Below are 144,179 nucleotides of genomic sequence, written 5' to 3'. Positions count from 1 at the left end.
CAACCAGTGTCTCCAGGATGATGGTAGAATGCTGTGCGTTGTGCAACATTGGATGAGGAACAAGGCGTTAACATTTGCGGACAAATACCAGGAGGAAGAGGAAGTAACTGTCATGAAGCTATTAGTGTATATAATATTATTGGAAAATAGTTTTCTTTTAAAATAGAGGTTTAGTCTGTTGGTGTGTCTTAATTGGATTAAAGACAGCTAGTCTGGGTGCTTTGATGTGTACTAGTTTTGATAATGCAAGAGAGATAGAGTATATTTGCATTTTTTGAATAGAGCATTCAAGAAGTGAAATGGAGACTGATATCTAGCTAGCAATATGTTTATATTACTAATAAGATTGGTAGTATGAAAAGGGTTATTTTGTTAGAAGAGGCTGGTGAAACAATGAGAATTTACATTCAATGGGTAGTGATAGGTTCAGCAGTTTTCGGGTGTGCAGAGCAGAGGCAATATGAGATCAAAAGGCAGCTGTGACCCTCCAACTGTGTTCACAGGAACCAAAGTGAAAAGAACCTCATTTTGAATTTGTAAGGTGAAAATGCTTTGCCTGGTGTTTGGTTAAGTCTATGGGTTGTTGTTTTCTTAATGCAGATTAGTTTGGGAATTTGTTAAAAGTTATGATAGTAATAGTAGTAGTAATTTGTAGCCATGTGTATATATATTTTAATCTGTATAAATTAGTAAAATATTTCATTTAGTTTAATGTAAAACCTCGAGAACTGGTGGTCTGATTCCTGAATTTAGAATCGCATCTCAAACATACCACTTATAATGATAGGTTATGACGGTTATTTAAAGTTTCCCTCTGGGATGTTTAAATAATTCAGCTTTACCAACTGCATCGGTCATAGCAGTAACGACTCCAACATGGCACCAGCCACACACATTGCTGCCTGGCGTGCCAGGGATTCCTTTGTTGTTGTAAGATTCTGTTAATTACTAAAACTGAGCTGATGCAACCACCACATCTAATGGCACGTCTCATTCCACATGCCTCACTGCCAATCCCAGTGACACAGAGCTCCAACCAACGAACCAATCACCAATTGCACACTCCCTCTGCTCCCCATTGTTTCCCATCAGTAATGTCGTCCCATTCATCAACAAACAACTGAAAAGATGATTTGCCATTCTGTATGGGCAACATGGGAAAGTAGTGCAAAGTAATACATTTTGTATAATTCTACTGAAGAACAGAGATTTAACAACTTAATATTTTCACATCGCCCATGTGAATATTCTTGTGTAACTGCAAAGCTTTACACAACTTTTCCTACTGCTACTATGTGGTGAGGCCAACATCCCCTCCAGTTTTTCGTTTTCTTTTTTTTTGCTGTGCACAGCCTATTCATTTAAGTTCACTGGGCCTTTAAACTGTGTCGTTGCAGACATGTGATAACTTAAAAGGGCCAATTTGTGTTTGGCCTGTGCCAAAACCTCCAGATTGCTGCACAGTTGCATGGCCGCACAGCTTAGAGGAAACATTGGGTGCAATCCCTGTGGCATCAGCAAAGTTGGAGGTAAGCTGTTCAGGCCCCTGCTCTGATCATTAAATTGCTCTTGGTTGACAACTTTTGGGTGATGGACCCTGTGAGGACCCCACCAAACCTCTCTACCTGCACCTGTGCAAGGGCAGATTCGGCTATGAGAGGAGGTGGTTTATTGAGTACTGGCTGCTTGGGTTAGTGGGTGGAGTGAAACGGATGACATTTGGCAGAGCTATGAACATGACCAAGGTCTGAATGGCTCATTGGTTGCCACTGTTGATGTTGCAGGGAGTTGGTCACTTTATCCATGGAAGAAAACATCCTGGTAATGCCCTGCAACGACCCACTCGTGCTTGAGGTGGATTCTTCCATTCGCTCTCTGCCTCCATGGACAATGTGCACAGAAAGTCTGACAGTGCTTCATAGATTTTCTACTGCCCCTCAATGATTATCCTTTTCGTCAATGGCCTCTGAAGTACAACAATCTATGTCCAGCTGAGCCACGCTGGGAGATAGCTCTGCCCTCCAACGTGAACTTTCCATTGCTGTCAATGCCACTGCTGTCTGCTCTTGTTCACTTATGAAGTGTGAAGCACCAGGTGAAAACCCTGTCTAACTGGCTGCACAGAATATCTGCATGAGTCCTGTGCTCTTCTGAGGGTTTGTCCTCTGAGCAGTCGATCATCTACTTCTGCACGTCCTGTTGGAGAGAAAAGACATGAATTAGTACCAGCAAGGTCAGAATGTTGCAATTTACCATTATGAGGATGATCATATTTCACTCATTGCTGAAATCAAGTCAACATGATTGAGTATTGTATGACATATGGATTGCTGATATTTCTGTCACCAGATAGCTGGGGGGGCCCCCATCTCTGATGGGCAAGGACATTGAGATGCTAATGATTCTAGCCTTTCCTCCTCTGCAAATGTCAACTGTGAGATCTGTGGAGGACTACTTTTAGTTCTCTCCCTTGTGCTCCACTCTTCCTCGCAATGGGGGAAAGAATAGATTTATTGCCCCGTAAGCCTTTTTGTTTTAAAACACTCACTCAGGCTTATGGTTCATTTTGACCCTCCAATTTCAAGATCAAAAAATTGTTATGCTTAATGGGGTTAGTTTATTGTAGCCACAATTACAGGTTTAAAATAGACACAAATTTTAAAATGATTACAGAAAAAAATTAAAATGATTACAGATATAACAGGTTGAGAAAGAAGAGAAAAGAAAAGCATAATTTAAAAAACCAACTACTTTGTTACTCTACTCCCAGAAATGAAAACCTCAACAATATCTAGCATTAGAACGCTCAAATATGTTATTAACTATGAGTCATACAATCACCCAAAGTGGTCAGCTTCTGTTAATTGTAGATCCTCCTCCTGATAATCAGTCAGTGTCCCACTGAGCTCTCCTTCCAACAATCAATCGGGGTCTTCTTTCCTTGACTGCAGTAAAGGTCTCTGATATGTTCCACCTTTGATACCCTTTCTCAGGGGATGAACCTGGGTGACTATATTGACAGGCCATGCTGTCCTATGAAGCTTCTCTTAAACTCACAATACCCAAATATATTCTGCGCTCTTTGTTTAAAGCATGAAGCTGAATTTTAAAGGGCAACATACTCCTCGTCCCGCTCCCCTGCTGGAAAAAAAGTTGGTCGGAAACCAAACGACTTTAAACAAGGCTGCCCACAGCGATAACATGGTGCAGGTGGCCTTCACTACCTGAGAGTGGGACTTCCACCCCTCAATGGAAGGAAGTCCCGCCCTCAGATTGGCCAGCAGCTCTTGCAGTCCCAGCAGTGCCAGAGCTCAGTAGTGGCCACTGTTGGGACTGCAAGGAGGCCCACAAAGAGAGTCATATAGAAACAGGCGAGTCCTGGGTGTTTTGGGCAGGGAGGGATCAGGCACCCCTTGGGAGGGGGAATGAGGGGGTGGGGGTGTGGATTTTAGAGGCCAAGTGGGGAATCTTAAAAAGGGGCTACCATTTCGGTGGGGTGCCCTAGATGTACACAGGGCACCCTCCAAAGGAGGAACCTGCTTTCCTTCCCACCTTTTCACCAGCTTTGATGAAAAAATGGCCTTCCCACTCTCACTTGCCTTCCACTACCCAGCATATTATGGCAGTGGAGACCAAATTAAGGCCTTAAGTGTTCATCATTTGGACAATTGTGGCCATCAACAGGCCTATGGACAGGTGGACTAATGGGCACCTTCCCCCCGCCCAGCCCCTGCATCATGGGGGAACAGGTTGGGGGTGGGAAGGTAGGAGGTGGACTAGCCACCCGCCATATCTTACATGACCCCTTGCAGAAAACAAGCCCAGCAGAGAGCTGTAAAATCCAAGCCATAGGGTTTGAACCCACCCAGAAATCTGTCCAAAACAAAAATAAAAATACCTGGAAAAACTCAGCAGGTCTGACAGCATCTGCGGAGAGGAACACAGTTAACCTTTCGAGTCCATATGGCTCTTCAACAGAACTAAGGAAAAATAGAAAAGAGGTGAAATATAAGCTGGTTTAAGGGGTGGGACAGGTAGAGCTGGATAGAGGGGCAGTGATAGGTGGAGATAGCCAAAAGATGTCATAGACAAAAGGACAAAGAGGTGTTGAAGGTGGTAATATTATCTAAGGAATGTGCTAATAGGTGACATTAAGGGTAGAAAGCAGGACGAGCAAGGTACAGATAGCCCTAGTGGGGATGGGGTGGGGGAAGGGATCGAAGTAGGCTAAAAGGTAGAGATAAAACAATGGATGGAAATACATTTAAAAATAATAGGAAATAGGTGGGAAAAGAAAAATCTATATAAATTATTGGAAAAAGGGGGGATCGGAAAGGGGGTGGAGATGGAGGAGAGAGTTCATGATCTAAAATTGTTGAACTCAATATTCAGTCCGGAAGGCTGTAAAGTGCCTAGTCGGAAGATGAAGTGCTGTTCCTCCAGTTTGCGTTGAGCTTCACAGGAACAATGCAGCAGGCCAAGGACGGACATGTGGGCATGAGAGCAGAGTGGATTGTTGAAATGGCAAGTGACAGGGAGGTCTGGGTCATGCTTGCGGACAAACCGACAAATCTGTCCATCTTTCTTTCACTTTCTTCAGTAATTTTCCATCACATGAAGGCCCTTGTGGTTAACCTTCCAGATAAAAATGTTTGTAGCATTATTGCAGACTATTAGACCCCATCTTATCCAAGTTGGACAGCCTTCAAAGGCAGTCCAAATACCAACCTACAAAGTCTCTTCTTTTACCAACCTATCTATTTTTTCCTGATAGTCTTAGTTTAGTTTCACTGTCTTACCAGATCTCATCAAGTTTAATTTTAAAAGGCTGTAATAACAGGCATTTCTTCATCAACATGGTTTCCAGATCATCACAGGGCATGGCGGTTTAAGATGGTCAAGCTAATAATTATGTTATTTGCTTCTTTTCCTTCCAGACCATAATTTTACTGAGAGATGTAATGCATTTGGTGAGGGTGGCTATCAGGGAGAGGATCAAATTGTGTAAAGATCAGGGTGAGTGGTAGTGGTGGATAGATGAATGGGAATCTGAGGACGTGCATAGAAGGAAAAGGATGCACTTGCAAGGTAAGTGGGTGTGAGGGTCATATGATGGAGTAGGCGTGAAGCAGAGTGGGGATGCGGGGATGATGTGTATAACAGGATGTAGGTGAATGTGCAGTTCTATCACCTTTTCTGACCTGGTTAGGGCATTAAAACACTTGTTGAACTGAATTGAGGCACAATACTCCTGCTGCTGACTTCCTCAGCCACCTCCACCATACATCTTCCTTGTTAACAGGTTTCACCCTTCCATCACTGGGGAGAAGTATCTCTCCCTGATTCCTCACTGAATCCAGCATTACAGCAAGGAAGCTAGGCATTGTTAAAGTGCGGCACCGCCATTGAGTATCCAGACTCCATCTTGTATGGTGGCCGTAAGATTGGCTAGCTAACAGGAAACAGAGAGTAGGCATAAATGGTAATTTTCTGATGGCAAGATATAATGAGTGGTGTGCCACAGGGATCAGTGCTGGGGCCTCAACTTTTTACAATTTATATAAATGACTTGGATGAAGGGACCGAAGGTATGGTTGCTAAATTTGCTGATGATACAAAGATAAGTAGGAAAGTAATTGCGAAGAGGACATAAGGAGGCTACAAAGAAATATAGATATGTTAAGTGAGTGGGTAAAGATCTGGCAAATGGAGTATAATGTGGGAAAATGTGTAATTGTCCATTTTGGCAGGAAGAATAAAGAAGAAGCATATAATCTAAATGGTGAGAGATTGCAGAGCTCTGAGATGCAAAGGGATCTGGGTGTCCTAGTGCATGAGTCAAAAAAGGTTAGTATGGAGGTACAGCAAGTAATTAGGAAGGCTAATAGAATGTTATCATTTATTGCAAGCTTCAGTTATACAGGGCATTGGTGAGACCACATCTGAAATATCGTGTACAGTATTGGTTTCCTTATTTAAGGAAGGATGTAAATGCATTGGAAGCAGTTCAGAGAAGGTTTATTAAACTAATACCTGGAATGGGTGGGTTGTCTGATAAGGAAAGGTTGGACAGTCCAGGCTTGTAACTGCTGGAGTTTATAAGACTAAGAGGTGATTTGATTGAAATATATAAGATCCTGAGGGGTCTTGACAGGGTGGAAGTGGAAGGATATTTCCTCTTGTGGGAGAATCTTGAACTAGGGGTCACTGTTTAAAAATAAGGGGTCACCTATTTAAGACAGAGATGAGGAGAAATTTTTTCCCTGAGAGGGTTGGGAGTCTTTGGAACTCTCTTCCTCAAAAGACGGTGGAAGCAGAATCTTTGAGTATCTTTAAGGCAGCGATATATAGATTCTTGATAAGCAAGGGGTTGAAAGGTTATCGGGGATAGGCAGGAATGTGGAGTTGAGGTTACAGTCGGATCAGCCATGATTTTATCGAATGATGGTGCAGGCTCGAGAGGCCGAGTGGCCTCCTCCTGCTCCTAATTCATATGTTTGTATGTGCAAAGCCTCCCAACTCCTCCAAATTCCATCTTTGGATTGGGCCTTTAAATGCTCAAGTTGAAATTGTGTCACGTGGGACAGCACCATGCCTGTTGCCACGCATGTGGTGCCAAATCCAGAAGCAAAATATTGATGAGAAGGTTACATTAAATTGCCATGAAACTACTTCTGACTTTTTCGTGTGATATTGGACCCTTCCCCACCACCCAGTCCCCACCATTGTTCTCAAACGCTACACTGCCAGCCACTGACAATTCTACTAAATTCATTTGGTAAACTCCACCCTTTCAGAATACTGAAAGTACGCCAGAGAACATCAATCCTTTATGTGTGAACTTTGAGCCAATCCTCACATATATGTCGTTTCAGTTTCAAGTTATTTCTCCTTTGTCATTTATGTGAAATGCTGCCCCTGGAACTACCTATTCAGTATCCCAAATAGTTTTTTTCAGGATGCACAGCTGTAGGTCCATGTAAACAGCTCACCATGAATATGTTGTTGTTACAACATACTTGGTTATCTACTTTCCTGATAAAAGAGTTGACTACAGTTACAGTTACTCCACCCTGCTCTCATGCCCACATGTCCGTCCTTGGCCTGCTGCATTGTTCCAGTGAAGCTCAACGCAAACTGGAGGAACAGCACCTCATCTTCCGACTAGGCACTTTACAGCCTTCCGGACTAAATATTGAGTTCAACAATTTTAGATCATGAACTCTCTCCCCCTTCCCTTTTTTACCAATAATTTATATAGATTTTTCTTTTCCCACCTATTTCCATTATTTTTAAATGTATTTCTATCCATTGTTTTAACTCTACCTTTTAGGCTATTTCGATTCCTTCCCCCCACCCCACCCCCACTAGGGCTATCTGTACCTTGCTTGTCCTGCTTTCTACTCTTAATTAGCACATTCCTTAGATAATATCACCACCTTCAACACCTCTTTGTCCTTTTGTCTGTGACATCTTTTGGCAATCTTCAACTATCGCTGGCCCTCTATCCAGCTCTACCTGTCCCACCCCTTAAACCAGCTTATATTTCACCTCTCTTCTATTTTTACTTAGTTCTGTTGAAGAGTCATATGGACTCGAAACGTTAACGGTGTTCCTCTCCACAGATGCTGCCGGACCTGTTGAGTTTTTCCAGGTATTTTTGTTTTTGTTTTTGACTACAGTTACAATCTGTCTATGACCTGCAAATTTCAGCTTTTGCCAGGCTGCAATCTCTGGTTTTCTAATGACCTTTACTTCTGGGATCTTGTATCATTTTGCAGTGTTGGTCAGTGCCTGGCATCTGTTCAGTAGTGTAATCTTTAGCTCACATTTGTGAACATCACATAGCAAACACATCTTATTGTCTCCACCTAAGTTTTCATTCTCTCAACTGTTTCCCTTTCTTGTTATATTTCTCCTGTCGACCTCTTTCGGTTTAGATTTTGTCACGAAAATGCCTCTTTATTTTTCCAAAACGATTTTAAAAAACTTTCAACTGAATTTGGTACTTTAAAAAGTGAGACAACAAAATGCTTTAAAATGCGAGGCCACCTTCCAAGGTGAAGCTGAGAAAAGCAAACAAGAACCCCCTCCGCAGGGAAGTGCAAAGAGAGAGACATTTCAAAGAAAACCTACAGACACTCAAACCCCCCTGTGGAGGATGAAATAACCCCATCTCCTGTTGGTTTCTACCATCTTGAAATGTGTCAAAAGTTTCTGAGATGAAGGATCAAAATGCGATTACAATAATGGCTACATGTTAATAAAATTTCTCTTTGGGAATATACAGCCAGGAAGTTTTTAAGAACTGGTTTTTGCCAACCCAGACACAGAGGCGGGTTCTGAGATGGTTGCGGGGGGGAAGCGTGAAATTTCATGGATCCCCACCCGCCCCAACCTGGTAGCGATTTTACACTGGGGCGGGCAGGACCTCAAATGGGAAGCCCGCCCTTGCCGCATTTAAGGCCCTAAAATGGCCTCAATGGCCATTTACGGGCCTTTTCCTGCCCAGCTGATAGGCAGGTGACAGCTCAGAGGAGGAAATACAAAAATAAAGTAAGTTTGATCCAGGGTGGGAAGGAAGGTGGGGTTGTGCACTTCCATCAGAAGCTCCCTTCTGACTTGGGGAGCCCTTCTCTTAAGGCCCAGTAACCTCCGGACCTCCCTACCCACCCCCCCCCCCCCCCACACCTTAAAATATCCACTGATTGCCCCCCTCACTACCTCCCAGGCCTTCACCAACCTCACTGCCTTGGGACCTCTGCTACTTACCTGCTCTCTGGTTCCTGGGACTTAGGCCGGAACTATCCCAGATTTGCATTAAGTGTGGTAGCGGTTGAGTAAAACCTGCAATGGCGGGTTTTCATTCCGTATGGTCCCAAACCCGCCGCATTAGTTATGCATTCCTGGGAAACACACCATTTCGATGGCTGGCGGGCTCTCATTCACCCGCCATGCCATCACCTCGCCACTTCATCAAGGCGGGCACCATATTTAAAATCTAGCCATGCACACACATCTCAGTGTTTCCAGCCCATGATTACCACAGGGAAGATGTCCACGAAAGGCAAAAATACCGCAGACCCCAGGTTTAGTGATACGTCACTGGAACATCTTTTGGATGCTGTGTTGACCTGCCACGATGTCCTCTACCCCCGCTCTGGCTGCAGAATGGACAGTGGCTTGACCAACCAGGCTTGGGAGGTGGTGGCAGTGGTGATCAGTGCCAATGCTGCACAAAAGAGGTTGGCCATCCAATGCAGATGGAGGATGAATGATCTCATCCGCGCAGCCAAGGTATGGCAACCATCTCATCACTCTAAACTCACACACTCAAGCCCATCACACATTCACTGGCATCTCACTCACTGCCAGCTCAAGGGACATCACCACCCATTCTCACACACATACCCTCACATGTCCACCTAGCCTCATCTCCTCTGGAGACTGCCTCCTCAGCCCTCACTATCTTGAAGCCACTTGCACAGATCAACATGTATGTCACACATACCCTGGGATACCCTCCTTCCCCAGTACAGCCCTTGTCCTGCAGCCTCTTCCCTTGCCTGAGGCCACTTCTCGCCCTTCGCCAAGCAAAAGCCATCCACATATGGCTGACCTGGTAGGTAGAGACCTGCTGTAAGCCCACCTAAAAGTGATGTGGTGCTGTCTGTGAAGCCTGGCACTGATGACTGCGAGAAGCAAGGTAGGCAAACAAACCTTGAATTCCCGAGCAAAATGCAGCCCACCAGGTTGTTGTGAAACACATTGGCGTGTTTTCCCGCTGACATGGGTGGACGACTCCGGCGGGCAGGCCTAATAATAATATGCTGATATATTACAATGAGCTCCCTGACATCTGATGGCGGAGAACACGGCCTTAAGTCAGCGGACTTAGCAGACCATCACGAACTGGTTTCACCCTGTTGTGAAACCAATTGTGCCATATTGTCCACTCACGTCACCGAACATGTCCGACACTGGCGGGCATGGAAAATACCGGCCTTAGTGCCAGGCAGATCCCTGCAGTGCCTCTTCCAGCCACTGCAGTGCTGTGCCCGGAGGGACTGGAGATTGGCTAGCAGCTCTCCAAGGCAGGACTTCCTCCCATGTGAGGGGCGTAAGCCCCGTCTTATGCCAATCAATGCTTATTGGAGCGTAATATGGCATCGGGGCTGCTGGAGTTGTGGGGATATGTTCCCTGCTGGTACTTTGGATGGCTCTTGCTATCCTGAAAATTCAACCCAGAGAGTAGTCATTGAAGTTACCTGGAAAAACTGCTGGAGGGTAAAGTGAGGAATCGCTCTCTCTCTCTCTTTCATAATTTAGGAAAAGCCCTATCTCTACAGTATTAAAATCGAACTGAAGAGATAGTGACTGTCCATCGGAAAGAACCTCAGGAGAAACCCATCGATTTCTGGGAGACGGATCATGGAATCAGAAGGAAGGAAATTGTCTCCAGCAAAGTGCAGTTACCCAGACTTCAATTCTACTCCAAGATTTTAAAGGGAACCAGCTAACTTCAACAGCCACAACATTCAACAATCTACGCCTCACGGACAAGCAAAAGACTTAATCATATATTCTTTTAACTTATATTTGGACTCTAAATTTTCTTACTCCTGAGATCTGCGTGTGGGTGTCATGGCATCTTCTATTATTTTTTTCTCGGGTTTAGTACCAAATAAACTTGCTCTTTCTTTGACTCAAGAAAATCTGGTTTAATTAAATGCATCTGGATTGGAAAAGGCATCTACGTGGAAAAGACATTTACAAACCTTTGTTGCGACCAACCGAGGAGGCTGAATAAAGGGGAGCCAATTCACCCCTCCTTACCCAGTTGTAACAAAATATTTTAATCTTGGGTGCTTCATTTGGATTATACTTTTATCTGGTGTTGTCTTTTACTTTCTACTTTCCCTTGAGTGTTATTGAGGTGGTGGTGTAGTGGTATTGTCACTGAATTAGTAATCCAGCGACCCAGACTAATGCTCTTTTGGGACCTGGCTTTGAATCCCACCAAGGCAGATGGTGAAATTTGAATCCAATATAGATCTGGAATTAAAAGCTTAATGATGACTATGAAACCATTGTGGATTGTCATAAAAATCCATCTGGTTCTAATGCGAAGGAAATCTGCTGGTCTGGCCTCTGTGTGACTCCAGACCCACAGCAATGTGGTTGACCCTTAAATGCCCTCTGAACAAGGGCAACTAGGGATGGACAATAAATGTTGGCCTAGCCAGTGACGCCCACATGCCATGGATGAATGTAAAAAAATTGGGTGGCTCCCTGAGTCATCTATTTCATACAGGTGTTTGCTTTTGCCTTAGCAGTAGTTCCTTTCCACTGCACCCTTAACTTCCTAGTTACTTTCCTTTGAAATAGACTTCTTATGTGCTTCCCTGTGAGAAAATACATAAAGTTACCAATCATCTTTCCAGCTCCCTTGTTATTTTACTTGTTTTGTGTAACTTTCCTGTTCAGGGGCTTTGGAGCACCAAGCTGTCCCAGCTTCAAAGCACTTCCCTGTAATAGTTTACCTTGTTTACTGATTTAGATAGCTCTCATTGGAGTCTGCAACCTTTGTAAGATATCGCTGCTGATAATTAAGCTCTTTGGTGTCGTGGTGTTCGAAGGCTTGTAAGACTTTTGAAGCTTGTTGGGAGTTCTCTGAAGCAACTGCCACACTGGCGGACTGCAAGTAAATGCAGTGACATTAGCAAATGATGTATGTACAGTGCATAGATATGTATCAGAGACATTGTGAAATAATGAGATTACGTACACTGGAGGAAGAATCATGTAGGACAGCGAGGTTTTAGACAGCTGACAGTCACAAAAATAAAAGACAGCAGGGGAAAAAAACTAATTGTAATCTCATTTGTATTATGCTACAACTATACATTTAAAATCTTATATCTATCATTAATTTAAAAATGATTATTACTGTAATTCTGTGGGAGTGTCAGGCCTAATTAACTAAGCTGAGCCCACAAATGCATTTCAGTTATGCTCTGCTGCTCTCAGGCAGCGCCCAAGGGAAAACCAATCCTAATATCTCTTAGCGGTACCACTGAAACAGCATATTTTGGAATTATAAAACTTGTACTCTGAAAAATGACTGATGGTATTTGCTGTTGAAATTTAGATTACTGGAGTCTTGGTTTTGGGATTCATTTTTTTCTGTATTTTTACCTTGATTTTTGCATAATTGGTATTTTATTTAGTACCAATAATTTCTATTTCTGGCTTTTTCAGTCTTAGTTTCAGCAAGTAAAATGGCCTAGAGGCAATTCCTCTGAGGACTCTTCCCCTCTTGTTTTAGTGAAGGAAGGAAAGGGTATCCAGAGGAACCAGTGGCAGGTGGCAGGTCTGTTCATACATGAGACCAACTACAAAAATACAACTGACTGTGTGTGTGTGTCAGGGGAGAAATGTTTTCGTCAGCTGTATTGCACAACAACAAAAAAACAACTTGCATTTCTGTAGTGCCTTTAAAATTGCAAAATATCTCAAGGCACTTCACAACAACATTATCAAACATGATTTGAAGCTGGAAGAAAGGGGTACAGAGACAGAGAGGTTTAGGGAGAGAATTCCAGAGATTAGGGCTAAAGGCTCAGAGTGATTAAAATCTGTGGGGCTGGAAGTTACAGAGATAGGGAGGGGCCAGGTCATGGAGGGATTTGAAAACAAGGTGGAGAATTCTAAGGTTGAGTTGTTGCTGGACTGGGAGCCAATATAGCTCAGTAAGCACATGCGTGATGGGTAAATGGAACTTTATGTGAGTTAGGATATGGGCAGCAGAATCTTGGATGACTTAAATTGTAAGGACAGAAGATGAAAGGCTGGCTAGAGTATTGTGTCTCAGTTCTGGTAAAAGGTCACGGACCTCAAATGTTGGGCTGGATTTGCACAGAGTCAGGGAGACTTCGCAGACCTTTAAAAATGGCGCCTGGGCCCCGATTCCAGGATTCCCAGCCTCATTCCCAGTGTCCCAATTTTCGGCAGCGCAGGATAAGGGTGCATGCTGGTGCGGGTCGCGAACACACATCTTGCACTCCCAACCTGGCTAGCTCCATTGCAGTATCTCCTAGCCCTCTGCAATTTTCATGGGGTCAGGCCAGCTTTTCAATGTGTCATGGTTCACAGCCCCATCAAAGGTGTTGTGAACCATAATCTGGATGAGGGAATCTTGTGAAAGGTAAATTCATAAGGTCTTACCCATGCCCCCCAGGCCAACCTATGCCCCTCCACCCACCCCCAATGGCCACTCAGACCCTCCATGCCAAAGTATGGCACTTCAATGCCCACTTACCCAGTATACACTCTGTACAGAATCAATGACCCCTATAGTAAAAATGTTACATGTGAAAAAGCTTTAGAGGTAACAGTCATTCATTCATGACTTTCTTACAAAAATAACTCCTTTTACTACAGCTCTATATAAGTGTCAATTAGCCACACCCTTGGTTGAAAATCCAGACATCCAGTAGTCTGTTGAAATAGCTGAGCCCAAGGGAAACATTGCTTGGCTGACAGTTTTCTCTTTTCGATCTATTTCTCAATTGCTCAATGTTTATTTACACAAGATAAGGAGGTGTCAAGAGCTTGCAGTTACTGCCATTAATACTTTAAAGGCTGTTTGATTGACACTTTTATAGGGCTATAGTAAAATATTTTTTTTGTAAGAAAGTTATGAATGAATGACCATTTTTAAAGCTTTTTTCACACATTAACTTGTTACTTTTGGGTTAATTGGTTCTATACAGAGTGTATACTGGGTAAATGGGCATTGAAGTGCCATAGGTTTGCATGGAGGGCATGATTAGCCATTGGGGGTGGGGGGAACCAGCATAGGTTGGCATGGGGTCATCAGAGGTCATTGGAAGTAGGTGGGGGCATAAGGTGGCATGAGTTATCATGGCAAAGGTATAATGAAGTGGGGTGAGGGCTAGAGGGCTGTTTTCTGTTTTATTGCTTTTATTTTAACTGGGACAAAGTCTTAAAGCACCAAGGCAGGCCTTTGAAACAATTTGCCTCTGCACCCGGCAGCCCCTGTGGCTGCCTCCAAACTCTTTACTGGGGCGGTGAGCCCAACTCCAGTTAGCACCTGTCCCACCACCCCCTGGAACAAAAATCCCACCCTTGCAGGCTCTTTTCTCCTGCGGTGGGTGCACTAAGCTAGGAAATTTCCCTACTCCGTTACCTGCCCCTAGGATGAAAATCCAGCCCCTTAACTCTGTTGTCCTCTCCAAAGATGCTGCTGAGTACTTGCAGAATTTTCTGGTTTTATTTCAGATTTCCAGCATCTGCAGTATTTTGATTTTGTATTAAAGCTAAGAGAAGGTGTTTGTTGGAGGTGTTCAAAATCATGGAGCATTTGGTAGAGTAAACCAAGACACACTGTTTCCAGTGGCAGAGGGGTCAGTAACTACAGGGCACAGGTTTAAGGTGATTGGAAAAAGAGCCAGAGGCGACAAGATGAAAAATGATTTTATCAGCGAGTGGTTAGGGTTTGGAATGCACTGCCTGATTGGATAGTAAATACAAATTCAATAGTAATCTTCAAAAGGGAATTAGATAAATAATTGAAGGAGAAGAAGTTGCAGGGATATGGGGAAAAAGTAGGGGAATGTGATGAACAGAATGTCTTTTTTTTGGAAGAGCTGACACAGACTCAATGGGCCAAATAGCTTCTTTCTGTGCTGTCCCTTTCCATAATTCCATGACTGCAATTGACAATTCTTCCTCCCTGAGCACTTCTCTTGACGTATATTAACCATTAACCAATAGCAACTTAAGTAGGATAAGTTGCAGAAGTCCAGGCTCACTTTTTATCCTCAAAATATGCACATTACTGACAAAGCCAATGCTAATTGCCCTTAAGAAGGTAGTAGTGGGCCACCTTCTTGCACCACTGCAGTTGTGTGGTGAAGATGCTATCACCGCGCAAGAGAATCAAAATCAAGGATTTTGACCCAGTGACATTGAAGGAACAGTAACATTTGTCAAAGTTCACCTGATGCATTTACTTGTAGAAACATTGGAAGTGATGGTGTTCATATGCACCTGTGACTCTTGTTTTCTTATGTGATGAAAATCAGGGGTTTGGGAAGAAGCTTTGGTAACTTGCTACATGCATGCCACTTTCAGCCACATTGTTCCAATGAAGGTTTAAGGTGGTGGATGGAGTGCCGATCAAGTAAACTGTTTTGTCCTGAATGGTGTTGAGCTGCTTGATTGCTATTGCAGCTAATCTCATCCAGGCAAGTTGAGAGTAATTCATCACACTCCTGATGGACTTTGTATATGTTCAAGAGTGGGGAGTCAGAGCAGGGGATTGGGGCTAACTTGCTCTTGCAGAGAACTGGCACTGGCAGAATGGACCAAATGGCCTCCTTCTGTGCTGTAACCATTCTATGATTCAATATGGAGGAGTACTGATTCACCAGCTGAAGGAGGGCAGTAGGTGGTAATCAGCAGGAGGTTTCCTTTCCCATGTTTGATCTTAAGCCTTGAGACTGCATAAGGTTTAATGTCAGTGTTGAGGACTCTCAGGGCAACTCCCTCCTGACTGTATACCACTGTGCCGCCACCTCTGGTGGGTTTGTCCTGAAGTAGGATAATGATGGATGGGTCTCGTACATTGCTGAGTTTGACTATGTCAGAGTTTGACTAGTCTGTGGGCCACATCTTCCAATTGTGGTACCAGTCAGTAGATGTTAGCAAAAATTACTTTGTGGGGTTGACTGGGGTGGATGTGCCTTCATGGTGTCCTAACTTGATGCTGAGGTCACAGCTGAGTGGCCCATCTGCTTTTATTTTTCTTATCCTTTGTGGCGGTTTGTTATAATTGAATGGTTTGCTACACCACTTCAGAGGGCAGTTAGGAGATAACCATATTGGTATGAGACTGGAGTCAAGTTTAGGCCAGATTGAGTAAGGACAAAAGATTTCCTTCCCCAAAGGACATTAGTGAACCAATTGTGTTTTTATGACTATCCACCTGCTTCTGTGCTGTGGTTGATTACTGTTGTCCATGCCAGCTCCGTGGGACTGAAGTCATTGAGGCGATCCTCAATCCTGGCTTGTGTCCTGAGATTCACCAGTCTTCACTGCTGCCACAATTGCATGGTTCTCCCTTCTTTCAGGCACATGTCCAGGCAATGGAGGAGTTGTTATCCTGATGGACACCTTTGTCAGTTCCCATTGTAGCCATGACCTTGTTGCTGTACATGGTCTTACCTTGGACATGGGTAAGTATGAAAGCAGATTTAATGACATTAATGAAATCAGTGATGCCCTGCCTCTTGGCCATCTCCAGGTTATTCCCAAGCCTGCCAAAGCTAAAAGAGATAGCAGGGTTGATTTGCCCAATGCTTGTCCCTGGATCCACCCATTTGTCTGAAAACATTGTTCATAAAAAAGGAGCAGGGACATGTAACACCAGGTTTCTGCCATTTTCTCATTGTCCCGGGATTTCTGCAGCGTACTGGGGTATACTTGTGAAGTGAGAGTCGATGTTTCTGACTTCCCGCCACATTTCCATGAAGGGTGTTCACAGGGCACTTCAATGCAGGAGAGATCAGTGAAACAAGGCACTGTGACCTGTCTCTGAACCATGTCAACCAGGAGATATGTAACAGTAATGAGTATGCTTGTAATTCTTGGACACAGATAAAGGTGTCTTCTTTGCTTTTTCCCTCCCTGTTGATTGCTGTGCTCAGATTGCCTCCTGGAATTCCGAATGTGTGATCCAACCTGGAGGTACCAATCACGGTCACGTCTCACGACCAGAAAATGAATGAGTAACCAAATAATAAAAGGAAAATACTGCGGATGCTGCTGCTCTGAAATAAAAACAGAAAGTGCTGGAAAGACTCAGCATCTGTAGAAAGAGAAACCAAGTTAGTGTTTTGAGTCTAATATGACTCTTCTTCAGAACTATTAACTTTGAGTAACCAGATAATCTGTTTTAGGTGGTGATGGAGGAATGTTGGCCATGCTTAATTCAGTGCTGTCACTCAAATCGTGCCAGATAAACTTTTATATCCAACTGAACAGGCAGACAGGGCCTCAATCTAACACCTCTACTGAAAGATAGCACCTCTGGCAATGCAGTAGCTCCACTGAAGTGGTATTTTAGATTAAATCCACAATGAGGTTGAACTCACAATGTTCTCACTCAGAGACAAGAGTGTTACTACTGAACCAAACTGACACTGATCAGAAGTTTCTATTTTGACAATAGCGTACAGGGATATTTTAGTATCAGCTGAAATGAGTGCACCAACATACACATGGGCCAGAATTTTACATTGAATGAGCGGGCGCACGCTCGACCCAAAATTGCGTAGAATAGTGCGAGAAGATGTTGGGCTTGCATCCTAATGTCTTCACACTTGCACACGACATTATGGTCGGTGGGCACGTGCGGGAGTGGGAAGCACGCCTGCCGACAATTAAAAGAGCAATTAAGCCCATTAACAACTCTATTGATCCAAATTTTACAGTGCCCGCGCGATTTAGCACTCACCTCATGGGCAACTTGGGCAGGCGGCCAATCCATTTTTCCTCGTTTCCCATCCAAGGGTGGGACAAAAGGGGACTGGAACATTGGTTGTGTGAGTTGTTAGGAGTTCAGGTGAGAGTTTGCTGCTGCTTTAGTGCTGAGATTTCATACCTTTTCCTGTGGTTTCTGCTGAAGTATTTGCTTTGTTAGCTTTGTTTTGAGGACTCTTTTGTTTTGTCAGCTCTCTTGGAGGATTTCTATCGAGGGCAGTCTTCAGTGTATGTGTCAGTGCCATCTGCATTTCACCAGATGGGGCTGGTGTACTCCGCTGGGGGTACCTCCTCTGAAGAGGAAGAGAGGGGCAGAAGGGAGAGGAGGCCAGGTGTCTGCAGACAGCGCCGCAAAGATAGGCTGTGGGAGGAGAGGTGCAGGAACAGTGGGTGCAAGGCCAGCAGGGAGACCAAGGCAGAAGGCACCATTGAAGACACCACTATCCTGCTGCCAGAGTGTACAAGCAGTGATCCAGCTACCTCAACATGTCTGAGGTCCAGTGCCGTAGGAGGGACACTGTGACATCCAAATGCCAGATGATTGGGCTGGAAATCGCCTCCAACTGTGTGGTGAGCAGCCAGTGGCTCTGAAGGTCACAGTAGCCCTCAATTTTTTTGCACCTGGATCTTTCCAGGGGTCACTGAGGGATCTGGGTGGAGTGTCCCAATCAGCTGTCCAGTTTGTTAAGCTGGTCACTGACACTCTCTTCAGATGGGTCATGACCTTCATTCATTACCGGACGGATGATGCCAGCTAAGCTAAGTGAACCAGAGGCTTCACAGCAATTTCTGGGTTCCTCAACATCCAGGGTGTCATAGACTGCACTCCAGTGGTCATCAAGGTACCAGCGGGTCAGCTGGATCCCTTTGTGAACAGAAAGGGCTCCCACTCCATATAGTGCCGATAGTATGCGACCGCAAGACACAGATTATGCAATTCTGCACAAGTTACCCTGGCAGCTCCCATGATGCATACATCCTGCGACACTCCCAAGTGCCAAAGCTGTTTGTGACTCTGGCTCAGCTGGATGGTTGGCCGCTGAGTTACAAAGGATATCTCTTGAAAAGGTGGCTCATGACGCTATTCTGGCACCCAAGGACAGAGGCCAAAGAGAGGTACAATAGGAGTCATGCCTCCACAAGGGCAGTGATTGAGAGGGCAATGGGGCTGCTGAAGATGAGGTTCTGCTGTCTGGACCGATCGGGGGTGCACTGCAATATCCTACAGAGCACGGATCGCTTATTGTCATTGTCTGCTGCGCTCAGCACTATCTGGCTCTGGCAAGGGGGGACCCACTGAAGGATGAGGATAGTGAGTCAGCTCCACAGGCTTCAGAGGATGAGTCTACAGATGGATCTGATGAGGAGCCCAGGCAGGCCCAGGGTGAGGACATGGAAGCAGACTTGAGGCACCTTCAGGGAGGTGGAGATACCAGGGAGGCCTTGATTCAATGCACCTTCAGCTAGGCTGCCAATACATGGCTTCACTCTCATGGCAAGGGCATCGCCTCCTTACCACACATTCCTGAGAAAGCAATCCCATGATCCCATTGTCACTTCACAACCTTGGTAATAAGATTTGCTGCCCCTGCCGTCTATCATAAGACACTAATGAGCCCTGCACCTGTGGAAAACATGAAGGGCACTTAGGGCATTGAAACAAAATCTAGATTTATACCTTTTTCAGAGGTGCAAAAAAGGAGCATAACATAATTTTGTTGCTACTGTCACACAAAATCAATACATAACACTGATGAAATGAAAGAATGTCACTTTGAAAACCCCATCCTGTGCTCATGGTGCCTTAAACTTATGCTTGTGAGTGCTGTGTCTTGGTGCCCCCCACTTCACTGGCAGCGGCTTTGGAGACAACCTGCTGACTCTGTTGTCATGTCGGCCCTGATGACCTTGGTGGTCGTCCTCTGGCCGACGGGACCTGGGCAGGCTCTGCCTGGGAGAATGTGACCGGTGACATGCCTTGACACTCCTACGTCATCGTGGCCTCATCAAATGCTACGGTCATTGGCAATGGGGCAGAGGAGCTGCTGCCCACATCTGGAGCGCCATGAGAGGAGTCTACAGAGATGACAGGCAGCTCATTCACCAGTGTGAGGTACGTCTGGACCTCCCTGCTCACCTTAAATGGATGGACACCTAGCTGAGGAACTAGGTTCCTCATCCATCTCTCACACTGGCAGTGACCTCCTGAGGCATCTCCGGTTGTGGGCTTGCAGGTCTGAGCGCAACCACAGGAAACCCTGATTCTGTTTCTGGAGCTGTCTCTCCTTGAGAGTCACCAGTCTCTTAATGGAGGAGGCTGTGCACTCAGTGCTCAGGATCAAAGTGCTCAAGACCCTCATAGACTCCTCCATATAAGAGACCATGGCATGCAGATCCTCAGGGATCTGCGCTAGATCTTTTCATGCATCCCACTGGACATCCAGATCTGCTACCTGATGGACGCCACCAGAGGCTCATCATCTGCATCGGACTCAGCATCATCCTGGTCTCCAGCAGTCCTTTGACAGCTGGCACCCTGGGCACTCTCTGCATCTGCCAGCTCTTCACAAGTGTGCTATGCCCTCCCCACAGTGCACTACCATCTGAGCTGATGAACTAATGCCCACTGATGTGCTTGTATCTGCGCTGGTGCCTGGTAGCAAGAGAGGGTGTGATGCTGATGGATCGGTATGGCTTCTCCTTAGATGCCAAGGGAGGTTCCTCGGGGTCACGGCATCCTCCGGAGGATGGCTTACCTGAGGAAGACAATATATCAGTATTATCAATCATCAATGTGCATGCTCGGCGGGCAGGTGAGACTATGGACAACTGCATCATTGTGGCATCATGATTGCTGGATCACTGGGAACTCTTGCTTAAAAGTCCTCATTTGAGATGAGATGACCCTCACATACTGGCCAAGTTCAGACCCTTTGTCAACCAACCCCGAGGAAACAAAATAAGGGGCACTTTGACGGGAGGGGTGAGAGAGGCGGGGTTGCTGGCAAGACAGGCTGGGAAGGGGAATTGGGTGCTGGCAAGACCAGAGACTTGGTTGGGGCTGTGGTTTTGATAATCATCCATTCAATAAAGCTCAATAAAAAGTTCAACGTGCATGCAATCACTTAAGATTGCACTCCGAGAAGGTTTTGTAGCCTTTTCACTGCAGTTGTGCAGTCATAGAGGCTGCATCCTAGATAATAATGTACAGGATTTCCATGCTTTAAGGTTAAGGTAACAAAGATGCTGCGTTCTAAGGACAGAGTTTCTCAGGAAATTGACCAACTACAAAACTAGGCCCCTGGTAACAGTCCACAAACGAACACAAGAAATAGGAGGAGGAGTAAACCATACGGCCCATCAAGCCTGCTCCACCATTCAATACGATCATGGCTGATCTTGGACTTCACCTCCATTTTCCTGCTTGCTCCCCATATCCTTTGATTCCCCGAGAGGCCAAAATCTGTCTATCCCAGCCTTAAATGTATTCAATGATGGAGCATCCACTGCCCTCTGGGGTAGAGAATTCCAAAGATTCACAACCCTTTGAGTGAAATAATTTCTCCTCATCTCAGTCCTAAACGATTGACCTCTCATCCTGAGACTATGCTCCTGTGTTTTAGATTCCTCAACCAGCAGAAACAATCTCTGAGTCCACCCTATCAAGCTCCTCCAGAATTTTGTACCCTTCAATGTGATTGCATCTCATTCTTCCCCTCATTCCAGGGATCAATTTAGTGAACCTTTTTTTGCTGTACTGTCTCCAATGCAAGTTTATCCTTTCTTAAATGTGGAGACCAAAACTGCACACAGTACTCCAGATGTGGCCTCACCAAAATCCTGTACAATTGTAGCAGGACTTCTTTATTCCTGTACACTAATCCCCATGCCTTCCTCATTGCTTGCCGAATCATTCTTACATCCCCCCCTAAACCTCCTGCCCCTCACCTTGAACTTATGCCCCCTTGTGACTGACCCTTCAACTAAGGGGCACACCTGCTCCCTCTCCACCCTGTCCATGCCCCTCAATCTTGTACACCTGAATGCTTACTTTCTGCATTCCCTGTACAAACTCAAATCTCTTTGAACATCAACATTTACAAGTTTCACACTTTAAAAAAAAAATTCTGCTTTTCTATTTTGCGACCAAAGTGAATAACATACTTCCCTACATTATACACCATCTTGTTGCCCACTCACTTAACCTGTCTACATCTCTTTTCAGCCTCTCTGTGTCCTCCCCACAGTTTACGTTTCCACCTAGCTCGATAAAATATGCTTTATTTACGGTCTGCCTCTTCGACCCCCTCGATGCAACGATGCTCCATATTTCTCCCCACCACACAAACACATCTTCCCAAAGCCCTCCCTCCATTCAATCATTCACTGAGCCCCTCCTCTTCCCAAACCCATCCCCACACTCACTCAGCAGCCCCTCTTCCAATTTCCCTCGCTCACTCAGGAGCCACTTATACCAACCCCCTTTCCACTACTCACCCACTCAACAGCCCCTCTTTCACATCCCCCAAGCCTGCCACCAGACCCCTGCCCGAGATGAGCTTGGAACCTCACTGCGACTCAGGCTTCAGTACTCCCCCCGGGCCTACCGGATCCCTGCCAAGTCTTGGGCTCCCATTGCACCCCCCCCAACCCCACCCCAGGGCCTGCCAGATCCCCGAGATTCGGGCTGCATTAACCTACCCTCACCAGCAGTCTCCTAGTCCCTGCCCAAGAAATAGAGGACAAATGGCATACTAGGGAACCAATAAATGGGAAGCGGGACAAAACGTAAAATTATGGGATGATCTTCATACAGGACGGTTGGTCACTCAGTTTCTCAATGAAAAAACTGACAACTTAGTCCTAATATGGCTCCGCACCTAGCAACGGCTAAGTTAGCAGGCAAAGTTCATCACTTGTTATCTTGGGCTGTGAACCTGCAGATAAGAGATTCTTACACAAGTACATTGCCATGGTAGCATGAACTGCTCAAGAACAGCACCGTGTTTAATATTCCAACAGTAATGATTCAGCATGTTTATTACGGGAAGTATATTATGCATAATTCAATGCAGTTTAAAATGCCTGTAAATGAAATGTTCTGAAGATTTTATTTAAAACTGATACATTGTTCACATGGCATGAAAATGTGCAATACATCATACTTTGTTCAAGTTTCCCGATACAAAGCTAACAAGGGTATACAACCAGAAATACAATACACATTTTTACAATGTACTCAGTTTAAGAAAATTCACACATCCCTTTTATTCTTACTGTCATATATAGCATTCCTGGTGACTCAAATAGGCACTACAACTCACTGCTGCCATGAACACAAGTTTGCAGAAAAATTAGACTTAACAAGCCATAGTCATACATGTCAGTCTTTCTCATTTTGTAATGTTTTCAATGTAGCTACTTTGGTTAATGTATCAGTTTGTTTGATGATAACTCCTACTTTTCTGTGCAAATGTGGGTCTAATACTATGATAAATCACTCTTTTGTATTGAACTGGAAATGAGGCAGAGGGCTTGTTTGGCAGTGTAATGGCAGATGTTGGTACATGCAGATCTAAGAAAATTAGCAATTGAGTAAAAATACACTTTGACAATATCAAAAAGGTTTGTTAAAAGGCGGTGAAACAGTCTGAGGTAAAATTATCCGATTATTCACAGAAGTTGAGACCTGTTTGTTCATCTGCATATTACACTGTCCAATAGCCTTTCCTGCTGTTTCAGTTGGGTAAAAAAAGATACACAGAAAGATTGCATCAAGGGATGGATTCTTTTGGCTTCTAAAATTGTTTTATTTTGTTAAATTGATGAACTAAGAAGAATTTTGTAAACCATTGGTCTGTTTTTCTTTTCAGTTCTTTGTATACAAAGCTACTTATTGACTATTAGTCTTGCTTTTCAAACATTAACATGTATGTCTATGTACTATTGTTTGCATGCAAGTTTTACTTCCAGTAAAACGTGTTATTTTACAATATTTAATTTGGTATAAACTGTTTATATAAATGATTTAACGACATATTTCTTATAGTGTTCACAAGCATTAGTGAGAGAACAGGGCTGTTAAGAAATAGGCTGTGCTTCATTAGCAGTTAGAATTTGAAATTAAAATCTTGTGTTCTGTATATTTACATTGCATCATTTCAGATCATCTAAACTAAATCAATTAAAAGGGGAATGGCTGGAACATTTCCATGCAATTCTTTTGTTGCTATCACAAATATTAGGATCACTAAATAGCACGTGTTACTTGGACTAGCAGAAACCGTAAGCAACTATACACAAATGTTGGAGAAGCACTAAGAAGAGTTTAAGAAAATACACAAGCTGCCAGCTTTTATGTTTCGCAAATGACATTCCATTTGCCAAATGCTTGTTAGTAACATTTCTCTTCCTTGAAAATCAGCTCTCAAAGCAAAGTCCAGCATATCATTGTGCTACTCTAATGCAAAAAAGCACATAACCAAATGTTAAGGTACAACACCACAGTAATCTATCTTAATTGTATACTTGTCTGTTTAACTTAAATTAAAATTATATTGAAGAACAACAATTATCATTCCAATAAAATTATACATTTTTCTCAGTATTTACCTTTCTTGGAATAACTGTCATACTTTAGACATCAAACTATCAAACATAATTTACGGTCCTTGCAAGAGCAAAAATGTTACACATCTCTACACTGTTTCATTCTAAGCGGTTTTAGAATCTCTATTTTCACAAGGTGGTTCTTCTGCTTCCATTCCCAATAAGCTGACAAGATTCTTTAAACATGCACATCCCTGTAGCTTCCAGGCTTTGCTAAAAATTCTGTAGACAGGAATGTGTCCACATTGGTAAAATTCAACATCATTGTTCAGAACAGCCTGATTTTCAGGCTGGGTGGGACTTTACAGGATGGCACAAAAGAACTTCTTCTCTCTGAAGGGATTTTCTGATGCAGGAACCGGTGTCAGTAAAGGATCTTCTTTAGCATGAGCTTCGCAGTAAGCCATCAAATCTGCTGCTGCTTTGGACACCTGGAATACGAAGGTAAGACTTAGATTTTTTTCTCTTTTGCCTTTAGGCTGTGAGTAATTGGGTTTAAGTGATTTCCCACAACGAACAAAAACAGTCAACCAGGGTCAGTCGCTAAATTTTCCACCAGAGAATGCCATAGCCATACCTTTGTAAAATGTGGCTATAATAGGAAGTCAATGGTATTTGTGCAAAACACCTTGACTCCCCAGTGGCATCACTTCTGTGTCTGAGTCAGAAGCGCTGCTCCAAAAAGTTTGGCACATAATCCAGGCTGAACCTCAGAGCTGTATTGAGGGAGTGCTGCGTGACATTTATCAGATAAAACGTCACATCGAGTTGTTTACCCTCTCTGGTGAAGTCAAAGAAAGCCTAGCACTATTTGAAGAACTGCAGGTGAGTTGTCCCATCCAAAGTTTATTTCTCAACTAATGTCACAAAAGCAGATTATCTGTCCATTTTATCTCATTGCTGTTTGTCGGACCTTGCTTTGTACAACCTATCCACTGCAATTTCCTATTTTTGATTTTTACAGCCAACAAAGTATTTTCAAAAATATTCATTGGTTGTAAGCAGTATGGGATATCCTGATGTGAAACACTGTATTTAAATGCCAGTTCTTTAAATGATTCTAGGTTGAAATTAGTAGGACTCTATGACTAATAAGATACTATACAAACACACTGTGCTGAAGCAAGAATTAAAGTTTCAGATATCCAGCAACCTCAGTTTTTAGCTTTAGTTTAAGCCATCAGATCGCACACTGAAACTAACTTCAAACCTGATAGAGCTATGCTATCCAAAAAATTATGGGGAATTTATGTCCATGGATGTTCTCCTACTAATCTGCCGTAAGATTGATGGAACAGCTGAACAAATCCCAGTAAAAAGTGATTTCCATGGCTCTCTGCCAAAGTTGTGATGGATGAGTGGGACACAGCCTATGGAAATTCATCCCCATTATTTTGCGGGCTATGCAAAAATGTAGCCAGACCTAAACGTCAAAATGACGTGGTCTCCTCAAGGATGGGGAGTGCAAATGCAGACTTAGCAATTGCTTGCACAACAGCTCTGTTCAGCTACAAATGAGACTCTGAACTTCCTGTCCTGCTTTTTTAATTTTCCACCTTATCCCCACACTGACTTTTATGTCCTTAGGCTCCTGCAGTATTCCAATGAAACTCAATGTAAGCTTGAGGAACAGCACCTCCTCTTTCGACCAGGCACTTTACAGCCTTCTGGACCCAACATGGAGTTCAACAATTTTAGATCATAACCTCTGCCCCCATTTTGTTTTCTTTTTCTTGGCTGGTTTATTATTTTTTACCCCCCTCGGGTTTCTTTCTTATTTCCTTTTCTTTGCTTTTGGACAGCAACTGTCCAAGCCTCCTCGACACACATATTTTGATTCTTTTCTTGTCTCATTATCACTCCCTTCGGCCTTGCACTATGAAATCTTTTTGTCATGTAATCTCTCTTCTTCACAGACCTTCCCTTTCGTTCTTCTTCCCACCCTCTCCCCTTTCACTTGCTCAAAACCATTTCCAATTATTCCTAATTCTGATGAAGCTTCTCACCCCTGGAACCATTCTTTGCAAATCTCTTCTGCACTGTCTCCAGACTCATGGGGAGGATTTTCCCTTTGTCAGACAGGCACGGTGAGCGGGCCCGGGAGAGGCCACGCAACGGTCCACCGCCCGTGATTTCACGCTGGATGGTCAATAAACGGCCAACCAGCATGAATCACGCGCTGATAACCTCAGAGCTGCCTGGGTGGGGGCGGGAGGAACGCGAGCGCTGAATTGTGCGCATGCGCCGGGGTGCGCTCAGTGAAAGCTTCATGAAGGCACAGAGCTGCCTCAGGTAGCTGAAGAATTTTAACATGAGAAATAAAGGTTTTAAAAATAAGGAAAACATGTCACTGCCACATGAACAGAGACATGTGAAATGAGTTTTTAAAATTTTTATTTTTTTTTTAAGTCACTGTTTGAAACCTCATCCCGCCCATGGATGAGGTTTTGCAAAAACTGCAAAGGTCACTTGGCTTATTCGTCCGTCCACAAGGTTGGACAGGCAGCGAACAATTCAATTGAATTAATTGATTAAGGGGATTAATAGCCCTCTTAATTGTCGGCGGGGGAGCTGCCGACTCTCCTGCACGCCTGCCGACCAAAATATCACGCAAGTGCGCGATGACATCGGGACACTCACCCAACATCATTGCGCGTTATTTTACGCTTGTGCGTGTCGGCGCACGCCCGCACGCCAAGCTGAAAAATCCTGCCCCATGTTAACCTTTTAAAATTGAAGTGGTAGGTTTCAAAATGAAAGGAAAGCCTAGTAATTTTGTACTTTTTCTGAATTGGAAGGGATGATTGGGCTAAGTTTAAGCATCTATGAACAAAAAGTTAATTTGGAAATCTCAGAAGGAACTGGTTAGGGTGAAACTCCTGAGAGATAGAAAAGTGGTTTCACAAATCCAACAAATGATTTAGATTAATATAAGCTCCTAAATTGGACAGAAATTCAAGGGGAAAAAAAACCCACCCCATGTATCTTTAAAATTTATTTATAGACTAGTCTCTTCTTACTGTTGTTATGTGCTTGGGGAAATTGACTGTTCGCTTCTTGGCTGCTGTCAAAATGTCTCAGTTCTTATGGTCTCTGAGGAACTGTGCATATTTTCCATGACAACAGTGAGAAGCAATAAAATGCAGGTACATTGACCCATCAGATCATCATTGGACCAAAGATAGGTTTGTTGATGCCCTACTGCAGGATTCCAAAAATCCATAGCCTTTTTGTTGGAGCTCACCGGAACAACTAAAAACTAGTCCTGGACCCAATCGTACACCTGCCTCAAACATTGTTACTGTTGTAAGGCGCTGGGGGAAGGGGAGAGGAAGTCGGGGGTTGGGTGTTGCCGGTGATGGAAACTCCTTACACATATGTCGAGCTTTCGTTGAGCTGAAATAACAACAAGTCTCCACCTTGCTCCCACTCTGACCTTAACATCCACGGCTTGCTACAGTGTTCCAGTGAAGCTCAACGCAAGCCCAAGGAACAGCAGGTTCTTATCTTTTGTCTCGGTGCTCTACAGCCTTCTGGACTCAATAGGAGTTCAACAGCTTCAGATCATAATTTCTGCCTCCATCTTGTACTATGGCCAGAATTTTTAGCTCGTTGGCCGGGCATGCGCCCAGCCCGATCGAGCACAAATGATTCGCGTTGATGCCGGGAGAGCATCCCAATGCCATTGCGCACTTGTGCGACATTTTGGTTGGTGGGTGTGTACGCTGACAATTAAAAGGCCTATTAAGGCCGTTAACAATGTACTTAAATGAAACTTTTTCGCCGCCCATCCAACCTTACGGTTGGCGGGCAGACGAAAAGGCCAAGTGGCCTTTGCATTTTTTGCAAAACCTCATCCACGGGCAGGATGAGGTTTCAATCCGTCATTTAAAAAAATTTTCATATTAATTTCTAACAGGTCCCTGCTCATGTGACAGAGTCACTGAGGGGACATGTTTTTTTTAAACACCTTAAATTCTTTATTTTTTTTATATTTTCATTTTCGCATGTGCGAAGTTCCCTGCTCGCCCTCCCCCCACCCCGCCACAGGCAGCAATGCCGCGCACTTTTCATGCTGGGCTCTCCAACCTCTCCCATCTGCCGAGCCTGCCCGTCAAGGGCAAAATTCTGCCCTATGTGTTTTTTGTGGCTTTATTTGCTGGCTTGTTTCTTTCTTTATCCCTTCATGTTGCATTCATGTGGTTGCCATGTAGCCCTTCATGCCTCATTTGGACACAACCTTTGTTCCTTTACTACACCCATTACCACTCTCCTTAGCTTCCGCATCATGAAATCTTTTGTTATTTAATCTCTCCTGCCCTCCACCCTATCACAGACCTTCCCTTTTACTCTTCTTGCCACTAGCCCCTTCCATGGCTTAAAAACTCTGACATTTCTGTCTTTCTTCAGTTCTGATGAAAGGCCATTGACCTGAAATGTTGGCCGGAATCTTCTGTTCTGGAGTTTAAGTTTGGTGGCAGGTGGGGAAGCCAGAGTGATTTCCGCTGTGAGGCGGGATGGCTGACCACGCGCAGTCTTGCGTTGTTCAACTCATTACATATGCATTCGCGTGGAACTTGCTGATTCTCACGGTGGGACGGGCAGGAAGTCACCGTCTCCACCGCTAGAAGTCGGAGGTCCAGGCACCATATTTAAAAGGACACCTGGACAGCCTTCACTATCCCTTTGTCAGGCCACTGCTACACCCTGCCCCGCCAACCCTTCCTCCCTTTCTTGGTTATCCTCCACAAAACATCCACCGCCCGGTCTCAAGCATAGGTTGACATTTACAGATGTTCCCCAAAGAGGGCAATGCAGCAGAAGCTCACCGTTAATCATGGAACAATTCTACCTCGTTAGGTATATGCCAATTATCTGCAGTCGTGAATGTGAACATTCCAGTTTCTCGCTGGCGGGGAACCTAAGGCAGAATCTTCCGTTCTGGAACCTACTTCCGGTGGTGGGAGGGAAAGTCAGCATGATTCCCACTGGACGTTGGGACAGCTGAACACGCGCGATCTTCTGCTGTTCAGCTCATTAACTATGCATCAGCAAGAAGCTCGGCGAATCTCATGGTGGGGGGGTGGGGGCAGCAAGTTGCCTGCCCCACTGTTATCTCATGGGGTCAAAGGTCCCAGCACCATATTTAAATAGCACCCGGACAGCCATTCAATCACTGCAGGCTTGGAGATCTGCATTACTCTTCCAGAGTCCTTGCGGCCGCAACTTATACTGGAGAAGCTGGCAGATGTGAGCAACCACATTTTGGGACATATGAAGGTGTCTCCGGAATTTCCTTTCGCTCATCTCTAGCTAAGAACACTGCCTGTGACCCACCCATGTTTGAGCTAATGGTCACAGTTGCAGTGGACCCTGTTTGTTAGCATTCTTGAGGCCCCGCTGCCTCTTCCTACTCAGGCCCTTACTCTTCCTTAACCTGTGCCAACCTGGAATGCCCCCACCCCCCCGCCACTTCTCCACATCTGGATGAGAGCCAGAACCAAAGCAGGGTTGCTTGCAGCCTGTATCATCGATGCCTCGGCGGATATGTGAATGTATTGAAGTGATACATTAAGTGAGCATATCCTTTACATGTTTCTCCCCATCTCAAAACCAACAGGGCAGTGCTAAGCCCTTCACCCAGCCTCTGTCTAGACATGGCATCCCCAACCCACCCCTTCCAGGTAAAGGACATCGTGGAGGACCAGAGATGGATGTTCCTCCCATTCATACATGACTGCACATGGAGACATTGCTCTTTGTCCAAGAAGCCTCACTCAGACACTGTTCTACTTGTATCCACTACCCTCGAAACTCCCATCACCAGTACCCTCAGTTCTCCCCCACAGAACCACATGGTCGACACCACAAACCCCGCCATCTAAAACACTACCAGCCACTTCCCCGGGCATCACCCCCAACATCCCCGGACAACCCACGCCCCCACCCCTCTTCTCTGGATGCTCTTCCCCCTCCCCTGGACATTCTTCCCTCTCTCCCCCTTTCCCGGACATTAGCCCCCCCTTCCCCAGACACTCTCCCCACCATTCCCGAAGCCTGCCTCCCTTGTCCAGCCTTCACCCAAACCTTCCACCCTAACACTCTCCCCCACTTCCAGTCTTCGCCTGCCTCCCTTGTCCAGCCTTGGCACAGTGTTTGTAAACAGCACCTGAGTGAAGTTAAGTGAGGTACCCAAGAAAGAAAATACAATGGCTACAGATCTCAAAGTCATGGAAGAGGTGAAGCTCACCAGATGTGCACCACTTATCCACAGCTGTAAAACTGAACGTTCTAATTTCCACTGGTGGGTAACAATTTGGAGGGCGAACTTAATCCAGGTGTGGTGGCCTTTCAATGAGAATGCATGAGATGCCACTGCGTGCAAATGTGGTTCCTGACATTGTTTGTAGGGAAGCTCGATCCCCCCTTTAACCCAAAGTTGGGTGGACAGAATTGCAACAGTTTATCCCTCCTGCAGGGAATAAATTTTTGTACCTTCTGCCAAATTGAGTACCCCTGCCTGCCCAGCTTCCTGCTGCTGGCGGGAATGGAAAATTCCACCCTTAATTTGGAAGGGGAACTTAATTCCGGTGAGGTGGCCTTTTAACGAGCATGCATGAGATGCTAATGCATGCAAAAGGGCTTCCAGACATTGTTCGCTGAGAAATAAAACCCGTCTTTCAAGTCCAGAGAACTTAATTATTAAAGTCCATCCCAAAATTGGGAAACTGATTTTTGGCCTCCTGCCAAATTAAGTTTTCCCCCGCCCGCCAAGCTTCCTGCTGCTGGTGGGACTGGAAAATTCTGCATGTGAACGCTTTTCTCTCTCCACAGATACTGCCTGGTCTAAGTATTTCCAGCACTTTTAGTTTTTATTTCAGATTTCCAGCATCGGCAGTGTTTTGCTTTAGGAACTGTGTTCATCCACTCCATCAGCTTTGCTTTTCTTCTGAAACATATTGATTGAGGTTGGTTCAATAAAGGATTTGGTCAATTGGTTTAGGGCTTATGCTACAGGCTAATGGGATGGAGGTTTACCTTTGCAGTTTCCTACAACGGTAGTAACTGCTTTTGACCATGTTGTTGAGGCAGCAGGAAAGTGGAGGCAAACCACTTCCTCATAGGGAGGCACATAAGTCATCCACACGTTCTCTCAGCCACCTCCCAGAGGCAGTTTGCAAGGCAGTGCTAGTTCATGTCTTCTTGCCTTCTTGGGTGAGGCTGTTTATGTGATTTCGGAAGCTAAAGCCAAGGAGAATGACTTCAGAATTCTTTGTTAAATTAATTTATCTCAGAAGACATTTCAGAGTTGTTTTGTGTTATCCCTTACGCATGCAATAATTGAAAGAAGTTCTACTTTCACACTCATGATCAAAAATTACTTGTAACTGATCATATTAAAGTGCTGGAGTTCCTCTTTGCTGGTTCTCTAGTTCTGTGGTTTCTGTCCTTAGTCATATTTTTACAGTGAAACTGTGATTCACTGAACCTAAGTCCTATGTTATTCCACTATTTTTTGATTGGAATGAACTTTCTAATTTCCCTTATATTTAGTTATGCTCCTCTATGCTATTTCAAACAAATCCCTATCGATGTCACATTTGTCTTGTGACGCACCAGAAAACATTGAGGTTGGGTTCTGTGTACTAGTCACTCACATTCATGTCACCTTTTGTCATGGATTCAGCACATGTATTGGAATGCGTCATTTTTATGTTTTATGATGGATCCTTTCAATGCTTTTTATTGACATAGTTCAGAGCCTATAACGAACGTCTTTTACAATGGTCCTGAAAACCATCAGGTGTGCAATCCCAATAATTATGCCATGATTGTGACTACTGATGGCCTCAGCTCCTGCAGCTATGTGGGGATCAGTAGAAGGTGTCCTTGTACGCAGGAGCTGATAGGCGCTGTTACCGTTGAGTGCAAAATGTGGCTTTAGAAAGCTAAAGTGAGGAAGACTGTCACCTCCCATCTCCTGAAACTTCAGGCTTTGCCTGCAACAGCCTCTTTGGTAATTCTGGGCTGAACAAAACCCCTGGGCAAGGTTAGCGCCTGATGTATTCAAGTTCCAGTCTATGATGTTGTGGCTCTTCCAGCACACTCTTGCTAGAATGGCAAGGAACTTTGGCCTTGATATATCTTAGTTGTTTTAAACATTGTGTTTGTACAACTCTGATTTAGGCATAGGGTTACCAGTAATAGGATCAATGTAGCGGAATGATGATATTTTAAAATATTAATGGAAAAGAAGAACTGAGATGAAAGTGTTGTAAGTAAACCCAAGGTCCAGTTTCTCCTTTTTGGGTGGTTGTGGTGTATCAGATGTCATGCCATTGGCAGCAGTTCCACTAGTTCCCAGATTTGCATTTTTCTCTTCAAATACTGCCTATGTGTAATTGTGTAAATGAAGTTTTTGTGCCTCATGGTGACTTTATCATTTTAGTACTGCTCCTGCAGGCTTTGAATTACAAACATAATCCAAGCTGTTTGCACATAAAAATGCATATGATTTCATGTTGAAATGCAATTTAATGATCTTTGACAAGTGTCTGCCACCATGTATGAGCATCATCCAGCCTGTTAACTAGATTGATAAAAAGGGCATTTATTAACACATTAAAGCTTCATGTTACTGCAGTCACCCACTTACTGGAGAGCCTGTATTTAAGTCACAGGCTCACAGAGCACAATGATTTCTGGTGCAAGGAAAAGAATTCCCAGGCTATAAATATTATACTTGACCTGAACAGATTAAAATGGAGTATATAGACTCAGAAATATATTGTCTATATTAATAGTACTTTATTCTTTTAATCTTGGCAGGTCAGATCCCAGAAATTTCAGTTTTTAAAAAAAAAATGAGCAGGGATAAGAGCTAGAGATTTGTTGCACCAACAACTCAAACTTTATACAGCACATTTAACATGGAAGAACAGCCCACGCTTCTTCACTGTGGCATCAAGAGAAAAATGGACACAAAACCAAAGAAAGATGTATTAAGACCACTGAATTAATCCCTGATATTTTACTTAATGTATGGCGCGTGCAAATAATAGGCTTCTCACCTTTATTCTGTCAATGTTGGCTTCCATTTTCAGCTGTTCCACCATCTTTCTGGCTTGTGCTATGCCTGCTGTGTTGTTGCTAGCCATTTGATATCTAGTAAGGGAAAACAAAGTATGACAAAACAATTTTAGAATAAGACAATTGCTAAACAAAATGTAGCTTAAGTAATACATAATAATCGTAAGTGGAGACTTTCAAAGTGGAAAGGGCTTATAGATGAAGTACCCTAAAGGTCAGTTTTTGGACCTCTGTCCTTTACAATGTAAGCAGTTTTTGCCCCCATATTAATCCCAAATTCTTGTTTCATTCAACACATATGCTCTATTTTTCTTCTTTGCTATCCTTCTAATTGAGGTCCATGAGTTGAATGGGACAACCATTCAATGTATCCATCACTAAAGGACTCAGTGTTTGTGCAAAAAAAAACTGATGAGTGTGTGGCTGCAGTAAAATGGAATAGTATTGGGTTGTATGAACAGAAGAGTGGCGCAGATATAAGGTAGTGTTAGCTTCAGACAACAATAAATTTCATATTTTACCTTTTTGCTATGAATTTGTAACTGGGCCATTGTAGTGTAATAGTTGAACATACTTTCCATAACTGCTTGTTGGAAAGGTTGGGAGGGTAATGGTTAGACAAGTATACACATTTTTCAGTTTAAAACGCCAATAAGAAGCATTCTGATGACTTTAGTCAATTAGGAGGAAACAGACAAACATCAGTCTGCAGTCTGAGTCCAATAAAGCCAAACCTGTTTCAGTGTTAGATTAATTTCCTTTAGTGTCTGGACTGCCTTGATTAATTGGGAAGAATAACTATTTTTGAAAAAAAAATTACGCTAGCTGGAGCATTAAAGCAACAAAGACATATAATCAAGCTGGTGCCCTATGCTCTCCAGCTTTCTATTTCCTTGTTGCTGCTTTGCGTCAGGGTTTATTGTGCCTTCGTGAGATTTATTCCTCATATGAAGCTTTTCATTGCAAGCTCATGTTCAAAAGCTACAGTAAAAATAAGATTTTATTGTTTTGGCATAGATGATGTTAAGTTAAATACATTAATATTTTGATACATTCTTACTTTTGAATAATTTTCCTTCTTGAGTTGACTCCGACATGCAATATTGTAATAGCTCGTCAGAGAAACTGCTTAACACTGTTGGCCTGACCTGAAGCACAACCCCAGTGCAGTGTAAAGCAGTTTTGAAAAAAGCTCTGGGACCTGTCGTATATTCTGGACCACTTAGAAGAAGTTTAAGCATTATTCAACGTTTTCAAAAAAAAGAGGCACCTCCAGCTGTGCTCTCAAAATCCATTGGGCTTGAACTTGCTACGAAAATAATGGTGTCTGAATAACACACTCCATTCTTAATGCAAATCGGCCAGCAACTTGTGACGAGGAAGGGACACTCTGAATTATGAATTATGAATCATGAATCATGACAGGGAAAATGATCTCTGAGCTGAAGGGTGCAAGAAACAAGTCAAACAAACATGAGATGTTAAACTCCAAAAATATTCTGGGCTATAAGATTTCCAAGCAAGTGCAGAGCTCTGTGATGCATTTCTACTGGGAAGCACATCTTTAGGGTCAGATGAGTTTCTAAAAAGTAAGGAACAAATGAGGAGCTTAGACAATCCTATTTCACAGAAAAACGAGTAATAATATACTACTGTGGAAGACCATTCAAGCAAATATTTTGATAATTTTTGAAAGATGGAAGATCATTTTCACTGCAATTTGCAGCTTTCTAAGGAAATCATGAAAAGGTTCGATTTGTAATGTGCAATCCCTAATTTCTTCAGTTGTAATGAAAAATTACATGAGATGCAATAACAACAATCCTTCAGCATGCCCTGAGCAGTTAATAAGCCATTCCACTGGTATAAATGTCAACAAAATCAGTCTGGTTATGGAGTGTTCAATATTTGTTAATACAGATAATAACTCAGTAGCTACTGAGAAAGTCCAATTTAAAGACTGATACTGGTAACCTAAACTAGTGATTTGGGGCTGGATTTTCCACAGAGGAGTGAAACAGGGGAAGGGGGTGTTTTGCACACCACCCCCTCATCCTGGTAAAAAAAAAAAAATCAGTCTTGAGCCCGCCGACTTTAAAACAGGCTCAAGACCAACGGGGGCGGCTTTAAGGTAAGTGTGGGGCTTCCGCCCCTCATGGAAAGGAAGTCCAGCAGTCCAGCCCTTGAGTGCTGCTGACCAATCTGAGTAGTCCCAGCAGTGCCAGAACACAGTGGAATGTCAGAACGTGGCACCGTCCCACCAGATCACAGGCCCATCCCACCCAACCCCGAACACGTCTCTGGGGGCTGGCATTGTGTGGTGTGAGAAACATAAGTATCAGGCTCCAAAAAACTTAGTGGCTATACGTTTTCCCAGAGTTCAGGGAACAATGCTTACTGATAGAGAAGCTTTGCAAGAAACTAAGATTCAGTGATTTTACTTCTGTAAAGATTGGTGCATAGAGTCATAAGAGGTCTACAGCACAGAAAAAGGCCCTTTGGCCCATTGAGTCTGCGCCGGTCAAATGAGTACCTAACTATTCTAATCCCATTTTAATCCCGTAGCCTTGTATACCATGGCATAGCAAGTGCACATCCAAGTACTTAAATGTTATGAGGGTTTCTGCCTCTACCACCCTTTCAGGCAGTGAGTTCCAGATTCCCACCACCCTCTGGGTGAAAAGATTCTTCCTCACATCCCCTCTAAACCTCCTGCTCTTACCTTAAATCTATGCCCCCTGGTTATTGGTCTCTCCACCAAGGGGAAAAGTTCCTTCCTGTCTACCCTATCTATGCCCCTCATAATTTTATACACCTCAATCGTGTCCCCCCTCAATCTCCTCCGCTCCAGGGAAAATAACCCCAGTCTATCCAGTCTCTCCTCATAACTAAAACTCTCCAGCCCAGGCCACATGCTGGTAAATCTCCTCTGCACTCTTTCTAGTGCAATCACATCCTTCCTATAATGCGGATTCCAGAACTGCATGCAATACTCTAGCTGTGGCCTAACCAGTTTTATACAGTTCCAGCATAACCTCCCTGCTCTTATATTCTATGCCTCGGCTAACAAAGGAAAGTATCCCATATGCCTTCTTAACCACCTTATCTACCTGTCCCGCTGCCTTAAGGGACCGGTGGACATGCACACCAAGGTCCCTCTGATCCTCGGTACTTCCCGTGGTCCTACCATTCATTGTGTATTCCCGTGCCTTGTTTGCCCTCCTTAGAAGTATTTAGTTATTTTGCGCTAGGCTTTAAAAACTAAGCTTCCTTTCCGCTTGATGTTAAAAAAAACAAGTTACTTCATCCTCTTCAGGTTTTCTGCAAGACAACTAACAAGTTTTGCAAAGACGTTCATGCCAAATGCTTTCACTTTGGTTGGTATGTAGGCTCCATCCTGTAGCTTGCCAGTGGTGTCAAGAGAATGAGCAGTGGAGGGAAATACTTTTACAATAACAACTGATATTTATATAGTGCCTTTAACATAAAACATCTGAAGATGATTTACAGGACTTTTATTTTAAAAAATGACATGAGCCACAAAGGGAGATATTTGGGCAGATAACCAAAAGGCTACTCAAAGAGGTACGTTTTAAGGATTGTTTTAAAGAAGCAAACCAAGCTAGAGAGGCAGAGTGATGTAAGGAATGAATTCCTGAGTTTCGGGCCCAGGCGATTAAAGGCGTGGCCACCAATGCATAAAAGGCGAGAATTAGATCAGCACACATATCTCAGTTTGGTTTGGAGTTGGAGGAGATTAAAGCGATAGGGAAGGGCGAGGCATGGAGGAATTTGAAAACTAGAATGAGAATTTTAAAATCAAGACGTTGCTTGACAGGAGCCATTGCTGGTCAGCGAGTACAGGCGTGATAAGGGAATGGGATTTGCTATGAGTTAAGACATGGACAGCAGACTTTTGGATGACCTCAAGTTTACAGAGAGTAGAATGTGAGTGCGTTGGAATAGTCAAGTCTAAAAGGTAATAAAGGCATGAATGAGGGTTTCAGCAGTAGATGAGCTGAAACAGGGGTGAAGGTCAGCAAAGTTACAGTAGGTGGAAATAGGCAGTCTTACTGATGGCATGAGTATATGGTCAGATGTACATCGTGGGGTCAAATATGACACCAAGGTTGCGAGCAGACTGATTTAAATTCAGGCTGTAGCCAGGGAGAGGGACAGAGTTGGTAGCGAAGGAACGGAGTTTGGAACTGAAACAGAAAACAAGGGTTTCAGTCTTCCCAATAGTTTATTGGAGGAAATTTCTGTTCATCCAGTACTGGATGAGCAATCTGATAATTTAGCAATAGTGACGGAATTGAGAGAGAGGCGGTGGTGGGGTAGAGTTGGGTATCATCAGCATACATATTAAAATGAACACAGTGCTTTCAGATGATGTCACCAAGAGGCAGTATGTAGATGGGACATGGGTGGAGGGTGGGGCGGGGGGGGAGGTCAAGGGTAGATCCTTGGGGGATTCGAGAGGTAACAATGTGGAGGTAGAAAGAGAGGCAATTACAAGTGATCTGCTAGTGCAGATAAGTTAGATAAAAACGGAACTAGGCGAGAACAGTTCCATGCAGTTGTGTGTGGAGGGCCTGGAGGTGGATGGTGTCAAAGGCTGCAGTTAGGTTGGGAAGGGTGAGGGAGGATAGTTTACCTTTGTCACAGTCACATAAAATGCCAACTGTGATTTTGATAGCTGTGGCAGAGGTGGAAACCTGATAGAGAGATCCAAAGTAAAAATAGAAAATGCTGGAAAAGCTCAGCAGGTCTGGCAGCATCCGTGTAGCGAGAAACAGAGTTAATGTTTTGAGTCTAATATGAGTTCAGAAAATTCAGTTAGAGAGGGGCTTGGGGGAGGTTGGAGTGGGTTTGGGGGCAGGTTAGAAGGGGGTTGCGGGGGGGGAGGTTGCAGGAGGTTTGGCGGGGGATGGGGTGGAGGTTAGCCACAGAGTTGAATTGTTTTTGTAAAGGTAGTGATTTCTTTGTAGCCACCTACCTAACATCAGTTGATTGTGCTGTGATTAATTATCTTTAGAGATTCAGCATTGGACCTCCAATTCACCATTGCCACAGTCACTCTGCTTACTGCATGCAGGTGTAATGAAAGAAAGACAAGACTCACATTTATACAACACCTTTCACGATGCCTCAAATCACTTTACAGCCAATTAAATACTTTTGAACTGTAGACACCAGTATAATGTAGGCAATGTTATCAAATGGTGGAGCAGGCTCGAGGAGCTGAATGGCCTATTCCTGCTCCCAATATGTATATCCGTATGTTATTCTGGGATGAATGAGATGAACTGTACTAGATGGCCTTGATCATCCATAATTATCTTACAAACAGAGGATGGAATCATGTTTATTTTGTTGCTAATGTAAATTTACTGTGAGCAGGCTTTGTGGGATGAGATTGCCAGGACAGGAGTATGTAATGGGCTTATAGTGAATCAGTAACCTGTTTTACACTGCACATGATTCTAAACAGTCTTTTCCATTGACTTCAATTTTGTCCTTTTGTCTACTTACCTATTAGGTAAGCTTGGTGCTTTTGAGTTTTTTGAGTTATTGAAATATCATGATAAAGTTGTGTTACATAGTAGATATTGAAAATATATTGTCGTGAGAAGCAGCAATCAGCACAGTCTTCAGACTTGCTGATCAAGAAGACACAGATACAATTATGAAACATTCAGTCTTTGTCCTCTGGTCTCTTAAAAGTTGTGTTGCACGGAGACACCTGAGGGCTCCAATGCTTCTCACTGACGGTAAAGACCTAAGTAATCAATCATTCTATTTTGTTGCTCAGGAGTCATTTGATCTTTCCACCCAGTGAGATTACTGATAAAATAGAATCCAATTACACTCCTTCTATAAAGTAATTACATTGAATAATATCACGCACCCAAACAAAAGAAAATCATCTACTCCTGCAGAATGGAAAATATCTCGTGCAGTTTATCTGGGTTGCAAGTATTAAATCTTTCTTCCAAAAATGAATATATTGTCAGTGTCCATACGGTGCAATGTATAGAACATGTTAATGAGGGCTGAGGCAGTCACCAAAATCAGTGTTATTGTCTGCATAATATTAGAAATAACTAATGGGATATTTTCCTGTCAAATTAATGATATTGCACGAAGCTGTCAATGTAAAATTTGTACTCTCTGGTTTGGTTAATAGTCACAGTGGGATCACCTATAGGGTGCACACAAACTAACACTGCATTATGTCGTTGCTGCTCTTAATGACCCAGGCTGCATATATAATCGAACAATATTTGTAACCAGATACCAACAATGGGCACTATCATTTTACTAGGACCTGTAATCTTTTGGTGAATTAGTTAATAAATTTTGAAAGGGGAGAAACATCATGAGGGGGACGGTTAAAAATGACAGCCGGTGGGTGGGCGGGGGGGGGTGGTGTGTGTGGTGTCAGGGGGGTTGTGTGACTGTGCGGGAGAGAAATAAGGGGCCTGGAAAAAAGAGATGCACCAGGGTCCACAATTTCTCTTCTTGACCCTGGATCCTGGAATAGTGAACACTTTTAGCAGATGAGAGCAGGGCCCAATAGTGTTTTATGCGATCCAACCAGATCTGGCAGTGGATTTGGCTAAACCAGTTGTCCAGCATCTGGCCACCATACCCTTTCAAGTCTGTGTCCCTTGGAATCAAGTGAGTGGAGATGAGAGACATACCAGAGCGAATGGCCAAGATGAGAAAGAGTAATGGTTTTATTGGGAATTAGGACATCCAAGGTATAGGTGAGGATGCAACTGAGTAAATCAGTAGCTGTAGAAATATTGTGAACAGAGAGCCAAAGGCTAGACAATTGATTTTGAAATTGCAGTTGTAAGTGAATTGGCGGATAGATTTTTCTAGGGATGGATACAGAAAGAGGTAGGATTGGGGCATGGAAGGGGGATGTAGGTGGAGAGTGACACAAAGTAGTGATTATTTAGATATGTGTAGTCATAAACTTTTTAAAAAAATTTTTCTCAACATACACAGCAGTGCTTTGTTCCTGTGCTTTTTACTTTGAGAAATAATTGTCCTGTTATTCTAATTGTACCATGTGCAGCTGTTTCCTCCCTTGCTCCCCGATGAATTGCTGGCACATCGCTATGGAGGGAATTCATGTGAATTAATTTGTACTTATTCACCAACGTAGAGTTTTGTGACTGTGATAAACTATCTCCCTTCCTCCTCCTTAACCTGTCTGCAGCCTTTACACAGTTGATCACACCAGTGTCTTCCATACATCTATAACACAGCCAGATGGAACTACCCTTGCTTTATTCCGTTCTTACCTATTGAATCAAAGTCAGAGAATCACTTGCAATGACTTCTCTTCCCAGTCATGCATTGTTACCTCTGGTGTCTGCAGAGAATTTATCCTTGGCTTCCTCCTACTTCTCCTCCACATTCTGCCCTTGACTACGTTACCCAAAAACACAGTATCAGTTTTCACATGTGCGCTGATGACACCAAGTCCTGCCTCACCACCAACTCTCTCGACTTCTTCACTGTCTTTAAATTGTCAGTGTTTATCCAACAGCCAGTACATTAGCAGAATTTTCCTCCAACTAAATATCGGGAAGGTTGGAGCCATTGGGCGGAATCGGCTCCATGCTGACCTGCCCTGCAACCATAAAGTGCTGCGGAGCAGACTAACGAGGGCAAAATGTGACTTCTGCCCCTTGTTGGGGCTGAAGTCCTGCTCTCTGGAGCTGCCGGGCAATCAGATTGGTTGGCAGCTCCATCAGGCCTGGCAGTGCCAGGAAGGCATCAGTGGCAGCTGCTGGGACTACAAGAAAAAAGAGGAAGATCAAGGCCCACGGATCCCCAGAACAGGCAAGTTCTGGGTCTGGGGTCTTGGGCCGGGAGGGTTTGGGTGGGTTAGATACAGAGACAGTGTGGGGAGGGGGTGGGCTTAAAGGAGTGAGTAGGTAGGAAAGAAGGGGGTGTTCGACTTAACCACGATCGGCCAAGGGCACCTCCTAAGGAGCGACCTTCCCGCACCTTCCTTCCCACGTTTTAAACATTTAAATTTTTTAAATGGGCTTCCCACCCGTGCCCTGCTGCACAGGCCAAATGTTTTACAGGGTGGGCAGCGTATTATCAGGGTCAATTGGCTTGAAAACCTGGGCTGAATAATATGGGCCTGCGCCGATGCTGGGCTCTGCACCCGGGAGTTGGCGGCCTTCTGACTTCCGGGCCCGCCGTCAGAGCACCCCCCCCCGATAAGAATCTGATTGCCGCCAATTAACTGCAAGGGTAGCTTATAGACCTTCATCCCACCCAATGTGTGGAGGGTGGGACGTCCGGTCTTGGAGACGCAGATCGTGACCCGGACCAAGGACCCAGTGTCAGGTGACCCATCTGACCCTTGAAGAGCGGAAACTGTGTATAGTGAAGAATTTTGACTTTTGTAGTTTATCCAGATAAATCTATTTTAATTTGAGCTTATGTTTGCCAACCATCTAAAACTTCACAGGTGGCAAAATTGTCATAAATCAGCAGGGTTATCACCTTCAGGCATTGAGGAGTTATACATTAATTAAATATTTCCATGCATAGATATCTGTGCCAGAGCATGGGGAGGGGACCTCCAAAAGGGGCAAAGCTGCCCTTAGGTTCAGTGAGGCTGCCCTTGGTGCCCTCCTCCGTGCAGTTGAGGAGAGGTGTGAAGATCTAATTCTGAGCGCTGGAAAGAGGAGGAAGCCCAGATAGACTCGTGCTGCATGGGAAGAGGTGACCGAGGACGTCATGAGTCTGGACATTGTGAGGCGAACCTGGTCCCAGTGTCACAGAAGGTTCAATGACCTCATGAGTTCGGCAAGGGTGAGTGTGGCATCAGTATGAACAATATTTGTCCAGTGTGATACAGGACTCTGTGAATGCAGTAGGTATTCGAGATTAGCTGCTCATCCAAAGTTGCGTGTTTCCACAAGCGCACGGCTGTCCTGGACCATGCCATTGGGCATTCCAAGCAATGATCAAGCCATCGGTGGGTGGTTGGCAGGATGACCTTATGGACACCTAAGCATAGGCTTCAGACAGGCATGTGCTGCTCTGATAATGGGACTGAGACACGACATGTGACAGTTTGAGATTGTTGATAGAATTTCAGTGTCAATTCTTTTCAGGAGAGCCCATAACTCCTGACAGCGAGCCTGTCCAGGCAGGGATATACCCCACATGGAAGTCCTGACTCTTTACAAGGAGCAAGTGCTGGCCCTGCTGTAGCTTGAGTATAGGCAGTGGTGAGATTTGAGGGAGGTCTCGTTCTGGTGAGATGGCAAAAGTATCAGGCTAGGTGATAAGAGGAGATGGTTTGTTTGTTTTGTAGGAGGTTAGGAAATATGCAATCTGTTTGGAAAGCTTCATGATCAGAAGCGTCATGTCATTGCCCAAGGTCTCAATGCCTACTGAGTTCATTCATGCATGTCAGGCCATAAAAAGGTTTATGTCAGTCATGTGATGGGGTGATGCATCAAGTATTGTGATACCCAATTACCCTCTTACTGATCTCTCTCTGTTACAGGAGAAGCCTCTTCAGCACTGGCTGCAGCAGAAACCGTGCAGCAACCTCCCTCCCAGGAGCATCACACCCTCTCTCTGCACCCAGCACCAGCACAGATACTGGCACTTGAGCAGGGTTCAGCGCGTCAGACAGGGGTCATGCACACACCAGTGAGGCCACTTCACATTCCCACACGCGGCTGCTGGAGAGTGTGGTGGAACAAGCCTCAGGCAGTCGGAGGAGTGTCCAGGGTGATCCAGAGTCTGATTCCAAGTCAGATGATGAGCCTCTGGAGTCATCCATAAGGTGGCAGATGCTGGATGTTCAGGTCTGTGAAGATTTATTGGGTATACCAGAGGGGTTGTGTGCTCTGGCTCAGACTGCGGATGCATCTATCCAGGCCATGAGTTCTGCAATCACCCCCTCTTTGGAGCGCCAAGCTTCCTCCATGGACAGACTGGCAACTGTACTGGAGGAGCAAACCGAGCATATTGCAGACGCAATTGTTAGGATGTGCTCTGACCTGCACACCATTGACCTGGCTCGGAGCTCAGTTGCACAGGCCCAGGGAGGCAGGGGAAGTGGGACCTTGGTCGCCCACACAGCTCCTGGAACCTCTCTGATTCGCAGGGAAGACCAATCGGTCCTAGTGGTGAGGGACGAGCAGCAGCATCTGGAAGTTCCTCTCAAAGTACTTCTGATGGGGGCAGCATCTCCTCTGTTCACTGGCCAAAGACACAAGCCTCAACCATTGTTGTGGCGACTGAAGACTTGCATGTGTCTCAGCAAGAGTCTGTTGGAGTGGCTGGCCGCTCAAGGCCACAGCCGCACAGAGGATGTCCTCCGAAGTCATCCAGGGCAAAGGAGGTGGCAGATCAGCCGCCTCTCTGCAGTGCAGCCACAAGTGAGGGGGGGATCACCGCGCCAGCGCACTGTGTTTGTAAATATCCACATATCCATATCCATAATGAATAGGGGCACATAGGTGACATTTTTCTTTAATAATGTTGTTACGCCCTGAAGGCTTGTGAATAAGCACAATACTCACATTCCCTCATGCTTACCTTCTTATTGATAGCTGTGGCTGTATGACTTGTGCCTGGAGGTTGAGGTAGGAAATGAAAGGCTGAGGGAGGGTTGGAGGAATCGTGTAAATGTGTGGGTAGATGGAGAAGGTTTGGATATAAGGGCTTCAGGATTCGCTCATTGTCCCTGCATCTTACAGTTGCAATGTTTCACATAACGCCTGATGTTGCAGGGGCTAGAGGCTCTACATCAGCCTTTGGCGCATTGAGGCATCCCTGGTGTCATGGCCATCCTCTCGGTCATAGCCAGGGGCATTCGCAGCAGCATCGCTGTGTTCCCTCACCTCATTCTCACCATCATCCTCAGAGGATTGGTCTCCTTCTGGCCTGCATTCATCCTCCAGGGCATCTCCTCTTTGTATGGCGATATTGTGGAGGACAGAGAAAACCATGACCATCTGGGATAGACGTGAGGTAGTGGGGGAGGGGGTACTGCAGTGCACCTCCAGAATGGTCCAGGCATCAGAAGTGCATCTTGAGGAGTTCAATTGTCTGCTCCACTATGGACCTGGTGCTGGTGTGGCTCTTGTTGTATATTCTCTATTCCTCAGATCTTGGCACCCTCACAGGCGTCATGAGTCACCTCGAGAGGTTAGCCCTCATCGCCTCATCCCTCCAACGTATCTGGACTGGTGAAAAGGTCTGGATGTTGGGAATTCCTAAGAATATATGCGTTTTGGCTGCTGTCTGGATATCTGGCACGCACCTGTGTGACCTGCTGTTTGCGGGCGCACACTATGTGCACGTTGATGGAGTGGAATCCCTTTCTGTTTGTGAACATGCACAGCTGTCCTGCAGGAGCCTTGCTGGCTACGTGTGTGCGATCAGTGGCTCCCTGCACCCTAGGGAAACCAGCAATGGCGGCAAATCCTCAGGATCTCTCATTCTGGCTTTGGGCATCCTGCTTGAAGGCTGTAATTGCCGGCCCTCCGGAACACTGCATCCGTGAAATGGTGTGCAGCAGGCTGTGTTATCCCAATCAGGTCTCTGCGGGCTGCCTGAAAAGAGCCTGTGGTTAAAAAGGTCACCGCCACTGTCACCTTCAAGGCAACAGGCATTGGGTGGCCCCCAAGGCAGTTTAACAAGATGTCCCCTGCGAACATCTCACAAAGTGATGTAACAGTTGCCCTTGAAAGCCTCAGTTGTCTTCTGCACTGAATCTCACTCAGTTGCAAGTAGCTGAATCGCTATCTGCATACCCTTGGTGCAGCTTAATGCCGTCTGCGCCTCCAATGACGGCTTCTAGGCTCCTCCTGACCATCGGGGTCGGCTGCTGCTCTGTCCCATTCCCGAGGACCCACAGCATTCTGAGCCTCCGGCTGATCCCTTATTCCTTTCACCCTTCTGCTCCTCTCCTCCTCACTGCAGGTTGTGTGTCCAACAGAGACCACAATCCCCATCTGTCTCAAGAGAGTATTCGCCGCTCGCCCCTGGGTTATGGACAGGAGAAAATTCAATGAACTATCAAAAGAGCCCTCTGAATGAGAGGACAGTCTTTCTCAAGAGAAAATATCCAAAATGTAACTCTGCCTATTGAAGAGAGCAGTCCCTACAGTCAAAGGATTTTGAACTGCAAAACTCAGACTCTGCTCTCAGCTGCAGGTAAAAAACCTGCCCAAACAAGGTTGCCCTTAAAAAAAAAAACAGGTTCTCCACCTGATGTAAATCTTACCTTTCATGTGTATTATTGCCTTCTGGCCATATTATTCCAGTCAGATAATTTGTTAATTGCCTCAACTGGCATTTAAATTAACATTTAAATAACACGGGTGGGTTCCCGACTTTTTGACCCACCCATGTATGGTATTATCGTAAACAGGCGTGATGATGTCATGAATGGCGCCTTACGTCACCATGCCCCATAATACACTCCTCGAAGTGGGAAGTGCTCCCAATCGCGGAGTGTATTATTCAGCCCCAAGCCTTAATTATTCATTTAAATATGCTGGGTGGCAGCCGCCCGTGCCCCCGTATTATAGGGGAGAGCTCGGGGGTGGGCAGGAAGGTGGTGGGATGGGTACCCTTCCCATTTTATGTGCCCCCCCCCCCCACTCCATGGGAAACACGCCTGCTGGGGGCACGTAACATTCAGCTAATTGTCTTTATTCCCCGCTCCAAAGTCTGTTCCCTAGCCACTGACTCCATCCCTCTGTCTGGCCACTTCCTGAGGCTGAACCACAATGTTCACAATCTTGCTGTTGTATTTGTGTTTCCGACCACATATCTGTGCCATCTCCAAGACTGCCTATTTCCACCTACTTCCGCCTGACTCTGCTTCTCTCTCAGCTCACCTTCTGCTGAAACATTCACCCATGCCTTTGTTACCTCTCCACTTGACTATTCCAATGCAATCCTAGTCGGCCCTCCACATTCTGCCCTCTGTAAACTTGAGGCTATCAAAACCTCTGCTGCCTGTATCTTAAATCACACCAAGTCCCGTTCACGCATCAGCCCAGTACTTGTTGATCTGTACTGATCCCTGGTTAAGCAACAGCACAAGTTTAAAATTCTCATTCTTGTTTCTAAATTCCTCTGTGACCTTCGAGATATCCGCGCTCCTCTAATTCTGGCCTTTTAAGCATCCCCGATATTAATCGCTTCACCATTGGTAATGTCAAGGTCCTAAGTTTTGGAATTCCCTCTCTAAACCTCTCCGCCTTTCTACCTCTTTTTTTCCCTTTAGTACACTTCCTGACACCAACCCCTTTGACCCAAGCTTTTGGTCATCTGCCCTAATATCTCCTTAGGTGGCTCATGGGCCGGTTTTATTTGATAACACCCGTGTGTGCCACCTTGAGACGCTTTACTATATTAAAGATGCTACGTAAATGCAAGTTGTTGTGCTGTTGTTGTTGTTTGCACAATCTTCTCCAACAGGATAACCATTTTGTTGAGGATTGTTGCATTAAAACATAAAGCACATTGATAAGTCAGAGAACTGCATTCATCGTTGTTGGGGGAGCTAAGGAAATCTGTTTCTATCCTCTAATCCATTGCATAAATTGATCTCAGAGTGTAGACAAAAGAAGATAAATACTTCATTCATCATCTTCCACACTTTAATGCACCAAAAATTCTGTACCCGCGATGAAAACTAGAACATTTGTTGTATTTAATTACTGCACCATTTAGAAATACTATGGCATGGTCAGAATAGCTTCCTCAACAATTAAATCTTTGGTCAAGGTGACTACAGATTAAAAAAGCACAGTCTGTTATATTGTGGTGGTGCTTAGGGACAGGTAAGAGATGGGAGCCAAGTACTGGGGCTCTAGTGTAGGGATTAAACACGACTTTAACTATCTAAATGGAAACTGACACCCATTGCTATAAAACGGCTGCACTGTCAAACTAATGTGCACATTTACACAGAACAGGATGCTGAGGTTTTCCTGTTTATCCGGCAGGTGCTGAAGAAAACTTGACAGTTTTTTAGTGAAACATTCAAGACTTTCAGCAAGCGGATTAAGAAACTCATGGCCCAAACAGTAACTTGTAAGCTACTGAAAAAAATGTCATATAAATAGAAGAGAATACAGGATCATGGGCCTGAATTTCACACCTCCCCGTTGGCGTGTTTTTAGGCTGGGGGTAGGGGCGGGGGAGGGGGAGTGAAATTGAAGGTAAGGGGTTCCCTCTAAGTTCTCGCCCGTACTGACCTCGCAGCAATTTTATGCTGGGGCGGGCAAGGCCTCGGAAAAGCCACTAGCCCTTGCCCCAGTTGAGGCCCTTAAGTGGTCAATTATTGGCCACTTAAGGGCCATTTCCCACCCAGCCTCAATTTTTAGGCTAATGGGAAGGTTTCCCGGGTGTGGGAGAAGCCCGAAAACGATCGAACTTAGGCCTCAGGTGGGTGGGGGCACCTCCATCAGAAGCCCCTTTCTGAATTTGAGCTTAAGGTCCAGTGGCCACTGGACCTCCCTTCTTCACCCCCATCGGCCTCTCCCCTGACAACCCAATCGCCCACTTTCCACCCCACCACCCCTTCCCTACCCTCCCCGCCCTGTGACCCCTTAAACTTACCTTGCCGTCCAGTCTCGGGATTTCGGCTCAGGCATCTTCCTGAACTTCCTCTCCTGTCCACTGCAACAACTAGAGAGCTGCCAGCCAATCAGATTGGCCGGCAGCTCTCTAAGGTGGGCTTCCTCCCAGCCAACTGATGCTCACTTGAGCATGTAATGGTTGCGGGGCAGACAGAGTCGGCGGGGAACGGAAACCCTGCTACCCAAAATATTCAGCCCATGGAATTTTACAGAAGGTCTTTCAGTTGTCTCATCCATTCTGGCTCTTTGAAAATGTTGTCTGTTTAGACTCATTTCTCTGCTCCTTTCTTGTATATTTTTTTTTCTTTTGCAAGTATTTATTTTTTTTCCTTTCAATAGTGTATTATGATTCAGCCTCCACTCCAAACACTAACGCTTCCTGTTCAAAAATGTTTCTTCTAATATTTCCTCTTTTTTTTGGTGACTGTACTAATTTTGGATCCTGCAGGTACTGCCTCCCCGATCAGAGGAAACAACATTTCCCTCAATATTTTAAAATCTCAATCAAATGTTCTCTGACCTTTTCTGTTCCTATGCAAAGAGCCTCTCATTTCTCCCCATAGCTAAAGCTTCATTCTCATCCCTGATGTAAAAGAATTTTCAGTGTTGTAAATCATTAAGTGTAGTAAGTGTTATTTTCTAAGGATGGGAACCGCACTGCACATTGCGCATAATATTACACTGTTGCTAAGTGAGAGGTCTGTGTAACGTGCCATGTTTGAAGAGTCTAATTGTTTTTATTCATTCATGGAATGTGGGCGTCGCTGGCTAGGCCAGCATTTATTGCCCATCCCAAATTGCCCTTGTTCAGAGTTCATTGTTCAATGTCAACCACATTGCTGTGTGTCTGGAGTCATATGTAGGCCAGACCAGGTAAAGGACATTAGTGAACCAGATGGGTTTTTACAAAAAAAAAACAATTGACAATGGTTTCATGATCATCATTAGACTTTTAACTCCAGATTTTTATTGAACTCAAATTCCACCATCTGCCATGGGGGGATTCGAACCCAGGTCCCCAGAGCATTACCCTAGGTGTCTAGATTACTAGTCCAGCAACAATACCACTACACCATTGCCTCCCCACAATTATAGTAACCAATCATATCTTGAGAAAACTGGAGGATTATTGCAGTATTTTGGACTTGGGAGTGGAGGGGGAGAGGGAAGGCATTAGGAGGCAGACATGAAGTGGAACCTTGTAGGGAAAAGCTCGAATGTTAGAGGAGGACTCCTAACAGACACCGATTAAACAGGAGGCTGTCAAGGAGGGAATGGGAAAAATGTGTCTTCAGGGATTTTGGCTGTATGAATTTATCATTTTGGAAAAAATTACAACAATATACAGGAAAATCTCTGAGTGAGATTATACTGTTTATTTAGTTCTCATGGGAAATGTTAGATATTTAAATTTGCTAAATGTCACTTGCTACATTTTGTGTATTAGGGATTTCCTCTACAGCACAAATGCACCTAGGTCTGGTATATGACTCAGAAGAAAAAGGGACAGGGCCCCCTTGTATCAATTATCCTGAACTTTATGTGTCAACACCATAGCTCAAGACTTAGGGCTCTATTTAATGAAATTATTCCCAAAAATCTAGGTCTGGAGCCATTCATAGCGCCCATATAATCATTAATAGTTATTTGGTGGTACACTTGAGTATTGCTGAAAAAAGAGACATGTTAACAGCTTCTACTGTCTGTGAAGAGAGTGCTGAGTGGTTGGCACATGGCGTTGCCAACCAATCAGCACTCTCTTCACATACAGTACAAGTTGTTTTTTCCCCTTGTATTAGGTGTTCTTGCAAAGTGGCCTGATAAGTGCAAGACAAAAAGCTTTGACATGTCTCTTCTTTCAGCAATTATCATTAATGCTCTTGTAGATAGGAGGCCTCCATGAATGGATTGCTGTTGGTATCTATAAAGTGATCCGAGAAAGGGAAGACTGGTATAGATCTTATGCCAGCGCTCACAGTGCTGTAGGCTGGATTCTGTGGCTGACACTTCGAACTATTTCTATTGTCATACCGAACTTCTGCACATTATGGCACCAATTTAACTTGATACCTGAAACTACATGCATGCTGCTTTGTGGTGCATTTATATGGGGCAAGGTGCAGACAGAGTACTAGCAGAGCAGAGTTTGTCTAACTTTAAAAGGTAAGGCAAACCCAACTACTCATTGTCCAAATCAGGCTGTCAGAGGCCAGTCCAGCTGAATCTGAGTATAAGGCACAGAAGGAACTTCAAATGCCTGTCTGTAACTCTAGCAATCTCTTGAGTATTTCTTCAGGCTGCATCCTACAAAACACTTCCAACAGTACTAGCTGATCCTGACAATAGCTATTGTCTATGGAAATGCTCATAATGGCAAATATGAATATATTCATTTAACTGAAAAGTTTTAATCTTTGTTTGACCTCTTCATCTGTTTAGTAAGTATCCTGTGTTCTCTTCTAGCGTGTAAAGCAAAAGGATTTCCTGCTGACTTGTGTAATATTGAAAGCTCAGTGTCAGCCTACTCCCAGTACTGTTCTGCTTGTTTTATACTCAACTTGTTACCCTGAGTCAAAAGTTCTTTATGATCCTCCGAGCTCAGCTACATGTAAAATATTGTGTCACAAACTAATTCTACCACTAAAGTACATATACATTTAAAGATATTAATTTTTCATTAAGTTAATTTCAATACTTTCAGCAATAAATTACAATCAAATACACTTCAGAACAAATTAAACTCACTTCAAAACAAATTAAACTAAGTGTGAAATGAAATTCAGGATGAGTGCAGTCAAGTGAAATCTATTTGAAGTATAAATTTAATCAGCTAAATCCAAATCGGTAATGCAGATCTGCAACTTGCTTGACAGAATCTGAAGTGAATTGAGGATTCATAGCACTGCTTCATTCATTACTGAAGCTTTTTTCACCAGTACCAAGTGGCCCAGCTTGTTTTCTTTCAAAAAAAGAAAACTGTAGTTCACAGGCTCACACTTTAACTGGGCAGTGAATGTCATTCAAAATCCAAACTGGCAAATTAAAGGAAAACCCAAGCAAAATTTGAGAAACCTTAGCTTCTGAAATCAGTTGATTTCTGATTAATACCTAATTCTGCTTTGCAAGTCTTGTGCAAATTACACAGCTCAGAAAGTTAAGTACACCATACTGTTACAGCTCAATCAGTTCTACAGTTGAGCATCATTTAAGTCTTCTGTTTATCGCACCTACCAAACTGAAGCTTGTTCTTTCCACAGAACTAAATATTTATAACATTTTCCATATTCAGAAGAAAAATTTGTACCTAAGTGCGCACTGTGGGCGTTATGTCCTCTCTGAGGGCTTCGGTTTCTTTATGATCCCTTTTTAGTTTCCTCTTCTTCCAGCAGCTAGTTCAATAAACCTAAAGCAAATAAACAGAGGTCAATTGTTGCATGGAATTTAAGCAGTATGAAAATAATGCCCAGTTGCAAACAGGAAACAAAAAGAAGTACAGAACTAAATTTAGCAATCATTTTTAAACTCTTGGTCTCTGTTTCAAATATGCCTATGTTCTCTTACTGTTCCATTTCCCCTCCTTTGCTGCACTCAACATTCATCCAGTATTGTTTTTTTAATGTAGTTAGGAGTTATGTAGGACTGGCCAGTGTAATCTTTTTCCTCATTTCACATAAGAGGCCACTGTTCTGTTTATTTAATAAATGTTTGTAAATTTGGATAATAATTATACTGGCAGTCTAGGGTATCAGTAAAACACCTCCCTTCAGATCAGATTAAATGAAGAACCCATCACATCCATAAAATACAGGTACCGGACTCCTTATCTGGTGTCCCAAAATCCAGAAGGACCCAAAAACTGACTACATGCGAAGCTGGCGCCCTGGTAGAAATTTGAATAAAACTCTTTTATTCTTTATTTTTCATAGTTTATTTTGTGTTTTAGGCCTAGGACCCAATATCCGTAAAATCCCCAAATCCATCACACATCTGGTCCTGGGCTTCCCGGACACGGGGTCCGGTACCTGTACATTGGAATAGCACGACCACCATCTGCAAAATGATAGCTCTAACAGGTGAGTAGTTCCATTCTGCTTAAAATTGGTTTTGCAGCACTTTTTGTAAATTCTACTTTTAAATGTTATCGCCTTCAGGAAAAAGTGGTTGGCAACTATTTCATCATTTAATCATACAAAACCAGGCAGTGCACTATTGTATCACATTTGGATGATGTATTCACCATAAAAAAAATTCTTCTAGCTCCTCCTCAACCAGAAAAACAGTCTTTAGAAAACACTTTTTCATCGAACCAGCATTTCTTTAATTGGCAGGCTGTTAATTTGCAGTATTGGCATAATGTAACTTTGGTCAACACTCATGTCTAGCTCTTTTGCACTTATCTTTTTGGTACAGATATTATAACAATTTTACATTTTGCGTACCAAAGATGCAGTATATAGTGTAATGCTCACAGCAGCCAACAAGATAACTTTACAGCAGAGCTTCCCGATTGAGCATACCCAGGAAGTCAGCCTGCTCCAAAATTCCCAAATATGGCAACACAGGACTTTTGAGCAGGGATTGGAGTTTCAAATATTGCTGAGCTGTTGGTCTACACGTGGTAGGATGACTCAACCTTCTTTTCTACAAAGTAAAATTTTACTTACCCAAGCAAAAGTGAGCTGAGTGCTTATAAGCTGTGCTTTTAATTTCGCTCAAGAGGACATTTTAACAAGACCTGTCACCTGCTGTAACTATGGACAAGGCTTTGGAATATTTGTTTTAAAAAAAGTTTCATTTATGAATAACTTAAAATGAGTCAAACATTTGGTAAGTTTAATAGTGTGATTTGAAACATTCCAGTAAATATTTACTCAGATGTTCCGAAATGGCACCCATGGGCATCTGGTTGGAACACTCAAGCCTTAAGTAGTTATTGTAGCCTTGGCCATATCACAGGGCAGCAATTCACTCACTTTTACATGTAATCAAGGTGATCCCTACATTGACAGATAAACAATCAGACCTACAGGAACTGCTGAATTCAATGTGCCTCTTAGCAACATTTAATTAGAGAAATGAAATAAATATAAAATGGGAATCATTCCAATACACGAAGAGATTTGTATGTTGTCACTGAGTACATTGGCAGGCTTAAGGTGCTTCATACCTGACTCGGGGCCTCTGGAATCCACCCAGCAGTTCCTATGTAGCTCAAGTCTCCTAAAGGCATATCATCCAATGCTACACCTACGCAACTAAATCCACATGCATTTCACAGATTTCTTGAGGGGGAGGGGTGGGTGGGTAAAAGAGACATACATTCATTGTTGCTCAATGAATAAAATCCACACAAATTAAAGTAAGAGTTTTTAAGTATAATAAAACTCCCCACTTTACATTCAGGATCATAGCTACAGTACAGCCCGTCCTTTATATAAAAGAAACGATTATTTTGGATCAAAGGCAGCATGTCAGGCAAATGTCAGATGTCGTGGGAAGGAGCATTCCAAAGATTTCTAATGTGATTATATGGCAAAATCTGTCAAATTGGCTAACTGTTCACCACAATAATTTGTAAAGAACAGACCAGCTCTTTCCCAATTGAAAAAGAGAGGCAGGCACTGTAAAACAACAGGTTAAAATAAACACAAAAGCTGAATAATGTAGAAAATCACCTGACTATATGTGCAACTACTAAGGGGTGTTGTTCACAGGATATATAAGGGCAAGAAATGTGGGCTTGAAACTATTTGTGTGTCCTTGTTTCATTGCAACTTTCTGAAAGCTTTGGAATAAGAGTCCGTAAGCTGTTTTTCAGAGCTGTTCTGGGAGTATGGGCACAAGCGATCTATGAGCTAACTGCAGTTACAAAGCACTTTTATCCAGGTTTCCTATTTCTCTGGTAAGCCTAAAAACTGGCACAGAGTTTCCATAACACAGAATTTACACAATCAATCCCCTTTACACAGTGGATGCTTAAAAGAGCATTATCACTGAATGGCGTTTGGCAAACCCCTCTCTGTTGGCAAACATGTGAAGATGTCATTGATAGTTCAATAGTATAATTCACCTCAAAGCATCCAAATAGATCAGCTGGTAAACGACAATTGCAGTGAAAATAAACGCATGAATATCCACCTGTTCCTCACCCCAAAACAGCAATTATTTTTATAAAATATTAAATATAGGGGAGTGCAGAATTTTTTTTTACCATTTCAATATTCTGAGTGAGCAAATGTTCTTGATCCTTGTCTTGCTATTAATTATTTTCCAGTTGGCATCATTTGGTGCCTGGATTTTCTATTTCTAGCAGATTGCACCAAATAATATTATAATATTCTAACACTTATGAATGCCTAAAGTAGAAAGAATGGCAAGAACAGGACACAGATTTTTTAAAATTGGCAAAATATTTAATGGGAAGATGAGTTTTTTTTTACACAGCCAGTTGTTGTGATCTGGAATGCATGGCCTGAAAAGGGTGGTGACAGAAGGTTCAATAATAACCTATAAAAGAAATTGCATAAATACTTGGAAAAAAAAATTGTAAACCTATCAGGAAAGAGTGGGGCGAGTGCAACTAATTTGACAACTCTTTCAATGAGCCAGCACAGACAAGATGGGCTGAATGGTCTCTTTCCGTGTTGTAAGATTCTACGATTATGATTCATATATTCAATGCTATAATCTAGGGATGACATAACACATAGAGCATTTCTTTGCTTGCAATCACTTGGAATTTCTGATGTGGTTCTACCGATTGCCTACCTTACCTTGGCAGGAACCCTGGAGAAATGGCATGAGTGCCATTTCGGCAAAATTTCTATCCCATTACATTTCATTAAAAAAAGTTACTTGTTAATTTTTGTAACTATATTTTTGCTGTAGCCCTGAAAGATGCTAATAATTTAAGAATATGATAGAAAAAATTCCATTTGGAAATTTCCAAAGAATAAGAACTAGGAGCAGGAGCAGGAGTAGGCAATTCAGCCCCTCGAGCCTGCGCCGCCATTCAATACGATCATGGCTGATCTCATTTCAGCCTCAACTCCAATTTCCCGCCCTCTCCCCATAACCTTTCAACCCGTTACTAATTAAAAATCTGTCTATCTCCTCCTTAAATAATAAAAAGAGCAAAAGTAAATTATGAAAGAAAACTAGCGCATACGCAACTTCAAAAGTGGCAGCACAAATGCAAAGGCATACAGCGGAATTGGCGGTGGGCGTCATGGCAGGCATGAGCGGACAATATGGCGAGAAGGCCAAAAATTGGTTTTACGCTGCCATGAAACTAGTTTGCGATCATTTGTTCCACCCGTAAATGGTAGGCCATGTTTCCCGCCGCTGCACATTGGGAACCAAATTTCAATGCTTTAGCATCTTATTATAAGCCCTGCTCACTGGAATCATGCCCCCATGCTGGATCATCCAGGTACGTCAGCGTGATGGCACGCCAAGTGTTTCACAATTGTACATAAGCGACCCGCGCTTCGCTCTGGACTTGAGGTTTGTTTGTCTGCCTGGCTTAGGGTAGCACTCGTGGTCATCAGCGCCAGGCTTCGCAGGCAGCACCCACATCACAATTAGTGGGGGGACTCACAGGCAGGTCTCTACCTACCAGACCGGCCGTAAAGCAGGGGTAGCTTTTCAATGGTTACAGGGCTAAGGCTTGCTTGGGGAAGGGGGAGAAGTGGCCTCAGACAAGACAACAGGCTGCAGGGTAAGGGCTGTAATGGGGAAAGGGGGTAATGCAAAGTGTATGTAGGAGCACATTTTGATCCGTGCAAGTGGCCCCCAGATGGTGAGGGCTGAGGAGGAAGTCTCCAGAGGAGATGAAGCCAGATGGAGATGTGAGAGTGTGTGTGAGAGAGTGAGTGGTGATGTCCCTCCAGCTGCAGTAAGTGAGATGCCAGTGAATGTGTGATAGCCTTGTGAGCGTGTGAGTTTAGAGTGATGAGTTAGTTGCCTTACCCTGGCGGCACAGATGATTTCATTCATCCTCTTTCCTCACTGGATGGCCAACCTCTTCTGTGCAGCATTGGCACTGACCACCACTGCCACCGCCTCCCAAGCTGGAGTGGTGAGATTGGACCTGGACTGGACCTCCTCCAGCCAGAGCAGGGGTGGAAGACATCATGACAGGCCTCCAAAAGGTATTCTAGTGATGGATCACTGAACTCTTCTTGGCTTTCAGGGTCATGTCTTCACTGGAGCAGTCCTGATTTGCAAGCATCGAGAAGCATGCGCGTGGCTGCAGTTTAAATATGGTGCCCAGCAGGAGGAAGCGATGAGATAATGGCGTGGCGGGAAAATCAGAGGCTGCCTGCCAGCGAGACGAGTGTTTCCTGTGCCTGCACAATTAATGAGGCAGACAATACAGTGCGAAAACCCACAATTGCAGCCAACAGGTAAAACGTTGCTTTTCCACACCCGCTACCACACTTAGTGCAAATTTGGGGCAATTCTGCCAATAGCATAGGTTTTTCTTTACGTACAGTGCAAAATGGGTTAAAATAGCAATGATTTTGGCAAGTAATTTCATTTATTTTAACATTTTATTCTTGAGTTTTAATTGTTGTCTCGTGTTTGACAATGCTAACAATAGAATGCAAACTGGAATGCAATTACAGTGCTGCACTAATGGTTGCACAATTGTTATCGATAACAGTGCATTTATGTAATTTGTTTCATTACAATATACACATTAAAAAGGTTTATTATGCTCTTTCTGTAAAAAAGGACTTAAAAATCTTTAAAAAAGCCATCTTTTTAAAAATCAGACCTTAACAACAGACGAAATACATCTAGTAATATGGTACAGCATTTAACAGTTAATCATGCTTTGAATATTAGCACCTCGTGAGGCATTTTCACACCTAAAATACACAAAAGTGCTTATCACATTGATTGCCAAAAGTGTTTGTGCCCTAGTACCTAATGAGGCGAAAAAGAGTCTGAAACATAGATGTTTCAGTTACTAGATAATTTTCACACCTGGACAAAAATGCTTATAAAAGGCCTAACACGTTGATTGGCAAAAAGGGCTCAACAGATTGGCTTTAACAATGCAGTACAACACTTAAATAAATAAATCCAGAGTTTTGCAGTTAATTTAAACATTTCTGCATGGAGATTTTATTCTTTTATCAGTTATTCATTTAAGTGGAATTGACTGTATTTAAATTATTTTTTGGGCAGGAGCTTCAGGATACAATGTTATGAGCTTTGCAGAAACTAAAGTTATTTCAATAATATTTATTTTTATTGGACCCATTTTATAGGTTGGTAATAAAAGTTGTTTGCAGCCATATAATACAAGCTGTGTCCTTTATTGCCTAACTTGTTTACTGAAAAAGCTACAGAATTGATTGGTGTCAGTGTTGCAAGCATGAGCAGAAGCACTGTGGAAGGAGCATGTCCATGTGATTCAGGGATAGGTTAAAGCTTAGAAAGCAACTCATAGAAACAATGGGTTACGGCCTGGATACTCCAGTGACAATGACCGTGCTCACCGTGATAGTGGGAGAAACCTGACAGCAGCTCAAACACGGAAATCCAGAAGTTACTGTCAGAGATGCTGCACCTTACTGTACAAAACGTGCCGTAACAGTCAGCATCAATAGAGTTGACACTGAAATCACTGTAATGGTACTCGCCCACTAAATTAAAAAGACACCAGGAATAAGTTTAGGTCTGGTGCATTCGGGAGTAAATGATAAGTGACAAATACAGCCAAAAAACTTCTGTGACCCTAAAAATTTAACTTTGTACACGTGGAGTCCCATTCCTTCAGAAGTTAGAGTTGAAGCTTTAAAAATTAAAGTAAATACTTTGGGCTGGATTTTATGGCCCCCGCCAGGCGTATTTTCATTGAGGGAGCATGTAAGATACAACAAGTGGCCAGCCCGCCTCCTTTCTACCCACCCCAACCCGGTCCCCACAAAATGCTAAGCAGGCAGGCGCTGAAATCAGCAACCCATCTGCCATTTTTAAATAAATAATTACTGGGCAATTGGGTTTGTTACCAAGCCAATTGACCCGAATATTATCTGCCCACGGGATAATACAGTTGGCATGGGAAAGTGGGCCAGAATGCGTAGGCTGCTTTTGTAAGCAAACACAACAGGCAGGAAGGAAAGGAAGGTGTATCCTTTTTGGGGCGCCCTGTGTGCATCAGGTCACCCCTCCAACATGTTAACCCACCCCTTTGTGCCTCCCCACCTGGCCTCCAAAACCCGCTCCCCACACCCCTTTCCTTGGGATCCACAATCCTCCCCATCCAAAACCTGGGACTTACCTGGGTCTGGCGGGGCCACGTCCTCATATATTTATAACTTTTATAAAACTGAACACAGGTCAGGACACAATTTATAAAAGAATAAAAATAATAGGTTATAAATATAAAGTTGATCAATGGCAAGAGATTAGCTGTAAAAAGCCATCTTTGCAAATGCACTGAACTCAGTGTTGTATGAATGACCCTGCTTCAATATCTATTTCAGACACCTTTGAAATTGCTCAAACTTGCCAATACAAGTAAACATTCTGTTCCTTTATATCCAAATATTATTTATCATTACTAGTGGATTACTTTCTGCTACAAGTAAGCATTACTTTTTCTAATATGGCCATTGTTGACCATTACCATAATGGGTTCATTCATCTAAATGTAATCAATTATTTGTCTACAATTAATGCAATGAGTACAAAATGCTTTTCATGACAACCCATACCAATTTAGCTTAAGATTCCCCAGTGTACAAATACAGGTAGGCTCATTATTCTAATAACTATGCTTTTCATTAGCAGGATTCCAGTCTATTTATTGAGTGTCTGATTTAAGGGCAATACAACATTTCCAATCTAGCAATGACTTCATACGTTGAATGAAAAACAATGCATTTTTAAGTACAACATAAATTGAGACGAAATAAAAAGCTGCCACCTTATTCGATCATCAGCATCCACTAATGTTTTAAGGCAGTGATGCAGTGATAAGGGTTTGTTCTGCAACCTATCAAAGAACATGCATGAAATAGGCAAAACCAGAAACTGCTGAAGGAATGACTTGCATTTATATAGGCTGGGATTTTCTGTGCCCGCCAACGTCGGGCATGTTGAGTGGTGTGAGCCGACAATATGGCACAATTGGTTTCACAAAGCAATGAAACCAATTTGCGATCATCCGCTCAGCCCACAACTGTACAGAAAGCAACATGCACCTGGTGAGCTGCACTTTACTTGGGACTTCAAGGTTTGTTTGCCTACCTTACATTGGGCAGCACTCGCAGTCATCAACACCAGGCTTCAGACAGCACCACATCACTTTTAGGGAGGCTCACAGCAGGTCTCTACCTACCAGATCAGCCATATGTGGGTGGCTTTTTAATGGCTGCAGGGCCAGGGCTTGCTTGGCAAAGGGGAGAAATGGCCTCAGGCAAGGGAAGAGGCTGCAGGATGAGGGCTGTACTAGGGAAGGAGGGTAACCCAGGGTGTGGCCCTAAGATGGCGAGGGTTGAGGAGCAGTCTCCAGAGGAGATGAGGCTAGGTGGACATGTGAGGGTATGTGTGTGAGAATGGGTACTGATGTCACTTGAGCTGGCAGTGAGTGAGATGCCAGTGAATGTGTGAGGGGCTTGAGTGTGTGAGCTTAGAGTGATGAGATGGTTGCCATACCCTGGCTGCGCGGATGAGATCATTCATCCTCTATCTGCATTGGATGGCCAACCTCTTCTGTGCAGCATTGGCACTGATCACCACTGCCACCGCCTCCCAAGCCTGGTTGGTCATGCTGCTACCCATCCTGCAGCCAGAGTGGGGGTGGAGGACACCGTGGCGGGCCTCCATGGCATCCAAAAGGCATTCCAGTGACGCGTCACTAAACCTGGGGTTTGCAGTCTTTTTGCCTTTTGTGGACATCTTCCCTGCAGTAGTCCTGGGCTGGAAGCACAGATGTGTGCACATGTTAGGACTTTTAAAATGGCGCTCAGCATGATGAATCGGCGAGGTGATGGCGCGGTGGGTGAACGAGAGCCGCTCGCCATCGAAACGGCATATTTCCTACAATTGCGTAGCTAATGCAGCGGATTTAGGACGGTACGGTGTGAAAACCCGCCATTGCGGCCGGCAGGTAAAACGTCATTTTACCCGCCTGCTATCGCAATCAGTGCAAATCTGGGATGATCCTGCCCATAGTGCCTTTCATGATCATAGGGAGTCCTAAAGTGGTTTACAGTCAATGAAGTACTTTTGAAGTGTACTGTTATAATGTGCAGTGAGCAAGTGTCCACAAACAACAAGATGACAGTGAGCAGATAATTTGTTTTTTTGCGATGTCGTCCAAAGGATAAACATTTGCCAGGACAACAGGGATATACCTCTCCTGCTCTTCTTCAAAATAGTGCCATCAGATACTTTACATTTGCCTGAGAGTGCAGATGGGGCCTCAGTGTAGTGTCTCATCCAAAAGATAGCACCTTTGATAGTACAATACCTCACTGGAGTGTCAGCTTTCATCTTTGTGCTTAAGTCCTGGAATAGGACTTGAACCCATAGCCTTCTACCTTAAGAGACGAGTGTGTCACTAACTCACACATTAAACAAAAAGCCTGACTAAAACATTGTTCCTGTATTGGTGGTAAAGCATTTCTTCCAGATGTCCTGTAAAAATGATTACAAAATAGAGTATTAGTAGCCAGTGGAAAGAACAGATTGTCCAGAAGAAATTATCTGCATGAGCTTCAGCATCTTGTCACGGTGTTGAATTATCTCAGTGGGAGATTGGTTCTTCCAACACTCTAGTTGTCTTAAGAGTTTTTCCAGCAATTTTTGTTTTTGTTTCAGATTTCCAGCATCCGCAGTATTTTGCTTTTATTTTACTCTAGTTGTCTTTCCCACTTATCACTTATTGGACTGAAAATATGATTTCTTCAAACTTTCACAGTCAAGCTGCATGAATGTCCAAATGTTTAAAGTTTTGGATGCAATTCAATACCAATGCTAATGGAATCCTCTTTCAGTAATACAATACAGCAAAAGCAAATGAATAAGGTGAGCAAACTCTGAATCATTGTGTACCATGTAAAATTATGAAGTCCTTTCTTAAATTTCTAACCATTAGTCTGTAAATCCCATTGCTCAAAAATAGAATTCTGTAGAAGTCATAAAGATAATGATGCAGCAAATTCCATTCTTGATATATTAAGGGTATTGTATTATTTCAAAACCAGTGTCTTACTTTGCGAGCCCAAAAATCATATCAAAGGGTCTGATTGCTGGAAAGCATTGTCTGACAAAATGAGTCATCCACTTGATATGCATGCCAGACAGTACGGTCTTTCCAGTCATTCCTGGAGGAACATCCTAGCTACATTAAAACAAGCTAATGACATGCAAGTGACTGTCACTCCAGATCACATTTTAAGTTAAAATTCTGAACTGCTTGACATAACGCTGAATTATGATACATTTCAATGCTGTGGAGAATTGACAACATAGTTTATTAACACACTGTCCTGTCACCTCAGTTTGATTCCAAACTAGAATAATAGACTCCTCATTCTGCCTTTCTAAGGGCTTAATTTATGCAGATTGCACAGTCTCAATCCAATTTCCAATGAAGCAGCATCTGTGGTGAGAGAAACAGGGTTACCATTTCTGGTCCATGACCTTTCATTAGAAGCATCACTGACCTGAGACATTAGCTGTTTCTCTTGTCACAAGTGCTGCCAGACCTCTTGAGTATTTCCAGCATTTTCTGTTTTTATTTCAGATTTCCAGCAACTGTATTTTGCTTTTGAATTTGCAATAAGCATGGCTCCAGAGTATGGAATTGTTCACACTCTAGGGCTCATTCTTTCAAAGACACCAAAGAGATGGTTGCTTTGAGAAATGGCTGCAAAAGGCCAGGGTCTGCTGGCTACAATGCACCATCAGTAAAGCACTGTTATAATGCATACTGACCTCGGTCTGATTATTGGCATGCAGCTTCAATCCACACACGGAATTTCAATTCATCTGCAGCTCATTTTTAATGTTGGGGGAATGCTGGTGTAAGTATATAGCCTGATGTATTAGAGATTTATCACAAAGTTTGAAAGGTTCATAGGAGATTGACTAGCCACTCTTAAAAGCCAGTGCAAATTCTTAAGCAGGGTGAGACAACATTTTGAAGGGTTTCTCCCAGCGCTTGGCTTTAGTGCACTCAGGGATCATATGCCTGAATTATACTGTCACTTTTCAAGCTGATGTACATCTGAAACCATTTTACAAAAATACAGAAGTGATACTATAACTGAACAATGACTTTCATTGTAAATAACATGACAATTATCGTGGGAACAAAATTGGGATAGCCCCCGAAAACAGGCATGGGAATTGTGATGCTTGATTATCCTGTGCCTGTGGATTGCAATGCAGGCAGCACACCAACTTTGTGTTGCCTATTCATTTTCATGATCTCTGCATCTAGCCAGCGCATGACCCGTGCTGTTTAATGGCTGGTACATCAGCAGGGGGTCAACATCGTGGGTGGCTAGTAGCACTTAAACTTTGTACTGCTTCAAAAGGGCTTGCACTTTTTAAAGGGGAGGAACAATGTGACTGGAGTAGGAGCTGAGAGTTGTGGTGAAACAGAATCTAACCTGGGAGAGAGTGAAGCATGGCACAAGAGGGGAGAATGCAGGCTCCAAGGTTTTCAATGTTGCATTGGAGGTCTTGGTGAAGGAAGTGGAAAGAAGGAGAGGGGGAAGGGGAGAGGTCTTTCAGATACATGATCTAAAGGCAATGGGGACAGATAGCTGCGATGGTCAATGCCTGGAGTCAAGTCCCAACAACTTGGATCCAGTGCCATCAATGACCTCAAATGAGCAGCCAAGGTCAATAAATGCCTCTTCAAATGCCACATCCCACCACCTGCACTGCTAGTGTCTCTCACTGCTCAATGCATATGCATGTTAGGTATGAGTCCCGATTGCCAGAGATTTTTGGTACGTGAGTGATGGTGACCTGAGTTTTAATCTGGCTCTGACTGGGATAAAAAAAAAATGATGATCGTAAGGATATTACGGTTCAGTGCCAAGGGAACGTGAGTCCACAGCATAAGCCTGCCTAAAATTTGGTGAAAATTACAATAAAATCAGGTCCTGAGTATGGCCAGTGTGGGAAACATTAAGCATAAGCCTTAGTGGATAGTCTTCTACAATTGGCAATAAGTGTGTTGCTGGATGGAGTAGATGGATAGTACTCAGCTTCTGAACCATCATATCCTTCATGTCAAGTGCTTAATGTTAGTAATGGGCCTGAAATCTACCCTCGGGCTGTGCCTGCAGTCGGCGCGGCCAGAGCAGATGTAAAACCCACTCCCAGCCGAGTTCACGCTGTGAATGTGATCTTATGATGGGTGGCCAATTAAAGCCCGCGACTGCCAGATGTTTTTGGTGCGTGGGGGCGGGAACGCTTTGAGCGCCGGGTCCAATGGGTGTTCAAAAACTGAAGAGGCAGCCCCCTGAAGGTTGCCCGGAGTAGTGGGGAAGGCTGAGGGAGCTGCGAAGCATCATTCTCTCTCCGCCTGGCTTGCCTCGGCTGTCCGGAAGTGGATGTACATGTGGATGTGTCTAAAGATAGCATCAGTCACGAGTTTAACGCAACTGTGTGCAGCTGATTGAGAAACGCCACACAGATCCCCCACTGAGCCCTGGAAAGAAAAGAATCGGAGACATAGAAGTTGAGGGCCGCCGTGACCTTCAAAGCCAATGGCATGGAGTGTCAGCCCATGCAGTTGGAGTCGATTTCCGGACCAATCATGTGACATTGCTGTCACTGTGTCCCTGGAGAGGCAGAGTCTCCTGCAGCACTGGACCTCGGACATCTGAAGGTAGTTAGAGTGCTGCTTGAACACTCTAGACACTGGGTAGTGGCGTCTTTGGCGTGCTCTCCCGCCTTGGCCTCCCTACTGGCCCTGCACCAATTGAGTCTGTGCCGTGCCTCTCTTCTTAAAGGTCTGTCCCAGAGATGCTGCTCGCGCCCACCTGGCCTCCTCTCCCTCCTGCCCCTCTCTTCATCTTCAGAGGAGGTTCCACCAGCAGAATACACTATCCCCATGAGGTGGGATGCAGAGGACCAGCGCCTTGAAAATGAAGGAGCACTGTGCTGCAATACTCAAGGGAACCTTCCAGGGAAGATGAAGGCCTGAGATGCTGAAAGGCAGGCTCGACAATGAAACGAGATGCAAAGGAACTCTGGGACAACTCTGTACTCACACAGCAATGAGCTGGCAATGACAGAGAAAGTGCTGCTACTCCGAAGGCTTTTATCCCGCCCGTGAATGAGGAAATGATTAAATTGTGAATTCCGCCGACCCGTTTCGCCCATGTGACAGGTAACATAAAATCGCGGTCATTGGCTTTTAAATTACCTTAATTGGCCCTTTAAATGTCGGCGTGTGCTGCTTCGACTCCCGCGCGTGCCCACCGACCTCAATATTGCACGTGTGCGAGATGATGTCAGGATGCATGCCCAACGTCTTTTCGCACAATCTTACGTGCGTTCAGGTTGGGCATGCGTCCGACCTCAGGACATAAGATTCAGGCCATGGATACAAAATATTCTACCTGGCAGTCACTTCAGTAGAAAATAAATAACAAAAGACTGATAGATTCACCGTGTACAGGTTTCAGCAACTCTTTAAAATCTTGCCCCAGTGTCTTCACATCTTCCATGAACAGAAACTGAGCTGACATGGACTCAATGGGACGAGTGACCTCCTTCTGTGCTATAAATGACTCTGCGGCTTACAACTCCTCTACACTGATTCAGTATGTTACGGAGTCCAAGTGACAGAAATTAATTTCAATCACATGCTTATCTTTTCCTGTTCAAAATGGCCCTGTAATAATCTTCATATCACAAGTTATTACATGATACCAGCTATTCCAAGCTCTGCGCAATGCACATTTATTCGTTGCAAAGGCCTATGCTGTATCAAATTACCTATGCATGGCTAATGTATCAACTGGGTGGAATATCGTCATTTGATAAATGACATGGTTGTTTATCTGTTGAATCAATAGAAGAACGTGACTCAAAAAACTGTCTGAGCTCACAATTAGTGTGTAACACTGGCACTGTGTCATCATTATATAAATTCTTGCTTCTAATATGTGCCCATTAGACATCATGCAATTTTTTTTAAACACTGCAAAACAATCTTTTTTAAAAATACAACCCTGGACTCTAAAGTTTGCGGACAATTTACTGACTCTAATTGACCGTGTTCAGTCAGCTGCAATTACCTGGATTCCCACAGGGGAAAACGTGAACAGTGGTCTTAAAAAGGTTGGTTAGTGGCAACAACTCACAACAACAACCTGTTCTATATATAGTGCCAATGTTGTAACAAAACATCCCTCTAAGGCACTTTAGAGGAGTGTTACAAATCGAAATCGAGATACTAGGGCAGATGGCCAAAAGCTTTGTCAAGGAGGTAGGTTTTACGGAGCGTCTTAAAGGAACTATGAGAAGTAAAGAGGTGGAGGGGTTTAGGGAGGAAATTTGAGAGCTTAGCACCTTAGGCAGCTGAAGGAAACACCACCACCAATGGTGGAGCAATTAAAATTAGGCAAGTACAAGAGGCCTGAATGAGAGGAGTGTGGATATTTGAGAGCTGTGGAACTGGAAGTGATTATAGAGATAGGGAGGGGTGAGGCCATGGAGGGACTTGAAAACAAGGAGGAGAATTTTCTTTTGAGGCGTGGTTTGACTGCACGCCAGTGTAGTTCAGCAAGCACAGGGTTGCAAGGTGAATGGGACTCAATTACGAGTAAGGTCACAGGCAGCAGAGGTTTGGATAACCTCAAGTTTAGGGAGGACAGAGCGTGGGAGGCTGACCAAGGGTGCATTGGAATTCTCAAATCTAGAGGTAACAAAAAAATGGATGAGGGTTTCAGCAGGTGAGATGAGGCAGGGGTAGAGCTGGGCGATACCAGGGAGGTAGAAAAATGTGATCTTCGTGATGCCACGTATGTGGTCAGAAGATCATCTCGAGGTCAGATATGACAGCAATGTTCCAAACAGTCTGATTCAACCTCAGACGGTTGCCAGCGAGAGGGATGGAGATAGTAGCTAGGGAATGGAGCAGGGACAATGGTTTCCCAATATTAAATTTGGGAAACTTTTGCTCATCCAGTACTGGATGCCTGATGAACAGTCTGATAATTGAGCAACAGCGGAGGATTTGAGACAGGTAGTGCTGGGTGTCACCAGGGTATGTTAGAACTAACGCTGTGCATTTGGATGATGTCACCAAGGGGCAGCCTGTAGATGAGAAAAGATGGGGCCAAGGATAGGCCAAGGAGACACCCGAGGTAAAGGTGTGGGAGTAGGAAGAGAAGACATTGCAACTCTGGCCATGAACAGATTGATAAGAATGGAGCCTGGCAAGACTAGTCCCACACAGCTGGATGAAGTGGAATGGTGTTGGAGAAGGATGGTTTAGTCAACAGTGTCAAAGGCTGCAGAGAGGTCAAGAAGGGCAAGGAAGGAAAGTTTACCTCCATCACAGTCACATAGGATGTCATTTGTGACTCTAATAAGTGCTGTTCTAGTACTGTGGCAGATGCAGAAACCTAATTGGAGATGTTCAAACATGGAGTTCCAGGAGAGATGAGCACGGATTTGGGAGATGGCAACATATTCAAGGACTTGGGTGTTATGAAACCCAACTTACCTTAATCTTCAGCGTGGAGGTCGGGAACTCCAAGTCCCAATAAACCTCAGACCAGCTGCACATGTGCAGTTCTGCGCCCAATGTGCTTGTGCAGAAGGAGGACACGAAAACCTGGGTCAGGTGACTGGGGTACAGGCCCCATGGCCAGCCAATATCCCAGGTAGGGGACAAGGGAGGGGGACAGGGAAAGGTCCCAAAAGGAAGTCCCAGGTAAGGGACAAATACCAGGAATAGAAACAGGTGCCAGTTAAGTTCAGTTAAAAGACAGGAGCAGGGAAATAGGCTCCAAGTTAGAGAAAGGGCTGTGAGGAGCAGACTTTGAGTAAAGAGGGCTCAGGTGAAGCCAAGTAGTGGGCCACTGGGGCAAAGGTATCCCTTTGGAGCTGTAGCATTCTGCTTGGCATGGCAAAGATCTGAAGTTATGCCTGTAATTTGGTGCTTGGGTGTATACTCGAGAGCCAAGGGGAATGGAATCTTGGAAGATGAAATTGAAACCCTGCAAGGTGCACTGTTGTTGATGCCATCCAAGTCTGGTAATGGAAGAGGGCTCAAGAAAAGCACTGATGATCCAGGAAAGCAGCAAAAGGTTGGTGACTCCATGCTGGGGCAAAGCCATCCAAGTTGGAGTGACATTTGAAGAGAATTCCCCAAGGCGAGATCTTTGAAGGCAAAGATTGGAAACCCTCATGAGAAAGATGGAGTTTCAGTGAGATTAATTGACTCAATATGACTAACATCTGGGTGTGTTGTTGAGAAATCCATGGAATCTGTTTTGGTCGCATCTGTCATTTATTTGTGTAGTGTGGTGCATCCGACCACAGTTTGCCTGTTAATTCACATGTACCTCACACTTACCTTAAATGTTAGAGTATAAGCTAGATATTGTAAATTGTTTTATCTTTCTGACCCTGTAAAATAAAGTTTATTATTGTTTGTTCAAAACCCATGGAATCTTGTGGATTTCTTTGCTGAGCAAGTTTCTTGAATCTCAAATGAAAACATCATTGGTCCTTATCTGGATCTCACCAACAACGTGGGAGTCTGGCCAAGGATCATAACCGAAGAGAAAAGGATTTTTGCAGATGAGGTGGTAATTTGCAAGGATGCTGAGGTCAAGTGTTGGTTTTTTGGGGAGTGTGGTGCTAATGGCAGATTTAAGGGAGAGACACAACATCTGAAGAGAGAACCATTACCAATATCGTCCATGGTGGGTACAGGAGGTTAAGTTGGGTGGTCAGCATTTAACAGATTAGGGTCAAGGGAGCAGGAGGTGGGTCTGATGGACAAGAGGGGCTTGGAGAGGGCATGAGGGCAGAAATTAGTGAAAGATGCAAGTTCAGGTTGAAGGCAGGAGTGGGGGAGAGATCTTTAGAGGAAGTTTGGCCCAGTGAGCTAGTGGAATTAGGGAAGCAGCAGAGGCAGCTGAACAGATGCCCACAATCTTAGTGGTAAAGGAGTTTGTAAGCTCCTTGCACTTGTTGGTGGAGGAGACAGGGGTGAGGTGTTTAAAATGACAATTTGCAGTAGAAAAAATAAGCCAGGGTTTATCTTTGCATTCCAGGATGATCCTGGGGTAGTGAGCAGTTTTGGCAGACGACAACGGAATCCAATAGTGTTTTATGTGCTTCAGCCAGATCTGGCAATGGATGGATAAACCAGTTGCCCAGCATCTATGCAAGGCTGCATCCCTTGGACTTAAGGGAGTGGTGATAGGGGCATACCAGGGGAAACGGTCAGGGTGAGAGAGGAAGTTATGGGATTATTGGATACCAAGTCACCAAAGGTGGAGCTGAGGTTGTGGTTGAGCAAATCAATAGCTGCTGAATGTTGTGGCAAATCAAGGGCCAAAGGCTGGACAGTTGGCATTTCGCAAGTGACGTTGTAAGTGGATTGGGGGGTAGTTTCTTCCAGGGAGCAATGTGGAAGGAAATAGGGTTAAAATGTGGAAGAGACATGTGGATGGAGAGAAATTTAAGAAGTGACCAGAGATGAACTTGTGCGACTGCTCCAATGTGAGTAATCAAACCACCTGAGATGGAAAAGTCAAGGGGGAACCTGTGAATATGGGTTGGGGAACAAGGGAGCATAGGAGGTCAGTGAACATAGAGGAGAGAGAACATGATGAGTTGACATGGAGGTTGAAATCACTAAGGATGAAAAACCAGCAGAGGCTGAGGGAGGAAAGCAGTGAAGATATCTGGATGAGAAAATGTTTATGGTCCTTGGACAGGCTGTGGAGAATGAGGATTTTGCGTGAGAGGTGAGGGGGTGGCACAAGGCGAGATACTCAAACAAAGAGAAAGTGCAAAAAGAGTAGGGGGTCAGGTCAAGGTGTGATTTGGTGATAAGAATCACTCTGCCGCTGCAAAAGTCTGGACAAGGCAAGTGGTAGAAGGTATAACTAGACAGGGGAAGGTGTCAACACTGACCAGTCAGTTTACTGTCATGGCCTAGATGTCAGTTTAATCATCGACTGTAAGTTAGTGGATGAAAAGGGCTTTTTCCACAAATGAACATTCTGAAGGGAGATTTGGGGAGGAGTGGTGAGACCTGATCCGCTGGTAGAGACCACAAGGTCAGGAGTTGCAGTGCTGGGGGTGAGTTGGTAGGGGCAGAGATTGGCAGGATTTTCGGGTCATCAGGCGGGTGGGCCTGGGGGCGGCTGAAAGACGGGCCGCCGCCCGTGATCATCCCCTGATCACAATTTCACACTGGCTGGCCAATTAACAGCCAGCCAGCGTGAAGCACACACTGAGAAGCTCAGCACTGCCGGGTGGGGGCGGGAGGAGGGCGAGTGCTGATGTCAGCGCGGGCACGGGGGAGTGCGCAATGAAAGCTCCCTGAAGGCAGAGAGCAGCCTCAGGGAGCTGACGAATTTAAAACCATCAAGTAAGGATATAAAAATGCAGAAAAAAAGGTCCACACATCGGACTCACTCACCTAAACATATAGATAATAAAAATTCTGCCCATTTTTATGTTTTTTAAATTAATACCGGAAACCTCATCCCGCCCTCGGATGAGGTTTCCTCAAAAATGCAAAGGCCGCCTGGCCAATTTGCCCACCCGCCAACCGTAACGTTGGATGGGCAGCGATAAATCACCTCTAATTGAAACTTTAATGGCCTTAATAGGCCTCTTAATTGTTGACCGAAATATCGGGTGAGTGCACAATGACATCGGGATGCTCACCTGTGTCATTGCGCGCTATTTTACGCCCAATTGGGTCAGGCGCATGCCTGCCCACGGGACCTAAAGTTCTGCCCCTGATGATCCTGGGAAATGGACAGGGGATCATAGGAGGGAATCTAGAGTTAAAGTCATAGGTTCCGTGGTAGCAGCTGAACATCGCAACAGTGTTCAATGATAATCCAAATATGTGGAATAATGACATGGGAGATTTGCTGGTCAATAGAAAATGAAAGTCTAATTTATCACAAAATATAACAGAGTAAACAATTCAGTTCAGTAGTGACCAGCTATTATCTAATTGCTCTGTGCTCTAATACAGCATCATGCAAATTTGAATCTAATAATTTTCTACCATATTCACAGCCAAACAATACTCGGCTGCTATTTTATCATATTTGTGTTCTGATATTTTTAATGTCAAAATTCAAAAAGTACTTAATGCATTTTTGTACATTTTATGTATTGAAACTACATATGTATTTTGAAAATGGCATGCTTGTATTTATGATAGATCTGCTGTGTCATGTTAAAAGGAGACACTTTTATTTGTGGGCATGAACTACACAGAAAAGCTACACAATTTTAGAATAAAAATTGTTCTATTTGGTTGCGTGTCACAATTAACAGCACTAAATATTCAATGCTGAATTTTACACATTAAATTATTTCCATCACTTATAAATACCAGCAATATCTAAAACCAGGAAAAATTACCCTCTTAAAAGGAAGATTATCCCAAGATGAACCCAGCATATCGCATAATACATATTTAATAATACATTTTTTAAAAGCCTGCAAGGAACATAGAGTTGATGTAGCAGTTCAGCCATGATCTTACTGAATGGCAGAGCAGGCTCGATGGGCTGAATGACCTACTCCTGCTCCTATTTTTTATGTTCTTAAGGAGAAACAAAACCAGGAAAATGGTATGCGGCACAAAAATAGCCAGATGCAAAAGAATAAAAGCCTGTGAAGTAATTAGGTGAAGGACAGGACGCAAATAAATTACAGATATATATACATAAACATCATTGGCACATTCTCTGGATCTTGGATATATCTTTTACTTCCCTCAAATTTTTGCCACTGATTTCTACTGATCTTTCACTTCAGTTACAGCAGGAGATTGGGAATACTCCTCTACAGCTCCAACCACTTAGATTCTTATGGTCGTCAAGAATTCTTAACATCAGCAAAGAGAAACTATCTTCCTATCCTGCTCCGCTTTGGACCTGATCAAAAGTGGCAGCCTTTCAGTAGGGTTGGAACATTCAGGTTTTGCAGTTAGCAAAGCAAATGTCGTACTAAGGCATTCTCTCCACATTAGCTCTCCTTATTACACTTGCCAAGCATACTTTAATAAGCAGATGGCTGTTTCAGTCATTCATTGCAGCAAATTACAAATTCAAGTCTTATGGAAATATTTCATTTTAAAGCAGAAAGTCATTGACTCTGTGAAGATGTAAGGCAGAGTTTTTAAAAATCAGTTTGAATTTAAGAGGAAGTAGTTCTCGTAATCATGTCTCTTGTACTTGTAAGTAGCAGCAACATGACTTGCAATTATATTGACCCCTCACAGAATTGAGTGGTTATTGTTCCCTCTCTGAAATGGCAGCGGATTCCCTTCAATATAATCTAAATAATCTGTAATACAATAAATATAGGTTACATTCAAGAATTCAACTATTTTTTTTTCCAATCAGACAATGCCACCATTTATCTCAGGTGCTTAAAAAAACAGATTTGGCTTTTTAAGTATTTTCACTCTGGTCTGCCTTCCAATGCATCTGCCTTGATGGATAGTAACTCTCAAGATAATTGTCACACCACGCATTAATTTAATGTGCCTAAATGTAACCTTATTGTGCCCATTGTATATGCCTAAAACAGGCACATCAATAACTAACTGAGCACTGCAGAGGCTGACATGGGATGTCAGCCACTGTAAAATTCGTCAGAACCTTTTTTGGAGCTGGTTTGGGTCAAATTCTCATTTCAGGCCCTGACTCCTAAAGCTGTTGCCTTACTTGGATATTGCAATGGCATTCCACATCTTGAGTAGCCTAACCAGCAATCCTTGAAGGGGCACCAGATGTTCCTCAAACAATAGCATTTTATGGAATAGGAAGGAGCAGATTTGTTCACCCTGCCCTCCCAGCTAAAGGAAACTATGTGACAATGAAGACTCAAGTGACAATCGAGCAAACTTAGTCCACATCCTTTTCAACAGCATTGCTTACAGAAGTGGAAGTTCAGTTGTACTCTTGTGGGCAGAATTTTCTGTCCCCGCCAGCGGTGGGGCATCATGTTGGGTGGAAGTTTCCCGCAGGCAGGAAATTAGTTTGGAATTTTGTTCTCCCGGCTTTGATGCGGGTTAAAGGTGAGTCGAGTTTCCTGCTGGAACTGTCAGGAACCTCATCTGCATTCATTTGCATCTCATGAATGCTCATTTAAAGGCCAACTCACCAGAATTACGTTTCCCCTCCAAATTAAGTACCCCACCAGCAGATAATTTTTTTCACGACTGTATATAAGTGGTGTGCACATGCTGAGCTTCACTTCATCAATGACTTGGAGGTCAGTAGACACTGCCTTCACCTAGAGTGTTGCTGCGAGATATCAGGTGCTTGTATCACAAGCTGCACCAAGGCTGGTTATAGGAGGCAGGACCAACAGATAGTGGTGAGATGGAGGCAGGGCTTGGCTTTTGTGGGGAGGGGGGAACATGAAAGGTGAGGGGTGAGACAGTCAGGACTCGGCTGGCGGGGGGGGTGGTCAAAGAACAGAGTGAAGTAGTGAATGACTGTACTGCAGGGCAAGAGTTATAAGGCTGTCCAAGGAAGAATCAGAGACTGTTCTGGGGCTGATGCCACGCTCATAGGGGCGTACTGAAGAGACGGTTCTGGGGCTATGCAAGCCATGTTAGAGAGCTATGAATGGCACACATGTCTTGGCCCCGCTCTTGGGCAGGGGTAGGCCTCTCTGGGCAGTGACAGTCATGCACAGTATGGTGTGCAGGGCATGGTCAATCACCTGAAGAATTCTGCCCTGGGAGTTCGAGTCACGGTATTGTGAGGCAGACGGCACAGTCACGGTCAGGGAGGGCATCTGTAAGTAGGTGGCTGAAAAATAGGGGAATTGGATGGTCTCATCAGCGGGGTGATCCAGAAAATAAGGATGCAGTGGCCTTGAAAAGGGATCAGGTTGACAAAGGGCCCAGGACATCAACATTAAAGCAAGGAGAACAGGAATATCCACAGGAACAATGATAGATAGGTGGAAGCGGAATTAGGTGGTGGTGAGTATGGGAGGAACTTCGTGGGTGATGGAGGAGATCAGAAGCTGGTCTCATGGATGAAAGTCAGCAGCGGCATTTTTCGACCTCACTTAAGAATGACGGTTTGAAAAACAAGCTAGAAAAAGAAAAATCGATCAGGGGTCTCAGGGTGTGTGGTAGGAGCTCAGCGCAGCAATTTTTGGCTGATTGAAGGGGCACTCGATAAATGTCCAGCTCAAACCATGGAGAGCATGGCTCAGCTGAGTGCTGGGCTCGAGGGTCTAATGCACAGTGAATGAACTTGGCTCCTTTACTAATGTTGCGCATTCAGGCGTTAATCTTTAAGTTTAGGTGCTACGGTGTACATGGTTTTAAATTGACATCTGATCATTACAGGAGGCATGTGAGAATGGATGTAGGGTCAGACAATCAAGGGGCACAGCTGCTGCAGAAAGGCAGCATGGCCCTACAAGGCTCCCTGTTCCCAGTGTATTGATCATGGCATTCAAGGCACCATGCTTGCAACCATGGCATAAATGCAAGGATTGCGTATCAAAAGTTATTGTCAAGGCCACTGGAGAACCACCATCTCTAAGAAACCTGATTCAGCCTGGCTCAACCACCAGAAGACGGAGTCATAGGACTTGGGTCTTTTGACCCAAATTAAGACCCTCATTGTGAATGCGCATTCACATCCAAGGGGAAAGCTCAGTCACCTGTTGTTCTGCAGGATGATCTCATCCTGCAAGGGTGGCCTTGGTATGCCATGTACAGACTGAGGGCAAGTCAAGGGCTAGAGACTGCATTCCTGCCTTGTATATGGAGGGTGACCATTCAACGGGAACTACCATTGATTGCTCAATTGTGTCCATTCACAGATACAAGGAGTGGAGAATGCAGGCTGCAGACAATGCTGCCTTCTTGATAGCTTTGATTAGAATGTGAAGGGCCCGTTGTGGATTGGCACAGCTGAGGGAAGACCATCACCCTGAGAAGCAAAAGCCAGAGCACCCCAGGAAGACACATATGCCCATGAGGTGGGGCCAAATCCACAGAGACATTTGGCGTAACTAAAGGCCTACAGAAGATGCAGCTCATACATTGGGATGAGCAAAAGACAGTGCCACAGGCACCTTCACTTATGTGGTAGCTTACCTTTGCCACATTCTCTATGAGGGACTCACGCCGCACGGACCTGGAGGACATCTAAAGGCTTTTTTGCCAGCAGATCCTTCCAGTGCTTCACTGGGGACCTTTGCGGAATCTCACGATCGACGACACACAATGCCGAAGGGAGGTGACAGACGCCCTTTTTCAGTAAAGCTCACCATTACGTGCAGCTCTGCACGGATGACACAAGCCAGGTTGCCAGAGCTGTGGGATTTGCTGCGATCTCCAGCTTCCTGCAAGCGCAGGGCACCATCGACTGCACACATGGGGCCTTGAGAGGTCCCTGACAGCAGCCTGTGAGATTTATTAATAAAAAAGGTTTTCACTCTCTGAACATTCAGCTAACTTGTGATTGAATAAAGCAGATCCAGCATGTTTGTGCTAGGTACCCAAGGAGCTCACATGACTCGTACATTTTCAGTCACTCCCAGGTGCCAGAGATATTTGAAGGAGCTCAGTGCTTAGAGTGTTGGCTCCTCGGTGATAAGGGGTACTCCCAGAAGACTTGGCTAATGATGCCTGTACGTTGGCCACAGAGTGCATCTGAGGAGAGATACAATGTTGCTTATTCAGTCAAAAGGTCCTTAATAGAGCAGACTATTGGCCTCTTAAAGATCATTTCCGATGTTTGGACTGGTCAGGTGGGGCTCTCCAATACTCACCACAGAAAGAGAGAGTCCTACATCATCATTGTTTGCTGTGCCTTGCACAATCTAGCAGTACAAAGTGGGGGATGTGTTGCCAAAGGGGGACATTGAGGAGCTAGACATCTCTTCGAACGAGAAGGTCATGGAAGGGGACAAATCTGAAGAGGATGCCGATTCAGATGAGCCATGGATACGACATGACAGTGTGCCCGTGACAACTTAATAGCTACAAGATTTCTGGGGATACCCCTTATCACCGTGCTGAAACGCCATTGCACACATGGGTGCACTCATGCCATTATGACGGCAGCTTAGCAAGGTGGCGTTAACAGAAAAAAACATTTGTCAATGGTTAGTGCTTGACCATCTCAAGAGGGAGCTACACTGTGCAGCATCATCTCTCCAAATGCCAGCTCTCGTGGATGAATAATACAGAGGCTCATCTTGCTACTGAGCCCCAAGATACCTTCGGACATCAAGACGCAGTGACCTGTTACTCTACATTATGCACCCAAAGCTGTGATGTATGTTCACATTGTCTCTACAGAGAGTGGCTCAGCAGGACCATGGTTTGATTATTTACAAACATTCATGACCCTGCACTCGTCAGAAACCTGCCAAGTCTATGTCCTGCATTGCCTCGACATTTGGGAGAAACGTGGCCCAGTTAGTACTGACACAGCAGTCAATGGCAACTTCTTCCCTTCATAGGTCCTGCTGAGCACTCAGATATACCAAAGCATCGCTTTCAGAGCATTACAGTCCTCGACAGTGTCCACATCACAAAGGCCAGTCCTTCCTAGCTACCCTAAGTTAATGAATGCATAGTCATTCAATGAATTCCATATCAAATTGCGTACTGTGTCTTTACAAAAGGATTCTGTAAAGCACTGCTTGGCAGCCATTCTGGAGCGAAGGTAAGTAGACGGTTTCACCAGGGTGAGCATATACCTCTGACATCACACACATTTCCCCATAGCAGACATTTCTAATGTCAACGAGTGGAACCAACTTCAATCATTCAACATCATGCATGGGGAGATTGGGAAATAATAAAGGAATAACATTCAGCCTTAAACGTGGAGAAGAAAACACTGTGCAGGGAAGCACAAAAGGCTATATTGCTTGATGATGAATACTACTTTTCCCAAAAGCTCTGAGTCATAAAGTAAACCCCATTGGAAAGTACACCTGGGAGAAAAGATTCTAATGTTGGTCACAACAAATACTTGTTACATCCACAAACTACAGACTTCAGTGTGACAGCATCAGGATAATAAGCAATTCTCATGAGGTCAAATAATGTCTGCCTGAGATCCAAGGGTCACAGGTGTATTGTCCAGCCATCGTTCTCACATATGAAGTGCCTTTGTCACGTCGTAAATGTGGAACTAAAGGCGATTCACTGTGATGATATTGAGTGAGGCTTAATGGAACTGAGGAACCAGATGGGAGATAATATGGGTGGGTTCATTTTGGATTCTTGAATGAACGTGGGACCTTGCATCACATTGATTAGCCATTCAATACCCGAGACTTGGAGAGAGATAAATGCGAACTATATTTACAATAGTGAAGAGTACATTCAGTGATCAAAGACCCGTACTACCATTGTGCATTCAAAACTTCTTACTTTTTCTTACCCTACCACTATGCCTAGTTGCAGCTGACATCTGCTTCAGAGGTGGAGGCAGCCTGCTGACTACTATGCCTTGTTGCCTGAGATGTCTTTGGCAGGCGTCCTCTGGTGGCCCAGGGCTTGAATGGCCTTAGCCTGTTAAGGGTCTCCTGCTCTGGGGCAGGTGTACCCTCCTCGGTCTGACTAGCTAGAGTTGATGGGGTCACAGGCAAAGGGTGTTTGGGGCATCAGGGCACCCTTGGGTGGATGCCTCCAGGATGTCTGGCTTGTGCTCCTCCTTCCTTTGGGTGCCCCTTGGCCCCTCCATAAATTCTTGAGGAGAGGGGCACCGGGAGTGAGGTCAAGGTGTCCCATCCCTCTCTCACCTCTCTCATCCATGGCGAGAGTGACGATGTGCAGGTCCGAGCGCAAATCCAGCTGAAACTGCTGGACCTGGGTCTCCAAGGTGGCCACCACCCTTCCCATGGAGACTTTGATGCACTCGCATGTCAGAGCCATGACATCAGATAGAATGTGGATGGACTCCTCCATTCTTCATTCCAGCCTGCTGATGGCCTCTGACACCTCTGCATGATGCTCCCCTGCTTGTCTTTGCACCTTCAACATTTTTCTCAGGGATGATTCCAGAGGCTCGTCATTGGACTCAGACTCAGCAGGGGCCTAGTCTCCAGCAGCCCTCAGAGTGGCAGAGACCTTGGCTGCCATTGCCTCCGCCTGCAGTGACAGGTCTTCTTGTGTCCATGAGGTGATTAGCAGATTGTGAATCCGAGCCTACTCTAGAACTAGGACCCACAGAAGTGCATGTATCTGCGCTGGTGGAGGGTGCAGTGATGGGCCTTCATCTGATGGTTGCTCTGCATCCTCAGGTGGTGTGGGGCTAAGGTGCTTACTGGAGGTCTTCCTTCACCTTTTCTTGCTGATAGCTGGAATAGAGAGAAGATAATTACTGTTTGGCCAAGTAGGCTCCCACATTATAGGCCACTCACAGTCATTGTCCACAAGTGACTGATGTATACTGGATGCACCTTTACTGGCTTGTTGGGAGAAGGCTGATCTCACCTTCCATGCAGGAATGATCTCTACTCTCTCCAGTGAGTTCTGCCGCCTGCTGCTCGTGGGAGGAGAGTGTCTGCAGCTCTGGGATCCCCCCCTCTGGTCTTGGCTCTCTCCCTTCTGTTGTGGTGATCTTGTCCTGCATAAAGACAGATGGATTGACTGTGAGCACCATGGATGAAAGGACAATTCAGATGCATGCACGCCTGTTGTCTCTGCTGACCCCTCCCCAGTAAGGGATTAAGACACTGCTTGTGCAGGATCTTACATGAGATGTTGGTCTTAAAAAGTGGCTGGCAGGCATGCAGTGCTGATGTCCCATCTGCTGGTCATGTGTAATGTCCTTGTGGGCTCTAACCCCTAGGCTACCTGATGTTCTTATGAGAGTGAGAGTTTGGAGTGAGTAGAAGTTTCACTTACCCTGGTGGAGCGCATCAGATCATTCAACCTTTTCCTGCACTTCAGAGTGGTCCGTTTTTTGTTGCCCACGGGCACTAACCTCCCTGACCTCCTCCTAGGCCGGCGTGGTCAGGTAGGACCACATCCTGCTCTCATCTCGAGGAAAGAGGACCTCCCCTCGTTCTTGGACGGCCTGGAGGAGAACCCGCAGAGGCCTCGCCGAATGGTGGAGTGGAGGGTTTTGTTCTCTCGGGCGCAATGGTGAAGCAGGACTAAACAACACACCTGGCCTGAAGTGAGTGAGTGTCTGTGCGGGTACCGTTTAAATATGGCACCAGGCCCTTTGGCCCCATGAGGTAAAAATGGGATGGATGAATCCCTGCCTGCCCTGAGATTCGATGAGTTCCTTGTTGATGCATAATTAATGAGCTGAAAAGTGGAAAATCGCTCGGACTAATTTAACCCCACCCACAGCAGGAATCATGCTGACTTTCCCGCCTGCCACCGTACTTAGTCTCCAGAATGGAAAATTCTGCCCTGTGTGCCACAGGTCTAATCCCCATTCTCCTGCTTTCACTGATGCAACAATTTTTTTACTTTCTCTATAGGTACTGCACTCCCACCGCACACATTCACTTCCGATTATCCCTTTTGTTTCAACTGAGCTTTTGGTGCTGGCAATTCTCCTTGCATCAAACTGAGACTGAGACTATCTTATGTCCAATTGGACAATGTCACTGAAGAGGGCAAAGTGAGGAGAAAGAACGGATTTTGGTTTCAGGGTGGCTGGTAGCCAGATTAAATTTTGATATCTTGACAATTTTAAACATGAGGTTAATTTTCTAACAATCCATAGTAATGAGTGATCACTTGTAAATGACACTTCATAGCATTGTCATTGGCCAATAATAAGCACATGGCTGTTCTTACTGTTCCCTGTTTGATTGACAGGGTTCTAAGCCAATGTTAGGGAACATAGACTAGGTGAGGTTGGAGAATTCAGAACATTGTTATTTATAAAGTAATGGTTGGCAGCTCCCTCACAAGCCCCACCACCTGTGGCCTAACCAGCAACACAATGGACTTCAGTAGTCTCTCACTTTCAATTTTATCTTTACTGCCCTTATTTTACCTGCTGGAATGACATTCCTCAGATGCCACCCCAACCACTCTGATACCACAACTTGAGTTTCAGGACTCATTATGAAATTGTCTACAGCTGGGGAGTGGAGGATGGAAGATGTATGAGGCGAGTATTTGGAACTGTTACCAAGCAACTGCTTATTACAAGATTCATAATCAGCTCTCACTGACATAACTCATGGTTCACATTTTTGCCCCTCCAAATGAAGTAATTTTATGTTATCAATTTCTCATTGTTAAATCAGTACCTTAAATACATTTTTACATTTTCTGTAATACAATGAAACATTTCATAGGTACAAAAATAATCAAAAAGAATATTGTGAAATATTAGCCTTAATAACTAGAGGGCTAATATACAAACAGGGAGGAAGTTTTGCTACAGTTTACAAAGTCCTGGTTAGACCACATTTGGAGCACTGCGTACAATTCTGGGAACCACCCCTTACAAAGGATGTATTGGCCTTAGAAGGAGTGCAGCACAGATTTACCAGGATGTTAACAGGGCTGTAAGGGTTAGATTATGAGGAGAGATTATGTAAACTAGGCTTGTATTTTGCGGAATATAGACAGTTAACATCAAAGGTTTCAGGATTTTGAAAGGAATTAATAGGCTCTATAGAGAGACACTTTGTGTGAGTCTAGGACAAGAGAACATAATCTTAAAATCAGGTCCAAGCCATTCAGGAGAGAAGTTAGGAAACACTTCTTCCACACTTGTAAGTATGGAACTCCCTTCCATAACCAACATAGATGATAGTTCAATTCATAATTTTAATCTGAGACTGATAGATTTTTATTTACGAGAGAAAGGTATAAAAGGACATGGAGTCAAGGCAGGTGAATAGCATCAAAATACAAATCAGACATGATCTCACTGAATGACAGAAGAAGCTCGAGGGGCTGAATGGCCTATTCCTGTTCCATGTTCTGAAGAGACATCCCTCCATCTAGTAAGCATTTTATAATCAGTTACATACAATTCTAACTCTAAACATCCTGTTACCATTTTATGTTCATTTAATAATTTCAATGTACATCTTTATTAAATGGCTAATTTGATTAGTGTTGTTAATCGGTTCATATAGTCCAATTGTGTGGTTCTAGAGTTGGTCATACTAAGTAGGTCAAGTTCATTGGTGTTGTGGAACCTGAAGCCATTACTTTATTCAGAAAGGGACATCAGATGGTCTGGGGCTGTCAAGAATCCAATGAATTAAAAATCATCCAAATCAAACCAGGACAATATGAAATGAATCCAAATAACGTTTAAGTGGGATCTATAAAGTGCCCAGCCACAGTGAACTAAGTTGCATTTATTGAAGCCTTCTGACATCTACCAGATGGGGACATGTAACATGGCCACATGTTCAACAAGGAAAAAAATGATCAAACTATCTAACCTGTTCATGCAATGTATCACTTTTTTTTCTATAAAATATCTCCATTTATAATTTATAAAACTTAATAGCCATGAAACCTTCCAGCTTGTCAATTTCTTTTTTGAAACACCTTAAAATTTCCTGTTCATTTACACTTTGTTCCTAAGGTTTTGTTTCATACTTCAGTTCGCTTTTAATGAAGGAAGTTTGTATGAACTGCCTCTTTATTTTCCCACATCTTTAAAATGTGTACCTCATTCTGAAGTTGTATTATTATGGCAGAAAAATATACCAGTCGCAAAATCATTAAACCCCTAATAATCTTACAAACTTCTATCCAACATTCCCCTTTGGCTTCTTTTCTCAAGAGAGAAAAGGGTCAGGGTGCACACTGCTCATTCCTCTAAGTTCTGGTATTAGTCATCTAGCCCTCTGGTGAACGCTCGCCATTAAAATTATATCCCTTTCGAAGTAGGGGGAGCAAAACCCGACAAACCCCCTTTCTGGTCTCAAAAGCCAAATATAATTTCAAACCATCCTTGGGTTTTACATTATACCCTTTCAACCAAGGATCCTATCCTTGGACACCTCCTCTTCCCCACCTACCTGCTGCCCCTTGGTGAAATAATCCACAGACAGGGAGTCAACTTCCAGAGGTATAGTTGCGACACACAGCTCTTCATCGTCGTCACATCTTTTGGCCCTTTTACAGCATGTGCGTTGTCAGAACTGCTAGTCCAACATCCAGTCTTGGATGAGCCACAACTTCAAACAGCTAAACGGGAGAAAGACTGAAACCTTTATGTTTGGCCCCGCCATAAACTCTTATATCCTTGTTACAGATTTCATTTTCTAATCTAGTCACTGTCTCAAACTGAACCACACTGTTAACAACCTTCACATTACTTGGACACCAAGCTGAGCTTCTGAATCCCTTATTGGCGAAATCTTCTTTTCACATCAGGGGACCCAATGGCGGGACTGGAAATGCGCAGAGCCTCCGCTCAGAGGCAGAGCAGCTGGCCACACACAATCACGTAGCAGTCAGCCAATTAGATATGCAGAGGCAAGAGCCCCGGCCAATCATGTGGCAGGGAGGAGCAGGAAAACTCACGGTTACCTCATGGGGTCGAAGGTCTGGGTGCCATATTTAAATGGCACCCATACAGGCATCCACCCCTCGTCATCCAGCAGCATCAATCTGCCTGGAATCTGGTTGCAATGAGGTGTCACGAGCCTGACTGGTACATCGCTCCATTGCCCTGGCAGCTGCAGCAGGAGCCCCACCATCCACTCCCTCATGAGCATCAGCTCCTACCCTTTTTCCCCATCTGAGGAGGCATCCGGCACCTACATTTCTCCGTATGTAAATTCCTCACCCTTTTGCTGCACTAGGTTATGGAGGGCACAGTAGACCTCAATGACCTGGAGACTCACTGTGGAGAGTCCTGAAGCGCTCCACTGAGTGGTCCAGGCAGTGGAACCCCACCTTCAGCAATCTGATGGTCTGTTCTTTTGCTGCCCTCATTGAGGTATGGGCGATATTATACCTCTCCTCTGCTGGCTTCCCCCCAGGTGTCATGAGCCAGGTCTTCTGTGGATATCCCCTGTCACGCAGGAGCTACCCTGCAGTTTGCTGAGGGGGAGCAAACAGTGACTGAGGCGGTACGAATAATGAGAGCTCCTTGAGAAGCCAGCACACACCTGCAGGATTCATTTGTGGTGGTCACACAGCAGCTGCACATTGTGAACGCCTTTTCGGTTTATGACGACAACACGCGTGCTATCAATTGCCCCTTGTACTTGTGAAAATCCATTAATGGCACCAAATCCCACAGCTCTGGCTGCCTGTGGCGAATCACACAAATTCACTGGCTCTTGGGACCTCCCTGATGCACTTGTGAGTGGCTGACTTGGAGATGCCACACATGTCCCCAGTGGAGCCCTGGAAAGAACCGCTGGCAGAGAAATTCAATGCCATGGTGATGTTCAAAGCTACTGGCATTGGATTGCCTCCCAATTCATGAGGAAGTGGGTCTTCCTGAAGGAGCTGACATAACTGAGTAACAGAATCCCTCGACATCGTCAGCTGTCTCTGACATTTGCAGGTAGTTACTCTGCCTGTGGTATATTCTATCAAATGCCAACGCTCAGCATCGCACTGGCCCCTGGTTTCCAGCATCCTGAGCTAACTGACCCCCTGATGACTTCCCTTATTGATGTTCTGGCCATTATTGCACCTGGACCTTCCTTTGCCAATTCTTCTTCAACTGCGCCAGAGCCAGCAGAAGTACTGGGTGCAGTTGACTCCTCTTGTCTGCCTGAGGTGAACTGCAAACAAAAGGCAGGCAAAGACCTGGTCCACGCTTTCTTTAAGGCACTCCCCGCTGTCCTGAGCACTTCAGACCAACAGAGAGCCCTATACTTTGCATTGACCACACCCTGGTCTCCACCCACTCCACCAAGAACAACTCCACCCTTGGGCTTTACTCCAGTAAGCTCTTGTTGATGCAGCAGTGTCCATGGACACACACAGTGACCCTGGAACTGGAAACCATTACCCTGCACTCTCCCTCCATTACCCTTAACTGTCACTCCATCACCCTTGCCCTGCCTTCGGTGACCCTCCTCTCTCTCCCCATCACCCTTGACCAACTGTCATTCACCCTACAGCTTCCCTGGTCACAATCAATCAGCCCCCCAGCACACTGAAATTACGCACCCCCTCCAACCTTTACCCTCGCCCTGCCATCCTTCATCCTTGACACTCCTTCTATCATCCTTGACCTGTCCTCTGTAACTCTCAACTCTCAGGACCTCACCATTGACCTTCTCTGCATAAGACTTGATCTCCCCACAACCATGTTTGATCTAACATCTTTCGGCATTGACCTTCCCTGTGCAGGGCTGCCCCCTCCCTCCCTCCCTCAGACTGCCATGGCCCAGCCCCCTTTCACAGCCGTTACCCAATCTCAATGCATGAATGCCTCCTCTCCCCTGGGTCAGCAAAGTTCCCAACACAGGAAAAGCAGCTCCTACTCAGTCCAAATCGACCAGGAAACCTACCTTGCCTGCTGCATGTCACCTTTAACCAGTCATGAATCTGAAACAAGTGTTTCTCGTTTGCTGCACACTCAACTGCAAACGGACAATTTAGTCTGACGAAGTTGTGTTTTAATGAGCATGCACAACATGCTAATGTATAAAACATAGGTTCCCGCATTTACCATCAGAAGTATGATCCGCTCTCAGTCCTCCATCAACTTTTATCTCGTCATCAGGGAGCTGACATTTTGCCTCCTGCTCAATTAAATGCCCCCCCGCCCGCTTCATTTCCTGCTCCCGGGAGCTTCACAAGGCTCCGCCCACTGTCTCGAATGCAAAAACTGCCTACTCCTGTAACGTGGCTCACCTCCCTCACTACCTCCACTGAAATCCTCATTTATACTTTTGTCACCTCCAGACTCAACTAATCCAATTCTCACCTGACTGGTCACCCATCTTCTACCCTCTGTAAACTTCAGCTCATCCTAAGTCTGCTGTTCACGTCCTATCCCACACCAAGTCCTTCTTTCCCCCGATCTCGCTGACCTACAATGACTCCCGGACCTCAAATTTAAAATTATTATTTTCGTGTTTAAACTCCTTCATGACAAATAAAAACAAAGTGCTGGAAAAACTCAGCAGGTCTGGCAGCATATTTGGAGAGAAAAACAGAGTTAACGTTTCGAGTCCAATCAATCAGAGCTCTTCATGATCTTGCCTGCTCCTTCATGACTTCGCCTGCTCTTTGTAACTTCCAACCTAAAACTCCCATTAATCTATCTGTTCATCTGACCCATGCCTCTTCTGCATCTTACCTCCTGTTGCTCCACATTGGGCGGTTATTCCTTTATCTACCATGGCTTTGCATAATGAAATTCCCTCCACAAACCAATCCTCCTCAAAGCCCACCTTCTTGACCAAAGCCACTCTTAATTCATTGGCTTGGCTTCCATTTTTTTGATTGTGCCACTGTTAAGTGTCTAGACACATTTATTCATATTGGATGCAAGTTGATGTTGCTGTTATGCATCCAAACTACTTGTTTTTACTTGTACAAACACCGAGTTAATGGCTTTAGTGACTTTTGCAAAGCCTAACTCCCGCTTTGATCTCCAGTGCGAGGGCATTGAATACACATTCCTTATTACCTTTCCTTTTAAAACATCTCATCACTTTTCCTCTATCAGAATGAGAGCTTAATCAACAAAATAAGAGATACAAAATGTTAACTTAAGTAACTGGACTATTATTAACTGGATCAGCACCCCTGAGCTAAGGAGGGGAATGCAGCCTGGAGTGCAGCTCTTAATTCCTATCCAGTGGCTCCTTCTGATTTATGCTTTTCCTTGATGGCCCACATGGTTAAATTATCTAACAGCATTCACTCTCCAGTATCACACACAAACAATATCTAATTGGATAAAAGCAAAATACTGCGGATACTGGAAATCTAGAACAAAAACAAGAATACCTGGAAAAACTCAGCAGGTCTGACAGAGTCTGCGAAGAGGGATACAGTTGACATCTCGAGTCCGTATGACCCTTCATCAGAACATCTAATTGGAAATTAGGGACTGCTATTGCATGTAGAAAAGTACCTGAGAGTCTCTGCCCTTAGGATTGGAAGAGCACCAATGAAAATATGGTAAAAGACTTTAAAGTCCATTGTTATTTTGGTATCCCCTATGCTGGAGCCAGGTGCTGTACATATGGATCATTACAAATTTCCCATGACAGGGATCCTTGTGCATATCTAAACTGGCCGCTAATTATTAAATTCAGTGTTTCTGTTACTCGGCTTATCTTTGTATTTCAGTTGTCGAAAGAGAAAAAAAATGCACTTTAAACAGTTTCCCAAAATGTGTCAATACACTTGTGTAATATTCTTAACTGATCATTTCAAATTGGTCTCACAGTAACCACATTGAGTGACAGACCTATAATTGCTTGTACTTCATCCTCTGTTGTGTAGTTTGAAATGCTCTCTGCAGACATAACCCAGTACTGCTGGGTATTGTTTAATTTGGCAATAGCAGAGAGAAAAAAAAATCACACCCACCATTGCACTTTAGTAAGTTTCTAGTGACAACAACCAGTACGAGAGACAAAACAAGAAGCATAGGTCTTTATAGTTGACACATTATAAATTGCAGGTTTAATCTGCCCTTATACGAGGTGCATGGCTTAGGTGACATATCCAGCTGCACGCACAAAGAGGAATTTGACATCCTGAACCAAAGGCACTGCATCATTCAGGTGTGTGATTCATGGAAGTTGGTTAAATTGAGAATTCATCTTTTTGAAGACCAGTTCTATCAATAAAATGATGTCATTGGAAAAGAAAGCCCACAACCATTCTCTGTAATACTGTATGAGATTTGTCTCCTTGGTGCTGCACTTCTGCATCATAGGATGGATTTCAATGATTTGTAGTGCTTGTGAGTTCAGATTTAACATTAGTGAAAGGAATTATGTTTAAAGTGACCAAGATAAATTCATTGGGTTATCCATCGACAAGAGTTGTTTTGACAAAATACAGGAATGACATGGGAGCTGAGTGGTTCAGATCATGGCTTGTCAAAAGTAGGAATGTTTGCTGATGATTGCACAATGTTCAAATACCGAAGCAGTCTATGTCCATATGTGGTAATACCTGGACAATTTTCAGGCTTGGATTGATAAGTGGCAAGTAACAGTCGTGCCACACAAGTGCCAGGCAATGACCATCTCCAACAAGAGAGAATCAAACCATCACCCTTTGACATTCAATGACATTACCATCACTGAATCCCCCACCACCAACATCCTGGGAGTTACCATTGACCAGAAACTGAACTGGACTAGCCATATAAATACTGTGGCTACAAGTGCAGGTCAGAGGCTAGGAATCCTGTGGAGAGAAACTCACCTACAAACTCCCCAAAGCCTGTCCACCATCTCCAAGGCACAAGTCAGGGGTGTGATGAAATACTCGCCACTTGCCTGTGCAGCTCCGAGAACACTCAAGAAGCTCAACACCATCCAGGACCAAGCAGTCCGCTTAATTGGCACCACATCCACCACCTTAAGCATTCACTGTCTCCACCACTAACACACAGTGGTACACACTGTCTCCACCACTGACACAGCAGTGTGTACTATCTACAAGATGCACTGCAGAAACTCACCAAGACTCCTTTGATAGCACTTTCCAAACCAGTGACCTCTACCAACTAGAAGGACAACGGTAGCAGATATGTGGGAACACCGCCATCTGCAAGTTCTCTTCCAAGTCATACTCCATCCTGACTTGGAACTATATCACCGTTCCTTAACTGCCATTAGGTTAAAATCCTGGAACTCCCTCCCTAACAGCACTGTGGATGTACCTACACCACATGGGCTGCAGCCGTTCGAGAAAATTGCTCATCGCCATCTTCTAAAGAGCAATTAGGGAAGGGCCTGGTCAGCAAGGCCCACATCCCATGGAAGAATATGAAAAAAATATGTGAAAGCAAAGGCTGGACCCTGATGAAGACGCAGAAATAGAGACTGAAAGTGGTTAGAACATTACGTGTAAGGGTGCTGCTGAGTATCAGCTGGGAGGAAAATATGGCAAACATTGAAGGGAGAAGAAGTGGCCAGTACGTAATAAGAATCTATTACAGCAAGAAGATTGCAATTGGTACATGTGTGCTGTATTACTACATAGAGATATCTTCAAGGGACATAGAATGGGTTCCAGTTGGGAAAAGACCATGTGGCATGTCACAATGTAGGTGGTAAGGTGAGCACAAGACAACCTGAATGGAAGAGTGACAACGGATAGACATTTGTGGAGCTGGCAGCGTGGCAAAGGAGAAGTCTGCTGGCATGGTCTTGTGATAACTCTAGCCAACTGGTATCAATGACTGACAGAGAATAACATAATGACCGACTAAAATGGAGAAAAAGCCAGGGATGAGTTAGAGCACTGTGGACCTTGATTTGAAATCAGTCATGATTCACTAATGCTTATAACCTAGCCCAAAGAAGGAACTGAGTCAAAATGCCAAAATAATTTCACTTGTAACCCCCATGTGATAAAATGAGAGAGAACTTTCATCCCAATGAAGGTTTGTGCATGAATTTGTGTTGCATCTGTCTGTCTGTCTGAGATTGTCATTACGGCACATTATCAAGTCTACACGTAACTTCAGATTTCATGTGGACCATGTTATGTTTAACTTGGGTGTGTTTAATGTTGATTCTAGTAGTAAGAAAATCAGGAAACTATTGCATTCCATGGTGCCAGACATCCCTCACCTTACAAAGCACAACAGCTGACATTGATCATTTTCAAATGAAAGAATAAAATGGGTGAAAAATGATCAAGTTTGGGATGGAGCAGCCGCCGCCAGTCAGAAGGTGGTTATTAGGGTGCCTCATTGGTCAATGTTTGGACTATATTGCTTACTCTGTACATATATGGTTTAGAACTAGAGACAAGAACAAAATTATTATTAGGTTTGCTGATAATGTAACATTTGAGGAGGACTCCAAATAGCAGATGACAAGTAAACCTTAACCAGGAAGAGTTGGATTGATTAGGCTAACAACTAGCAAATAACAAATAAAAAGGTGATAAGATATGGGAAAGGGGTTAAACAGTGAAAATCTAAAATGAATGTTAGTAGACTGCAAAACACAACACAGAAGAGGGATCCGCTGAAACCATCGGCACTGTGTGCAACAGAGGTAAAGATGGCATCTTGGTGTAGAAACAAAGGGATTCAATACCAATTACAGTTTATAATAGTGAGTTTGTACAGAACACCAACTGAGCCCCTGTAGCACTGTGCACAATTCTGGTCCGAGCACTTCAGTGAAGACATCTGGGCATTAGAAAGAATCCAAGTAAACTAATACTGGCAATTAGGCACTTGAGATACTTGAAAAGATTGAAAAGACTACGGGGAAGTTGGGAATCTTTGAACTGGAAATAGGTGGCTTAGAGGCAGAAATTTTATTGAAGTATTTAAAATTCTAAGGAGTGCAGGTGAACGAAACCTGCCTGACACACCCAAAGATTAAGGGGCACAGACTGCCTCTCAGAAGAAGGAAGGTAAATGGATAGGTTTGATTTACCTACTTCACATAGAGGATGGTGAATGTGTTGAAGGGCTTCCCAGGGAAGCAAAGGGGGTGTCAGCAAATTTAAGGAGGGAGCTGCATAATTTCTTGGTGAATATTGTGTTTTCCTAGAGCGCTAGGGAAAATACTGTTCTGAAAGTACGGTCAGATGACCTGAATGCTTCGTCCGAGTTTCACACATTCTATGTTACTATCTCTTCCTCTCAATTATTTCTTAGTATGACACTTATTGCAACTTATCAGCCCCACCCCCAGTCTTAATTCTTTTCAGATCCAATTCACTTTATGTAGAGTGCATCAATGTCATATTCTATTGCCAATTCTGTGCACTCTGACACAAGACATTTAGATGCATATGTACTTCTTTACCACTTGCCTGTCATTCTGGTGAGGACCAAGTGTCCAGTTCTCACCAAATTACATCAAAAGAATGATCAAAATCTGAAAGATACAGCAATCATTAAATAAACTGACAGACTTCCTTTAGAAGAATCTTAGTGTTAAGGAATTTGCCTTGTGTTTGGGAGAAAACCATTGTACTGGTTGAACCTCTCCCAGTCCTCCCATTATGACCATTCACAGGAAATCACTGTACTGCAGCTGATAAACATAAATGAATCCACATGTAATCTGTAGTAAGCTTAAGAACAGAATGAGTAATCAATGTGCTAATTTCACATCAATAAATCCCATGTACATTATATTTGCTTCATTTTTCATTATTTGGCTTTGCTCAACATTATTAAGTAAATTATTCAGTATAGGATCCAAGCTGCTTCATTATAATGGAAAATTAAACACACCCATCATGAGGCTATAATGAAATTCATTAGTTTGCTCAAAACTATAAGATAATTTCACAACCTAACTCAGAGCTATCGCCCTGAGAAACTTTCTAGCACTCCCAAAATATTGCTGAGAATTATTGTTTATTTCTCATTTAGAAGAGGGAGTGTGTTACCATACAATTGCGAGGCTCTGATTTCATAAACTGCACTGGTGAAACTTGAGTCATTTACAGTCAGTACACACTTCCAGCCACTTGCACAGGAAGTATAGCATGCACAAACAATGGTCTTTCAATGTTGTTTCTTGCAGCTGAGGAGCATGCTTATCATCCTTCCCCAGTGCCACCAACACCCAACATGCTGGCCGCTGAGTTTGGCTGTACTAGTTTTTTTTTACATGACATGACAGGAAAAGGAAGTTTTGCAATGAAATCAAGTGGTTTTGTCACATGAAAAGGGAGCACTTACTATTAAAAACATGAAATGGCATGACATTCATTAAAGAAAAAGCCCCCAAAATCTTCTATTTTACTAATTGTACTTTGCCATAATGATTTGCCAAAACTAGTTTGCCACTTGTTATGTAAATAAAATCTTTCCAGCTGCTGAATGCGATTTGTATCAACTTTAGGGAATTGTGTGATGATTGCTTTTAGCTATTAAAGTAGGGATGAGCAAACACCTTTGAAGAATAATCATTGGGGTACTGATTATTATAAAACATTTCACATATCAGAAATAAAGGATAACGTAGGGACTAATAAAAGTGCGGAAATTAAGGTAATTAATATCAGCAGAGAAAATGTACAGTACAAGAAACTCAAGGGACCAAAATCCTCCAAACCCCTAGGACCTGATGGCCTACATCCTAGGATTCTAAAAGAGATAGCTACAGAAATAGTGGATACACTGGCTATGATTTTCCAAAATTCCCTAGATTCTGGAATGGAGCCAGCAGATTGGAAGTTAGCAAATGTAACTTTGCTATTCAAGAAAGGAGGAAGAGAGAAAACAGGGAACCAAAGGCCAGTTAACCTAATATCAGTCAGCAGGCAAGTCCTGGAATCAATTAGTAAGGAAACCTTAACAATGCACTTAGAAAAACATAGTATGATTATAACAAGCCAACATGGCTTTACCAAAGGGGAATCCTATTTCACAAACCTATTGGAGTTTTTTGAAGATGTAAGTAATAGGGAAAATAAAGGGGAACCAGTAAATGTAGTAATACTTGGATTTCCAAAAGGCACTCAATAAGGTGCTGCACAAAAGTTTACTAAAGGGCTCATAGAGTTGGGGTGATATATCAACATGGATAGAGGGTTGGTTAACAGACAGGAAGCAGAGAGTAGAGATAAACAGGGCGTTTTCAATTTGGTAGGCTGTGACTAGTGGAGTGCCACAAGGATCAGTACTGGGGCCTCAGCTATTTACAAACTATATCAATGACTTAGATACATTACCCTCTGTCACTTCATCTAAGTTTGCTGGCAATACAAAAGTGATGGGAATGCAAGTTGTGAGGAGGACACAAAGAGGATGCAATGAGATATAGACAGGTTAAGTGAATGGGCAACAAGGTGGAAGATGGAGTATAATGTGGGTACGTGTGAGGTTACTCACTTTGGTCGTAAGAAAAGCAGAATATTTTTCTAAAAGGTGTGAAACTTGTAAATGTTGATGTTTAAAGAAACTTGTAGAAGGAATACAAAAAGTTGGCATGCAGGTACAGCAAGCAATTAGGTAAACACATAGCGTGTTGACCTTTGCTGCATGGGGATTACAGTACAAGAATAAGGAAATCTTGCTACAATTGTACTGGGCCTTGGTGAGACACACCTATAAATACACTGTGCGCAATTCTGGTTTCCATATTTAAGGAAGGATAAAGTTGTATCAGAGGCAGTACAGTGAAGGTTCACTGGATTGGTCCCTGGGATGAGAGGATTGTCCTATCTTGAGAGGCTAAGTAAATCGTGCCCATATTTTCTGGAGCTTAGAAGAATGAGAGGTGATCTCATTGAAACATTCAAGATTATGAAGAGGATTGACAGGGAGACATTGTTTTTCCTGATTGTGCATAAGTGAGCACAGTTTCAAAATAAGGGACCGATCATTTAGGACAAATGAAGAAACAAAGAGAAATTCCTTCACACGAATGATTGTGAAACTTTGATATTCCCTATCCCAGAGGGTTGCGGATGCACCGTCATTGAATACATTTACAGCTGAATTAGACAGATTTTTGATGTCTCAGAGAATCATGGGATATGGGGAGCAGGCAGGAAATTGGAGTTAAAGCCCAGGATCAACCATGATCATACTGAGTGGCAGAACTGACTCAATGTCCATGTTCTTCTCCTGCTCCTATTTCTTATGCTCTTATTCCTCCAATATATGCTATGATTGACTAATTAAGTACCAATTATCTGACTCAATGTAATAAAATAACTTGTTGTAATCTTTTTGTTTTGACTATAATAAATTGTTGTAGGGCTGGGGTAATATATGAACTATAAAAATCAATATTCCTGACCAGTCTATGATGGGACTTTAATCAGCAGAACCATGCCAGTCTATTTATTGGACAGGCGAGATAATTTCTCCATTCGTATGTGAATATGTTGATTAGACCTAGAAAGTACATATTAAGAAAGGACCTGTATTGAATTTTAGAATTTGCAATCCTTCTGAACATGTAAACACTGCAGGGTTCTCACTGAGGCATTACTATAAAAAGGCTCAATAATTTCCCGTGTAAATGGATACAACCTAATCTAGATAGCTCCCAAAAATAAAAGAATGCAGAATTTTTCTGTTGTTTATATGCTAATTAGTCACGGTATTATCTGTTCAGGTGAACACACAAGAACTCTTAGCTTAATCATTGATTATTATGGTACTTTATTTCTTTTGATTACTAGGCAGTGGTCCTTTGATGTTCCAATAAACCTTAAACTCTTAATACAACACAATAGCAATGTATTCATATTATAATAATGTCTCTTGTCACATTAAAGGAAAAATACATGTTACTATTTTGCACTATAGATATTATAAAGCTGGACACAAAGATGTCACAGTGCTGTACCCTAGGGACCAATGCATCTTTTCAAATTTAACACAAGTCCAAATTAATGTGTGCCTGGGATATCCAGGGACCCCACAATATAGCAAAGAACAGTGGACTGACGGCAAAGGTAAAGCACACCAAACTTGTTTTTAAGTGTTTGATTTTCAGTCATCTCTTTCTGCAGCATTTACAGACAGGCTAAGCCCCTTGCCCAATTCAGGGATCTCGCGCAGCCACAGGTTTCGTGGGTGCCTAAAACAAGTAAATTAATCAGTACCTCTATATATTTCAGAAAGTCTCATTTCAATTAGAACAAAATTGTTTCCGGCAAAGTGTACCACAAGGCAGAAAGAAAATTGGAAAAAAAAATCTTACGTCAGTCATGACTGCCATATTTCTTCAACATCAGCAACCAGGTCATGTCCATCCTGCACAATATCTTCTTAAGTGATAATTTGTATTCCATCTGAAATAGGCCTAAATTTTCCAGACAATCAATTATCTTACCCCCTATGAAAAGCCATGACCAATAAGCTAAGTGTCAAAGGTTGCTTTTATTTAGCAGCTCCCTTGCTGTTTGTATTATAGATTAACGATTTGGATGTGAATGTGGGGGGCACGATTGGGAAATTTGCAGATGACACAGATTGGCCAAGTAGTGAATAGTGTAGAGGATAGCCATAATCTCCAAAATGATATAGCTGGGTTGGTGGAGTGGGCGGTAAAGTGGCAGATGGATTTTAACATAGAGAAGTGTGAGGTCACACATTTAGGGAGGTCAAACAGTTACAGGGATTACACAATAAATGGGAATATACTAAGAGGGGTAGATAAAGTGAGAGATCTTGGCGTACAAGTACACAGGTCCCTGAAGGCAGCAGTTCGAGTAGACAAGGTTGTAAAGAAGGCATATGGAATGCTCTCCTTCATAGGCAGAGGTATAGAATATAAAAGTAAAGATATAATGTTGGAATTGTATAAAACACTGGTGAGGCCACAACTGGAGTATTGTGTACAGTTCTGGTCACCACATTACAGGAAGGACGTAATAGCTCTGGAGAGAGTGCAGAGGAGGTTTACAAGAATAGAGTTAGAAAAGTGTAGCTACGAGAGATTGGATAGATTGGGGTTATTTTCCTTAGAACAAAGAAGGCTGAGAGGTGACTTGATTGAGGTGTACAAAATTATGAGGGGAATAGATAGAGTGGACAGGATAAAATTGTTTCTAGAACCAGGGGACATTGACTCAAGATAAGTGGCAGAAGGTGTAGGGGGGACATGAGGAATAACTTTTTTTACGCAGAGGGTAGTGAGTGTCTGGAATTCGCTGCCCAAGTCGGTGGTAGAGGCAGAAACTCTAAACTCTTAAAAAGTACCTGGATCTGCCCCTTAAGTGCTGTAAGCTGCAGAGCTATGGGCCGGGTGCAGGAAGGTGGGATTAGAAAGAGCACCTGGGTGTCCTCCGGCTGGCATGGAGGAGATGGGCCGAATGACCTCCTTCTGTGCTGTAACTTTTCTATGGCCCTATGGTTCTAACTGTGACTTGACAAAAGTAGACATGCAAAAATGAACCTATTCAAAAGTTTGGGGGACAGTCACTCCCTGGTTCCTTCCCCATAGCAATGCCTTAATCAATCAGAGTCAACCTGCCTGGTTTGAATTTAAACAAAAGCTTGGCAGTTAACTGTTCCCTAGTGCATTCTCCTTGGCAATGCCTCTACCCAATAAGCACACTCTTCTCATGCAGTATAAATTGTTGTTCCCTTTAGAATTGGTATTCTTGTAAAACTGTCCTGATGAGTGCAAGATGTAAAACTTCGACAGCAGGTCTCTTTTCTCAGCAATGCCAATTGAAACTTTCAAAAATCTCATTCCATATGGCAAGACAAGATGTTTGTCTGACATTCCTGTGCCCCCTCATTTGCAACTCTAATTTTACTCATACTGGCGATAATGGATACAGATTTGACTGGCACCTAGCAGTTTCCCAACTTTCAGTCACCAGCAATTACAAGCTGCTGCCGCATTTCAGAGAAGAACCTGTTAAAAACAAAAATGGCACAGGTCAAAGGACAATAGGATCTGCATTTGGTGGTAGAGTGTTACTGCTCAGCTCAGAAAAAGAGCCATGCTGGTTTATATGGGAGGAGTAATCTACTTGTCAATCTTTCTCTTTGGCATTTGCAAAAAATTTTATTGGAGAAAAGACTAACCAGAAGCTGGACTTGGTTCTCTCTAATCGTATCCTTATCAGAAATGTATAAGGTGTAGCAAAGTGTCGTGATGCTGATCCAACACATGTGATTGCACAGTAGACAAGCTCTTAATCATTGCCATATCGACAGGGATTTGTACTTTCCGACAGGGAGGGAAAGTAAATTAGAAGACAAGTCACCCACAGGTGGCTCTTGTGTACCTTCTTATAGCCTGCCCACCACAACCTTCTCAAAGATCTTGAAGGAGGTCACCTGTTGAATTTCACTGGAAAACATCAAGGGGTGAATAACAAGAAATCTTCAGAGGAATTTGGAGTTTAGCACTACCTCCGTGTATCTAATTCAGTCATGCTGTTAGCATACATATTTATTAGCACTGTTATCTACTAGAACAGGATTGGTAAGCACATCTATTATCCATAGGTAGGGGAAATCTCAATCTCTTTTCTTTCAAATCTCAATGCTTCATCAATGTTTTAAAAAACATTCCCAAATTTAGTAATTTTCTGGTTGCACTACGTCACCACAGTCATCCCGATGGTGCTTACATCACAGGGTAAGAATGGGGTTAGAACACATGTTTCTAAAAAGATTATCTAGCAACATTTCAGCAATGACCATTCTCCATTAAAGTGATTTGGGGGTCAATTTGACTTTTGTGCTATAGTGTAAAATGAGCAACGTTGGATCTGCTGTCCGGCACGCATCACTCCCATTTGAAATAGAAATGAAAATCAAAAAAGGTGTCTAAAAGATGGTTGATCCAATATCACCCGCTTTACTTTACTGCACAGGGTCAAAATTATCTTCAATGTCTCCAATCAGAAGAATTGCACAGAATGTCGAAAACAGCACATTTCTGCAGTATTGATTTAGTAATAAAGTAAGGCTGTGTTTATTTGTGATACAACACTAGGAGGAGCGCTTCCTGCACATGCACAGACGTAGTGACCCGGAGTTTTGCAGAGTTATGCAAATCCTGGAAATCCTCCCCCATTTCTAACAGATCGTATTTTCACCGGGGGTGGAGGCAGTGGGGGTGGGGGGTTTGTTGGGCAGGCATTGAAACTCTTTCGAGTTATCAACAGTCACAGATTGCAACTCTTTCGAGTACAATCACAGTTCTTGGTTTCCGGGAGTGGGACATGAACCCACAACCCTCTGATTCAAAGGCGAGGGTGCTATTAACTGAGCCACAGCTGACACCTCCAGCCCATCCACCATAGGTAATCAAAGTTCAATTAGGCTTGTTAACAAGACAATTGACACCAATAAAACACTACCCAAGTCATAAAACATTTGGTGTGGGCAATTGGGGGCGGGGGGGAGCGGAGTGGACAGCCCGATTTTTAAACTAATTCCTTCAAAGGGTGGGAAGGTGGGGCGATACTATCTTTGGGGGACTGCCCTTTGCCAATTGGGTCTCACCCCCCTAAGATAGAACACCCCTTTCTTATTACCTGCCCGCAGCCTTAAACCCACCCTGGGCCTCCTCCCTGACATGCCCAAACCATCCCTGTCCGAGATACCGGACTTACTTGTTTCCAGGGATCCATAGGCCTGCTTCCTCCTCTTCTCGCAATCCCGGCAGCACCCACTAATGCGCTCTTGGTGCTGTTGGGGCTGGTGGAGCTGTTGGCCTATTGGATTGGTTGGCAGCCCCCGAGGGCGGGACTTCCTCCCCAGTGATGGGCAAAAGTCCTGCTCAGCCCTTGTTTAGCCTGCCCGCAGTGTGTTATGGCTACGGAGCAGGCCAGTGAGGAGCGGGCCAGCTCCACGTTGACATTGCTCCCGATGGCAGTGCTGGATCTATGCACCCACCCGTAATATTCAGCCCTTAGAACTTTATTTTAATTTTATCTCAGCACTGATCCTGAGGTCTCCCGATGGTAAGTACTGGAAGAGTTGGCATGGAGGGCTTAAGGGCAAAAGGTATTGGGTGGGAGGCATGGGTTGGCAGGAGATGGCACTAAGTTGGCATAGGGGCTATAAGGGACCATTGGGGTGGACAGAGGCACAGATTCACTTGGAGGGTATGAGGGCATAGGTTGACATGGAGGTTATGAGGGGATGTAGGGGTTTGGCGGGGCATGAGTTGGCATGGATGGGGCATGGGAATGGGAGGAGGGTGTGAGTGGGTGTGAGGGGTGAGGGCTAGAGGGCCTAACTGTTTTTAATGCAACTGGGACCAAGTCCCAGGGCACTGAGGCAACTCTTTAAACACCCCACCCCGGCACTTGGCAGCCCCTATGGTTGCCTCCAAACTGTTTCCAGGGGCAGCAGGCCCTACTCCAGCAGGCACCTGCCCCCTGGAATGAAAGTCTGGCCACTCGGGTCTGTTCCTCTTGAAGCGGATCAGGGAGTCAGGAAGTTTCCCGACTCTATACACCTGTCTTGGGAGCGAAAATCTTAACCAGTGTCTTTGCCAAATGTCAGAGTGCCAGCTGCCTGCATGAAAACAACAAACGGGCTTGACTCAGACTGACAATAAAATTCAAGTTACCCATTTTTAGGTCTGTGCCGTCCATACCCAATTGTAAGTTCTTGTATCTAGTCCACTTTTCATTTATCAACTGTTCCCTCCGTAAACATACTTCTGACGATTCAGTGAATGATGAGGATATATCATCCGGACATGAGGATTTATAATTAGGAATTGAGGATTCATAATCCGGAATGAGATTCCCAACTTCCAATGTGCAGAATTGATTGCACCATTTAATTTCAAACACTTTGGTAAAAATATTTTGAATAAAATATTGAAGGAAAAAATTAATCAGCTAATGTGGGACTCAAAACAATGACACTGAAATTAAAAGAACCATTATCAACCAAGAGAGCAAGTGAGGCTGTGTAGGAACTCCCTGAACAGAGCCTTTCCAACTTGTTCACTGACTTATCGGCTTTATTTCGATTAAAATATAACCTCACCCGCTGTGATATAAAAAAATGCACTGCAGCATGTTGAGAGCATTTACGAATTGCATTTTATTTATATTTAACGTGAAATCATAGGGCAGGATTCTCCCCCCCATCTGGGGCGAAGCTGAATTGCGGGCGCGCACAGGTGTGCCTCTGATCGGCGCCCCCGATTGGGGGCGCGGTGCCATTTTACGTGGGCCGGCCAATTAAGACCCGCCCAGCGCAACGTCTGCACGGAAGCGCTATGCACACCCTGTGCGGGCAGGGGGGAAGGGGGGAATCCCAAAATCGAGAGTGCGCTCTTTTGCGCATGCGCACGGAAAAGTGCACTCATCTCCCTGAGGCTAAGTGCAGCCTCAGGGAGGTCGGCTGTTCTGTCACAAATATTAAAAACAAAATTTTTTAAAATCCTGACATGTCCCAACTCATGTGACAGTGTCACATGTCCATAATTTTTGAAAAAAACTTTAATAAATTTTTAAAAACCCTACATGAAACCTCATCCCGCCCGTGGATGAGGTTTCATGCTTGCCGGGGCTCCTGGCCTGCCCGCCAACCAACCTTAAGGTTGGACAGGCAGGTCCATTAATTAATTAAATGACTCTGTCAATGGCCTCAATTGGCCATTGACAGGTCGGCGGGCACGCAGCTGATTTTGCTGCACCCCCGCCTACCAGAAAATTTAAACTGGGCTCGGTGACGTCGAGAATTCTGCCCGACATCACCGTGTGTCATTTTACGTGTCGGCAAGCGGGCCCCGCCCCCCCTGCTTGCCGACAGGAAAATCCTGGCCACAATCAAGCTTCACTGAGTGTCCAAGAAACTGAATCAATTTCTTGCCTCCAAAAACAGGGTGTAAAGCATCTTGTGCATTATCTTTATAGCTAGAGCCAGCTTCCAAAAGCTGTGAGGCACAGTTCCAAATCTGCATATGCGCCATCACTGTCCTGGTTGACGCCAGGAGTTATCGTGCTGGAGACAGACCCTGTCAGCCCAGCCCACCAACCCTCGTGCATTAACATGTACAAACATTTTTTTTGTTACACTGGGGTAGGTGTTGAATTTTGCTGGACTACTTGGGCACTGAGGGCTGTTCTAGCCCCCTAGTTGAGATCAGTAGGTGGGCATCATCGATACATATACATGGAGATGTTAATAGAACTGTTATGATATATGTCAAAGAAAGGGAGGACAAACAGTTTGAACTGACAGAATAGCTATTAATAGTTCTGCTCCGACTGCATTATGTAACATATGGAATTGCACAGCTTGCTGAAGTACCAAGAACACAAACATTAAGAAATATACATACATTTTGGAAGTTAAATAGAGCACAAGTGATTTTGTGTTCATTAAGTGAGGAAAAGTAAATGATGTGGGCTTGCCTCATGCGGACCCATGGCGGTAATACCGGCCCTGGCTTCTTGTTGACCTTCAGCGAAAGCATCGTCCACCAGAGACTGGCACCTACTCCTGGGTCCATTACCCTCCTCTTCAAATCCAACACCCCACCCTTCCACTGCTGCCTGTTGCTGGCCAATCTCCCCGGCCCTTCCCTATCGCTGCAGCCTGTTTCCAGTCCGCTCCCCAGCCTCCCACCCTCCAGCTGCGGCCTGCCCCAGCCCCCAGCTGTCCCCATTTCCGCACTGTGGCCTCTTCTCAGCACCCCACCCCTCACTGCAGGCTGTTCCCGGACCCCCCCCACCACCCAAAACCGTCTTCCACCGCAGTCCACGGTGTGGGTATTAATTGAGATGACGAGATTAAAACAGGGCTTCGAAATACGGGATCTAAGTGTGTCTGGTAGTGGGACGGTGTTAGATGCACTGAAATCCGAACTGTCCATTACAAAATCAGACGAATGGTCATCCTACCTTGAACGCATGTTTTCAAAAGTATTAAAAATTACTATAAAACTTATTTACATATCACCTTTAACATAATAAAATGCCCTAAGCCTCTTCACAGGAGCCTTATAAAACAAAACTCGGGGCAGGATTTTCGGGTTGTCGGGTGGGCGGGCCCAGAAATGGTCCACCAGTGTGAAAGGTGCGCTGAGAAGCTCAAGGCTGCCGGGGTGGGGATGGAGGAGTGCGAGGGCAAAAATCTGCGCACACGCGGGGGAGTGGGCACTGAAAGCTCTCTGAAGGCAGACAGCTGCCCCACGGAGCTGAAGAATATTAAAAATCAAAAATAAAGATTCTGAAAATGTGCAAAACATGTCCCCACATAGGAGTCACTCACATGAGCATAAACGTCATAAAAATGTTGTCAAAACATTTTTATTTAAATTAATGTTGGAAACCTCATCCTGCCCGTGGATGAGGTTTCCTAGAAAATCCAACGGCTGCCTGGCCGATTCGCCTGCCTTTGCCCAAAATAGCTTTAAATTAATTGATTAACGGCCTTAATAGACCTCTTAACTGTCGGCGGGTGCACTGCTGACTCTCACGTGCACCCACCGACAAATAGCGCACGCACCCACCAGCGGGACACAAAATCCTGTCCATGATCACAAAAGGAGATATTAGATCAGATGACCAAAAGCTTGGTCAAAGAGTTAGATTTCAAGAAGTGTCTTGAAGGAGGAAAGCAAAATAGAGAGTTGGAGAGGCGTAGGGAGGGAATTCCAGAGCTTAGGGCCTAGGCAACTGAAGGCATGGCTACCAATTGTGGAGCAATTAAAATTGGGATTGCCCAGCAGGCCACAATTAGGTAAGAATAGATACCTCGGAGGTTTGTGAGGCTGGAGGAGATTACGGAGATGGTGAGGGACAAAGCCATGGATGGAATTGCAAACAAGGATGAGAATTTCAAAATCAAGTATTTGCTCAACTGGAATTCAGTGTGACTAGGCGAGCAAAAGGGTGATAGGTGAACAGCACTTGGTGAGAGCTGGGAGAAGGGCAGCAGAATATTAGATGACATCAAGTTAGTGGAGGGTCGATTGTGGGAGACCAGGCAGGCATGCATTTGAATAGTCAGGTCTAGGGGTAATAGGCATTGATGAGGGTTTCAGCAACTAATGAGCTGAGGCAGGAGTGAAGCCAGGTGATGTTACAGAGGTGAAAAATGGTCTTAATGAAGGTGAGAATATATGGTTGAAAGCTCATCTCAGGGTCAAATATGACACCAAGGCTGTGAACAATCTGGTTTAATCTCAGATATGCCAGGAATAGGGATGGAATTGGCAACTAGGGATTGCAGTTTATTGCTGGGACTGAAAACCATGGCTTCAGTCTCCCCAATATGTATTTAAACGGAGGACATTTCTGCTCATCCAGTGCTGGATGTTGGATAGGCAGCCAGAAAAATTAGCAACAGTGAAGTTGTCGAGAGAGATGGCGATGAGGTATGCGTGTGGAAGCTAATGCCTTACTTTAGGGGGTCAAGGATCGATCTTTGAGGAACACCAGAGGTAACTGTGTAGGCTACAATTAAATAGATAAGGAGGGAACCAGGTGAGGGAAGCATCACCCAACTGGACAACAGTGGAGAGATGTTGGAGGCGGATGGTCAACCATATCAAAGGTTGAGAAGGACTAGGAGGAAAAGTTTACACAGTCATTTGTGACTTTGATAAGATCCATTTTGGTTAAGTGGCAGAAGCAGAAACACGATTGGAGGGATTCAGTCATGGAGGTCTGGGAAAGATGGGCGCGGATTTCTGAGACAACAAGTTTAAGTGTGTTAGAGAGGAAAGAAAGGCTGGAGATGGGATAGTAGTTTGCAAGGATGGTGTAGTCAAGAGTTGTTTTTTTTTGAGAAGAGGTGAGATGATGGTAGATTTAAAGGAGAGAAGGACAATATCTGAAGAGGGAGAACTGTTAACAATACTGGCTAACATGGAGACCAGGAGGGGAAGTTGGATGATCAGCAGTTTAGTGAGAATAGTCTCAATGAAGCAGGATGTGAATCTCATGAACAAGATGAGCTTCAACAGGGCATGAGGGGAGACAGGAGAGAAACTGAAGGAAGATGTGAGTTCAGGGTGAGGGCAGTGGAGAACATTAGAGATAGTGTGGTCCAGTGGACTAGTGAAAGGGATGGAAGCTACAGAGGTAGTGGATCAGGTGGTCCTGATCTTAGTGACAAAGGAGCTCTTCAAGGCAAGGGTGAAGGAAACAGGGGAGAGGGGTTTAAGAAGATGGCTTGCAGTATAGAGCACTAAATCATGCATCTCAAAAGTTATCTCTCTAGTAAGTATCATATCTATCATACTACTGATCAGTAGTGACTCAAAAATTGAATTTTCAAAGGGGGGATTTTCCAGGTTGTTACTGGAATTGAGGTCATCTTGAAAGTTCCTGAATGATTATGCTTTTTTCAAACCTGAGAACATTTAAGCATTCTATATATTATGTATATGTAAAAATAATATAAAGTACCCAGTCACAATAATTGTCTGTATCTCTTATTACCATTGCAACATGGGGGATCTGGAATCCAGAAGCTTGAAGGTTTCTAGGTTCCACAATACCTGCTACAATCATTTAAAGACGGTAACCAGGGGCTCGAGATCATGACCTGGAAACATGCAAGTGGACCACAGAGAGAGAAAACCCATTTTAACTGAATTTTTAATACATGGAAGCTGGGATCCCAGGAATCCTGGCAAGTAAAAGGAAGTGAGAATAAGTCAATTCATGAGGGAAGTGCCTTTATTGCATTGCCTGTGGACTGTGGAGGGGCAGGAATGTTTCCCTCAAGCCCTACAAGTTTACCTTCACGTGATCAGACCCCTGGAAATCGTCCAATCCCCATGATGTCCAATTCACTTCCCCCTTGCGGTATCTGATTCTCCCCTCAAGTCCAAATCCTCCCGCCGTTATCCAGCCTTCCCTTGTTGCCCAACATTTCATTGTGTCCAAACCTCCCGTGATATTCATCCCAACCCCAAGCACCAAACATGTTCAGCCCCCAAAATAGTGATTTTCACATAGTTAAACTTTAAACGTATATACACAGAATGGATATTGACATATCTTGGAGTCCCTTTAGACCTCATCAACTTTCAAGTGGAACAAAAGAAATAGAATCAGACAAACATATCACTTTTTCTGATACCATAATCATTATTCTGTATTTTGACATATTAGTAATGCTAAGAATCATGAAATACCACATTAACCATGACATTTTCTGTCAAAATGTCAGACCGTTTTAATGTAATAAAATTTTAGATAATTGCTATTTGTGGGGACCATCTTACTTAGAACTGCTCATTTTCAGCTTAATGGTGTAGAAAATTGTCCCTGGTTATCCAGGAACTATAGAAAATTAATGGAATCCCAAAGGAGAGAATAGAGGAACATCTAGAGAAGAAGTATAATGATGAATAATCAGCATGGCACAGCAATTTTAAGGCAGTGTACGGATGGGCGCCCGACCTGATCGGACGCGAAATCGCACGAGCGTCCCAACGTCATTCTGCGCTTGCACGATATTTTGGTGAGCCGCTGCACACTAAAGTCAGAACTGCACCCGCCGACAATTAAGAGGCCAGTTAGTGTAATTAAAATTGCAACTGTTTCTGATTTTTCGTGGCCCGTCCAACCTTATGGTTGGCGGACGGGCGAATCGGCCAGGCGGACTTTACATTTTTCATGAAACCTCAACCAAGGACGGGTTGAGGTTTCCGTTACTAAATAAAAAAAATAAAAATCTATGGACAGCATTTTTATCATATATATGTTCAGGTGACTGATTGTGATGCTTGGACATTTTTTCCATGATTTTAAAAGCTTTATTTAATTGTTCTCAAGTCTTCAGCTCCCTGAGGCAGTTCTCTGCCTTCAGGGAGCTTTTATTCAGCGCTCGTCCATGCCCACACTTACATCAGCGCCCCACCCCCTCCTCCTGCCCCCACCTCAGCAGCGCTGAGCATTTCAGCGCATACTTCACACTGGCTGGCCGTTAACTGGTCAGCCAGCGTGAAATCGCAATCGGGGGCCGAACGCGGTCGGCGGTCAGTTCGCTGGCCAATCCCAGGCCAGCCGATCGCGCCCACCCGCTGACCTAAAAGTCCTGCCCATGGAATTTAAAAGGGAAAATCATACTTGATCAACCTTACTGAATTTTTCAAGTAGATAACAGAGAAAGTAGGCAATGATAATGTAGCACATGTAATTTATCTGGATTTTTAAAAGACCTTCCATAAAGTGTTTCATAATAGACTAATGAATAAGGTCAGAGAATGTGGAGCCAGGGGACCCGTGGCAGAATGGATTGCCAGCTGGCTACAAGACAGAAAGCAGAGAGTGACAGAAGATGATAAGTGGTGTCCCACAAGGATCAGTGCTGGGATCACGGCTGTTCACAACTTACATTAAAGATTTGGACTTTGGAATCAAAAACACAATTTCTAAATTTGCAGGTGACACCAAATTGGGCTGTGGGGAAGAAAGAGTGAATACTGAGGAGGACTGCAACAAATTACAGGAGGACCTTAATAAACTTGTGGGATGTGCAAATAATTGTCAAATGAAGTTCAACACAGATAAATGTGAGTTGTACATTTTAGTGGGAAGAATAGGGAAGTCATTTATTACTTGGAAGGTGCAAGTCTAGGTGGGGTAGAGAAACAAAGAGTACAAACACACCAATCACTAAAATTTGTGCCACAGGTCAGCAAGGCCATAAAAAAAAGCAAACCAAGCACTCAGCTTTATTTCTAGAAGGGTAGAAAAGTAGGGAGGCTATGCTAAACCAGTATCGAATCTTGGTTAGACCACACTTAAAAGTATAGTGAATTCGGGTCACCATATTATCAAAAGGATATAGAGGCACTGTGCAGGGTGCAAGGAAGATTTATAAGGATAAGACCAGAAATGAGTAGGTATACATATCAGGAAAGGATGAATAGACAGGGTCTCATCTCTCTTGAAAATAGGGTGAGAGTCAACCTAATAGAGGTCTAAAATTGTGTAAGGTTTTGATAGAGTGGATGCAGATAGAATGTTTCCACTTGTAGGGAACAGTATAATATAGAGGCCATCAATGTAAGATAGTCACCAAGAAATCTAATAGGGAATTCAGGAGAAACTTCTTTATCCAAAGAGTGGTGAGAATGTGGAACCTGCTACCATGGAGTGGTTAAAGCAAATAGTATTGACACATTTAAGCGGAAGCTAGACAAGCATGAGGGAGAAGGGAAGAGAGTTGCAACGATAAATTTAAATGTGGAAATTTGGGAGGAGGCTCAAGTGGACCATAAACACCAAAACGGACTGGTTGGGCCACATGATCTGTTTCTGTGCCATATATCCTATGTAATCCTGTGTATTGCAGTGTCTCTTATTGCCATTACAAAAAGTCTATTTGTGCCACAGTAATTTCTGAATTCGGGTAGAAAGACCTACTTAGGAGGTCTAAGCTCTTCTTAAACACATTTGTTTTATAATCAAAAAATATAATGCATTTAATTTGTCATGCTACATACTAAACTATTACAACATGGTACCATATTCTAATGTCCATCTTATTCTTCAATGTCTATAATTCCGATTATGAACAAATACTGTATTGTAGTTGAGAATGGAAATGAAAGAATGAGTAATGGTGGTACCAGTTTCTACAGTACAGTGCTGTGCCAATCTCTTTATATCATCTAATCCAAAGGCAACAGTTATACGTCTATAAATGGACTGTTGTGATCATTTCTAATTCAATTCAAACATCTGATGTTGACTTATTTATCAATACAAAATGACCTATTGTTGGACAATGGGAGGCCATTGCTGTAGGCTTCTTGTTTTGGTACTTACATCAGATTGAACTTCCTTGTGACAATGAAAGAAGCTCTCCAGTTTAATTAAGGGATTCATAATTCAGTTAACAATACAACATAAAAGATTACATTAATCCCTGGTGTTGGTCAGTAATTTAGTCCAGTTAACATTTCTAAATATCAGTAAAGAACAACTGACAGTAGGCAAAAACTTAATGACTGATTTAAATGTTATTAAAATCAAACGCCTATTGGATTTCACTAATGTTCCCGTGTAACAGACTGCTAGTAGGAAATGTACTGTCTAAAACTGAAATTTGACTCTGAAGTGTCCATTATTGTAATAGGCAGCAGAAAATTTCGCTCTCAGATTGGGAGGGGCAGTGGAAACCTCATTGGGCTGTAAACTTTCAGAGACTGTTGTGTATGATTTCCCAAATGATTCTCATTTGTGCAACAGTTACAATCCCCAGTGCACATTAAGCCTGAATGCAGGACCAATTGATTAAATGAGTCTCAAATTACACAACAATAAAAGACAATTAGTGAATCTATAAAGCAGATGTTATTTTGATACAAGTTTGTCCACAATATTTGCTATTTACTTATTCAGATGTTTGGGTAATGTACAATCTATAACATGCAATAGAGCACGCTAATAGGTATGTAAAAATCTCATTGGGTGTGAATATTCAGTTAAGTAATCAGAACACATTATTTGACTTCAATACAACAGCAAAATACTGCAGATGCTGGAAACCTAAAAAAAAACCCAAAAACATGCTGGAAATATTCAGGAAGTCAGGCAGCATCTGTGGAGAGAAACACATAGTAAATGTTTCAGTTCCGTGACCTTTCAACAGAAGTTCTGATGAGAGATCATATACTTGAAATCTCAACTCTGCCTCTCCACAGATGCTACCTGACCTACTGGCATTTTCTCTTTTTATTTCACATTATTTGACTGATATTGATATCAAAACCATCCATTCCTCAATGTCAAGTTAATATGTTACAGTTCACAGCCCTATAGAATTCAAAAGGCATCAATGTAGCATGCAGCTATGTATGAATCAGTCTGAGTTAATCTGCATTTTGAAGTGTCTACATTTTCTTCAATAAAATGGAGGAGGTGCAGTATAAATAAGTCATGTGACATCACAGTATTCAAAAATAGCATTCATAGTTACTAATTAAATGCTATTACTGGCAACCAAATCAACACCTTTTTCTATTTGATGGACTCCTCCATGCAGATACTATGATATATTAAAAAAACGGTTTGAGTGTTGTTTTTGCACTGCCCTGTGTAGTCATCTCAACAGCTTTCAGAAGTAATTGCAAAATGAAAAATTTGCTTTCATTCTGCTGTTTTAGTTCTTTGTCTTTATTGGTTTAGAGAATGATTTTTATAAATACAGACATTTAACTACAATTAGAATTTGAATACGAAAATACATTTATACAGCAAAATGCACACAGGCTCCTTTGTGGCTTATGTGGTTATCAGAAGAGCAGAGCTCGTTACTGACTGTTGCTGTGTGTTCTTTTGTATAACATTTGCAAGCAGTATTTAGTGATAAAGTACAAATTCTCAACCTCACTAAATTAGTTACATTTAAATCATTCTATCCTCCTCCACAGCAAAGAGCTAGCCTTCTCCTTGTTCCAGCTACACATTTGTTTTCCACAAGCTTTCAGATTAAAAGCACTGCCTTTTCCTAACACCAATTACTAACCTAGCCAATAACAATTATTCCACAGTTGTTGATAATATCAGTTCAAATCTTTAACAATTTTACAGACTCATAACAGTACTGTATGCAAACCAAGTCTGTTTGGGCAAAAAAATACATTAATCAATACAATTATTCAGTGTAAGATTAAAAACAAGGAGGAAAAAGGCAAATTTACCTTGTACAGCAAACTGAAAGCAGATATTCACTCTTCTCTTCTTAAAATAGGTTAAATATGCAGGAGAATCCAAGCTTACCAGCTGTGTAAGCAGCAGCCCTGAGAGACGAGTCCACACCCAGCTTTGTCTTCAATCATCATTCTGTCTACAGGAAGCAGCAGATCTCCCACTTCCTCCCCTTTCTAGCTGCTGTAACTTCCCCTCCTCTGTCTCTCTCTCTCTCATTTAGCCCTTCTCTCTGTGTGCCTTGTGCTCCCTTCCTTACAACTATTGCTCTCAGCAGCTTAATACTTGCTCTTCTGCAGAGATTCCACTACTAGCAATGCTCTGGGCTGCTCTCTGAGCTTCTCCTGAAGCACTAGTTGAAGTAACTGGGGATTTAACCTTAGACTGAAATACTAAACAAAAGATAAAATCATTCTGAGGGCTTACTTCCCCCTTCCCCCACCAACAGAAATCTCTTTGTGACTTTTATATTCTTCCCAGCTGCTGGTATGAAGGGGTGTTCCCAGATCAAGGCTACCAGACCAGCATCAGCAACAAAGGCTGCTCATGTTAAAACTCTGATTTATTGTACAATACTATTCATTTGCACCCAATCTAGTTCTATTATTCCAGGTTTTTGTTTGCAATGTTTCTATGAGGGGCACAGTGGACTTTAATAAAATGGATTTCCCCAGTGTTACTATAGCAACAGTGAATGACCAATTTCCTGTGTTGTTTATGTAAATGTTGCAATGCCGCTGTCTTTGCACAGCAGACAGAGAACAGTAATCAGAACCTAATCCTCAGAGGTTAAAAACAGAAATCTTATTCTTTCTTCATGTGCTCCAAGTATGCATCTACGCTATGAAGAAGGTTGCGATTTGTTCAAAAGTAAAGCTCCAGACATGACAGGTACTGATATGAGTACAATTACTACTCTCTCTGTACATATGTTCTTTCCTTTAAGTGCCTCATTCACTTGTTACCTCGCCCAGTAATGATTCCTGAAGCGTGACAATTGAGGATTTGCTGTTGATTTCTGTGAACCAGTGATTTCTAAGCATTGTGTACTATATAAAGTATTCACCAGTAATTCAACCTGGACATGAATAATACATGAATGGCCGGATTGAAATTGTTACTGGTGTTCATTTCCTGGTGGCCATCATCAATGATTCCCATCTGTATTTATTATGATCCCCGTTTACATTTCTATCACAATGAATTAACACCAATGTTGCATTTTCACTTTCCTAGTGTGCGTCACATTGCTTTGCATTCGCAACCATAAATCTTCCTTTAAATGTTGCCTCCATGTATGCCAACAATCCTCTGCATTTATATAATGCCTCAGCACAGTTTTGGGATGTTCCAAAAAGCCTCACAAAAATGAATTACTTTTGGAAGTGTTATCACTGTTATTGCATAGACAAGCACAGCAGACAATTTGTGCACAGCAAGGTTCAACAAACTACAGATGGGATTAATGACAGAACATTGATCAGTATTCCCCATTCTCAGAGTTATTGTGTGGGATCTTTGACCCACCTGTATAAGCTGACAAGGTCTTAATTCAATGTCTTATTCTCCGTCAGCACTGCTCTGGAACTAGATCATTGATTTAAATATAGTTCTCATTTATATTCAATTTCCTTTGTAACATGCTATCCATTTTGTGAATAGATTCTGGGGCCAGGACCTATTTCAGTCAGTTTTCCATCCCATAATGGCTGCAACCTGGAGTCTTCATTATATATGTTCACAGATGCTATTGGGAGTACATTACTGTATATTAAAATAATACAATGGTGTTGGAACCCCCCACCATCCTGTGACTTGCATTTCCTTTGCATCCTGGGTAACATGCCCAAACCAGACAACACTATGGAAAGGTTTTACTTTAGAACCTGCAGCTTGAAGAAACTTTTCGAAGCAAATGGTAGTAAAACATGGCAAACCATGTTATTGGATTAGTAATCCAGAGGCCCAGACTAATACACCGGACACATGAGTTGAACCCGTAGCATGTCAGCTGGAGAATTGAAATTCAATTAAATGAATCTGGATTTAAAAGCTGATATCAGTAATGGTGACTATGAAACTATCATATTCTCATAAAAACCCATCTAGTTCACTAATGTCCGTTAGGGAAATAAATCTGCCAGCCTTAAAAGGTCTGGCCTACATGTGACTCCAGACCCATGTCAATGTGGTAAATTGCTGTCTGAAATGGCCAGCAAAACACTCTGTGTGTCAAACCACTTTGGAAGAGTCAATAAGAATACATATCAACCTAAGAGTGAAACAGGACAAAGGCACACCCATGTGGAGGGAGTAGAGTTGAGGGAGTGAATTTTTAAGGTGGTGGATGGGGTGTCTATCAAGCAAGCTGCTTTGTCCTGGATGATGTTGCAAGAGTTGTACTCATCCAGGCAAGTGGAGAGTATTCCATCACAACCCTGAGTTGTGCCTTGTAGATGGTGGACAGGCTTTGGGGAGTCAGGAGGTGAGTTACTAACTGTAGAATTCCCAGCCTCTGACCTGCTCTTGTAGCCACAGTATTCATATAACTGCTCCAGTAAGGTTTCTGACCCCTGGGAACCCCCAGGATGTTGGTGGTGTGATATGTATAGATGGTAATGCCAGTGAAGATCAAGGCAAAGCAGTTTGACTCCCTCTTGTTGGAGCAATGTTGTTTTCCACTGGTCAGCCTAAGCCTGAATAGTGTCCAAGTTTTGCTGCATGAAATGCGTCAGTATTTGAGGAATTGCGAATGGAACTGACAACTATGTAATCACCAGTGAATTTCTCCACTTCTGACCTTATGATGGAGGAAAGGTCATTGATGAAGAAGCTGAAGATGGTTGGGCCTGGAACACTTCCTGAGGAACCCCTGCTGCAATAGCCTTGTGCTGAAATGATTGGCCTCCAACAACCACAACCATGTTCCTTTGTGCTAGGCATGACTCAAATCTGTTGAGAGTTTTCCCCCAATCCTCATTGACTTCAATTTTGCTCAGGTTCCTTGATGCCACACTTGGTCAACTGCTGCCTCAATGTCAAGGGTAGCCGATCTCACCTCATCCCTGGAGTTCAACTCTTTGTTTATGTTTTTACCAAGTAATGAGATCTGGAGCTGAGGGGCCCTGGTGAGATGCAAACTGAGCATCAGTGAACAGGTTGTTGCTGTGTAAATGCCGTTTGGTAGCACTGTCAATGAGCCCTTCCATCACTTTTCTGATGACTGGAAGTAGAATGAGAAGGCTGAGAGGGTAAGTGGCTGACTTGCACTGGATTGGATTTGCCCTGCTTCTTGTGAAGAAGCCATACCTGAGCAATTTTCCACATTGTCAGGTAGATGCCATTGTTATAGCTTTACTGGAACAACTTGGCTAGGGGTGCAGCTAGTTCTGGAGCTGGGATGTTGTGCTTTTGCTGTATCCAGTGCACTCTAGTGTTTCTTGATATCATTTGGAGTGAATCAAATTGGTTGAAAATTTGCTTCTGTGATGATGGGGGCCTTAGGAGATGGATCATCCATTTGGGACTTGCTGAATATGGTGGCAAACACATTAGCCAGAACTTAGTTGGCAAACTTACTGAACTGATAGTTGAACCAGGCAGCTCTGTAGTAATCTAGGGCTAGAGTTCTCATTCAGGGGTCCACAGTCTCCTAGAGGCCTGTGAACAGATTCCAGGAGGTCCAACAAAAATAATCAACGTGCCTTGTGCATTATGCCTATGTTTTTCTCATAGTAAAAATTTACTATATTTTCAAAACTATATTTTCTGATATTTGACTTTTGAAATACTGCTGAGGTTTGATTTTTAGCAACTGCCGGGGCCAGGATCAGAGGCAGGGAGGTGCTAAATATAGCACCATGGACCAGTGAGCCAGTTCCCCAGCTCCACGCTAACCCGTAGCCATTTTTGCGCAGGGTGGATGGGAGGCGACGGGGCTCATTGAGTCCAATTACAGGAGGCCAACTGGGATTTTTCATTCAGCCTCCATCCCCAGCATCAGGCAGGGCCAGGTTAGCTGCCTGGAGGCAACAGTATAGAGGGTGTATGCTAGGTATGACTCCAACCAGGAGAGAGTTTTCCCCCAATTGCCCTTGATTTCAGTTTTGCTAGGACTCTGTGATGCCACCCTCAATCAAATGTTGCCTTGATGTCAAGTGCAGCCACTCTCACCTCACCTGGCTGCAAATGCCTTTTCTTAGTTTCATTTTAAAAAGGTTGTAGAGAGGATGCCTAGATTTTGAAACTTCCCCTCCCTCACCTACTTCTTAATGCAACCTGCTGCTGCTTTCAAGCTGGAAGGCGTTTAACTGGCCCTTTGAAAGACCACCTGCTTTCTTTAATTGGCTGGTGACCCCACCCTCTGGTCATCAATTGGTTTCTCTGGGAAAATCCCATTGAGTAACTGTTTCCCAAATGCTGTGGGCTTCTGACCCCCATTTGAGCCTGACACCAATGTCCTAATGCCCACAGAGTAAATCCTGCCACTTGTCACGCAAGGCCACCACTTTGCTCTGTGTTCCAAACTGTGATTTGTTTTTCTCCATCCTGTTCACTTACTATAAACAATAAAGGCTCTTTCAGTTTGTCCAAAACAAATTAATGGTTAAAGGTAGGGGTATGTGGGTGGGATACAGGGATGTTATTTCAGGTGGAAGGGGAAACCAGCTGTTTGCTTGATCCTAGTGCCCGCTAGCTTCCTCAGAATGTACTGTCAGTAGGAGGAATTTTGCTTTATTTTGGACCAGTATAATCTTTGTTTAGTCATCCCCAGACTATATGCCAAAACTCTGCTGTCTGTATCTTCTCCCAAATCATGTCCCACTCATCCATTACCCTGTCTGACTGACTTAGGCTCCCAGTCTTCCAACACCTCATTTAAAATTCTCAACCTCATGTTTAAATCACTATATGCTCCAAACCCCATTTCCATGCATCCACCCCATCTGTATATCTGTTCCTTCCTCCATCTTGGACAATAGTTGGGCAATGGGGGCAGGGGTGCACAGGAGCCGGAGCTAGAGGAATGCAGAGTACGTGGTGGGTTGTGAAGCTGGATATTGTTACAGAGATAGTGAGGAGAAATTAAATGGTCTAAACACAAGGATGAGAATTTTAAGGTATAGGGAACTGGCAGCCAAAGTCGGTCCGTGAACGTAGAGTGATGGGTTAGCAGGGCATGATGTTGGATAGGACAGGGTTCTCATCTGACAATCCAGATGAAGGATTCACAGGATTCGCCAGCCATCCAGAGGATGTGTAGAATGTGACCCTTGCATAATCTGTCTCTTGCTTCTCTCGCTTCTCTCTCTGATGAATTTTTAAACAAGCGCTTGAGTGTCATGAACTTTCAATTCAGCCAATGGCCAGTAACATGAGCTTCACTGCTCACACAAGCACAAGAAGGGTTGCAGTAGCTACACAGCACTGCACCCCTCACCTAAGTATTGATCAAGTGCCCACTCTCAGGTGAAATGTACCCTCTAATTTTTTTTGGAATATATGGACTATTTATCTAAGTCCCTATCCTTTTTTCATGGCTGTGCATGTGTGATAACTTAAAGGGACTGACTTGTGTGCAGCTTACATGAGGACTTTTGGATTACTATATGGTTGTATCCACGTCCCCAAAGGCCCCCTAGTGCACCTCCAGGTTGAGGTGCTCCCATGGCACCCAACCTGCCTTAGCAGCTCACAGCTGTCCCAGTGGGGCTACCAAGACGGCAGAACTGTCGGCCCTCTGATTGGGGCAGCAGCATTAAGACTGCCCCCACCACCCACTGCCAAATCATCCTTAATAGAACAACAGGCAGGGAGCATTCCACAACCTGCCGCTCCGGAGCTCCATGTGGATCTTTAACATCTCATTTGTGGCTTCCAGCCTTATCGTATTAACATGAAAAAAATCCTAAAACAAAATTAAGTCAAGAAAAGAAAGAACAATGATTTTATAGTGGGGATAACAGAGTAATCATTATTCTGCACCTTATGTTTTTTAATGATTATTTTAACAAAAAATATAATTGTACTCTAAATAAACTTGTTCAAGTGGTTTAGCTACACCACGGTTAAAGATAATCCCTTTGATTCAAGGAAACAGGTTTTATGGCTGCGGCCATTATTGTTACTAATATAGCTCAGATGATAAATTATTCTGACGTGCTATTAGAAGTTTTTTTAATCATGAGAATGAATAACTGAAAAATTGTCTTAATTCTACATATCTTAACGTTTGTTTTAACAATGACTTCCCTGACAAAATTAAATGCAATGGTTCAGTTAGGTCTATTTTAATTTCAATCTTTTGTCTATTGACATATAAATTTAATATAAGTATTTTCTTTATTATATATGCAAATTACACATTCTACCAGAGACATTTGGCAATTTGCCAAGTATTTGGTTTTGAAATGCTGAGTTTTTGTCTTGTGACTCCCAATGGAAGTGGTTGAGGCAAATAGCTTCTAAAGAAAGAGAGAAAAAGGAATAGAAAGATATGCTGAAAAACTGAACTGAAGTAATTAAATGGGAGGAGACTTGTGTGGAGTATAAACCCCAGCACAGGCTAATTGGGCTTGTAATGGACACATCATATGCCTTTAAAGCTTACTGGGACATGGACACTTCACTTTTAAAAAGCATCATGGAATATGGACACTGTACCGTCACAAAATGGACTCCAGAGAGTCAGGTACCTTTCTTTTGAGGTTTCTGTACAGAGTCAGATATGTCTGAACATATTCCTGGGAAGTTGCTTAAAATGCAACGGCCTTCCCAGGTGCTCATTGACTATCCCTCACCATTTCAATGTGAGAAAGTTAGAATTACAATGGCTGCCTGACTGGCTGGCCCCATGAAGGTGGAATTTCAAATAAAGACACTTCAGGAGGCTAATCATAGTTGGAATGTTCATGGGATATTATTCACTCCCCATTGTGTCAATTGCATCTGCCATCAAACCCATTGTGTAGACAATGGCATACATTGATACTATTGTCACATGACTGAAGCTGGCTGGAGAAAGAGCCAATAACTTATTAATCCACAAGGGTAGCCCAACATGTCAGTCTGGAATATGAAGACTAGAGGGAAGTCATTTCTCACCCAGCACAAAGGAGGATGCTGCCTCAGAAGTCACCTCATGCAGACAGTTGGGGCTTATTTGTTTTACTTGCAAAATTATATTCCTTCACTTCAGAAGCTCAGACACAACTTCGATTGAAAAGCCAGAAACTTCCAAAGTTCTATGTCTTCAATGAACCAAGAAAGAATCCGCCAGGCTTGCAACGTTTCAATCACCATCTTAAGGAATGTGTAAAGAAGTTACTATTTCTATTTTCTATGTTTCTATTTCCCTTCAAGTAATTTAAGTGCATGTTACATCTGTTTGTGTGTGTGTATGTGTGTGAGGAGTGAGTGTTGCTGCAATTACATTTTGGGCGGAGGGAAGTAACACTGTCTCCTACCAATGCAAGGTGGCCGCCAATACCCATTTTCACATAACGCTTGTCTGCACAGGTGCAGAAAACCAACTTTTAAAATTTTTTAAGCCTTTTTTGAAACATGGTAAAAGAATACACAAAGAAAACAAGAGGCCGATTATCATGGTACACAGTTTCGTTGGATGATAGTGTAGATCGGAAAATTAGGTATGGAGGTCAGAGTGCCCGATTTTCTGTTGCATTAGCAAAAGTGCCGGGCGCACTCTTGCTGTTTTGGAGCAATGCTGTAATTCCTCTGCAGATTTTCACACAGGTTTTCCTATGATACACCAGAAGATAAAATTAAGAATTCTTTTCTCCCCACCACCAAGACATTCTCATTCAAATCTCTCCCCTTTTCTCCTGTGTCCTGAAGAAGCTGCCGATTATCAGACTTTTATATTTAAAAAAACAGAGACAGTAGGTCTCAGCTGTCATTGGTTGGATTGCTGAGAGTTTGAATTTTGCCTAAAAAAATAAGAAACTAAATGGAGAGGTTGAGTATTACACAGAGGTTGGGGGAATGAGTAGAGTTCTGATCTCCACTGCTTGCAATGACATCACGTTGGTACAACTGCACATGCACCATGTTGGCAGCAAAGGCTGCTGAGAAATAAACGCTTATCCTTTCTTTTGATTTAAACTTACAAGAAAGACTGTTTTGTGCCTGTTCTTTAAAGTCACAGCATTAAAATGAGGAAAAACACTCCTTCTCAAAATTACATCTTTTGCAATCGGCCATGGGGTGAAAAAAAGGGGGAAAATTATCCCACATCTCTTCCTGTCCATAGCGGGCTGAATGGCCTGTTTTTGTGCTGCATATTCTATTCATTCTCTGAAATAGGGAACTTGATCTGGTACTCATTCCTCTCCTCCAGACCTAGCTGTCGTGCCCATTCCCCTCACTTGAGCCTCCATCTGGTCCCAGCACCAGCAATAAGTTTCATATTAAAAGAAATAAAAAATACATGATTAATTGTATAACTAATTTTTATACAAAAAAAATACTTGAGTGTTAAAGGGCTTTGTGGTTTTTTATAACATGGAAAGGAGGCCTCAGAAGCAAAAGTATTGAGATCACTGCTCTAGGGTCCTGTTGACACTTGACTATTCAATTTGGTTCATTAATGGGATATGGAAGACAGACCTGTCAGCAGCAACTGAAATTCTTCATGCTTAGCCCCAGATAACTCCATATCTCAACACTTTAACAAGTAGGATAGTTATAGTGGGACACAACATTGATAGGTTATACATGCTCTGTGCTAGGATGTCATGCAGGGTTTAGTTGATTAAACTCCTCTTGCACACAGGGACAGTCTTAAGCCCTTGGTTGTTGCCAAGCTCCACCTCAGTTCTCTGGAATTAGGTTACTGGCATGTGCCCCTACAGGGAGAGTATGTGGACTTCATAGCAGGCAAACAGAAACACTGGCTTGAACTTCACACAGCCCCTCTGACGGGCTTGAAGGCAGGGGCCTTGTTTAATCCAGCAGGCGGCCTGCCTACCATCTACCTGCCCGCCCCTGCCCCATCGCAATTATACCAGCAGTGGGGGTGGTGTCAGGCGGCCTGCCCACTATTGGACCAACTGAGGCCTATCAGGGGACTAAGACCTCTCATTATATATTTTTATAAACTATAAATAGATAATCCTCATGGCTAATTTCTAAAAAGTCTGAAAACTGGACAAAGGCCTTTTAAAATGGCTGAGGCTATGTCTGTCTGTGACCCCTGAACAAAAGGAGCTACCTGGCAGTTTTGAAGGATCTAACATCTCATTATCTCTGAAGAGACACTAATGACCCATTGTGAGCTGCATAGACCAAAATTCAAAGGGAACTATACAAAGACAATCTGTATTTCCTAACCCAGGGCAAAGGACCCTGCAACCTTCCTTCCAATTCTTAATGGTTGGAACATTTAACCATATTGGGGATCCAGACGGGGGGTACAAACCCTTTGCCAAAGCCACTGTGAAGAGGTGGGAGCATGTAACCAGAATCTCTAGCTGGTGGAACCACTTATATTGCCTTGCTGTATTTCAAAACTCTGTCTGCCATTTTACCATCTACAAGCAGCAGCTATAGTAAAGGGATGCTGCCTGGATTGCATACCTGACCCCATCTACACTGTTTTGACTGGAACTGCTGTACTATTGCCTACAAGACTGGTTCACCTCTGCATGTGTAGCTCTTTGTGTGAAGTCAACTCCATTGGAAAAGTGAATTATACAGCATAGGTTTTCCGCCTGCCGACCTCCATGAAGGACTACCTAATTGGACTTTGATTCTGGAGCCTGGACTCATGTGAAACAATAGCTCTTTTCTCTGTGGTCTTTGCCCTGCAAATCTTCTTTTCTCTATCCCTCTTTGCCTCCTTTGCACTTGTATAGTAAAAGTTGCTACCCTCCTTGAGTTTCAGTGTGTGCAAATAAACTAATCCTTTGAGTTCATCCCACCTCAAGTATGCTGTGGGGTCATTAATAGAAAAATGGATCACACCAAAACTGAGTGATTGGGAAATACGCCACCACTTATAAAGGAGGGAAGCAATCAAAACACCTCCCTGTTTACAGACAGGTGGTGAGAGGAGAAATCAGGGCTGACTATCCGTAAAAGACCATTAAGTGGGCAATTAATTCCCACTTAAGGGAGTGAATTTGCTGCTGCCAGTTAAAATCCTGTGGCAGGAGAGGCTCATGGCAAGCAGCCCAGCCCAGCAGGTGACAGGTGGGAGTCCCTCCTTAAGTGGCCCCCTGGGTCCATTGGAGGGTGGCCCTAAGATTTTGCAAAGCCCCAGGCAGCCTCCGACCCCCCACTCACCATTGTTCAATTCATCAGTTGAGGGGGTGGAGGGGGTCGGTATGTGGTAATCAGCAGGAGGTTTCCTTTCCCATGTTTGACCTGATGCCATGAGAATTCATGGGGTCTGGAGTCGATGTTGAGGACTCCCAGGGCAACTCCCTCTTGACTGTATACCACTGTGTTGCCACCTCTGCTGTGTTTGTCCTGTCGGTGGAACAGGACATACCCAGGGATGTTGATGGTGGTGTCTGGGACCTGATCTGTAAGGTATGATTCTGAGTTTTCCAGATACCTTTGTTTTGCATTGTGTAAGGAAGATATCTTTTTATTTCAGTTGAACTGTTGTGAAGAACATATCTTTTTATTTTCTGTTGGACTGTGGATTGGAATTACAATGGCTGCAGGTTGAAAGGCACGTCCACTGGAACAGGATGAGATATATATCCAATGCTGCAGTCCTGGAACAGAGTCTGCCATGAAAGACAGGATGGTGCTGGAAAGGAGTCCTGGACCAAGGGAGCAGCCTAACAGCAGCATTTTAATTGGCTCCTGACCAGGTAATCAAAGTTTTGTGTGAAGAGCAGGGCAGCAGTAAGCCTCCAAAGAGAAAACATCCAAAATCTCTTTCTCATATCTCTATAACCTGCTCTCTCTCTGAGGAAACCCCTGTCAAGAGGAAAAGGGGAAAACCACTATTAGAGACATTGAAAGGCAAGTGCTCAACCAGTGAACTAAATATTGAAACTGCTGGAAGACCACCTCGTGTCATCAAAAAGAACTGAAAGGAATTTGGAAGACATCGATCAAAATCAACTCATCGAATCCTGTACTCCGGATTGGTGTTATTGAACTGTTTTGTCCCACCCTTAAAATCCATGTTTTGTGTGTCTTATGTGTCTTGTGTGTGTGTGTGTGTGTGTATAGGGATTTAAGAGTAGGATAGAGTTTAAGTTTTGGTGTTAGGCGTTAACCCGGATTTCTTTCTTGTGCCACTAGTTAAAGACAATTTGGTCAATAAACAGTTATTCACTTATTTAGTTTACAAACCTGGTGCTTGTATTCTGTTAACTTAAATTAAACAGGTAGAATTGGGGCAATCTGGTGGTTTGGTCAAACTTTTCACATTTGTCATGGCTCGGGGAACAGTGGGGCTTGATATTACAGCGTACTATCCCCAGAGAGTCGTGAGGATTGTTTGCTTCATGAGTCAGAACTCTAAACTGTCTTTAAATATCTTATATGAACATAGGCTAGAGTTCCAAAGATTTTAGGATTGTACACTTTTTCTTGGCCCCTTTATAAAGGGATGGCAGATGGGCAATTGTTTTTGTTCATTCATGGGATATGGGCGTCACTGGCTAGGCCAGCATTTATTGCTCATCCCTAATTGCCCTTGAGAAGGTGGTGGTGAGCTGCCTTCTTGAACCGCTGCAGTCCATGTGATGTAGGTACACCCACAGTGCTGTTAGGGAGGGAGTTGTCAGGATTTTGATCGAAAGTGAAGCAACAGCGATATATTTCCAAGTCAGGATGGTGAGTGACTTGGAGGGGAACTTCCAGGTGGTGGTGTTCCCATGTGTCTGAGGCCTTTTCCTTCTAGATGGTAGCAGTCGTGAGTTTGCTGTCTAAGGAAATTTGGGGAGTTCCTGCAGTGCATCTTGTAGATGGTACACACTGCTGCCACTGCGTCGGTGGTGGGGGTAATGAACTATATTAGCTTATCTCCTTAAAGGTCCCCAGAAGTAGCATTTATATTGTTTCCATCAGGGTAGACAGTCAGGATTCACAGCTAGCAACTCAGGCATCTGTCCTGCTGATGTAACTTAGGTGACCCAACTCCAGCAGCCCGGGTAGGGTCAACACTGAAGCCACTCGGTGGTTCCTGTTGCTTATTTAAGCCAGGATCAAAGGCTGCCAAGCTTTAAGGGTCACCATAACTATTCAATTATTGATTAGAATTACAGCTAAAGGCACGAGTGGAATAGTTGTTGAGAAAATTTTCTTTTATTTCTGGGACCCGGATTGGAATCAAATATGATTATGGGACAAAGGTTTATTTTCTGAAATAATTATTTGATATGAGTTTCTGTAGATTTTCCCTACAAAGGAACCAGTTGGCAATCTCAGGTGAATGAGAAATTGAGGTGTCACACTGGTCAGAATGGACCTCAGTGGAGAACGTTTTACTCAATTGCTCACTGCACCTCTCCTGAGTGCTTGATGCTGACACCAGAGCCTAGATTTTCCGATGTGGAAACAGTTTAAACTCGATTGGTTAGAAGTGACTTTTAGCCATGTTCAAGCGGTCGGGTTTTAAATTGAATAACCCAAAAAACGGATGCAAGGATTGTGAGGCACAATTAACTTGCAACTATTGATTGTAATGCAGGCAGGGCACCAACTTTGTGCTGCCTGTTCATTTCTATGATTACTGTGTGCAGTCATTACTGCCCATGCTGTTGATTAGCTGCATGAATCAAAAGAGTTGTGATTGTCATGATTGCCTAGCACTACTTAGTGATAGATTACAGCTCTTAAAAGGAGAGGTGGATTGTGGTTGCTGATAATGCTGAGCTCATTCTGAATATTGTGCTGTGGAGGAATCAACAAAGGCTGACCATAGGAAAGAGTGCGCATCAAGGCTTTTGCATTCTGCACTGGAATTCTTGGTGGAAGAGGTCACAAGAAGGAGAGATATCTTGTATTACTAAGAGCACTTCTTCCTCTCCTCCTCCTCCTCCCTCTTCCAGCAGCTTCTCATACTCTGTATGACCTCCACTCATTCTCCCACTCATGCTCAAAACCCTACTAGGCGACACGTCTATAGATGGCTTATGCACAGGCCTTTAAAAATCACAAAAAAAGTAGTTTCGCACCAACCATATCACTTGCTATAGACTACTGAAACTATAAACAAATACAGGAAAGCACCTAAAATGCTTAGAATTGTAACAATATCTAGAGGAAACAATCCAGCAACAAAGCTGCAAGTCATTGATTTTAGTGTTGGTTTGGGTCTGTCTTGTTGTTTCATGTTATGTTCTACTGTCCAGGTTAAGAGAGGCTGCAGTGTGGAGCTGCAAAATGGCAGAGTTACGCGCTGTTTGACATTATCCGCTTGTTCCACATGTTGCCAGTGGTTGTTAGCTGCACGAGTGTTACCCTTTCACGATAGTCTACCAGGCACCACTTCTCATCGAAAGAGTGTGTGTGTGTGTGTGTGTGTGTTTGTTGTCAGAAGAAGATGGATGTTTTCATTTCACATGAGTAATGTCAAAAAGAGTGAGGTTAAAATCCTTCATTTCTTCTTTCAGCAAAGCGAGCAATTTACTAGTAGATTATGACAGCTATAAGCATGCATTCAGTGCACTGATGGTCAAAGCACAAAATGTGTCCTTCTCTACCCTTCCACATGTAGCAGACTTGAACCTGCCTCCTTTCACTTCATTGGCTTCCTTTTGCTACTTGACTTCACACAGCACTTCTTCAGTAATTTTCCCACATCGGCTCCAGAGTCCAAGTCATTTTTGGGCATTGCCTTTGTCTCGTCACTCCCCACCTGTATGGTTTTTAATTGAAAATTGCATTTTATAACGCTTTAGCCTTTTAAACTTCCAGAGCCAAAGGGCGGAATTTTCCAAGCTCGTTGGCAGCGGGCATGATAGGTGGCATGCGTGGAAAATATGGTGCGACCTGCTTCATGATGGCAAAGGCAGGTCGCAATCATTTGCTCAGCATTCGATGGTGGGCCACGTTTGCTGCCATTGGTCAGTGGGGAGCTAATTGTAATACATCAGCATATAGTTATAAGGCCACCCCACCATATCATCCAGCCATGTTGGCAGGAAAGCACGCCGATGTGTTTTACAACAGCACACAACTGACATGCACTTGGCGGAACGGAAGTGAGTGAGCAGTAGCGTTCTCCAAAGCGCGCCTGTTGTTCATAGGCCTCAGGGGCGCCGGGGGGTGGGGGCAAGTGCTGGCCAGCCTTGGAAGCGTCCATTGTCGGTGGGGTGGGGAGGGGGTGGCGGCGGTGGTCAAGTGGTGCTGCATCCCGCGCACAGGCAATCGAGGTGGGGGGGCAGGGTAAGCGAGGAAAAGTGGCCACACATTAGGGACACCTGTATAAACTGACCATGCCTCTGAAACTGAGGCAGATCAGGCGCAGCCACTGTGATATGATTGGGGTCGGGTTCCTAGCCTGCCCACCCATACAAGCAACGTGAAGGCATTAAAGGGCCACCAATTGTTCCATATCTTCCTGCCCACCCGGCACAGACTTGGAGTGCACCACAACTTGATTGGACAGCGGAGCAGTTGGACTGCACGCTTAGTACAATCTCCTCACCAACTGCCCATGTAGCAGTCTCTGCTGGAGGCACTCACAGCCCCTTGCAATCTCAGCATCCTGGTTTGGACCAGTGTCCCCTATGTCACAGGTCAACAGGGCAGCCGTGCAGCGCACTCATCTCTGGCCATCCAAGGGGTGACTAGCACTCTCCAGGAAGCATTAAGGGGCAGTCACACAGGGCCAGGAAAGGTGCTAAGTACAGCCATGATAACCACGTCCCTTTCTTTTTATGCTGCAGGAGGACCACATCGGGATCATGGATCCTGGTGACCTAGCTGTATGCCTGATGGCCTACAGAGACTGTGGAAGACTGAGGAGTGAGCGACTGAGGGACCTGGCTGCACAAAGGCAGGAGCAGCAACCTCATGAAGAAGGGGCAGCAGGGTCTCCCGCACAAGCTGCCCAGGAGCGACAGCGAGCCGTGGCTGGTCGGCGCCTAGTGACCCAGGGTCTATAGACGTCATCTGCCATTCCTGCAGATTACTGAGAAGCAGTGTCGCCGAAGACTGCGCATGTCTTGGGACCTGGTGGCTCACATCTGCCACTTACTGCAGGACTTGGCGCCAAGGGGACATGGAGGGCATAAAAGTGACCGTGGCATTCAATTTCTATGCCAGTGGCTCCTTTCAGGGCTCCACAGGTGACCTCTGTGGGATTTCACAATCCGCCACTCACAAATGCTTCCATGAGGTCACGGATGCCACCTTCTCCATGGCACACAACTTTGTGCATTTCACCCAGGGCCAGGACAGCCAGGATGCAAGGGCCATTGGATTCGCCCTGATCTTGGGATTCCCACAGGTGCAGGGTGTGATTGACTGCACTCATGTGGCGCTCAGGTCTCCATCGCTACACACGAGTGGACTTCATCAACCGCAAGGGCTTCCACTCACTGAACGTGCAGCTGGTATGCGACCACCAGAAACACATCCTGCAGGTGTGTGCACATTTTCCAGGGAGTGTGCACGACGCCTACATCCTGAGTCGCTCGCAGATCCCTGCAGTCTTCCAGGGTCCACAGAGGCTGCAGGGTTGACTCAATGGATACAAGGGCTACCCGCAGAGGCTGTGACTGATGACACCTGTGTGGCGGCCTCAGACTGCAGCAGAGCGACGCTATAATGAGGCTCATGCTGCAACTCGCAACTTGGTGGAGCAAACCATCGGGATACTGAAGATGTGGTTCCGGTGCCTGGACCAGTCTGGTGGAGCCCTGCACCACAGTCCGCAGAGGGTGTCATGCATCATCGTCGTCTGCTGCGCCCTTTACAACCTGGCACTGCAACGGGGAGAGAAGCAGCACGTCTCCTCCGATGAGAACATGCCGACGGGGATGAGGGTGAGGGGGTCCTTGGTGGTGATGATGATGGGGATGAGGCTCTTGCACTGGCTAGATGGGACAGATGCACTCAGGAGGTCCTCATAGCAGCCAGATTTGTGGAGGATGATGACGACATGCAGCGAGGTATCCCCATAGATCCTCACATCGCAGTTGTGAACGTTTGACTCCAATCTAGCTTATCGCAGCGCGAATACCCTCTGAGAATGCTCCCATCATGGAGATGCAGTGGAGACCATAATAGTCACTTAATCACAGGAGGATGCCAACGACGGCAACATGCAGTGCGGACACTCCATAGATTTTCACAGAGAATGTCTGACTCCTGTCTGGCTGAGGGCAGCTTGATTGTGCTCCATAATCAGGGCCATCTCAGACACAGCCATGAGACTTTAAATGCATCTGATGCTGTGTCCGCCTTCAGCACCTCAGGAGCTGGTGCACAGCATCACTGGTCACAGATGCTGGTGTGATGGGGGCCAGCCCCACCTTAAAGGTGCTGAGATCATACCGAGAATGAGAGACCTCTGCCCACTACATTCTAGCAGCAATGAGCAGCACCGTCGAGGTGCAGGCATCAGTAATGTTTCCAGGGAGTGTGAGGCTGGACTGTCACTGTAGTCTAAAGGCTGCACAGGGAAGGGGCCCTGGACTGAGACACCTGCCTTTATCTTGTGCAGAAAGGTTTCACATCTGAGTGACAAGAACAATGCTTATCAGAACAAGGAGCCACAGGCAGGGAGACATTCTAAGGAGTTTATTAACAATAGTGAACTTTATGTACAAGTGATTAACACCCGTGCCCAGGCTGTGCAACTACTTTTCCTTAACTGCCCTAACCCTACTGCTATGCCTTGGTACTCGCCAGACATCCACAGCAGAGGTGGAGGCAGCCTGCTGACTGTGATACCCTGTCTGTGATGATTTTGGCAGGCATCCTCTGGAGGGCCCTGGCCTGCTTTCAGGGTCCTACTGTGTGGCAGTGGCACCCTCCTCGACCTGTGAAGCTGGAGCTGCAGAGGTCACAGGAAGAGGGGATTTGAATGGGCCGGTCACTCCCAGTGTCACCTGGGTGGTTGACCCCGGAGAGTGCACTTGCTGATCCTCCTCCCTATGGGTGCCCGAAGGCCCCTGGCTGACTCCGTGAGCGGTAGGGGTAGCTGGAATGAGATCGAGCTGCCCAGCGCCCCTCTCGTATATACACTGTTGGAGGCCAACTATGGCGTCAGCGATGGAGTTCAGCCCGCACAGCAGTGCAGGAGTGACATCCTGGACCAAGGTCTCCATGGCGGCCACCATCTTGCCAGTGTTGACCTCAGTCGTGGCATTGAAATGCGCAATCACTCCAGCCTGAAGACAGATGAACTGCTCCTTGTGCCTTGCAATCTGAGGAGTGCAGCGGGCATCCCTTCCTGATGTTCCCGAGCTTGCCTTTGCAGCTCCAGCAACTGTGACATGACCAAGTCCAGAGGCTCGTCATCTGACTCGGACTCAGCAATGTTTTGGCCTCCAGCAGTCTTCCAAGTGCAGGGGGCCTGGGAAGTCCCTGCTTCTGCCTGCTGTCAATCAGAAAGTGCGATGTGCTCACCAGATTGTGATCCTGAGGCTTCTATAAAACTAGGTCCCACTGAGGTGTGTGTCTCTGCGTTGGTGGAGGGTGTGGGTGAGCGCTGTGACAGATCTTCAGGGAGGGTGCATTTAGATTCCTCGAGGTTTCTTCGGGGCTTGATTGGAAGCCCTGGGCCATGGACTCTGTCGGCTGTTTGGCAGATGTGCCTGCGAGTGCCAGGGGAAATAATTAGTGCATGGCAGTGGCCTGTGAATGGGGACACATCACTCACGACATGGTTGTCTGATGGATATTACATTGCTGGGTCCTGACTTGGTAGAGCAGCACCGACCTCACTGTCAACACAGGACCAGTCCCGATCATCACCAGCCAGCTGGATAGCTCTGTTTTTGAATTCTGTCAGAACTTTCATCTCCAGCATCCCTCCACCTGTCTGCAACCTTACCCTCCTGTTGTGTGCCAGTCTGTCCTTTTTTTCCCCCTGATTCGTTCACGGAATGTGGGCTTCGCTGGCTGGGCCAGCATTTATTGCCCATCCCTAGTTGCCCTTGAGAAGGTGGTGGTGAGCTGCCTTCTTGAACTGCTGCAGTCCATGTGATGTCGGTACACGCACAGTGTTGTTAAGATGGGAGTTCCAGGATTTTGACCCAGTGACAGTGAAAGAATAGCGATATATTTCCAATTCAGGATGGTGAGTGACTTGGAGGGGAATTCCAGGTGGTGATGTTCCCATCTATCTGCTGCCCTTGTCCTTCTAGATGGTAGTGATCGTGGGTTTGGAAGGTGCTGTCTAAGGAGCCTTGGTGAATCCCTGCAATGTATCTTGTAGATGGTACACACAGCTGCCAATGTGCGTTGGTGGTGGAGTGAGCGAATGTTTGTCGATGTGGTGCCAGTCAAGCAGGATGGAGATGAGGAGAGTGTATCAGGACACCTGCCGGGCCAGATGATAAGTATGCCTAGCCTGTGTCGTTGATGAGTGGTCCCATGGATGGGAGGAGGACAATGATGGTGTGTGTGAAAGAGTGAATGGTGAATCTCTTGTACTGGCAGTGAGCGAGGGCCCTGTGGATGTGCGATGGGTTTAAGAGTGAGAGAGTTGGGAGTGATGAAAAGAGTGATTTACCCTGGCAGAATGGAGGAGATCCTTCATCCTTTTGTGCCACTGGGTGGCTGTCCTCCTCTGCAGGGCACTTGCGCTGACCACCACTCCCACTGCCTCCGAAGCTGGGTTGGTGACTTTGCTGCCCATTCTGTGGCCAGAGTGGGAGTAGAACATATCCCGGCAGGCCTCCATGGCATCCAGCATCACTCGAGGGACCCATCGTTGAAGCCGGGGGGGCTGCAGCCTTTTTTCCTTTGCTGGCCATGTCTCCCGGGCAGTGGTGATAAGCTGGTGGCAATGAGTGCTTTGCTGACGGCTGCCTTTTAAAGATGGTGGCCGGTGTGATGCAACAGTGGGGTGTTGGCAGGTGGGCAAATGAGAGCCTGCTCACCATGGAAACGGCGTGTTTCACGAGAGTGAATAAATAATGAGGTGGGCTTGGGACGATACGGCGTGAAAACCTGCCATTTTCGTCACTGGGTAGGACTCCATTTTGCACGCCCGCTACCACACTTAGTGGAATTCTGGGAAAATTCCACCCAAAGGCTTTCTTCCTGGCAGACGTTAAGGTCCAGCCACAATGCCTTATTCACACATCACAGCTTCATTTAGCAAACACCTCATCTTGCAGGATTTGAAAAAAATTTTATCTGCTAAACTAGTTTTTCTCAAGATACCATTCTGTTTCTTCTTTTACCCATGTTGCAGCCTACATCATGGATGGCATTTTTATGGTATAAGAGGCCTCAAAATGCCTAGAAAACAGGCACTAAAGAGCCCAATTGTTCCCCTCCCCGAGATAAATGTTAACATACAACTTTCTGAAGTCCATTCATTAATATAGGTCCAGTTATAGATTTGGACATATGGTTAAAGCAGAAAACCATGCACAAATGAAATTTAAATGAAAGGGAAAATTACAGGGACATGGCATTATATGGTTTTAAAAATTAGAAAAAAGATGAGAGCATCAAAAAATATATTTGAACTTTTTCGCAGCCTTTGCCAAGGTGGAATCACAAAACCGTAGAAATTTAGAAACATAGAAACAGGAGTATTCATCCATCCCCTCGAGCCTGTTCCATTTTCAAAGAGATCGTGACTGATCTGTAGCCTAACTCCATTTATCCACCTCCGTGCTATGACCACAGAATTGGGCTAATGCCAGTGCTATGGAAGCCCCCAAAGGCATAAAATGGTGTGTGTTGCTCTAGGGTCACATCCATCATGCACACCATAGCACAGAGCTGCATGCTGGGCCTGGGCATGAGTATGAGTGTGCTGTGCATGTGCTGATGATGTGAGGAGAGATCGGATTGTGATGTTGAGCAGCTGTTCTGACTGATTTGGTGCGTGTCGCTGAACCCTTGACTATGCTGGTCCACCTGTGCCGATCACTCAGCTGCATAAGGAACCTCCCTCCTCCCCTCCATGACCATTATTTAAAGGGATAGCAATCCAACTTGCAGATGAGGTGCTTTTGACTTACTGCTGCAGCGGAGAAGTTTGCTGAAACACTGTGGTTTGTTTTTTTCATGAGCTGGTGCATCCATTCGGGGAAGACAGATGAGAAAAAACTTTCACAGCGAGTAGTTAAGATTTGGAATGCACTGCCTGGAAGTGTGGTGGAGGCAGGTTCAATTGAGGCATTCAAGGGGGCATTGTTTCTATTTAAATAATCATCCAATGTGCAGGGTTACAGTGAAAAGGCAGGAGATTGGCACTAAGTTAAAATGCTCAGAGCCGGTCTAGACACTATGTGCTGAATGGCCCCCTTCTACATCGTAACAATTCTGTGATTTTGTGACAGAGGATTTCTCACCTTTAGTCTGTAAGAGGTGCAGAAAGGGGAAAACTCTGAAGAGGGAGGACAAGGAGGAGGAGGAGGAGGGCTCTTCACAGAAGGGCCTACCAACCATCGATTTTCTGAGAGCGCTTCTCAAACCTCCAACTCACCCAGGTACAATGCCCGAGGTGACTCGGGTTCACTGAGGAAGTGGTTGGTTACAGAACGCTGCTACCTCCTTCAACGACATCCTTTTGGTCAAGATTCTAGAATAAAAACCACAAACAATAACCATTTTATCCAAAAACATACCCTGTAACAAACAGAATTGAACCAGTTACCCTTGTACTTTCCCTTAAAGCCCATCTTGTGGGTGCCTTTGCCAGTCCTAGGCCTGAGTTTTCAGCTCGGCGGGCAGGGACGATCGGTGGGCCTGGGGGAAATGGACTGCTGGCTGCAATTTCACGCTGGCTGGCCAGTTAACAGCCAGCCAGCGTGAAGGACGTGCTAAAAAGCTCAGCACTGCTGGGGTGGGGGCGGGAGGGCGATCGATAATATCAACACAGGCGTGAGTAAGTGCTTAGAGAAAGCTCCCTGAAGGCAGAGAGCTGCCTCAGGGAGCTGAAGACCCGAAACCCAGGAAATAAAGTTTTTAAAAATCAGGGAAGAAAAAGCCCAAGCATCACAATCAGGCACCTGAACATATAGAAGATTGCTGCTAATTTGTTGTCGATAAACCTTAATTGACTTCCTTCCACCACTGGGAGGCTGGCTATCACTGCACTGAACTGGCCTCTAGGAAAAGCACAAGGGGGAAACCGGCATGATCTCTTCCTCCATGATTTTCCCCAGCCTTCCAGCCTCCAAATTCCTGGGAATAGTCCCTCTGCTGCCCACCATCATCCCCCCTCCACTCCTTCACCAATCCCACGCCCCATCATACCTGTGCTGAATGCTAAATTAATTCAAAATGATTCCCATGGCATTGCTCTTCCCACATGATCCTTGTATCTCTCTCTGCTTCAAATATTTATTCACTTCTCCTGCCAAAGATATCATGCTTTCTGCACAAACTATTCCCCATGGCAAAATATTCTATGCTTGAGTAACTGTGTAAGAAATAGCTTTTAACCTCTCCCACTTACTCTTGGTTTAGTTTAACATGCTCTTACAAGTTTCCAACATTAGAAACATTCAATGCCTTGGAGGCCTCCTTGTAATGAGAGATGGTTGCAGGTGTCCCTGCAGTTGTCACTCCCATTGTCCACACAAGTCTTCACGCACCATCAGTCACACTTCATGGGAGACAATAAGTGAAGTTGCCATGCACAAGGCAATTGATCCTACTCTAATGAGGAGCCCCAGCATTGCATCTCAGGTGCATACAAGCTGTTCATTTTACTTCAGAATATGTATTTGAATTATTAAAGGTATACTACCAGTACTCATTTGCTGCTTGGAGATTTGGCCACCATAATTGTGGCACACTATTTTACCACTGGAGGACTTCACAGCCAACCTGATCACATCTTTTCCCACTACATATATATAACACACACACTCAATAAATCTCACTAGATAACAACTGGGAGTTGTCCTAGCCCATTGTTCCCCCGACCCTCAGTACCCACGCATCCATTGAGAGAAGCAAGAAGCTAATTAAAGCACCTCTCATGCCAGCAGAAATAGAATAAAATTGATCAATCCTGTCCCCATCCCATCATTTACTGATGAGGGTAGGTGAAGCAGAGTGAGGACGTTTGTTTGGAGCATAAACAGTGCCACAGATCAGATGGGCTGAATGGCTTGTTTCTTACTGCATATGCTCCATAATTCTATTTCTTTTGGAGTACTACACAATAATAGCCACACATGATACATATGAAATTGCTTTAAATTCCAAAACATTTCAGTCTGCCAGCAAATTTCTTTTTATTGCAAGATCTGAGGTTCTGCCGACGGCCAGTGATTGATTTTTCCTTTTTATTTGAATAAAGACCTCTATTCTTGTACTCCAATCCCCTTGCAATAAAAGTCAACATGCTATTTGTCTTCCTAACTGCTTGCTGCACCTGCATGCTAACTTTGTGTTCCTTATACAAGCATACCCAAGTCTGTGAACATCATTTACAAGTTTCACACTCTTTAAAAAAAAATCTGCTTTTCTACTCTTACAACAAAATTGAATAACGACATTCTGCTCCACCTGCTATCTTGCCCACTCACTTAATCTGTCTATATCTCTTTGCAGCCTCTGTCCTCCCCACAGCTTACCTTCCCACCTAGCTTGGGCATCATCAACAAACTTGAATACGTTACTGTCTGTTCATCCAGTCAGTACTATAGTTTGTAAATAGCTGAGGCCCAAGCAGTGATCCTTGTGGCACTCTACAATTCACTGCCTGCTAATTTGAAAAAGCCCCAATTTTGCCCATTCTGCTTCCTACATGTTAACTAATCCTCTACCCATGCTAAAATATTACCCCCAACTTCATGAACAATTATCTTGCCTTGTGTGGCACCTTATCAAATGCCATTTGGAAATTCAGGTATACTACATCTACTGGCCCCCCTTTATCTACCCTACTAGTTACATCCTCAAAAAATGAATAAATTTGTCAAACAGGATTTCCCTTTATTAAAACCATGTTATAATTATACTATGCTTTTCTAAGTGCATTGTTAAAACTTCAGTAATACAATTCAGCATTTTGTCAACAACTGATGTTAGGCTAACTGGCCTATTTTCTCTCTCCCGCCTTTCTTGAAAAAGCGATGTAACATTTTCTAATTTCCATTCTAGCGGGACTCTTCCCAGATCAAAGGAATTTTGGAAAATCATAGACAGAACATCCACTATCCCTGCAGCTTTTTAGAACCTTAGGGTATCATTCAGGTCCTGGGGATTTGTTGGATTTTAGTCCCTAAAGTTTCTCCAACACTTTCTTTGCATAATTTAATTTCTTTCAATTTTCACTCTTTACCCCTTAGGCACCATCTATTTCTGGTATGAAATATGTATCTTCTGCTGTGAAGACATTTTTTATTTATTCAGTGACAGAAGGTGGGCATCCCTGGCTAGGCCAGCATTTATTGTCCAATCCTAATTGCCCTTGAGAAGGTGGTGGTGAGCTACCTTCTTGAACCAATGCAGTCCCATGGTGTAGGTATACCCACAGTGCTGTTAGGGAAGGAGATCCAGGATTTTGACCCAGTGACAGTGAAGGAACGGTAATATGTTTCCAGGTCAGGATGGTGAGTGGCTTGGAGGGGAACTTCTAGGTGGTGGTGGTGTTCCCATGTGTCTCCTGCCCTTGTCCTTCTAAATGGCAGTGGTTGTGGGTTTGGAAGGTGCTGCCTAAGGAGTCTTGGTGAATTTCTGCAGTACATCTTGTAGATGGTACACACTGCTGCTATTGTGTGTCAGCGGTGGGGGGAGTGAATGTTTGTGGGGTTGATGCAGTCAAGCAAGCTGCTTTGTCCTGGATAGTGTCAAGCCTCTTGTGTTGTTGGAGCTACACTCATCCAGGCAAGTGGAGAATTTTCCACAATCCTGGCTTGTACTTTGTAGATGGTAGACAGGCTTTGAATCAGGAGCTGAGTTACTCGCTGCAGTATTCCTAGCCTCTGACCTGCTCTTGCAGCCAGTATTTATATGGCTAGTCCAGTTCAATTTCTGGTCAATGGTAACTCCCAGGATGTTGGTAGTGGGGGACTCAGCGATGTTAATGCTATTGAATGTCAAGGGCCGACGATTAAATTCTCCTGTTGGAGATGGTCATTGCCTGGCACTTGTGTGGCACAAATCTTACTTGTCAGCCCAAGCCTGGATGTTGTCCAGGTCTTGCTGCATTTGGACATGGATTGCTTCAATGTCTGAGAAATCACAAATGGTGCTGAACATTGTGCAATCATCAGAAAACATCCCCACTTCTGACCTTATGATGGAGGGAAGGTCATTGATGAAGCAGCTGAAGATGGTTGGGTCTAGGACACTACCCTGAGGAACTCCTGCAGAGATGTCATGAAACAGAGATGATTGACCTCCAACAACAGCAACCATATTAGTTTGTGCTAGGTATGATTCCAACCAGCAGAGTTCCCACTGAGTCCAGTTTTGCTGGGGCTCCTGATGCCACACTCGGTCAAATGTGGTCTTGATGTCAAGGGCAGTCACTTTCACCTGGGAGTTCAGCTCTTTTGTACATGTTTGAACCAAGTCTGTAATGAGGTTAGGGGCTGAGTGGCCCCGGCAGAACCCAAACTGAGCATCAGTGAGCAGGTTATTGCTAAGCAAGTGCCGCTTGATAGCACTGTTGATGACCCCTTCCATCACTTTACTGATGGAGAATAGACTGATGGGGCAGTAATTGGCCAGGTTGGATTTGTCCTGCTTTGTGTACAGGAAATACCTGGGCAATTTTCCAAATTGCCAGGTAGATGCCAGCGTTGTAGCTGTACTGGAATGCCTGGACTAGGGCACATGGCAAGTTATGGAGCATAAGTCTTCAGTACTATTGCTGGAATATTGTCAAGGCCCACAGCCTTTGTAGTATCCAGTGCCTTCAGCCATCCAACAGAGGGCGCTGGTGAGAAGTGACTGAAGCATTCTGGGAGAAGTCATCGCAGCCACTGCGACTCAGGAGGGAACCAAGGAGAAGGACTCTTGCACTCAACAGGAGTGACCCACTGTCAAAGAACGGAATAGCCCCAAACATTACATTGCTGTAGTGTTTCCATCCCTCCCTCCTCCTCAAACCTAAAAAAAAGAGAGAGAGGAAGAGCCAGTGCCTTCAGGAGTGCACCAGACCTGCGAGGGATACTCTTCTGAAAGTGGATTTTAAAGAAAAAGCAGCTGATTGGTGGGTAATCCTGGGAGCAGACATGGAGGGAGGAGCACCGGAGCGGTGAGTATAAATCTAGCTTACCTCAGGGATTCGCGGCCTTGTCTCTAGGGAGGAGCACCAGAGCGGTGAGTATAAATCTAGCTTACCTCGGGGATTCGCGGCCTTGTCTCCAGGGAGGAGCACCGGAGCGGTGAGTATAAATCTAGCTTACCTCGGGGATTCGCGGCCTTGTCTCTAGGGAGCAGACTCGGAGGGAGGAGCAGTGGAGCGGTGACCTCGGGGCACAGAGTAACTGAAGCCAAAGCTGAAAAAGTGACGTCACAAGAAAGCTGTGACCTGATTGGTTGGTAGGAAATCTGCACCAAATTTGAAAATAAAAACACTGCAAAGCTAATTAATAAATTAATTATCTAAGTCGAGATGGCTGGGCAGGTGATGTGCTGTAGCTGTATGATGTGGGAGCTGGCAGATCCCATTGCGAGCCGCAGTGACCACATCTGCAGCAAATGTTGGTTGCTGGAGGAACTTCGGCTCAGAATTGGTGAGCTGGAGTCCGAGCTCCGGACGCTGCAGCACATCCAGGAGGGGGAGAGTTACCTGGACGCTTTGTATCAGGAGGCGGTCACACCTGGTAGATTAAGTACCTCAAGTCCGGTCAGTGGTCAGGGTCAGCAGGGTGTGACTGCAAGTGAGGCAGGTAGAGGGATCCTGTGTTCAGGAACAGAGGAGCCTCAGCTCTTGACCTTGTCCAACAGGTACGAGGTACTTGCTCCCTGTGTGGATGAGGAAGAGGGCTGTAGGGCGGATGAGCCAGCTGACCACAGCACCGTAGCACAGGAGGCCATTCAAGAGGGGGGAGCAAAAAGACAAGTGGTAGTTGTAGGGAATTCTATAATTAGGGGAATTGATAGCTTCCTTTGTAAGCAGGATCGAGAGTCCCACATGGTATGTTGCCTGCCTGGTGCCAGGGTGAGGGTCATCTCTGACCGGCTTGAAAGGATATTGGAGAGGGAGGGGGAGGATCCAGTTGTTGTGGTCCACGTCGGGACAAATAACATAGGTAAGACTAGGAAAGAGGACCTGTTTGGGGATTATCAGGAACTAGGTTAAAGAACAGGTCCTCAAGGGTTATAATCTCCGGATTACTACCCAAGCCACGTGCAAATTGGCATAGGGACGCGACAATAAGGGAAGTAAACACGTGGCTAAAGGAGTGGTGTGGGAAAGAGGGGTTCCATTTCGTGGGGCATTGGCATCAGTATTGGAACAGGAGGGATCTGTACAGTTGGGATGGTCTCCACCTGAACCAATCTGGGACCAATGTTCTAGCGAAAAGGGTAAATAGGGTGGTCAACAGGACTTTAAACTAGAAAGTGGGGGGGGGGAGGGAAGGGTAAAACTCCAAGAAGCATGTCTAATGGGAAACAAAGCAGCAGGTTAGTGTGTGGGGTGGTGGATTCAACTTCATAGAAAATTATGAAAAAACTGAAAAGAAAGGAGAGCCCAGGAGAGGCTATTAAAGTCTCCAGAACACAAAATAGGACAGAGTGTTTGGAAAGGGCTAGGAATCTAACTTCAAGCACATCAGATAAAGGGACGACAATGAGAAAGGGGACGGGAAATACAGGACTGAAGGTGTTGTGTCTGAATGTACGCAGTATACGAAATAAGGTAAATGAGCTTGTGGCGCAGATTGAAATTGGCAGGTATGATGTGGTGGGCATTACGGAGTCATGGCTGCAAGGGGATCAGGACTGGGAGCTAAATATCCAAGGATATGCATCCTATCGAAAAGATACGCAAGTTGGCAGAGTGGGTGGGGTTGCTTTGTTAGTAAGAAATGAAATTAAATCGATAGCAAGAAATGATGTAGGGTCAGATGGTGTAGAATCTGTGCGGGTAGAGTTGAGGAACCGCAAAGGTAAAAAAACCATAATGGGAGTTATGTACAGGCCTCCGAACAGTAGTCAGGATGTGGGACACAAGATACACCAGGAGATAGAAAAGGTGTGTAAGAAAGGCAAGGTTACAGTGATCATGGGGGATTTCAATATGCAGGTAGACTGGGAAAATCAGGTTGGTAGTGGATCCCGAGAAAAGGAATTTGTGGAATGTCTACAAGATGGCTTTTTGGAGCAGCTTGTGGTAGAGCCCACTAGGGAACAGGCAATTCTAGATTTAGTGATGGGCAATGAGGCAGATTTGATAAGGGAGCTTAAGGTGAAGGAACCCTTAGGAGGAAGTGACCATAAGATGATAGAATTTACCCTGCAATTTGAGAGGAAAAAGCTGGAATCAGATGTAACGGTATTACAGTTGAATAAAGGCAACTACAGAGGCATGAGGGAGGAGCTGGCCAGAATTGACTGGGAGATGAGCCTAGCAGGAAAGACAATGGAACAGCAATGGCAGGAGTTTCTAGGAGTAATTTCATCCCTAGGAAGAAGAAGCATACTAAAGGGAGGACGAGGCAACCATGGCTGACAAGGGAAGTCAGGGACAGCATAAAAGCTAAAGAGAAAGCATACAATGCGGCGAAGAGCAGTGGGAAACCAGGTGATTGGGAAGCCTACAAAGACCAACAGAGGACAACTAAAAAAGAAATAAGGAGGGAGAAGATTAATTATGAGGGTAAACTAGCCAGTAATATACAAGAAGATTGCAAGAGTATTTTTAGATATATAAAGGGTAAGAGAGGGGCAAAAGTGGACATTGGGCCGCTGGAAAATGACACTGGAGAAGTAGTAGTGGGGAACAAAGAAATGGCGGAGGAACTGAATAGGTACTTTGCGTCAGTCTTCACAGTGGAAGACACGAGTGACATCCCCAAAGTTCAAGAGAGTCGGGGGCAGAGGTGAATATGGTGGCTATTACCAAGGAGAATGTGCTAGGAAAACTGAAAGGTCTGAAGGTGGATAAATCACCTGGACCAGATGGATTACACCCCAGAGTTCTGAAGGAGATAGCTGAAGAGATAGGGAGGGTCCCAGAGGACTGGAAAATCGCTAATGTAACCCCCCCTGTTTAAGAAGGGAGTGAGGCAAAAGACGGGAAATTACAGGCCGATTAGCCTGATGTCGGTCGTTGGTAAGATTTTAGAGTCCATTATTAAGGATGAGATTTCAGAATACTTGGAAGTGCATGGTAAAATCAGGCAAAGTCAGCATGGTTTCATCAAGGGGAGGCCATGCCTGACAAATCTGTTAGAATTCTTTGAGGAGGTAACAAGTAGGTTAGACAAAGGAGAGCCAATGGATGTTATCTACTTGGACTTCCAGAAGGCCTTTGACAAGGTGCCGCACAGGAGGCTGCTCAGTAAGATAAGAGCCCATGGCGTTTGAGGCAAGGTATTAGCATGGATAGAAGATTGGCTGTCTGGCAGGAGGCAGAGAGTGGGGATAAGGGGGTCCTTCTCAGGATGGTGGCTGGTGACTAGTGGAGTTCCACAGGAGTCAGTGTTGGGACCACAACTTTTCACTTTATACATTAATGATCTAGACGAAGGAACTGAGGGCATTCTGGCTAAGTTTGCAGATGATACAAAGATAGGTGGAGGGACAGGCAATATTGAGGAAGCGGGGAGGCTGCAGAAGGATTTGGACAGGTTAGGAGAATGGGCAGGGAAGTGGCAGATGGAATACAACGTGGGGAAGTGTGAGGTCATGCACTTTGGTAGGAAGAATAGAGGCATAGACTATTTTCTAAATGGGGAGAGAATTCAGAAACCTGGAGTGCAAAGGGACTTGGGAGTCCTAGTCCAGGATTCTCTTAAGGTTAACTTGCAGGTTGAGCCGGTAGTTAGGAAGGCAAATGCAATGTTGGCATTTATTTCGAGAGGACTAGAATATAAAAGCAGAGATGTGCTGCTGAGGCTTTATAAGGCTCTGGTCAGACCACATTTATAATAGTGTGAGCAATTTTGGGCCCCGTATCTCAGGAAGGATGTGCTGGCCCTGGAGAGGGTCCAGAGGAGGTTCACGAGAATGATCCCAGGAATGAAAGGCTTAACATATGAGGAACGTTTGAGGACTCTGGGTCTATACTCGATGGAGTTTAGAAGGATGAGTGGGTATCTGATTGAAACTTACAGAATACTGAAAGAGCTGGATAGAGTGGACGTGGGGAAGATGTTTCCATTAGTAGGAGAGACTAGGACCCGAGGGCACAGCCTCAGAGTAAAGGGAAGACCTTTTAGAACAGAGATGAGGAGGAGCTTCTTTAGCCAGAGAGTGGTGAATCTATGGAATTCATTGCCACAGAAGGCTGTGGAGGCCAGGTCATTGGGTGTATTTAAGACCGAGATAGATAGGTTCTTGATTGGTAAGGAGATCAAAGGTTACGGGGAGAAGGCAGGAGAATGGGGTTGAGAAACTTATCAGCCATGATTGAATGGCAGAGCAGACTCGATGGGCCAATTGACCTAATTTCTGCTCCTATGTCTTATGGTCTTATCTCTTGATATCACGTTGAGTGAATCGAATTGGCTGAAGATTAGCATCTGTGATGCTGGGGACCTCTGGCAGAGGCTGAGATCCACTCAGCTCTTCTAGCTAAAGATTGTTGCAAATGCTTCAGCCTTATCTTTTGCACTGATGTTCTGGGTTCCTCCATCATTGAGGATGGAATATTTGTGGACCCTCCATTTGTTTAATGCCTCTGCCATTTCCTCATTCCCCATGAGTCTGCTGTCTTGGCTTCTAAAGGACCAATGTTTACTTTAGCTATAATAAAAACAGAATACTGGAAAACTCAAGCAGGTCTGGCATCATCTGTGGAGAGAGAAACAGAGTTAACATTTCGAGTCCATATGACTTTTCAGGCTATTTCCCAGTGGATCTTTTACTACAATTTACTAATTAATCCTGCATCATTATGCAACACTAGATCTAAGATATCTTCATCCCTAGTCAGTTCCACAATGCATTGCTCCAAGGATCGGCCATGAAAACATTCTACAAACTCTGTTCTAGACCATTCTTGCCAATTTGATTGTCCCTGTCTATAAGATTAAAGTCTCCCACAATTACTACATTTCCTTTGTTACAAGGAACAATGATTTATTGTTTAATACTCTGCCTAGCAGTATAACTACTGTTAGGGGGCTATAAACTACTCCCACCTGTTTTTTCTGTCTCTTGCTATTCCTAATTTCCACCCATACTGATTCTACTTAATGATCTTCTGAGGTCAGATCCCTTCTCACTAATGTCCTAATATCATCCTTTACTGTCACAGCTATCACTCCTCCTTTGCCATTCTGTCTAGAATATTTATTTCCCTACCTTGTAACATGGGTAGAATTTTCAGGTCGGTGAGCGGCTGTGATTGGTGGGCCCAGGAGCAGCCAGGGAATGGGCCACCACTGGCGATCGGCCCCCGACCGCGATTTCAATTCATGGACTGCTTCATTGCTGGTCAATTAACAGCCAGCCAGCGTGAAAGACACAGCACTGCCAGGGTGGGGGCGGGAAGAAGGTGAGTGCTGAAGTCAGCGCGGAAGGAAAGCTCCCTGAAGGCAGAGAGCTGCCTCAGGGAGCTGACCAGTTTAAAATCAATAAAGACAGAATTTAAAATCCAGAAAAAATGTCCATGCGTCAGAATGAGTCACCTGTGTGTGGATGTTATGAACATTCCATGCGTAGATTTTTTGTAGTTCAATTATGGAAAACTCATCCCGCCTTTGGATGAGGTTTCCTGAAAAATGCAAAGGCCCCCTGGTTGAATCGCTCACTTGCCAACTGCAAGGTTGGATGGGCAGTGAAAAATCCCTGTTAATTGATACTTTAATGGCCTTAATAGGCTTCTTAATTGTCAGTGGGTGTACTGCCAACTCTTGCGTGCGCTTGCTGACCGAAATATCGCACAAGTGTGCAAAGATGTCAGGACGCTTGCCTGACATCATTGCGCACTATTTCACGTTCGAGCGCGTTGGGCGCATGCCCACATGCCAAGCAGAAAATCCTGCCCCATGTGTAATGGCAATTGAATCTAAATCATTTACCTCTGTGTCACTAATTCATCTCTCTTACTGCAGGTGCTTTCTGATAAAGACTCTAAGTTTCATTTTTTGACTTCTATTACCTGCAATGACTTTATTCACCAATGTACATTTTTTTGTTAAACTCTGTCCCTTCCTGTCCCATTCTGGTTGTCTTTACCTGCATTACTATACTGTTCCGATGCCTCAACCCTTCTCTTTGGATTTCTTCCACACTTAAATCACACTTCACCCAACCTCCCCTCCTCCCCAGCCCCATTAGTTTAAACCCCTGACCACAGCCCTAGTAATATGATTGATCAGGACACTGGCCCCAGCCTAGTTCAAGTGGAGCCCATCCCAATGGATTAGCTCACTTTTCCCTGATTACAGATGCCAGTGCCCCATGAATCAAAACACCTTATTCCCACACCACTCTGAGCCACACATCTAATTCTCTACCCTGCTTGATCCTATGACAATTGGCACATGGCGCAGGTAACAATCCAGAGGACCTTTGATGTTCTGCTTTGTAATTTGGACCCGAACTCCTCAAACTCTCTTAAACGAGCATCATTCCTGGTACTACATATACCATTGGTTTCCACATGCACCATGACAACTGGATCCTCCCCCTCCAAGTTCCTCTCCAGCCATGGCGAGATTTCCATAACCCTGGCACCAGGCAGGCAACACAACCTTCAAAGATCCCAATCACAGCTGCAGAGAACAGTATCTATCCCTCTGACAATGCTGTCTCCTATCACTGCCAGTTCCCCTTCACTCCCCCACTTGAATGGCATCCTTCACCATTGGACCACAACTAGTCTACTCAGTCATCCACACAGGTAGCAAGCATCTCATACTTGTTGGACAAAGTCAGGGGCTGAGGTTCCTCCATCACAACATGCTGATTCCCCATTCCTGCCTGATTCACAGCCACAGCCACACCCTCCTGTCTCTGACCATTGGCCAACTCTAAAGTTCAGCCTAATCCAAGGCATGTGACTGCTTCCTGGAAGCAAGGGTCCAGGCAACTGTCCACCTCCCTGATGGCCCTGGGTTTCCAGGATTGCAGTACAGTCCAGATTCCCACATGCTGCAGCCATGGCACACCAGCCTTGCTATTTCTGCCCAAACTTATTTATTTAATTAGTCATAATTTACACAGAAAGTTGCACTCACTTAGCTTGGAGACAAAGGAAGAAAACTCACCAGCTACTGGAGACTGAGAAAGGAAGACCTCCTTTACCCCTCTGCACCAAATTCCCACCTGAACCAAATCTCTCAACTACAAACTCTGTCCGAGTCCCACTCTGGCATAGTCTCCTTTCCATGTATCCCTTACTGAGTGTGGTTTGAAAAACCTGTCAGATCATAGTGAACCATAGAATCGTACAGCACAAAAGGAGAGTCAGAAAGTTATGTGCTCAAGTCACACTCCAGAGACTTGAGCACAAACCACCCGCTGCAGACCCAGTCTAGCAGTTATGTCCTTTTGGACTTGGCCAGCCCAGTCTGTAGTGGTGCTACCGAGCCACTCTTGCTGATGGGCACTGAAGTCCCCCACCCAGAGTATATTCTACACCCTTGCTACCCTCAGTGCTTCATCCAAGTGGCGTTCAACTTGGAGGAGTACTGAATCATCATCTGAGGGAGTTGGTACGTACCCGTGTTTGACCTGATGCCATGAGACTTCATGGGAGCTGGAGTCAATGTTGCTGACTCCCAGAGCAACTCCCTCCCGATTGTATACCACTGTGCCGATGGGACAGGACATACCCAGGCATGGTGATGGTGGTGCCTGGGACATGATCTGTGAGTTTGACCATATCAAGCTGTTGCTTGACTAGTCTGTGAAACAGCTCTCCCAATTTTGGCACAAGCCCCCAGATGTTAGTAAGGAGGATTTTCCAGAGTCAACAGGACTGGTTTTGCCATTGTCATTTCCAGTGCCTCAGTCAATGCCAGGTGGTCTGTCTGGTTTCACTGCTTTTTATCTGTCGTGGTGGGATTTGAACCTGGGTCCACAGAGCATACCCTGGGTCTCTAGACTACCAGTCCAGTGACAATACCATTACACAACTGCCTCCGCCGTGGGGGAGGGAATCAACAAGAGAGAAAAATATACTTTACCTCATCCTCACCAATTTGCCTGTCGCAGATGCATCTGTCCATGACAGTGTCGGTAGAACTGACCACCGCACAGTCCTTGTAGAGACCAAGTCCCCTCTTCACATTGAGGATACCCTCCATCTAAACTGGCACATGGTGGCACTACCACCATGCTAAATGCGATAGATTTCAAACAGATCTTAACTTAAGACTGGGCATCCATGAAGCGCTGTGGGCCAGCAGCAGCAGCAGAATTGTACTCAACCACAATCTGTAACCTCATGGCCTGGCATATCCCCCACTCTACCATTACCACCAAGCCAGCGGATCAATCCTGGTTCAATGAAGAGTGCAGGAGGGCATGTCAGGAGCAGCACTGGGCATACCTAAAAATGAGGTGTCAACCAGGTGAATCTATAACTCAGGACTACTTGCGTGCCAAACAACATAAGCAGCAACCGATAGACAGAGCGAAGTGATTCCACAACCAACGGCTCATAACTAAACTCTGCAGAACTCTCTTCCTAACAGTACTGTGGCTGTATCTACTGCATATGGACTGTAGCGGTTTAAGAAGACAGCTCACCACCACCTTCTCAAGGGCAAATAGGGATGGGCAATAAATGCTGGCCTAGCCAGCTATGATCACATCCCATGAATGAATGAATTAAAAAAAAAAGGCCAGTGTCAGAGAAGCAGAGAATTCAGTGGAGGAGGCATTTGTGAGCTGGTAGAGGTTCCAAAGACAGGAAGGGTGATTCCAATATGGACTTGGGAAGGATGAGGATTATTAATTTAACGGGTTGCAGGACTGAAACTGAGGATTGCATGGGAGGCCGATACAAAGTTGATGTGATATAAAATTCTCCACTAGACGAGGGTCAATTTGTAATGGTAAAAGTCAGGAACAGGGAATATTGTCAAAATCCACTAATCATTCCATGGTTATTGTTTAGCTTGTTTTAAGGAATATAATAGTTTCATTATGGTGAAGCTTCATGTTGTGTTTCATGGCGAAACAAATGGCATTGGATGCTCAGGGAGTATCAGGAGTTAGGAGCTAAACTGAAGAGCAGGACTTCACATAATCTTGGGATTATTACCCACGGCCTTAGTTAATTTGTGGAATTTGAGTCCTAATGGGAAGGCTAGCATTTATTGCCCATCCTTAATTGCCCTTTTGCAAATTGACAGAGGAACAGATTAGGTTAAATTTGGTTCAAGGAGTAGTGTGGGTAAGAGGAGTTCCATTTCATGGGACACTGGCACTATTACAGGGACAAGAAGGAGCTGTACCATTGGGACAGGCTACATCTGAACTGGTCTGGGATCAAGGTCCCAGTAGAAAGGATAACTAAGGCTGAAAATAGGATGTTAAACTAATAGCATGGTATGGAGTGTGATGGTAGAAATTACACAAACATAACAATCGAAGAACCAGGAAAATAAAGGACAAACTAAAGGGAAGAGTAAGGATATTACGAATAGCCAGGCAGCACATAGAGAATAGAATATGGAGGCAAAATGACTATTAAAAGCAAAATGAGGGGACTAATAAATAAAATCAATTTAAACTCATGGTACAGCAATATACGAAGTAGTCAACATAAAATGGATGAACTGGAGGCAAGAGAAAATTCAGAAGGGAATTGGAGGAGGAAATATGTAGGCAAATCTACAAGATGAGTAGCAAGCTTAAAATAATTGTAGGAGATTTCATCATAGGAGCCTTTGTTACCTCTAGACTTTGCAATTTCAAGCATTCCTGCCAGCCTCCCACATTCTACTGTCTGTAAACTTTGGGTTATCCATAATTCTGCTGTGCGTATACTTAGTTGCTCCGAGCCCCCTTCACCCCTGTGCTTGCTGACCTACACTGGCCCCTAGTGCCTTGATTTTCAAATTCTCATCCTTGTTTTCAAATCCCTCCAGAGCCTCTCCCTATCTCTGTAACCTCCTCCAGCCCCACAACCCTCCAAGATAACTGTGCTCATCTAATGCATCTAATCCTTGAGCATGCCCAATTTTAATTGCTTCACCATTTGTGGTCACGCCTTAAACTGCCTAGGCCTTAATCTCTGGAATTCTCTCCCTAAGCCTCTCTACCTCTCTGTCCCTCTTTTCTCCTTTTGGATGCTCCTTACCTTTTCAATTATGCTTTTTGCTATCTGCTCTAAATTCACCTTATGTGGCTGGCTGTCAAATTCTGCTTTGTAACACTCCTTTAAAGTGCCTTGGGACATTTTATTACATTAAAGGTACTATGTAAACACAAATGGTTGTTGTTCAACTACTTCCTAATAACCTTGTAGAAAGAAGTAGCAAAAGGAGAAAAGGGTATTGAATTTTTATGGTGTATACAGGACTCCTTCCCTACACGAAACATAAAAAGTCCAACAAGCATCATTGCTGAATCTTTTAATGGATAATTAGTCAGAGCAGATAGGAGAAGTAAAAGTAGGAAAGCATTTTAACAGTCATGATCACAACATAATAAGTTTCAAGTTTAGGATCGAGAGTGACTAAGTAAGGCAAAGATCAAAATAATAGATCGGAAAGCAACAACTATGGAGAAAACAAGGGTGGTATTAAACAAGGCAAACTAGGAGAATATCTTGAAAAACAGACTGAAAAACTGCGAGAAAAAGGGTGATCAATAGAGTTTAAGAGAAATGTATTCCGTTAAAAGCCCAAATTAGCAAGCTAATCGTTGGGCACCATGATTGAATAAAGAACAAAATGGAACATGAATCTAAAGAAAAAGACATAAAAGAAGCACATAGATACTAAAGGAGAGGAGGACAAAAGGATATAAAGAAGAACTTAGAAAATAAGTTTTAAAAAACCATCAGTATGGCAAAACAAAATTACAAAATCAAATTATCAAGGAATATAAAAAGCAATAACAATGTGTTCTATAGACTTATAAATGATAAAAGGGAAATTAAAGCAGGGCTAGGGCCATTAAAGGTTGAGCAAGATATGATCACAAGGAATGACCAAGGCATGAAGGGGAGGCAATGGTGTAGTGGTATTGTCACTGGACTAGTAATCCAGAGACCCAGGGTGATGCTCTGGGGACCTGGGTTTGAATCCCACCACAGCAGATGGTGGAATTTGAATTCAATAAAAATCTGGAATTAAAAGTCCAATCATGATCATGAAACCATTGTGAATTGTTGTAAAAACCCTTCTGGTTCACTAATGTCCTTTAGGGAAGGAAATCGTCCTTACCTGATCCGGCCTACATGTGACTCCAGACCCACAGCAATGTGGTTGACTCTGAAATGGCCTAGTAAACCACTCAGTTGTAACAAACCACTACAAAGATGCAAAAAAGGAATGAAACTGGACAATCACCTGGGATCGATCTAGGCACCAGAAATGACAATGGCAATCGCAGCCCCATCGACCCTGCAAAGTCCTCCTTACTAACAA

The 144,179-nt window shown here is 44.2% G+C and overlaps 1 protein-coding gene across 5 annotated transcripts; it reads right to left on the bottom strand.

The window, feature by feature from the left end:
- Positions 1 to 22,660: 22,660 nt before the first annotated feature.
- Positions 22,661 to 107,720, bottom strand: LOC144693128 (guanine nucleotide-binding protein G(I)/G(S)/G(O) subunit gamma-2). 5 transcript variants are annotated; one of them, XM_078562571.1, is made up of 4 exons: positions 107,355 to 107,720; positions 51,235 to 51,333; positions 33,249 to 33,342; positions 22,661 to 24,608 (listed from the first exon to the last, which is right to left on the bottom strand). In XM_078562571.1, the coding sequence occupies exons 3-4, from the start codon at positions 33,333 to 33,335 to the stop codon at positions 24,480 to 24,482; spliced, it is 216 nt and encodes a 71-aa protein (XP_078418697.1). In that variant the 5' UTR covers positions 33,336 to 33,342; positions 51,235 to 51,333; positions 107,355 to 107,720; the 3' UTR covers positions 22,661 to 24,479. The 5 variants fall into 5 exon arrangements, with proteins under 5 accessions (XP_078418697.1, XP_078418700.1, XP_078418698.1 ...); XM_078562574.1 differs by having other exon boundaries at positions 107,434 to 107,720; XM_078562572.1 differs by lacking the exon at positions 107,355 to 107,720 and adding an exon at positions 92,949 to 93,050.
- Positions 107,721 to 144,179: the final 36,459 nt, after the last annotated feature.

This window comes from Cetorhinus maximus, chromosome 18 (genome assembly GCF_964194155.1).
Source record: "Cetorhinus maximus chromosome 18, sCetMax3.hap1.1, whole genome shotgun sequence".
NCBI classification, from domain to species: Eukaryota; Metazoa; Chordata; class Chondrichthyes; order Lamniformes; family Cetorhinidae; genus Cetorhinus; species Cetorhinus maximus.
Note: the sequence above shows the minus strand (reverse complement) of the source record. Positions and strands in the feature narration are given on the sequence as shown.

What these genes read in the sequence shown, in the direction of transcription:
- LOC144693128 (XM_078562571.1), bottom strand. Translation starts at nt 33,335, where the DNA reads ATGGCTAGCAACAACACAGCAGGCATAGCACAAGCCAGAAAGATGGTG. An exon ending in CCAACATTGACAGAATAAAG is followed by an intron (nt 24,609 to 33,248) that starts GTGAGAAGCCTA and finishes TTCGTATTCCAG; the next exon opens with GTGTCCAAAGCAGCAGCAGA.